The sequence below is a fragment of the Rhinatrema bivittatum genome, chromosome 12 (genome assembly GCF_901001135.1).
Source record: "Rhinatrema bivittatum chromosome 12, aRhiBiv1.1, whole genome shotgun sequence".
Taxonomy (NCBI): domain Eukaryota; kingdom Metazoa; phylum Chordata; class Amphibia; order Gymnophiona; family Rhinatrematidae; genus Rhinatrema; species Rhinatrema bivittatum.
Genome location: NC_042626.1, coordinates 53,538,394 through 53,682,572, shown reverse-complemented (window position 1 = coordinate 53,682,572; position 144,179 = coordinate 53,538,394). Strand labels below are relative to the sequence as shown.

Here is a 144,179-nt window from a genome sequence, read left to right as displayed (position 1 = left end):
GAAGCCCTAGATGTATCCTTGCAGTGTGGACAGGAATAACTGGGCGGACTGAATGGGCCATTATTTTCTGCTATTACCTCCTGTGTTACAGTGTAATTCTGTGCATGCAATACACAGGACTGGATCAGCTTATCAGGAAAAGGATGGAGCCAGTTAGACAATCTTTAAGTGCAGAGCACCGTGGTGATGGTTATCCTGGTATTCAGAACCTATTTGATTATAAATACATAGAACCCAGATGTGATTAATCAATGTGTCTTTTATGACTTTCTTCGCTCAGGCTGGAATTATCAGGTCTCTCAAACATACTTGTGCGACAGAGATGGCTGCAATTGCAAATCCTTAAACCAGAGCGACATGTTAGCTGGGTCTCCTTATTTTACCCCCTCGCCTGGTTCTTCTTGCTTATTTTCACCGGCATGCACTGGAATCCATTTTCCTGGGCCATCTCAGTGTCTGCTGACAAATGTTCAGAAGAGAACATCCAGACTTTGGAAGCACCATCCAGGGGTCAATGGCTGGAAAGTGAGAATGCAGGCATGGCTCATCTCACTCCAGCACTACAGAACATTTCAATTATCAGCAGGTCATTACTGCTTGTTTTAAATTTGATTATGCACACTTCCATGCCAAGCACACAAAGCTAGGTACAATTAATGCATGTAAAACAATATAAGACAAGTAAATATAACACATTATCATAAAAAAAACATTTAAAACATAACAAAAGAATAAATGACTGAACGGCATAAAAATTAAACCAGCTGAAAATCAAAACTAAATACCAAACTAATCGAAAGCTTTGTCAGACAGCCAGGTTTTAACAGAATTCCTAGAAGTCAAATAATGTGTCAGCTTAGTGGACTTCTTATGCAATCAATTACCAGATTGCTGGAGCAAAAACACGGCCTTCTGTCAGAAGACAGCCTAAAAGGGGAAAAAATGTGCAGATCTAAGAGATCCAGCAGGTGTCTACTGCATCAACAGAATTTTCAAATAGCAGTGGCTTGAAGTGCAGAAAACTGGTTCAGAAGGGACTCCACTAGCCCACGCTTCTGGCTACCTGCGTGTTTTCAGTGCCGGTCCAGCAAGCCACAGTCACCTTTGGTGAGTTAATCACCTGGTGGCAGGGGGACGTTTACTCTTTCTTGCATGTCAAAGAAACAACACAGGTGCTGGTGCAATTTTCCCACCAGGCTAAAATAAGTGCTGTTTAATAAACAGCAGACGCCGATCGCAGCCTCTGCCAGTGCTTTGTGTACGGCGTGACTCATTAATGCCCTTGACGAACTGAAGCCATTCGTGTCTTTTGCCGGGAGATAGGGCGGTAGCTGGTAGGGCTTGAGCAGAGTTGCCAGGCCTAGTGAGCACTGCAGCCTCCGTAAAGCCATTTTTAACACAAGCATAAAACAGGGCAGCAGACGCACACCCTGGAAAGACATCTGGAGTGTCTCAGGGATTCTGCAGAAATGCCTGCTCGCATTCCTGGGATGTTTATGGAAGTGGGTTAGGGTGCATGCCGGTAAACTGCTACAATGGGCTGGCCAATAAGGCTTTAACCAGCCCTTCTCGGAGGTCCGGAGAGGTCCAGCTTTTGGGCCATAATAAACAACAAAAGTAATGACGAAAACTAAATAAAGCCCCCCAAAAAGTGAGAGAGAATTTGAATATTGTTTTTATTTAGCAAATGTACATTTTTTTTTGTCAAGTGTCTAAATTTGAGACCCAAATGGCTCTCCTTCCCTTCCCCCACCCCCTTCCCAGATTGGCCCTGGCCATAATGAGGGGAGGGTAAGAAGGGCAGCTGTGCAGGGTGCAAAGCCTCTTGGGGGTAGAAAAATGGAGGAAATGCAAGTAGAGGCTGGCGAGGGATGACAAGCCAGAAAGAATGCTGCTCTCCTACCATCTGAGATGGGAAGGGGGGAGAGAGGAGCAGAGTGGAGCGGAGATCAGGGGAGGGGGAGGGAGGGAGCAAATACATTTGCCTGCTGCAAATACTAAAATGCCTGGGAACAGCTCTGCTCTCAGGAAGCACCCAACACTAGAAAGCTCCATTACATTTTGCATTAAACCAAGAAGCTCATCCATAAAGAACTGCCACCACCATCCCAAAAGCGATCCAGTATTTAGAAACTGTCTTCCCTAGGCTCTGCGTAGCCTGTGCGGGCTGTGATACCTTCTTGGAGCGGTCCTGGGAATTATTCAGCCTCGTGGCTGCACAAAGGAGCTGCTGCGATCTGGCAGCATCTGGAAAAAAAAACCAATGAAGCCAGGCGCACGTGTTTGGACAACTTGCTTCCCGCTTTTCTCCAGGACCGATGATTAGAACCCATTGACAGTAAATCAGAACCTGAAAAGAGATTTCCCTTCCACTTCCCCATAGGTGGGCTGGCATCTGGATCAATTTACTCATTCATTTGACTTCAGAATTCCTTTTTGATTGATTGATTGATTTGAGGCTTTTATATACCGAGGTTTAGTAATTAGCCTTCACCCCGGTTTACAGTAGAACAAAATTGTTACATAGAACAGGTCATGGAACATTGTCGGACAACAATTACAACGAAACTTTTAACTGAACATGGTATAACAATTATTGATAGCTTATAGCTAGGGACTCACATAGTCAACTAAGATTTATAACTAGCCTAGACTGATAGCAAGTTTCTAAATACAGAATTATTAGACAGAGAGAAGAGGGTGGACGGGAAGGTCGGAGGGAGGGGGAAGGGAAAAGTGGGCGACGGGAGTATAAACTAAGGGCGTCATTATAGTAGTACTATACAGGGGGGATCGGGAGGGGGAGAACGGGGAAGGAGGAAAGAGTGGGGGGGGGGGTTAGCAGAAGGTAATAATAGAGGGTCATCGTATATGGAAGTTGTTGACGGCGGTTATAGAAGGCGGGGTTAAGTGGTTTAGCCTATTCCATCTCTGAATGTTTGGCTGAAGATCCATGTTTTCAGTTCTTTTTTGAAGGATTTGCTTTCAGTGATAGAGCTAAGGTAGTGTGGTAGGGCATTCCATAGGTTTGGTCCAGCTATGGAGAAAGCTCTGTTTCTAGTGCTCGTAAGCTTCACCATGGGATAAGGGGGTATGTCTAGGAGTAATTTGCGGGCAGTTCTGGTGTTTCGTTGAGGTTTGTGTAGTTGGATCATGTTGCTGAGCGAGGTGTAGTCCGTTTTGTATATGGCATTGTGAATGTTTTGTATATGGCATTATTTTTTTACGTTTTGTATAGGGCATTGTGAACATTGTGATTCTTTCTAATTACAGTCCCTGTGCACAGAGCTGTTGCCCTGGGAATACAGGTACCCCCGAGGCAGGAGCAAAGCCCCCGAGAAACGTGCCCTGCTTGTTTGAGATGAAAAGGATGACCGATGGGATGGGACTTTTGTCGGCCTCCGCCCTAGAGCTGGTCCCAGAGGTTTCCGCATGGATGAAAACCTATCTCCTTTTGCTTTCATTTTTTAATCTCCAGTTTCAGGTGAGTGCAGTATCCGACATTACAAAGGACAGCAGTGTAAGGAGACCATCGCCTCTCCTCCCCTTCCCTCCCCCCTCTCCCCAGAACATCCAACGCCCATCGAACCCGCTCTGCCCCTCCTCCCGTATTGATTGAATTCCTCAGAGACCAGTAAATCCTCTTCCTTGGTGCAACCTTCTCCAACATAGGGGAGACTCTGTTGGCTTTGTTTTGTTTAAGCAATTTGGATTTCTTTTTTCCTGTTTTGTTGGGAGGAAGTTTTGTCCCCGTTTCTGCCCTTGGAGAAAGGACTTACTTTATTTATTTATTTATTTAAGGATTTTTATATACCGCAGTACGTAAAGATATACATCACTGCGGTTTACATTTAACAGTAACTTAGCAACAGGCTTTACAATTGACTTTAGTTCCTGTTGATGGGACTTTTTCTAACCAAGAGGTCCAGGTTCCCCAACAGAGAAAGAGATGGGAGATTCTCGTTCCCACTAGCAGCCCACTCTACCACTAGGGACACTAAACTCAGCTGTGCAGCTCTGAGACAAGAAGTGCATTTTGAAATTTGGAAAGATCAATTTGAAAATATTATTGGTTGCAGTAAATTTTGTGCTGGGACACCCCATCAGTGGGTTCTCTGCCTCTGAGAACTGGAGGTGAGCCCAAAGCAAGGACCCTCCAGCTGTGAGTATGAGTGTGAGAGAGAAAGAAGGCGAGACTGCTTCTCCCATGAGCCTTGGGTCTTGGAGATGTATATCCTTCCCCTGCTGGAAAGGGCCTGGCACTCGGGGCCCATGGACAGAGAAGTAGTAAGAGAGGGAGTGAGTTGAGGCTATAGAAACACCATGTACCCCTGCATTCAGGACATCCACCAAAAAGAGGTTTAGAAAAGTTTCTGTAGAGAGATAAGGAAGACAGTTGTGGCCAGCAAAATCCATGCAAGCGGTTACAGAGCAGCACAAGGTGATGGGAGGAAGGACCCGGCTGGGGGCCAGAAGAAAAGACCAGCCCCTCTCCTCCCACCATTGAGGTAGGAATGTGGCTGGTGGAGATCCTGGCCTCCATGCCACAAAGAAGGAAAGATGGGTGCTGGATAGTGAGCTGAGATATGGAGGAACCAGAGGGAGGATGGAGGACTGTGGCTTGGGTGTGGAAGAGAGAGAAAGGAGGAGAGCTGACAGGAGATGAGGGCAGAGATGGAGAAAGGAAACGATAGGGAAGGTCAGCGAGGAAGGGGGTAGAGGGAAAGAAATCAGGTAAATGAGATTCCCTTGGCTGGCAACCTCCCCGCAAGTTATGAAGTGAATGAATTCGCCTAGGTTTGACAAAGTCCCTCATGAGAGACTTAGGAAATTAGAAAGTGGGAGCGTCCTATTGTGGATTGCCAACTGGTTAAAAGATAGAAAACAGAGAGTAGGGCTCAATGGAAAATTTTCCCAGTGGAAAAAGGTGAATAGTGGAATGCCCCAGGGATCTGTTCTGGGACCAATGCTTTTTAATATATTTCTAAACGACCTAGAGATGGAACAACAAGTGAGGTGATCAGATTTGTCGATGACACAAAATTATTCAAAGTAGTCAAAGCACAAGAGGGTTGTGAGAAACTGGGAGACTGGGCATGCAAATGGCAAATTAAATTTAATGTAGACAAGTATAAAGTGATGCACTTAGGGAAGAGTAACCCAAATTATACCGTAGTTACAAAATGCAAAGTTCCACATAAGGAGTCACCACTCAGGAAAAGGATCTAGGTGTCATTGGTGAAAATATGTTAAAATTTTCTGCTCAGTGTGCAGCAGAGGCAAAGAAAGCAAATAGAATGCTAGGGATTATTAAGAAAGGAATGGAGAATAAAACAGAGAATATCATAAATGCCTCTGTATCGCTCCATGGTGCGACCTCATCTTGAGTATTGTGTGCAGTTCTGGTAACCACATCTCAAGAAAGATCTAGCAAAATTAGAAAAGGCACAGAGCCCCCGGTAGCCCTGCCGAAACTCAGTTACCCATCGTAACCTCGAGGAATGATGGAGCCAATAGAGATTCTGGCTCATTAATACTGGCAACAACATCGCCAGACCTGAGGGTTCAATTGTCAGGGATACAAGATGGGTCTTTATCGATTAATGAACTGCCTAAATTTGAATTGCCAGATGATGTAGCCCCACCAGATAACATCTCCCTGACTGATGTGTGGAAGATGGTCACCAAAATGGAAAGGATGTTATCCTTTACCGTAGCTCAATCCACCAGTTTGACTGTTGAAACCAGGAAAAGTTTGGAGGATCACAGTAAAAAGCTTGCCTCTTTGGAAACTCAGTGTGTGTCACATTCTGGTCAGTTAGCAACGTTACAAGCAACTAGTGCTGCATCCATAAAGGACTCCTTAATTGTTCATAAAAAATTAGAGAGTTTTGAAAATGTCTTAAGAAGGAAAAATTTAAGATTTTTAAATTTTCCGTGTATTAGATTGTTATCAGCCTTAGAACTATTTAACAAATATGTTCAATCCCCCCCGAAGGGGGGATTGATGTTTTAGTTTCAGAAAGTCCTAATTTAACTGTGTTTTTGGAGACTTCTATGGATGATATACAAACGAGAGCCACCTTGTTAGTGGTATTCAGTTTGGAGAATGAAAAAAATTTGGTTCTTCAAAATTACTTTAGAAATAAAGATACTACATTCTGTGGTCAAAAAATTAAAATATTCCCGGATGTTTCAAGAGAAACCCAGATGAGACGGAAGCTATTTTTAAATTTGAGGCAGAGAGTGTTGTCCCTAGGGGCTACCTATTACCTCAAATTTCCGTGTAAGTGCATAGTCACCTTTCAGAGAAATAAATTTGTATTTTTAGATCCATCTCATCTGGAATCTTTCCTTGTAGATAAGGGTGGATAAGCTAGATGACCACCCCCTTATTACGGGATTTAACTGGATAAATTAATGGTTTTCTCCTAGTGATTCATAAGTGTTATGATAATTTACCTTTTATAATTTCCTGTTAATAGCTCCCCTTTAAGTGGACTGGATATTGAGTTTGCATGATGAATGAGGGGAAATGTATTTTTTGTGTTATTATTGATGATGTGAATCAATATTTTCTTGTTTTCATTTGCATAAATGTTGAAGAAATTTAATAAACTATAAATATAAAAAAAAAGAAAAGGCACAGAGAAGAGCGACCAAAATGATAAAGGGAATGGAACGATTCCCCTATGAAGAAAGGCTAAATAGGTTAGGACTCTTCAGCTTGGAGAAGAGATGGCTGAGGGGAGATATGATAATATAATATAATATTATCTATAATATAATGTAGTGTCTATATTGCTTCAGTTTTATATTTCCCAGTTGTTCTCTAAGTTGATCCCAGTTGTTTTATAATAGATTGTACCTTATTATAGATTACCCATTCATTTTTTCAACATGTTCCTTGTAAATCGCCTCCCCGGCGATAGTTAACTCTGTTAAATGTGAACCGGAGTGATATGTATTGTATACAGGAACTTCTGGTATATAAAAGCTAAAAATAAATAAATAAATAAATATGATAGAGGCCTATAAAATAATGACGAATGGAACGAGTAAATGTTAATCATTTGTTTACTCTCGAAAAGTACAAAGACCAGGGGACACAGAATTAGGTTAATTGGTATTATATTTAAAACGAATAAGAGAAAATATTTTTTTAACTCAACGCATAATTAAGCTCTGGAATTCGTTGCCAGAGGATGAGGTGAAAGCTATTAGTACAGCTGTGTTTAAAAACGGTTTGGACAAGTTCCTGGATGAAAAGTCCATAAACCATTATTAAAGTGAAGTTGCAGATATCTACTGCTTATTCTTGGGATAAGCAGCTTGGGATCGATCTACCCCTTGGGATCCTGCCAGGTACTTGTGACCTGGCTTAATGGACCCTTGGTCTGACCCAATATGGCAAGCCTTATGTTCTTAGGTTTAGCACCTCTGTCTTATTCCAGTGCCAGCCCTGATTGCGTGATTGAAGGATCTCTCCAGGCTCTCTAGAGCTTCTTCCAAAGCACCAGTATGCCCAGGTGCCAGGCACTGTCCTTCTTTACACCAGGGACTGGGAGTGCCACTGCAGCAGCAGCATTCAGAGCCAATCAGCCTGAGGAGCAGGGAATGGAACCCGGATCACCTGCCTGGCAAAACATCTAATGGCAGAGCGCTCAGGATCCAACAACCCTCTGCCTTCCCTTTAAAGAACAGCAACCACTACAGCACTTGCCCCAAGCAAATGTTTTCTGTTTCTGCCAACAACCGTTGGTTTATCTTTACTGCAAACACAACCCTGGAGTGTGAGCCCAGAAGTGGGCATTGGCCTGGAACACGTGGAGGGTCCTTGCTTCGTTGCCCCCGCATCTCCATTCCTTCTGGGTCTCACGGAGTTTTCTTGCTGGAAGCATCTCAAGGACAGCCAAAGAAGGGGGTCCCCAACAGTTGACGGGCAAGAACTGCCGACGTGGATCATCTACTTCTGGGCCCAAGGAGCGGAGGCTGGCAGAGCCTCTGACGCACACCGTTCTTGGAGGCAAGAATCGGGGAAAGGGATCTGCCAAAGCAGCACAGGTTCTGTCCTGTCAGGGAGTCATTAGCTCCAAGGCAGGCCTTTGAAGGTTTATTGTGTCGGGCAAGAACGCTGGAAAAGGATATGATATAATCCGTTCACAATGCAGTCATGTTTTCTGAGCTTTGATTTACTGTTCTCTGCCTAAATGATTTCTCCATGAGCCTTTGTCTCGGATGACAGTGGAGCTCTCTGAATCTGCCCCAAACTCAGTCACTTAAGTCCCAGTATGGTAAAACTGCAAGCCCAGTTAGTAGTGTGGGAAGCACAGAGTTTTTAACTTTCTCCTCTGCATGTGTCTGTCTGTGTGGGATATACGTACATTTTTTTCCCATAGACTGAAAACCCTTATATCCAGAACTACATCTCCCTGCATGCAATGGGACAAAGCCAGGACTGGATCAGCAAAGCTGCCGAGGGTGAGCAATTTTTGAGAGAGAGTTTTGGCAGGCGGCCTGACCCCACTTCCCCACCTCAGCCTTTCCAGGAAAATGCCTTATTCACAATGGTGACACCAGGGATGGATAAGAAGGACAGATAATGGCTGTTTTCCCCTGTTTCTGGCAGCATCTTGCCTCTTGACTAGCCACAGGCCAAAAGAGGCAGGAAATCCTTGCCATGATTCAAATGAATAATTTTCCAACCTGTGTGCCTGGAGTTTGCTTTCTGTCCTCTAGCCAGTCTAGTTTTCAGGATATCCCCAATGAATATGCATGAAAGATCTGCATGCAAATCTCTCCCATGCATATTCGTTGTGGATATCCTGAAAAACCGATGGGTTGGGGGGGGGTATGCCAGGACCAGCTCGAGCAACACCGATCTACAAAAACACAAGACACGGGAGCTGGAAGACTCTGTTAACATCCTTCTCCCGGCCCCTCCTCCGTCAGGCATCCCCTTTGGCCATCAGGCACCCTTTCTCTCCCCCACCTTCTCCATCAGGCATCTCCTGTCCCTCCTCCCCTGGACCCCTTTCTCCCCAGACTTTGTGCCTCTTTTTCCTCCCTCGCCTTCCCATTGTGTGTTCCAGTGCAGCTTGCTGCAGCTCCTCCAGTCGCTGGTACTGCTCCTCTCCCTCCCGTGAGGTTCAACACGCTTTGGTTTGCACCTTGCAGAGCTCTTATAGGTACGGAGCCCCACGCAGCTCAAAAGAAGATCGTTTGAACCGCGCGGCAGGGAGAGGAAGCAGTGTGGACAGGACCGGTGCTTCCATTATGCAAAGTAAGCAGTCGCCTAGAACGCCAAGGTTTTGGGGGGGCGATAAAATCCTGCCAGCAGAGGGGAGGGGGGGGGGGCTGTACTAGAGCCAACACCACCTAAGAAGGGAGCGCTGTGCTGGAACCACTGCTGCCAGTCGCTACGTTGGGGGAAGTGGGAGTGAATGTCCGAAGGTTTGCGTAGCCACCAAATGTGCTTGCACCAGCCCTGAGCAAGGAAGTGAGGGCGGAGACAGCAGTGGCCCTCGAGACCCAGCCGTCGCTTTTTCCGGTTCCAGTTTGGCCATCCTTGGGGTTCACGGCTGCCTGCAGTTGAAGTCAGAAACTGATGGGGGAAAGCCGGGAGCGCGTGCTCCCCCTGCACTGCCGGCCCTTCCCCACCCCCACACAACTGTGCGAGGTGACCAGTGGCGTAGGGCCGCATTACGGCGCCCTTCCTGCACTAGCATTTACCATATGACCAAGGCCGTATCAGTGGCCATAGGCTAGCTACTGAACTGCTATATGCATCTGATGTGTAGGCGGAGACTCCCTTTATAAATATGGAAGACAAGGCTTACCAGATTCACACAGAGACGTGCAGTACTTGCACTGAATTTATTACAGTGATAAAAGTACACCCTGGTGAGTCCAGACCCCGGTACTGGCCAAAGCTGTGACATGCTTTGGCCAGTACTATAATTCTCATGTACGCTAATTATAATTGTATTTAACTATGTTTTTATGTTAACCTATATGTACAGCATAACCTTGGTTTCCCGCACCCTCTAATCCCACTCCCCCCTCCTTCTTCACCCCCTCCCTAGTTTATTTTATCAGGTTCTTTGTAAAGCCCTGTTGGCTACTTATTGTTCTATGGAAACCGATGTGATGTTTTCTTAACGATTGTCGGTATACAAAACTTTCAAAATAAAAATAAATAAAATAAATGCAGTAGGTCATTCACTGAATAGCTAAAAAAGCAGGAGATTGCCGCAGACCTCATCACGTGCTGGCAACTTGTTTTGATTATTGTTGTTGCCACCGTCTCTCATGCAAGTTCGTGACGGGCAGCTGGCCTGATTGCCCAAGCAAGGATGTGCCTCCCTCATTCAGAATGGCCGCTGGCTCCCTTTGCCAATACGGCTCAGCAAGCTTTGCTGGCGATTGTTCCCGGCTGCTGCCGTCATCGGTCTCTGTTTATGTTTTGTTTTTGCATCACTGGGTTTCTCTGACTCTCCAAAGCCCACGGCACGTGGTGAGTTGACAGAGCTGCCCCTTTCAGCAGACACTGAGGCCCACTTAGAAAACAGCAGGCCCCAGACCATGTCCCTGGCAGCCGCCTGTGCCCTTGCCAACCCTCAGTTACATCAGCCATAAGGGTCCAAGGGGCATTCTCAGACCAGCTATGCTCAGCTTTGCCCCTCGTAGTCAAACCAGCAGGGCAGAAAGGTGCACGGGGGGGAGGAAAGCATCAAAGCCATAGGATACCTGTTTACCACAAGGGATAAGCAAAAAACTGCAGTTCTTTCTGCCTTAATCTTTTGCAAGCATCCATGTGCACCTTAAAACCCAACAGTGGATTGACTGAGGAGTGTGTTTCACTTCTATTCCCTTGCCCTCCAGCCCCAATTGAGCTCTCATGCGTCAGTACAGGAGACTTGCTCTGAGTATCCTGTCTGGCAGAGCCTGGAGTATGTCGTGGGTTTTAGGGCTCCAGGAAAGGGGTGGAGGAGAGGCAGCAGCCATTGCTGTGAGCGACCTCTGCTGGCAGAACGATGGCACTGAGAGTATTCAGTCTCCAGCCCTGGGCCAGCGAGGGAACTCGTGAGTCACCTCCTCTTGGAAGGGAATACAGAAGCAGGAGAAAAGGCGGGTGCTTGAGGCAGGGGCACAATGAGTTTGTTTTGGTCTTTTCCTTAGAGACGCTTCTCTCTCTAAATTTTGCAGCGGTACAGACTGGGAACTGGGCCCGTCGCCACCTCTCTGTCTTTCCATAAACATACCCTAAAGGCAAGAATGAGCAGTTTGTTCCCTCCCAGCACCCGTGTTCCTCTTGGTGATGGCACAGTACTGCAAACCAGTGCCAGAATCCCTCTAAAACATATCAAAAGGCCTTGAGGGCATCTTCAGGATTAAGCACATCCGCCCCGTCATCCTACGCTCTGTTGTCATATAAGTTATTAAGAAATGGGAGCCAATATCATTCGTGCATGTGGGTTCCAGACCAAAAAAATGAAACTGGAAAGTAATTGCAGTGTGTAGGACACCTCCATATTAAGGATACCATGGCCGGTCCTCCTGGATGGAATATGCCAGTTGCACAGTATGAGCTCTTTACAAAATGTGATAATGTAGTGAATATTTTAAGACTCGGGCAGATAAGCAGTTTGGACTATGCCAGCTTCTACCATGGACCTTTTCAGATAAAACCAACAGAAAAAACTAAATCTCACACTCGGGAAAGGCCGGAAGCAGCAAGAGCACCAGAAAAGTTTTCATTAACAATTCAAGAGGTGGTTGGACCTTTTATTCCTGTTTTTATTTTGGAGCTGTAAGTTATTGCTGGAGTAGACACAAGGCTCTACCTGTCCTGGTTTTGCCCCATTGCATACAGGGAGCTGTAGTTCCATTGTCACTATCACAAGCAGGAACTCCATCTCCCTGCATGCAATGGGAGGAGGGGGTGGGGATAAAACCAGAACTGGATCAGCTTATCCTTTTTGACCTGGAGCTATCTGATCTCCCCTTGTTCCAGATTTGAAATTAAGGTTTCACTCTTGTTTTTTTTCCCAGAAGCTCCTCTTGTTCTGCTGCTCCCACTGTTACAGATCTAATTAAATCTTTACCGATTATTTAAATAAGCGATTAGGGTGCTGGATGGCAAGAGGGCCTGGTTAGTTCAGACTTCTTTTTTACGGAGAGGCGCTGTGACACTCCTCATCTCGAAATGCTTGCGCAGAGTAAACGATGATAAATCCGCAAAAATTGATATTTGGTTTGAGTCCCAAGGCCATGACTTCCTCTTTTTCCCAATATTAAAAATCTGCTCTTTCACTGGGTAGGAATAAAAGCATATGATAAAATCTCTCGGTTTGTCTACATTTCGTGGACCCAGAGCTCTCTGGGTGCTCTCAATAGAGATGCCAGCGAGGCGCAGGTCATCGGAAGCTTCTTTCGAATCTTGTAAAAAGGCGCTTATTTTTAGTATCGTGATCTTGCAATCAGAAAATTCCAGTTTCTCCAAAATACCCCTGAAACGGAGGTTGCACCGTCTTGACCTATTCTCAGTGTCTTCTAATTTCTCAGAAATAGCCACATTTCCTTCACGAAGATCAGAATATCTTTTCTGCAAATCATCTAAGCTTAAGCTCATAGGCCTCCAAGCAGGCGCCATGCACATCGGTGCGGCGGCCGATTTCCAGCACATCGTCGCGATCAGCTCTGTCCTATTGTTCTTAATATCCTTGCGCAGATCGCAGAACCGCTCGTGGAATTCGATGGACGTTGGGATATCGTGCTCCATTTGGGGGTCTGTGACACAATGACAGGCCCTTCTCTCAATATCGGCATGTCAGGGCCTACAGGCCCCAGATCGCCGGCCTCACCGCCAATGTCCTCCCCAAGATTCAAGTAGGAAGACTGCTTCAAATCAGCGGCTTCCTTCTTTGCAGCCATGACTGGCACTTTGTCCATGCTCAAGCTGGTTTGGTGAGGTAAAAACTTTGCTGATTGCCGAGACTTTAGAAAGATCAGGCTTATCTGGCGTTGGGAGAGGGAGCCTCAGGCAGCCATCTAGGTCAGTGACGTCAGCAAAGCCCCCTCTCGTTCAAACGTCTTTTATCTGCCCTTACAACGGGCCCTTCATGAGAACAACAGGCAAGATGCATTAATAACCCAATCCGTGGTATCAGATACAAAATATTTGTCTTGATTGCCTGTAAATTATAATTGACATGGCTAGCCAGGACCGACTCGTCTGTCTGCACCCACCCTCTCACAAGCAACAACAAATAAACACACGAACAGCAAATGGGATCAAACAGGCCGCAGCTTTATTTGTACAACAAATCAGGTGTCCGAGCTCAGGTAATTGATATGGGTCTTCTTCCACACCCGACAGCAAGGTGCACAGATCTAGTTGAACCAAGGATACGTACTCAACCCATGACCCCCGCCTCTGTCCAGCAAGGAGTCGTGACCATGAGCTCCGCTCCCGCCGCTTTCAGCAAGGAGCTTCCTGCAGGACAGCTGCACCCAATTGTCCTGCCATAATCCGACCCGACACCTGTCGGGTCAACACACTGTCAGATGCCACGTCGCGTCTCTATCAGCTCGGGCAAGCTGCAACCCGCCTCCAGCTGCGACAACATTATCAAAAGAAATCACAGTTAACGTGATCGGGGTATATGAGTGTGGGTGGGAGGGAAGAGGCTTCGGGAGCGAAAGAGCAAAGGGCAGGGCTGCTGGTGCTCCAGGATAGCCAAAGGAGAGGGTCTCTCCGATTGGCTGCCCCATCCCCTGGGAACCAATGGGTTCCCGGCCCGCCCTGGAAGTGAACGAATGGCTCGGGGTGGGCCAGCCAATGGGAGAGCGTGCCGTCGCCACGGCTCTGATGCGCAGTGACTCTCCCGCCGCCTCCCTCTCCCGAGTGCCGTTGCGGCTCGTGCCGGGCACCCACGTTACTCCGGGTATCCCAATACTATATCGAGGTGCCCTTCTCAATTACCAACATGCATTAGCACTACTCAGATACAGCTTGTGAGCACAGCAAAGGCCTCAGGGAAGGGAAGTCTTGCCTCACACAAGGGAATTCTTGCCTTACAAATCGGCTACATTTTTCTGAAGGGATGCATAAGCTTGTGGATAAAGGTGAACCGGTAGATGTGGTGTATTTGGATTTTCAGAAGGTGTTTGACAAAGTGTCCCTCATGAGAGGCTTCTAAGAAAACAGATATTTTGAAGGACTCAGCCCGTACTCTTGCTGCAAGAGAACCCCCCTCGCTTCCTGCCCCTCATTTCCCTCTTGACTTCTCCGAGTTAACAAATTCATTGCATCACAGCCGCAAAGATGTTTCTAAAAATGTTAAGTTTTAAATGGCATGGGAGAGTCCTATTCGAGCTTGGGCAGCTGTGTGGGGCACCCCCTCCCCTGTTCCAGCCTCACACTCTCACAAGCACCACTCAGCCTCCTTAAAGGCATGGGGGGGCCTGAGGGACAGAGGAGGAGATGGCACTCCTTTCAGCACAGCCTATGTTCAGATGAAGACTGCCTATGGCAGTGTTTCTTAATCCAGTCCTCAAGGCACACCCAGTCAGGATATCCACAATGAATATGCATGAGATGCAAATCTATCTCATGCATATTCATTGTGGATATCCTGAAAATCTGACTGGCTAGATGTGCCCCGAGGTCTGGTTTGAGAAGCACTGGCCTATGGGGTATTTGCAAGGAGAATCCGGCTCTGCTTGAATAGAAAAATCAACATGCGTATACCAGTAGTATTCATGTCCAGTCCTCGAGGGCAGCAGACAGATCAAGTTTTCAGGATGTCTCTAATGAATATGCAGATTAATCCAATGCATATTTATTAGAGATGTCCTGAAAACCTGACCTGTCTGCGGCCCTTAAGGGCTGGACGTGAATACCACAGGTACATATACCAACGCATTAACTGATACAGTACTTTCCAATTAAACCACAGTCGACCCAATCCCATTTATATAAACCCTACACCCACCCCCTGACCATTAATGCTCATTGCTGTAATGACTGTTCACCATTGAATGGCCAATACCGAGAGATAAAATAAGGAGTTGCGCCAAACTGTTCTCCGTTTCTAACAGCCCCTGGGTCCAAGGTCCTTCTATTGGTTTTACCGGTCCTAGCAAGAAGGGTAATAACTCTGCCGAGACAGCTGGGCAGTAAGCCTGGAAGGCGAGAGGGAGAAAGGATTCTAATTAATTGCCCTGTGTAACTGTTCTTCGCCCGCGGAGAGGGAGGCCCTATCTTCCCAGCAGTGTCCTCTAGTCTTTTTTTGATTAAAACAGATTAAAAACTGCATTAAGTGGCCACATCATGTTTGCCTCCTGGGAGGCTAATTTATATTCCTCTGCAGAGCCGTGGCCAGCCCAGCAGGGCAGCTCGATGGTAGCCGGTGGCAAAACCAGGCGCGGGTCGACGAGCCACCGTTTCCAAGGTGAGCAGCAGGCGTGAAGCTGGGCCGGACCTGGCGGGGAGGAGCCCTTCCTTTCATGGCCATGGAGGAGCACACCGTGGACGCTCGCCTCTCTGGGGAGAGGGGATGGCCCAACCGGCTCCGCGGAGTCACGGTTAAATGTTTTCATCTTTGTCTCCCCACACCCCCTGCTACCAGTACTTTAACATTTCTACGGCGCTACTCCACGTACACAGCACTGTACAAGAGCACACAAGCGATGGGCCCTGCGCGGCAGAGTCTACAGTCTAATGAAGGGAAGCGGGCATTTTGCGCAAGGCCGTGCTTTTGAAATCAGATTTATAGGGCGGTGGAAAAGATACGTCCCGCTCCCCGGTCCTGAACAGCTACCCCCCTCAGCGGGCGTGTGACTGCTTTTATTTTCCAGCTGCTCCTTGATCCAGTGCAGGGATCCTACCAGGCTCTGCAGCTGCCTCTTGGCTGGGAACGAGGGGTGGGTCGGATAATGTGGTGTGGGGGATTGAGCCGATGAGGTTTTAATGGGAGGTTATTATTATGGATGGATTATATATGGAAATGACTTTATATTTTAGCGGTGTTGGAAATAAACTGTGATATATATATATATATATATATATATATATATTGGATTGTAACTCACTCTAGGCTTCAATGATGGAGCAAGAAATCAAGTTAAAATAAGCAAATGCAATTGGCCAAATAACTTATGGACTCCCAGAGCTGATTTCACCTTCCCTTGTGGCCTTAAGCACAACCTCAGAAGGCCTCACTGGGCCCAGAGGCCTGAGCTCTCCTGCAAGAGCCGGAGGAGGACGCTCGCTCGGGCAGAGGCACCAGTTGACAAGTTGACTGTGTGGCTAGAACAGCTGGGTAACGACATCTTTTTTTTTGGGAGGTGGGGGGGTCCTCAATTGTAACTTCTGGGGCCCAGCGCTCAAGCTTTCCTGGGCTCCGCTCCTTCTGATAAAAGGATGTTTTCACTGAGAGGTTATACTCGAGTTCTTGAAAACCTGTTCTTAAATAGGAGGCTAGCCTGTGGGTGACCTAGTTTCAGTTGTTTCTGTTTATTTTCTCCTGTGCCTGACGCCTGAAACGGTTTTGTTATTACTATTTGCCCGGACAGGATGAAATCTCATGCCAGTGACATCCCTTTCTGTTTCAGGAGGATCTCAGCTAACATACGGAAGTGTAGTTTAGTTTATTGGATTTGATAAATCGCCTTTCTTTAAAGCAAATCAAAGCGATGTGCAATAAAAAAATAAAATAAACTTGTAACTGGGGTAATCAGAGTAACCAGCAGCTGCTCTTGAGAGGGGACTCCTAGGGATGCTGAACACGAAGCGAGCCAGGGTTGTGAAATTGCTTTCTAGCTGGACACAGCTGGATGTTTTCTGAAAAGCCTCTGGGGTAGCTCCTTCAAGGAGAAGGAATGCCGAGGACACCTCCCCCCCCCTCCCGAATCACGGGCCCCAGATGAGGGGGGGTCCCCTCTTCCTTACCGCGAGAAAACGCCTTCTCAGCCACGAGGACGTCATTGAAGTGGGATTTCACAATCCTTCACATTTCGGTAAAGGGGATCAGCTGCCCCTTTTAATTAAAGACAGAGGGCTGTTCCCAGATTTCAGATTCCCTTGCTGAAATGTTTGCCTCCACAAACTCCATTACAGGGAGGTCCCTGTACGGCGACCGATCCAGCCTGCCGGATTTCCCCAGAACCTCCGCTCCTTCCAGTATGGCTCTCTGGAGCTAACCTCTTCCCGTAGCCCCTGAATTTCCTGTTCTAATCAATCAAATGTTCTGTTATAGTCAATAAAAAAAATCATCTTGCAGTGAGAAATGATGGGGAGAGGAGATTTTTACTGGACATATCGCTTTCACCAAAATTGCATTGTCTGGTTTACGGTCTGTTATTACATGGATTAAACAAGTAGGAAAGGATGCAGAGTCTCGGCTTTGGGAATGCTTTCCAACGTAAATTTGTAGGAGGTGTGGGTATATGAGAGAGGTATGGGTGAGACTGGGTGGTAGCGTTTTGGGGGAGCAGGTGTGTGTGTGTGTAGGTGGTGGAAGTATGTGTTTGGAGACGTGGGGTTGTGTGTATGTGTGTACAGGAGTATCTGGGGGAATGGATGTGCTGAGTGAGGGTGGGTTTGGTTGTGTAGGGGGTTGTATGAGCAGGAGCTGTGTATGTATTAGATTGTGGGGTGTGCTTTCTAGGGGCGTGGCTGGATGTGGGTGGTGGATGTGGTTGTGAGGGAGTGTGTACGTGGGTGGGGTCTGTGTGTAAGTTGGATGCATATGGAGTGGCTGTGCGTGGGGTCAAAGGTATGGGTGAACATTCACAGTATCTTAAAAGTGATAGAGACAGGATGGAATCAATACAGGAAAAGGCAAGCAAAATGGTGTGGGGAAAGCACTGGAAGACTTATGAGGAGAGACTGAGGGATCTGAATATATACACCTGGAAGAAAGGAAGTGCAGGGAAGATACCTGAAAGAGATTATTGATGCATAAACTTCAAAGCTTTTGTATTGGAAAGGAAACTGTAGAATTAGGGGGACATGAAATGAAATTCCTGGTGGACCACTCAGAACCAACATCAGAAACTATTTCTTCCCGGAGAGGGTGGTGGATGCCTGGAATGCCCTATTGGAGGAGGTGGTGAGGACGAAAACAGTCAAGGAATTAAAAAGGGCATGAGATAAACCCTGCGGATCCCTATTTGCTAAATGTTGGAAATGAAAAGGGGGTGCATGAGGGTAACCTGCACGGGGCAGCAGTTATTACCCTTAATGGAAGGCATGGGGGTAACCTGCACGGGGCAGCAGTTATTACCCTTAACGGAAGGCATGGGAGTAACCTGCACAGGGCAGCAGTTACTACCCTTAACGGAAAGCATGGGGGTGACCTGCACGGGGCAGCAGTTATTACCCCTAACAGAAGGCATGGGGGTAACCTGCACCGGGCAGCAGTTACTACCCCTAACAGAAGGCATGGGGGTAACCTGCATGGGGCAGCAGTTATTACCCTTAACGGAAGGCATGGGGGTAACCTGCACGGGGCAGCAGTTTTTACCCTTAACAGAAGGCATGGGGGTAACCTGCACGGGGCAGCAGTTACTACCCTTAACAGAAACATGGGGGTAACCTGCACGGAGCGGCAGTTTCTACCCTTAACAGAAAAGTGGGTGTAACCTGAGCAAGTTGATGGACCATTTGGTCTTTATCTGCCATCATTATTATGTTGCTATATGGGCAGGGGGTGTAATTGGGTGTGAATAGGTGTGTGTTATGGGATGGATGTGTGTTTGGATAGGTTTGTGTGTGAAGGGGTGATGTGTGGCTGTGATGTGTGTTTTTTGGGGGTATGGCCTTTGTTTGTGTGTGTGTGTGTGTGTGTGTGTGTGTGTGTGTGTAGGTGGAGGGTGTGGTTGAGTTGAGTGTATGTGTGGGATGTGTATGAGGTATTTGTGTGGAGGATAAATTGAGAAGATGTGCCAGTAGGTATAGGTGTGCTGCGAGCAGGAGTGTGCGTGTGGGGGGGTTTCTATGTTTGGGTGCATGTGGGGATGTATGTGAAGAGGGTGAGGAGTGTGTTTGTTCTTCATCTGTCCCAGTAGGATTCTGAAAATCTACACCTCCTCCCCCTGATTCTGAGGGGATTTAGACTTTAGTTCACCCATAGGGTCACCAGGTGAGTCCAGGTCTTCAGGGATGAGCTGATCCAGGGCTGGTTTTAACACCGTCATGTCTCTGAGGAAGAGATCAGAATGGCGAGTCCATGAATGCACTGGGTCAGTGTGTTCAGCTGCTAATCTCATACCCAACGGACTTGCCCTGGTGTGGTTTTGTGCAGCCATGACCCCACCATGTGATCTGGGATCATCATCTGCTGAAAAGGTCATTGGGTCAATGGCTGGGGCAGCAGGGGCAGACAGGTCAGTGGCTGGGGCCGCAGGGGCAGACAGGCATTGTCAGCCTGCACGCACCACACAGCCGGGCTGACTTCCTGCCTAGAGCTGCCGAAGGGCCCAAAGTCTGGAGAGATTTTACCTATCCTGGGTTTTGCTCTTACAGACCCCATTGCATTGTGGGATTTGAGGCCCTCCATCTTACATTTGGTTCTGGCACTGCAGGTACCAGAAGCTATCGGGATAGGTGAGTCAGGAACAGCCCGTCTCTGGTCAGAAACTGGGAGCCAAGGGTCCCAGGCCCTGTTGACGCCGCCGACCTCGGGCCGTGTACCTTACAGAAATAACGATAACTGATCTTATGCAGCCCAAGCTACATTTTTCCCAAAAGAAATAGAAACTCAAGTTCTGTCATCAACTGAACTGAAACTGTAAGATGCCCACAATAACCCCCTTTTTAACGGCCGGAGGTAATCCTTGCTGCTTACCCTGTGGCCTGGGCAGAGACGGAGGTAGGAGTTTGCCACCCCTGAGGCACTTTGCTGCTGTGGTGCCCCCTCGGATAAGGTCAGGGAGGTGGAAGGCACATTCCCAGCTCAGGCGTAGATTCTGTGGCAAAAAACTGGAAAAATCTGAAGCACATTTGGCAAACATTTCCATCTTTCATATTATAAACATTAAGTAATTTTCCAAACTTGCTTGTGGCTGTGTAATTTATTATATTTTTTATTGGGTGAGGAAAAGGGATCTTAAGTATTAGTACAGGAAGCAGATCTCAGGGATGGGGAGGGGGAGAAGACCAGGGATGGGGAGAGGAAATAAAAGGAGGTGGATTAGGCATGGGGTGAGGAGAAGGTGAAAGGACCGGGGATAGGAGAGAGAGGACTATGAAAAGGTAAGAGAACTGGGGATGGGGGAGGAGAGAGAGGATGAGATGGGGGGAGGAGAGGTAGAAAGGACTGGGGATATGGGGGGGAGGATGAGAGATGGGGGGGAGGAGAGGTAGAAAGGACTGGGGATAAGGAGGGGAGGATGAGAGATGGGGAAGGGAAATCAGGAATCTGGGATGGGAGGAAAAGAGGGAGAGGGAGGGTCTGGGATTGAGAAGGGGGGAAGGGGAGTTGGAAATATCGGGGGTGGGTTCCAGGATCTGGAGAGGAAGGGAGATTCCAGGATCTGGGGGATAAAATCTGAGATCAGGGGAGAGAGAACTTGAATTGCAGTGGGTGGGGGAGGGGGAAGGAGTGGGGAGAGGTCCTGGTCCTGCTGCCCCTTACAACTCCTCTCTATCCTCTCAATCTGGCACACACTCACAAGCCAGCATCAGTCACGCATACACAAACAATTCCCCCTACCCCCATCTGATCCACTCTCATCCCTCAGCCTCACCCCCAGTGGTCCCCATTCAGCCCCTCCTAATCTTACCAAAATGATTCCCCTTTTGCTCTCTGTGCTCCAGGCTCACTCTCCTCCCATTTTGATCCCTGCAGGCTGCCTGGAAAGGGAGGGCTGGATCAGGAAGCAGAAGGCTATTCCCTGGCTGAGTGAGATTCTGCACAGCTGGAAGGCAGTGAATCTTCAGCCAGCCTGCTGCTGCCACCCCAGATTTTTGCCACCCTAGGCACAGGCCTAGTGTGCCTATTGATAAATGCAGGCTTGGGTCTGTGGACACATTGCACAACCGGGAGAGGAGGGCCGGCTCTTCCTGTGAGGCACAAGGTTGTCCAGGAAGACCCTGAGGAGCTCCTGCCGACACACGTGCATTATCCAGCTGTTGCAACATGCGGAAGGGAAGCTGGTACCTGGGGGAGTTTTCTGTGTGAAGGAGACCTTAACTGCAAACAGGACTGCAGACTGCAGTGCAGGGGTTTGCACTTGTGCCAGAACGTGGCTCACGGGGGAGCGGAGGCTTCCTGCACCGCAAGGTGCACGTGTAAGTAGAAATTCAGAGACTCCAAGTCCCATGCAGCCATATTTTATGAGCTGTACCTAAAGCTGACAGCTTTGCAGGGGGAGTCTGTGCCCTGACAATTTATCAATCCACAAATGCTACTTAACCCTTTGGAGCCGGTTGGTCCTGGCCTCCGTGCACTTTCTAATGCTTCCTGGATCTTTAGTGGGCTGTAAGAGCTTGGATTTTATTTAAGTATTTATTTTATAATTCGTATATGCCGCATAATCCAAAGTAAACACTTCCCAGAAGATCTAAGATTCCTCGCTGGTTCATAGATTCTGAGCAGAGAGCTGATACACATTGGGGGTATCATTACTTAAAGCCTTTATGAATTAGGGCTAATATCTTGTATTTTGCCCTGGAAGCCAATGTAAAGATATATTAAGACCGGAGAGAGACGGTTGATCCGAGAAGTACCAGCAAGGATTCCTGTAGCTGAATTCTGAAGGGTGGTAATGATTTCATGGATATAGCCCAAGAGAAATGGGGCTGCGGTAATCTGCATCGGAATGGCTAATGATTGCATGACAGTTCCAAATTCAGGAGGATTCCGGTTTATTTAATGCAATCTTCGTAGTGTGAGATGCCATCTGGACATTACCTTGTAACCATTTTGTAATATGATTTTGTTTTATTTTCTTAATGTGTGTTTATTTGTAACCCGCATACAACGGTTTGACGGTTATACGTGGTATATAAAAGATTTTAAATAAATAAGCATATTCAGGGATGGCTTACGTTTTCGGCAGGACGCAAAGTTTATAGCATGAACTTTGGAGGACGAAAGGAGATTCTAGCATGTCATGGGTTGCTTACCTGTTTGACCACAGGGTTACAACAATTTTCAAACTGCAAACCGGTGGGGGCATCCAAAATTGAAAATCGAGATATTATGATTTCTGTTTTTGAAACATTACAGGAAAGTTTATTAGTTGCTTAATAAGGGAGATTGCAGCCGGTACTAAGGTGTTCTGGATAGCAGATGTAATCGGGGGGAAAAATAAAACCTGAATGACAGTAATCTACAAATTGGAGTACTATAAATATTAAATAAAGGGGCTTAGAGAACCGAACCTTGGCGTACCCCTCACCTTTAAAGCAAGGTCAACGAATACCAGGATGAGACAGGGAGGAGCATCCCACTTGTGGAGATGGTTCAGACAGAACCGAGTGGAACCCGTTCAGCACTGTCTCCCAGATACCTATTGCAGATAATCGTGCTAGCAATGTCTTGTGATTTAAAATATCAAAAGCAGCGGAGATGTCGAGCAGAACCAGAATCGAAACCTCGACGGATGGTATGAAGAATTGATAACATAAGGGCTTCCGTCCCTTTTCAGATGTATCGTGACCTGTGGGGGTCTCTGAAACTCACGTACAACTTCTTTGGAGAATTCTTACGTTGGTCCAATACGAGATATCACAACCCGCAAAGGGTCTGGACTTCCCCAGGACCAACACAGCTGGAAGAACTCAACCATGCTATTGCATTTGGACAATGGGAAAATCTGGAGTCCACAAGCCAAAAGGTTAAAATGGAAGTAAGATTATCTGGCTATTTCCTGAAAGAGAATAGGAATATATTGGAATTGTGCCCTTCCAGACTGAATTTTTCCTGATGTTAAAAGTGGTGTCTTCTAAAGGATACAAAGAGTCCTTTGTAACCATTCTACACAAATGCATTTTAAATTATTTTCGAGTTGATTTTAAATGTACACCAAAGTAATCCAAGATCATTTGTTTTTTCAATATTAAAATGCTGTCATCTCTGGACTTGTAGTTCCAGCTTTCCTTAGAGTTAACTAAATTACTACACGTCCATATGTGCATGGGGTAAAACCAGGAATCAGTCAGGTGCTGGTCCAGATGACCTGGAGTCATGCGGTAACCCTAGGATAACACCATAATTAGGGTGGAGCTTTGATTAATACACCGCCATGTTTGTGCGGCCAAGGTGATTTGATTGTTGTACTTATGCTAATGGAACTCTACTACATTTGCCTATAATTAGTTTTATATTACAGTGGGCGTGCTCCAGCAGCATAGTAAACGTCGGCAGGTAAAGAGCAGTTGGCCTGTCCACTCTGTGTTGTTGTCTTCCTCTCTCGTTTTCCCAGACTTAAACCAACGTCAGCTCTCTGCCTCATGTCTTGTACCCAACTACTCAACCCCATTCCCACCCTCCCATATTAATGGTTGTTAAGGCGATAACCATGGCTACTCCATGCAGGTTACCAGGGCTTTCCTGGAAGCAGGATACAGCTGTACCACTGGGGTTAGGGTTGTAACCATGGTCGCGCCAGTCCATGCGGGGGGGGGGGGGGCGTGTCCTGTTGCGAAACACTCAAATTTGCCGACACTGAATAATTCTAATATATTTTCAAAAAAAAAAACAAAACTTTTTCCACACAAGTATATGTCTTGAAAATTTTGAAATGAAGGAAGTAGTAGTTTCATATCATTATATAAAGGTACCAACCAGGTTACCCGCTCTTGATGTAATCATCAACATACAACCATCCCCTGTTTTTTTGTTAGGTCAGTAAGAATATATAAATATATATATATATGCATGTTTAGGAACGGATGGGGTTTCAAAGGCAGAGCATAGGTCATGTCATTTTTGTTTATAATAGTTGTAGCATGCTGAAGGTTTATGTTATGTTGTAGGCATTGTTGTACAACCATGTTTTCAGTTCACTCTTAAATTTCTTTTTGGCACTTGTTATTCTTAGGTTCTCAGGCATCGAATGCCAGAGGTTTGGGCTGGCAATTGCTATAACACTGTCTCTGGTTTGCGTCAGCAGCCCAGGATTAATCCAGCCTACAATTTATTTGTATATTCAGACAATTCTGTTTTGTTTGGTTTTTTAGCTCATTCTGCACTGACCCGCTGAAGGGTGCAGAGCTCTGGAAAGCATGAAGTTAGTCCAAGAAAAGAGTTTCACCTCCAGCTTGTTTGCGTATGAATGGGCCAACTGTACCACTTGTATTCTAGGAAAAATAGGAACATAAATCTATAACTGTAACAGGGCAGAACCGGCTTGGCCTCACTGGCCAGGAGTCAGGTGGCTGGCACAAAGCAGCTCGCACATTAAGCTCCTGGTAATCGGTTTTCGAGCTTATGCTTCCAGCGGGCATTCCCGATACCTGCGCACCTGGAGAGACCCAGTTTAGAGCTCTTAATCATGGAGCCGCACATCCTGTTTAAAGCCGGAAAGGAGGAGGCGTGCGCAGCCTGCTGTTGTCTCCAGCGATCCTGAACGAGTGCTGGAGGGGATGGAGAGCAAGAGGAGATGAGACAGCCCCTGGCACCAGTGTTCGGTGGGGCCTGGGGTGAGTCAGCCAGAGCATTATGAGCTTTACTCTCCACCTCCACCACCACACCCCTCCCCCCCCCCCCCCCCCCCCCCCAGAGATTGAATCAGGGAAGGCTGACCCCCCTGATCTCTTAAAGGAGCAGGGGTGAGGGAGGCAGGGGCCCTGTACCTCCTAGCCTGAGCTGCTAACCCAGCGATCCCAAAGAAGTGACATATGTGAACCGATGTGATATTCATTTGAATGTCGGTATATAAAAGTTATAAATAAATAAATAAACATAGCAGACATAGGGGCAGGGCTACAGTAGCCTCCCCACACACACACACACACACACAGACTGCAGGGCCTGGGTGGTCACCTCGATACTCTCCTCCCCCCCCCCCCCCCCCCTCACACACACACACACCATCACCACCACCTTGCCTTGACAGCCTTGATGTGACCAGCAGGGAGACAAAGGGCCTGGGAGCTGAGGCCTTGGTGTGAAGGAGCCTGGGATTGCACAATGCAGCTCTGGGCAATCTCATGCTCCTTTCCTTCCGGAAGAAGGCGTCCAAAGGACTTCTAAGGTGTTCTCCAGAGCCAGAACAAATCCTTTCTTTCAGAGAAGACCTTCGGGTCATCTGTCTAAGCTGGTCTCGCATTTTGAGCTCGTATCTGCTCACTTTAAAATAAAACAAAACCAAAAAACATTGTCTATGTTCAGTTGTACTACGGACTTACCAGGCAACATCATTAGTTGGCACTGGCCATCACTTGAGGCAGGCACCAGCTGTAACACGGAATTTCATTTTTGGCCCAGCTTTCCAAATGATGCTTGAGGCCGCTAATCGCATTATTTCAATTGACTTACGAACCCCTTCTTCCAACAGCTTACCACTGACTGGCTTCCGGAGATAATGTGACCCCTCCCCAAGGTCAAAATGAGTGCCGGGGGGGGGAGAGAGAGAATGAGATTTGAACCCTGGTTTGTCTGCTTCGAGCCTCTAACCACTCCTTCCCATTACACCAGGGTGAAGCTTCCTCGGCAGCGATCAGAATCTCACATTATTGTGACACTCATTGCACTGCAGCTGAGCAATCGTTTGAGTACAAAGTACAATTGCAAAATCTAAAGGCAGAACAAAGAAGAAGCGAGTGAATTTTCAAGAAAGTACCTGGATCCGAAAAACTCCTGGGATGCAAGTTCAAATCCTCGCCCCCCCCCCCCCCCCCCCCCCCCCCAGGTCGCCTCCCTAAACCAGCCTTTCACTTTCTCCATTCCTTGCCCAAACGTACTAGAAATCTTTCACTTTTCCTCCAGCCCTGAGCTGGCTGCACATTGGGAGAAGCACTGGGGATTATAAGCACAGTCACATGGCAGCGGGTCAGCTCCCCCCGGACTCGCATGGCCTGTCCAGTTGGCCCCCCGCTTACTGCGCGCCTTACTCCAGCTCCAGTCACCTCACTCCCTTGCTCTCACCGCCGCCCTCCGCCTCTGTCAGAAGCGGGTTTGAGTTCCATCCCTGGTTTTGGTTTCCACCACCGCTGCTGGACTGGTGCATTTCTTTACGCCTGTTCTCAGCCTCTGTCACCGTCATTGTTAAATCGCCGGGCAGAGCAGGGAGCAGGCTCATTTTCTGCGCAAAGGATTCATGTCTAGCTGGGGACATCAGTTCGCTCGCCCTTTATTTTTCACAGTTGGATAGGAAAAGGCCTGCACCGTTTTTGATTTTCCAGTTTGGCGATCGATTCGCCCACAGTAGCAGAAGAAAGATCAGGACCCTGCAGCATTTTTTTTTTTTTGGTTCTGAAGTGTCCCCTGCTGCTCTTTTGCAGGGAGAGGACAGAAGGTTTAATCTACCTGCCATGGTCCCTCCATTCATACTGTGGCTGTTGAACAAAGGGGGGGGTGGAAGGATGGAGAAAGGTCCCAGGCATTCTACATGGAAACCTAAATACGATATGGACGGATCAGAGCCACTTGCTCCACCCACAGACCCTACTCCATCTCTGCTCTCCCCCGCATGCTTGAATTCTGGCAATGATTTTGCTCCGGTTGCCTCCACTTGCTCTAGGTGTCCCCTGCCCTCTGACATCCTTTCTAAGCTTTTTCTTTCTGTCCAGTTTCATACGACGACCCCAACGAGAACCTCCCCCCCCCCCCCTTAATGCCAGCCTGTGGGTTTAAGACAGGTACGCACAGGAGTGGAGGAAGGCAGGACAGAGTTCCTTCCTGGAGGGCTCTCAGAACCGGGAATCGCTCCAACACTTTCCATGTGGCCTTCGCCAGGTGACCCGGGAAGTGGTGTATAATCCTGCGTCTAAGTTAATCATGTCCCTTTCAGGAGAAGCAGCGCCCAGACCTCTGACCTAAATGTGCCTTCCCTCCCCGGGACCTTCCTTGCATAATTCTGGTAGAAGCCTCTGTGGTGACAGCGGCCCAAGCCCTGAACCAGATACGCAGAGAAACCCATCTCGCTGCCCCTCTTGAGCACTGGCTGCTACATTGCATTCTGTCGCTCCCCTCCCATTCATGCCCTACATTCTCACAGCACATCTGCTAGAGAGCCAGCTATTTGAAATCCATATGTACAGTGTATTTGACAAAACCTGTTTCATAAGCAGCCAAAGGCATTCCCATGATTAACAGTTAGGTATCCCTCCCTCCTCCCCCCTGGGAGGGAAGCCCCTAGGGCCCACATTGCTATGACACAACTAGAAAGAATTCCTCTGTGGGAGACGAGCCTGCGGGCGGGCCCAGCCTGCCTTCCGCAGTGCTGGCTGCTGCAGTTTGCTGTTCCCTGTGGTTTTTCTCTCAGTTTATGCTGACCAGGTACTTTACCCAGGGCTAGCTGAGGGAAGCCATGATGGGTTTTATGCCCTCCCTACAGGCACATTTCCAGAGACAAGATGTTTCAGGTCCCACCAGGCATGGAAAGGCTGCTATTTACTTCAGCAGGCTTCAAATACACAGCTTCTGTAATAAAGATTTTAAGGGTAAGGGCTAGCACATCATTGTGACTGTAATCAATCAGTCAAAAGGTGAGAAAGATGCCCTCCTAGCTCAGCTAGAGGAGCTGCCAGAGCTTAGATAGAAGCCTTGATTTGGCATTGGTGGTGTTTTAAAGTTGTTGATGGGAAAACCCAAACCAAGACCAGCACGGTGTTGTGAATTGGGGCCCAGGCAGCAGTGGAAGGCAAGGTGACTCAGCTCAAGGAGTCAGTGGTAGAAGCCGGTCTGAAAACTCAGGGCCAAGCTGTGGCCCAGCTGCTTGTCAATCCCTTGCAGGCCTCAGAAACTCAGCCAGCACCTCAGCTGTGGCTATTTATTGCTATAGCACACATCCATGTACACAGTACTGTACAGCTACACCTAAAAGTATGGAAGAGGGTTCAGGAAATAAATTTATTATGTAAAGCTGGTTGAAATTACAAAAGGCAGGCACTTAAAAATGGCCAGAGAAGGAGCATGATCCACCAACTCAGGAAGGCTGTTCCAGCCATAGGGTTCAGCAAGGTGGAACGGGATGAAGAGCAGTATGGCCACCGCACCATTGTTTAGGCACCTGCTACTTGTCATTTTACAAAGATGATTTTTAAAAAAATAATTTATTGGACTTGGCATTAGCTTGGAGAAAGAGCAGCTTTCAGCCTAACCAGCCATGGCACTCCCCCCATCCAAAGAAGCTCAGATTCAGGCTTCACACTCCCAGCTGCCAGGAATAAGTGCCGATTTAATAGCTTTACGCTGCAATTATGAAACTACAACTACCATAGCATGGTTGCCATATAATTGTGTGCAATTAATCCACAGTGGTAATGGGAGTAGAATCCCCCCCCTTCCAAGGAATATAAATGAAGACATTGCTAGGAGACGTGAATGCCGCCAAATTAGCATCTGCTGATTTGAAAGCGAGATACAAAGATGCTCCACACATGGTTATGGAAGAAAGTAGTCTAATATCTGTACACAAAAAGGCACTGATTAGAGTGGCACTGGTGAGCTTGGAAGGGGAGGCAGTCCTCCTCCGTGCCTGGAGGCCCCAAGTCTGTTTTGCAAGGAATCTCACCCATCGCCATCAGAAGTCTGTTAACAAGGCAAGCATGGAGACCCTACCCCCCCCCCCCCCTTTAGTCTTCTTGCCATCCATATTGTAACAGTCTGTTGCCCTCCAAAACTGGGGGGGGGGAAGCAAGAATTGTACTCTTATGCACTAGGAAGAGAGGAGGGCCTTAAATCTCCTGGGAAGGAGAGTTCCAGCAGCGTGGGGATTCGACTTCATGCAGCGCAATAGCCATGCCGGAGCAGGCTCAGCCCACACCTATGCAAGAGAAAAGCCCAGCAGCCTGCGTGTGGAAGTATCTGGCATGGTCCCCCTGTAGCTCATGCCTTCTGTGTGTGTGGTGGGATTGGGGGGCATGCAGTGTGTAGGACTGGAAGCCTCTCTCCAAGGCCTTGCTGCGATAGAAGCAGGATATAAGTAAATAGCCACTCAACCAAAACCACAGTCCGGTGTCAGAGATGCCCTTGGCTAGTTGGTGTCTTGTATGCCTTAGTCCCTTAAAGCCCTAGTTTATGTTAGTCTTAAAGCAGGCGGGTTCAAATTTAGCAGGGAAAGGCAGCCCTCGACGAGGGGCCAGGGCCCTTGCGTTTCAGAGATCACTTCACCCGTTTGGTCAAGGGAGCCAGTTCCTGTCCTTAGATAACCTGGAACTACAACTCCATAAATGCAATGTGGCAAAACCAGGACTGAAATCACTCACGCCTTTGAGATTGGCACTAATCTTAGTCAGCACAATTTTTTTTTTTTTGGGTAGAGTGGGGGACGTCAAGACACTTTCACAAAAAGTAAATCTACTAAGAACCCAATGAAAGTGGTGTCACTGGTTAGTACAGCAGCAACTCCCACCAGCTGCCTCCAGGTCAAAGACAGCAAAGACAGGCTAAAGCAGCCCTAGTTCTGTCTGACTCTATGCCTAATAGGCATTTCACTAAAGTAAGAACAGACCTACAAGACCAGAGAGATGCAACAGGGGGTGAAGTCAGGCCTGGCACAGTCTATGCTCAACCACCTGGCATTAGCTAGCAGCAGGTACCCTCCCTAGTAAAACAGACATGGAAGATCAGCCATGTGAAAATGTACAAGTCTGACGTCAATCGTACACACATCCGTTCCATTCCAGCAGACAGGAGATTTTAGTTTAGGCCAAAAGGAGGAACAGATCTGTGCTTTTCCACCTAAGGCCTTCCCCCTTACTTGCTGGAGTCAAATTACTTTCCGGGTTAGATAGGAGCCACCAAGAAAATCCTGCGCAACCTGACGAGATGCCAATAATACCAGAAGGTGAAGCAACACCAGCTCAGGCTCCAGCTCCTAGTTCTTCTGCAAATCGTCTCAAAAATTGTACAAGTACAAACCATTTTGAGAGGTTTAAGCCTCAGCAGGCGTGCCAATGCTTTAATAAAAGCAAGCGTGCAGAACCCGGGGGGGAGATTTCTAGAGCACCGAATTAGAATGTCTCTTCACTCGATCACATAATCCTTTGTGAAGCTGGAATTATGGTTATAGAGAATAAACCTCCAACCCTGTATCACTTTAACAGCAACTGCTTTTCGGGGGGGGGGGGGGGGGGGGGGAGTGTTCTACACACCCCCTTTTTTCAAATGAGCCCTGAGGGGTAGCTGGCTGAAGCACAATATAGTCAAATCCTGCGATCAAGACCCCAGCAAAAAAAAAAAAAAAAAAAAAGCCATAGTGCTGTACAAATAGTGCTCTGCCTGGTTTGCTGTTGGCATTGAGAACATTTTAAAAATGTTAAATTTTAACAGCAGTGGGGTTCCATCAGTCAGCCATTCTGACCACAGCTCCATTTCCTTATCAGATCTATTCATTCAAGATCCTGCAGTACTCACAGTCTGGTTAAATGAACTGACCTAGATCCATTTCCTCTCGGGTGATTGATACCCTCACACCAAAAGGGTCAAGGTGCTTTGTGGGTACCAGAAACTCAAAAGTACTGTTTTAGAGAGAAAAATACAGGGTTTTGGATGTATGAAAAACTCAGGAAGCAAGAACAGCAATTTAAAAAAAAAACTTTTATTCAACATTTTGAAGTTAAACCCCCCCCCCCCCCCCCCCCCCCCCCCCCCCCGCAGAACACTGACAGCCTCTGAACAGAGATCAGACCAGATTCAAGCCAAGCTTATTTTATTTACTATCAATAAGTTAGGTGCAGTTCTAGGGGGAAAAAAAAATCCTGAACACACGTGGCTTGTAAATAGAAAAAAAAAAAAAAACATTGAAAAAAGGAGGATAGGGGACAAAAACCCCAGGAACTTGTGCCTGTAGGACAGCGTGCATTTGGACATCCAGAAACCTGGAACAGCACCACTATAACAGTGTCTATTGCAATTACGCATCTAGTATCATCTGGAGTATATTTTAATGACACTAGTTAAAAAAACAAAACAAAAAAAAAAACCCACCCCAACCCTACCCTTGTTGACTGTCAACCTTAGCGTTCTTATCTTCCATAGACCTTCTCGTCTGCCCCTGCTTGTGTGTCTGTCTCCTTCTGCCCAGAGACCTAGCACAGTTAAGAGGCTGTAGTGTAGAAGAACTCTTATCAACATGAGACCAATGAAGCATCAGCCTCTAGCGAGTCAGCAATTTTTTCTCTTTTTTTTAAATATACAGAGCCAAAAAAAAAAAAAAAGTCTCAGTTCATCAAACCAGGTGTAGAGTTCCACAGAAGTGTCAATAGCTTTATGGGCAGCTTACTGTAGAATGAAACAAAGCCCAGAGCTTGAAGTCTGTACCAGCATCTAAAACAAAATATCCCCCCCAAAACTAATCTTCATTATAGTCCTTGGTTTTGCTGGGATCTTTGCTATGTTCCGATGAGCTTCATTTTTTTTCCCCTTGTTCCTTTTTCCACGTTGCATTTCGCCAGGAAGCTCTTCATCGCTTTTTCTTGCTGCTTCGGACCATCTTCTTCCTCTTAATGACCATCTCGTACAGCTTCTCCAGGCCCTGGTGGAGGCCCAGCCCATCCGCCGCGCTGCAGCCTTGGATGGCGTGCAGGGTGGCGGAGCCCAGCTCGTGGAGGGCCAGCAGCTTCTCCACCTCTGCCACGGACAGGGCCACGGGCAGGTCCTGCTTGTTGGCCAGGACCAGGACGGGCACGCCTTGGTTTTCCGAAGTCCGCGTGATCTTGTGCAGCTCGACCCTGGCCTCCTCCATGCGCTCGGCCTCCGCCGAGTCCACCACAAACACCATCCCGTCCGTCCGCCGCGTGTACGACTTCCACAGGGGCCGCAGCTTCTCCTGGCCCCCCACATCCCAGACCTGAAAGGTAATGACCCGCGAGTTCCCGACCGGCACCTTGATCTTCTCCATATTGAAGCCCTTGGTTGGGACACTGTTCACAAACTCCTTGAATTTCAGTCTGTAGAGCAAGGAAGTCTTCCCAGCGGAGTCCAGCCCAATGACCACGACATGGAGAGTAGGGAAGTGAGGAAGAAACGTGGGATTGACAGCCATCTCAGCGAGGTGGTTCCCCATGGCACCGGAGTTGCTCCAAAATTCTTTTCCCACACTTGGTTCACTTGCTTTGCCTTCAGGAAATGGCTGCTGACAGGATTTCCCAGGTGAGTGGGCAGGAAGGATCCTCAGTGACACAGGATGTTCACACGGACTTCAAAAAAGAAGACGACATCTCAGCAACCAGAAGGGATCCTGGGACACCACATGCAGCTCATCTGGCAAGGGAAATAAATATAAGAAGTCACACTTAAGGAACATCTGGTGTGGAGAGAGACAAAGGACCGTGACAGCTGGAGGGGAAACAGAAACCTGTGTGATGTCTCACAAGATACAAGATTGGGGGGGGGGGGGGGGGGGGGGTAGCAGGAGGAATGTGACTTAACACCAGCACTCGATCTATTAAAATATAAACACCAGAGCTAGGGTCAAACCATCCCAACAAAACATTTTAATCAGTGCCAAACGCATGCAAAACTGGAATACTGCATTATAAGCTCATTGATATAGGGACTATTCTCATGAATTCTGGACATTCTTCTCCTTGCACTCCGCCCACTCTGGCTACTATTTTTTAGATGTAAAGTAATTTAGTTATAAATGACTATGAGGTAGCTGGTAGGAATCGAGCAGGGTTGTAACCTCCACTGCTGGCACTACTCCAGTTTCAAATGGTACCATGTCTCCAAAATATGCGGTCTCTTTTGTGCAAGTAGCGGCTCCGTAAGGCCACTGCCTGTTGTGATCTACCCTTCTCCACAAGGGTTCCACCCTCTTCACTGGCAGCTCTGCCTGCATTTCTCCCACACAAGCTCTTCGGGGACGGAACCTCCCCTGCCTATTGAGCTCGGCTCATGCGTATCTGCAAGCCATCAGTGGCACCAAAAGCCAGCACGCCAGGGTCAGCCCAAGTAAGGAGGTTACTGCAGATGTTTAGAAGTGTTCTTGGTTACAGATGTGAACTCACTAGTTCATAAGGGCTGGGTGTGGGCCAGAATGTCTAAAAAGGAATCCCATTATATTTTTTTGTGTGTATGGCTTTGTTCTCTCTCGCGCGCTCGCCCTCCCCCTTCTCCAAATAAATCTGCAGGATTTACTCAGGTCTCTTTTGCATCGGATTTGGGTGCTCAGCCATACAACCCCCCCAAAAAAAAAAAACCAACCCACCACCCCACACACTTAAATCAACACTTCCCAGTTACCAGCAGGCTGTGCATATTACAAAAGAAGCAGCCCAATCCCTCAGTAGATTGACATACTTCTCACGGGAAAAAAGTGTATAAAGGTTTAGCAAAAAAAAAAAAAAAAAAAAGCACCCCCCCCCCCCCCAAAAAAAAGGAGCAATGAAACAAAATAGACACATGAAAATTCTGGCTAGTGACCACCCCCCTCTCGCAAAACCATTTGCTCCCAACCCTTGAGCCTATAAAATCAAATTACCAGTGTGCGGATGTTTGGTTAACACAGATCAATATAAACTAATCCTTTCACATATTAAAACAACAAAAACGCATAAATTTATCAGGGTTAATTAGCTTTACGGACAATTGTAAAATTCGGGTTGATAGCCTAACAATTATTTAAAGTTAGAGAAGCAGTATTTTAATTACCTGTTTGAATTTTGTTTTTAAAGTTAGTAAACTACAAAGTCAATATGAAAACATAGAATCAAGTTAGAGCAAGTTCACTGCTAAGGCAGCCCCAGAAGTCGGAGCTGCTCCAGCCTCCTAAGCCTGCAGGAATTCTCTGTTAAACCTAAGATTATAGCTCACTGGAGGCATAGAGAGCTGAATAATTATCCCCCCACTACCAGACCAGCAAAGACTCCTGGATCTGTGCTGCTATCAGAGCAAACATTAAAAAAAATACACTTTTTGCAAACCTCTCAAAATCGAGTTCCTCTCCCCTTTAAGGGAGGCGGAAAGTGAGAACTGGCTGATCAGATGGAATAAAACCTGCTCTTACCTCTTACAGCACTGCTACCCTGTGCAAGGGAATAAAAACCAGAAAGGGTCCCATTCATAGCCCCCAGCAGTACCAAAAGATCCCTCCGCCTAGCTGCAGCTCCCAGGAACAGAATGCGAGCCAGCCAGCGATCAGGCTCTAAAACGCTGTTCCAGCCCCGTGACGTCGCCCGCTGCTTGGCCCCGCCCATTTTCCAGGGCACCGTTCTACGAGCAGCGAAGGCGGCCCCTCCAGCTGATCCCGAGCGACGGGCTTTGGAATGCGGGGGTTTAATTTTCTATTTTAAAGGCCGTGTCAGAACCTGGCTGATTTGCATTCCCCCGTCTAATGCATCCCTGGCTGGATTAGACAATATAAAAATACAATTAAAGCCAACTGAGCACTGCAGTTTGCAGATTATACTAAGCTATGGAAAGGAGTTTGCGTTATGACAATTTACTTTTTAATGTGAGCATTTTATACACATGCCTATGTATGTGTGTTTGTGTTGTAATTAAATCACATTCATTCATTGGGTGCACAGTTGGTCGCCCGGTCGTGGCATAAGCTTGATATTTTGTACCCTCTGGTGGTTTGATTTGAGAACTGTATCGTCAGGGGGCTGAAAGGTTTCCCCAGGGATTCTGTACTGTAGTGAAAGATTTTTCTTGGAGGGCGGGGGGGGGGGGGGGATATATCCTGTGTATGTATTCAATATTTTTCAGAGGTTTATGTGATGGTGGATAGTGTTAGAGCGTAAAATTTTGTTTGTTTTTCCTTTTGTTCTTCAAATAGTGCAACTTCGCCATCTAGTGGCAAGTCACTGGGATACTCATGGTTTGTCTGACGTTGAGATACATTCAGTGTAATGATAACAATTGGTATGTCACTGTTATATTATGTTGTAGCTCACTCGGAGTTACTTTTGTATTTTTAGTGAGTAATAGTTTTTACAAAATCGATAACTATAATTTGTTTATAATTAATAAGTGCATGTGGACATTGGCCCTGCTGCACATCTTGTCCTCAGGTGAAACTGTTTAAGGTTAAATCGCCACTGCAGCCTCTCGCTAGGCAATACTTTCTAAGCAATACTTTTCCACTGTAAGTAAGGCCACGAGGGGCTAGTGGAAATTTTCAGAATAATATGTGATAAAAGTAGTGTGATTTATATTACAGAGCAATCTTTGATTGACCTTCAGGAATCTCAGTCCCTCTAATGGTTTTCAGTTTCAGGGAGGGCAAACTGGAGCCAGCTCGGGTTATCATAAAGCTCCATGTCAGGCAAGAAACGAGCTGAGCCAGTCCTGGTTAAAGGATCTTCTCGTGTCCTGGATTGGCCACTGTTGGAAACAGGATGCTGGGCTTGATGGACCCTTGGTCTGACCCAGCATGGCAATTTCTTATTTCTTTCTCCCCATTGCTTTTGGAAATTAGAGTTCTCATTTCTCTAAGAAAAAAACAAAACAGCAGGGCCATAGAGGCAATTGGGCATAAAACTAGGACTGGCTCAGCCTATCCCTGTGACAAGGAGCTTTCTGATAAGCCTAGATCAAACACACATAATATGAACCTTTCTGAAAATAAAACAAAGGAAGCAATTTAAATAGAACAAAAGAAGAAAACAAACTCCAGGGGGCCAGGGTTAAGAAAAGCACAGAAAAGCCTACAAATGGATGCATTTGCACCTTTTTCCTCATTTCCTTGTTTTCTAATTATAGGACAAGGCTGATAACATTAAAAGCAATGATATGCACAGCCCAGACATGGCTCCGACTGCCAGTCCCTGAAGTGTTTGGGAGGTGGAGGGACTATTGCATCCTCTTGTCCAAGAGCAGCCTCACCCCACTAATATGCTAATAGCCAAACATACCAGGGCCAGACCTAACCAGACAAGAAACCATGACACCAGGGTGAAGCGAGCTGTCAAGTAATCTCTTGTCTGGAGAGAGAATTTAGGTCACCTCTATTGTTTGGCCCCACCAGCCTGCTTGCATTCTGGTACCTGTAGTGTTGGTATCAAATGGGGGCAGCAGGGTTCCACGCAGCCTGCTGGCGCATATCAGGGGTGCAGGAGGAGGGTGTATTCCTGCGCTGTCCTCGGCTAACACCCTTCCTCGCGGAACTGAAGACCCTCCTCCTGCGCTTCTGGCTACAATTCAGCGCTCATCTGTTTCTTTACGGCTGCACCGCATCACGGAACAAGAGGCTGAGGGCCAGGGACCACCTTGCCAACTCCATATTAGCCACCGCAAAACACGTCATCTATAAGACCAGGACTGTGGCGTTGGATGGGGACACCCCGGAAGACTGCGTAACCTTTTTCCGAGGTGTGGTGCGGGCCCGGTTGAGGGCCGAGTATGATCATGCTGAAGCCACGGACACGATGGACAACGTCGTCTGGAGATGGGCGATAGCGGATGTGCTCTGCACCGTTCGCGATGGACCCCAGCCTTCGCTAACCTTGCACATTTAGGACTTTGTTTTCGGGCAGCGGAGCACGTTTACATGAGCAGTGAGGCGTTCCTGCCCCTAGTTAGCCACGAGCCTCGGGGTCCCGCTTGGGCAACCGGGAGCAACCCCGAAGCCTCCCTGCCAGGGTCACGGCCTCCCTTCCCTCTTCCCGGTAGGAGTCCTCTGGGAGCATACCTGGCAGTGGTCCCCCCTCCCCTCCTATCCTACGCTCAGGGCCTGGGAACACTTCCGGCCAGCTATGTCACGACAACGTGACCCCTGTTCAGGCCACTTTGTGTGTCCCTGCGGGATGCAGGGCACAGATGTTTTATTGAATCTTTGTTGGGAGAGTAGGCTGATGCCCCTCTCCCGGGCTGTACTAGAATGGCTTGAAATAGTAGCAGGGTTCTACGGCTTCCACAGTGCCCTGGGGTGCAAGGTAAAGAGTTGGGACTGGGCAGGAACTTAGGTTCCCTTGGCAGCTCTGGAAAGGCAGAATCTCATTAACCCAGCAAACTAAACATGGCAAAGGAAAAGCAGAAACATGTCCAAACATCCCAGTATCCAGTACTAGCAGGAAGAAGTTTCCATATGTAAGGCACCTTCTAGGGCCCTCACCAGCTAAATTGCCAACTTAAGCCCTAGGCTAGGACTAGGTAGGAGATAGTAGTTTACTGATCATCCCTTAGGCTTGCCTAGATTGGTCAGTTGGCTCCTTAAAAGCAGCAGTGGGCGGGTGGCCATTTGAGTTGGAGTTTTAAGAAGCAGGAAGGAGTTGCAGTGGTCCCCAGTTTTAAGTCCCACTGCCTGATCCAGGGGAAGGGAGGGTTTCGTGAGAGTGGAGGAAGAGATTTACTTCTGGATCCTGGTCATGCCCAGGAGGATTTTCACCCCTGCCTGTGGAAAGTCAGGATAAGGTTGCTGTGATTCCTTTCACCCAGGCAAGGAGGTACAGCAGTGACCTGAGAGAGAAGAGAGATTGGGCAGGTGAGTTTTGAGGAGTTTGCATTCCTGTTGTTTTTGAAAGGGATTTATTGCCACCAGTTCTTGCCCACTGAGAGTGAGAGAGAAGTTTCTTTGGATTGGCAGATAATTCATAAGATGTCTTGGGATGACATTGCATTAATCCCTTAGGCACATTAGGATAAAAATCCCACAGCGGATAGATAGGTTGTACAATAGAATTCCTTACCTGCCAAAGTAGTCACAACCATCCAATTAAAGAGGGAGAAGCCGATCTCCATTGACAGACCAATATACCCCTTCTTAACTGGAGGAAAAGTCTCCTGTGACTCACCCAATAATATAACTAAAGGATCAAAAGGCAATGTAATACCTGTGATGTGATAAATCCAAGAAAGAGTCTCTGACCAATATACTTTTATGTTGGGGCATGTCCATCAAATATGGAAAAAAAGTACCTGTACCCCATATTCTCGTCAACACTTATGGCCCATTAGACTCATCTTCTTGAATTTATCTGGGAGGGTAATACCATTGATACAGGATTTTATATCCATTTCCCTGAGTGGTAACAGATATGGATTTCCCCTTTTTAAGCTGGCAAAAAAAAAAAATCTCCCTCTGCTTGAATCTTCTAGCCCCTCCCCTAAATACTTTTCCATTTCCTCTTTACTTGCTTGTTTGTATCATCATTTTCTTGCGATAGCAGGAGGTTCTAGAACTTGGAAATAAGGCCTTTACTCTCACAGGGACCTCGAGCCAATTGCTTAAATGCTGAGAGTTCCCTACTAAAGGAATTTTTAATGGACACTGTGTAGAAGGCCTTTAAGCTGTAGGTGTTGGAACACTGGAAGCCTAGCAGTATTTTCAAAACTTTGCAGCTGATGAACGGAAAGGATTTCTCCTTTTGTATTCATTGGACTGACCCTATCACACACTAACTTTCTCCACTCGTTAAAGATTTGTGTATTAAATTGCTCAGGAAAATCTGGATTATACCATAGCAGACAATCTTTTGGATTTTTTTTTTTTCTTTAAATTGAAAGTTTTTCACATTGGAGACCAACACAGAAATAAGACAATAGCCAAAGGCTGTAACGAACAATCATCCATAAATGTTTTCCCCAATAGAAATAGAAATCCCAGACCCACCCACCCCCAAAGAAAATTAAATATGAGAACATGACCCAGCAAAACAAAAACAGGAACATAAGCACAACAACAAATTATATATATAATTCAATATACTAATAGGGGCAGTACTGCTCAGGCAGAATAACACATCAAGTATGATGAAAATAAGAGTAACCTGAGAAAACCAAATAATGTTGCCAGAATGGCACTACAGATACATCAGTGAAAGAAAAACTCAAGTAATATCCAATCCCTGGGATCATCTCCATTGAACAAAGGGATCCCAAATGGTCTGGAAGGACTTTAAACAATTATGGCGTAAAGCCGTAAGATGGGCTAAATGATAATAAGTGTGACTCACTGTGCTTTGAAAAGAAGGAATCTCCGTACGCTTCCATAGTAAGCCAATCTCACACCGCCTGGCTATAAACATTTGTTAACAAAGACGCTGATGACATTTTGGGATACCTACTACTGGGGGTCCCAACAAGGTGTAGCAGCATGCATCAAATATGTTTTCTGCCTTCAATATTGTGGATATCCAATCAGTAATCTGGCGCCAGCAAGCCTAGATCAGTGTGCATTGCCACCAAGCATGTATGTATGTACCTATATTCCCCCAGTTCCTCCAACATAGATTGCTCACTGAGGAATACATATGATGAATTTTAAATGGCGTTAGGCGCCAACAAAACAACATCTTATAACAATTTGCTTGGAGGTTTGCCAAAATGGAACATTTACTAGCGGTAAAATAGATGGAATCCCAATCCTCCGCCCTCAAACCCTCTCCCAGATCCAGCTCCCAAGACCGCACCTTGAATATTGTGTACAATTCTGGTCGCCGCATCTCAAAAAAGATATAATTGTGATGGAGAAGGTACAGAGAAGGGCTACCAAAATGATAAGGGGAATGGAACAGCTCCCCTATGAGGAAAGACTAAAGAGGTTAGGACTTTTCAGCTTGGAGAAGAGACGACTGAGGGGGGATATGATAGAGGTGTTTAAAATCATGAGAGGTCTAGAACAGGTAGATGTGAATCGGTTATTTACTCTTTCGGATAATAGAAAGTCTAGGGGGCACTCCATGAAGTTAGCATGGGGCACATTTAAAACTAATTGGAGAAAGTTCTTTTTTACTCAACGCACAATTAAACTCTGGAATTTGTTGCCAGAGGATGTGGTTAGTGCAGTTAGTGTAGCTGTGTTTAAAAAAGGATTGGATAAGTTCTTACAGAAGAAGTCCATTACCTGCTATTAAGTTCACTTAGGAGCGGATTTTAATGCCCTGCGCGTGCCGGCGCACCTATTTTGCATAGGCCGCCGGCACGCACAGAGCCCCGGGGTTTTTTAAAAGGGGCGTGACGCGGCGTTTTGGGAGCAGCGACGCGGGCGTGGTTTCGGCCCGGGGGCGTGGCCGCGGCCTCCGGACCGGAACACGGAGCGGGGCAGCCGGCCGGCACGCGCAGATTTACGTCTGCTTTTAGCAGGCGTAAATCATGAAACAAAGGTAAGGGGGGATTTAGATAGGGCGGGGGGGGGGGGGTTAGGTAGGGGAAGGTGGGGGGAGGTGGGGGGAGGGCAAAGGAAAGTTCCCTCCGAGGCTGCTCCGAAATTGGAGCGGCCTCGCAGGGAACAGGCAGCACGCGCTGGGCTCGGCGTGCGCAGGTTGCACAAATGTGCACCCCCTTGCGCGTGCTGACCCCGGATTTTATAAGATATGCGCGGCTATGCGCGTATCTTATAAAATCCGGCGTACTTTTGTTTGCGCCTGGTGCACGAACAAAAGTACATGATCGCGCAATTTTTTAAAATCTACCCTTTAGAGAATAGCCACTGCCATTAGCAATGGTAACATGGAATAGACTTAGTTTTTGGGTACTTGCCAGGTTCTTATGGCCTGGTTTTGGCCTCTGTTGGAAACAGGATGCTGGGCTTGATGGACCCTTGGTCTGACCCAGTATGGCATTTTCTTATGTTCTTAAGTAAGTGTGGGAACTTATCAACTATACGGTAACAGAGGATATCATACACCTTAGACACCAAACCTGTATCTGCTCGTTCACAATAGGTTTCAAACAACTATTTGCCCAGACTGACAGCCAAAGCTTTTAGTTGTCTATTGAGGAAGTGCCTTATTTGAGCATATTCCAAAAAGTTCACATTTGTCATATGATAATGATTAACAATATCCACACCTCAAGCAATAAATGACCAATGTGAGTTATCCCATGCACCTTCCAATCATCAAATGCTTTAAAAGATTTACAAATGGGAAAGGCCATATTGTGAAACAGTTGAGTAAGATAATAATAAGAGGTGGTACCCACCACTCTGTGTTTCCATTGTGACCAGACTCACAATGTTGTTCTCAGAGTTATAGGCAGGCATTGTAAAGAGCGCCAGGTGGTACAAGGCTGCCACTGAGGTACCAAAAGAGGCATAAGCCCCACCATGTTCTGCTCCAATAGAGCCCATTGTTTTAGCATAAGGGACCTATGAAAGTCAAGAAGTGCTCTAAGTTGCAATGTCGCAAAATACCACAATAGATTAGGGATACCCAATTCCCCCTCTTTTTTTGGGCTGATATAAGATTGTCCAGGTTCCCAAATGAAATAAAAAATTATCTTTTGCCATATGCGCAAAAGAGCAGCAGGCAAAAAAATAGGTAGAGTGATAAATAAAGAAATCTGGGTAATATATTCATTATTATGATGGCTATGCGACCAAGCCATGAAAAATATTCCCGGTTCCATTTTTGCAAATCTCTAAATACAGCTCGAGTTAACAGATGATAATTCAAATTGAATAGATCATCAACATTGGGGCCAAAATGGACGCCTAGGTATTTCAAAGAAGATTTAGCCCATCAAAAGGGGAACTGTCGACTGAGTCTGGTGAGAGTAGCCAATTCAAAAGCTCAGATTTTTCCAAATTGACTTTGAACCCTGAAACTGTGCTAAAACAGCACAGTTCATCCATGACCCCCATTAGGGAAAAGAAAGGCTTGGTGATAGTGAATAGAATATCATCAGCAAATAAAGAGATTTTAAACTGTTGATCACCCACACTAACACCCCTAATCTGACCTGAAAGTCTAACTCTAGTGGTGAAGGGCTCTAAGATAAGAGCAAATAGCAAAGGAGATAACGGACACCCCTGCCTTGTGCCATGGAGTATTACAAAGCAGTCCCCATACCCACCATTTACCTTTACTCGGGCTTCTGGACAATCATATAATTTCTCAACCCAACATAAAAAGAACCAAACTGCATTTTCCGTAAAGTTTTAAATAGAAAGGACCAGTGCACCATGTCAAATGCCTTTTCCGCATCAATAAACAATGCTTTCAGGACATTCTCCTTATGGACCCACCAAGCAAATCAACAAGTTTACGAACATTATCTGCCATCGAGCAGTGAGGGATGAAGCCCCCTTGATCATAGTGCACTGGTTGAGGTAATATCTTTTTCAAACGCTCTGCTAGAACTTTGGCCAGAATTTTGAGATCAAGATTAATGAAAGAAATTGGGCAGTAGGAGCCACAGAGTGTGGGATCTCTACCAGGTTTTGCAATAACAGAGATGCCAGCCACATTGGAGTTAGCCACTAGAGAGCCCCCATCTTGCAAAGAGTTGAACATGTTAATCAGAGGGGCAACCAGGATATGTGAGAATTGTTTATAATAGCCACTTGACAACCCATCCAGTCCTGGTGATTTTCCCACTTTTAAAGTCAGGAGTGCTAATTGGCCTGTCAAGTAAGCTCTGTTGTTCGACAGTAAGGCAAGGAAAGTGAGATAGTCATCTATAGTAGTGTCAGAAATAGATGTATCCATACTGTAGAGGACTTTGTGGAACTGTGTAAAACACTGCCGTATTTCTGCTGAGTAGGAACTATATCCCCATATGTGATTTTGACCTTGGCAAAGGAATTCTGAGAATAAAAGGATTTTAAATGCCTTGCTAAGTAGTGGCCAGCTTTATTTCCCCCTTCGAAATATTCCTGCTTAGTTAATTCACTCTTATAAGCAAGTTTGGCATCATCTAAAGATTGCAGCTCCGAACGGGCTAGAGATAATTTGCGATACGCAGAAGCAGATTGCGTCCGCATGTGCTCTCGTGACAACTGGGACACCTCTGTTAAAAGTTGAGAGCACTTAATTTCCATTTTCCGTTCGCAATGCGTGGCATAAGACAGAAAGAGACCCTTCACTACTGCTTTACAGCACTCCAGACTGAGATATGGAAGTATTCCTGTATCTGCTGACCCAAAGTATCAGGAAAGGTGACATTTTTCAATAAAGTTTCATTAAAGCACCAGAAGCACTGACCACAATCCAAATCAATAAAGAAAACAGGAGCGAGGTCAGACCAACTAATGTTCCCTAGATCAACCCCTGTCACCCGGTTTTGCAGTAGTTTATTTCTAAGAAAGTAATCAATACGGGAATAAAACCCATGGGAGGAGGAAAAAAAAGTATAAACTCGAGAACTAGGATGTCTCTGTCTCCAAATGTCAACTACGCCCCATTGAGAAAGCAGAGAACAGAGCAAAGTCCTTGCCCCGCATGGCTATCTGAAGGTCCGGTGGGAATTTTCTAACACTGGGGTTTTGGTGAGATTAAAGTCTTGCCCTATGATCAAGAGCCCTTCCAGATGAGATAGCAACACTGCATCCAGCCCTTTAATAAAGGGAATCTCATCTGAATTAGGGGAATATAAATTGACCAAGGTTAAGATGTCACTACCCACTCTAATTTTTAGTAAAAGATATCTGCCACCTGGGTCTGAGAACTGAAGAAGCACCCCATGAGAAAGAGAATCAGAAATTAAAATAGCCACCCCTGCAAATGTAGTCCTGATAGTGCTAGCTGCAAAGAACGGATGTGGATAATCTTTAGGAAAAAGGAGACGCTCATACCGTTTCCGTAAGTGGTCTCTAGTAAAAAAGCAATTGCTGCTTTATGGCATGCGAGTTCCGCAAAGAAAAGTTGGCGTTTCCTAAACACATTAAGACCCTTCACATTCAAGGAGAAAATCCTGGTAGCCGTTATTATGGTTTACATAAACCAAATCTCAAACCTCATGTGCTGTACCCCGGTGAGATAGGCAAACAGTGTAATCAGCCCCATCAGAAACTATAAATACAGAAAAGGAAATGAAAATTTAAACACACACACACCCCCCCCACCCCCCAAAAAATACCCCAAAGCCCTCTTGTGATCTTCCTAACCTCCCCGGCAGATCCACCAACGTCTGGGGAGCATATGCGACCAGACAGAATGGAAATAGAACTGAGCCCCCCCCACATAACCAGCATGATATCCCAACAGGGAAACCATGAGAGTATGAGAAAGCACTGCAGCCTAAACCATATATTGGGACCCATGTGCGAAGAGAAAATGTCCAAAGCTAGCAGCAATGAGACTCAAAAGCAGTCCAAATGAGCTCCAGAAGGGGAGAATCCGTGATGTCCGTCACCCTTGGTCAGACGGAGCCGAGCGAGAATCCTCCGATTGCCTGCGCAACCTCCTGCCTCCTTTTCCAACACGCTGCCATGGCGGGTAATTATCCACGTTTAAAGCATCAGCCGCCATCTTGGGAGCAGAACACTTGAAGGAGAGGCTTGCTTGTTTAAAAGCTTCCCTCGCATCCGTAAAGGTATTCACCTGAAATGGAGTTCCTTTAACCACAAAAAAGCAAGCCAAACAGAAAAGTCCATCTACATCTGAAATTCGCATGTCGCAACGCTTTGGGTGGTTTCGCGTATTTTGTAGCGCTTGCGGAGAGTGGAAGGCGCCAAGTCATGGAAAATATAGAGAGAGTGACCTTCCCATTTCAGAGCCAACTGCTTCCGCGCCAGCTCAAAAATAAGAGATTTTGGGGCAAACCTGTGACGGCACAGTACAATATCTCGGACTCTGTTATCACTTTTAGGGCCAAGTGCTCTACGAGCTCTTTCAGTTTTTAACGGAGAGAAAAAGCTATCACTGGACCCAGCTGCATCTCCTTGCAGAGTAAGTATACAGGTGCAGATAGACTTCGCTACGGACATCATATCTTTAAATATATCAGATTCAGGGATTCCCCCCCCCCCCCATCCTTAAATTACAACTCCTACAAAGGTTTTCGATCTCTTCCAGCTTTTCTGCCAGTGCCCCAGTTTCGCTTTGTATAATCTTCTGCTGCGCCGTTAAGGTATTTATGGCATCAGCACAGCCTTCGACCCGGACATCGATTTTGTCCACGCGGGCTCCCAGGACCGCTAAGTCCTCCCGCACCTCGGAGATCGACTCAAGGAGATCTTTTTTTATGTTGCTTTAAGTCAGCTCTAATTTCTAAGAACCAACCTCTTAGTTCATCTCTAGTCGGCAGGTCGGTGAGGTCAGAGGCAGGAAGGAGAGCAGAGACTGCGTCCTCCATAGGCAGGCCTTCAGAGACGTCGGCAGGTGGCGCACCTTCAGTCCCGGAGGGGTCAGCGTCGGGCTGATTATATGAAAACTGCTTTAAATCTGCAGTTTTCCGCTTGGACGCCTTTCAGGGATCATGGATAGCAAGGCTCTCTAGCATAGTAAATATTATGCAGGCTTTTAGCAATAAAAGCAGCTGGAGATCGTGAGCGGGGTTGCAGAGCTCCTCGTCTACGCATCCATCATGGCCGATCGCCCAGGAGCGCCCCCACTTTTGGCCTTTTTAACCTTTGTGCAAAGATCGGTTGGAGAATTTTTGTTGCTAATTGGACTTGAAGTATTTTTGGTTGCAGCACATTTATTTTGCAATACTCCAACAGAGTGTCTGCTGTTTTATGTTTTTGTGAGAACCAGAGGTGCCCTAAAGCAAGGACATCTTAACTGTGAGGACAGCTGGGAGAGAAACAGCAGAGAGTGAGAGACTGCGGGTTGGTGCCCACCCCTGGTCGAATCCTCCTTCCCCGCTGGAAAAAAATCCCAGTACCTTGGGGCAAGTGGACCGTTTGGGTGCGAGGGAGAAAGGGGACCCTGGGGACAACCGTGTGCCCCTGCATTCTGGGAGGACCCTGAAGAGGGAGTTACACATAGAATAAAAAGCTCAAGGAGAAGGGCTATCATGTGAAACTGAAGGGAGGGAAAAAGGGAATGTGAGAAAATCCTTTTTCACCTGGAGGATGGTAGATATCTAGAACCCACTTCCCATGGAGGTTGCTGGACGCAAAACAGTGGCAGAATTCAAGCCTGCATGGGAATGATAGAAAGGGACCATAGTGGCAGGGTGGGAAGGGGGGGGGGGGGGGGGGGAGACATAGATTGGGTAGGATCTGCGGAACAGCAGAATGGATGGACCCAGGTTGGATCTGTGCAACCCTAAGACATGGAGCAAGTTGGAGCCCCTGGTTTGGGCAGAAGCGTTTGAAAGCCCTTTGCTAGGCTGACCTTAGCCCTTAGTTAATGAATGCAGTTGTTTGGTTAAACGTTAGACCTCGCTCCGCCACCTCCTCACAAGAATTGCTTCCCGGACAATGCAATGCAGGTACTCGTTAAAGCAGAGATTGCAGAGCACGCCAGCGATTTGTGCATGGGGGGGGGGGGGGGCTGAAACCAGTCCGTCATAGTTACTGGGGGTAACGATACACTGGACTGGAAGGCAGCCAGGGTCTGGGGAAGAGGCTGTCTCGGCCAGGGGGAAGAGCATGGGAGCCCCCTACCTTAGTAAGGCTGAGTGTGAAAGGAAAACACTGACACAGAATCTCTTTCCTCGCCCCCAAGAAAACATCGACTGCGAGGAAGGAAAGACATTTTCACTACTGGTTTATTTTTATATTATGGCTCTAGGAGGCACAGCTGCTTTCAACATTAAAGGAAAGGGTTCAGTATTGTCTCACCCCTAATCCCCAGGGCCTGGTTCTCACCAGCCCGGTCATCGGCAAGCTCTAACCTACCCCGCCACAACTGCCCCCATCCTCCTGTGTCTGTACAGCCAGCACCACCTCCTATAATCTACCCCACCACAACTGCCCCCATCCTCCTGTGTCTGTACAGCCAGCACCACCTCCTATAATCTACCCCACCACAACTGCCCCCATCCTCCTGTGTCTGTACAGCCAGCACCACCTCCTATAATCTACCCCACCACAACTGCCCCCATCCTCCTGTGTCTGTACAGCCACCAGCACCTCCTGTAATCCACCACACCACAACTGCCCCCATCCTCCTGTGTCTGTACAGCCACCAGCACCTCCTGTAATCCACCACACCACAACTGCCCCCATCCTCCTGTGTCTGTACAGCCAGCACCACCTCCTATAATCTACCCCACCACAACTGCCCCCATCCTCCTGTGTCTGTACAGCCAGCACCACCTCCTATAATCTACCCCACCACAACTGCCCCCATCCTCCTGTGTCTGTACAGCCAGCACCACCTCCTATAACCTACCCCACCACAACTGCCCCCATCCTCCTGTCTCTGTACAGCCAGCACCACCTCCTATAATCTACCCCACCACAACTGCCCCCATCCTCCTGTGTCTGTACAGCCACCAGCACCTCCTGTAATCCACCACACCACAACTGCCCCCATCCTCCTGTGTCTGTACAGCCAGCACCACCTCCTATAATCTACCCCACCACAACTGCCCCCATCCTCCTGTGTCTGTACAGCCAGCCCCACCTCCTATAATCTACCCCACCACAACTGCCCCCATCCTCCTGTGTCTGTACAGCCAGCACCACCTCCTATAATCTACCCCACCACAACTGCCCCCATCCTCCTGTGTCTGTACAGCCAGCACCACTCCGTTTATAACATTGTTGTGATGGGACAATTGGTTTTGACTTACATTTCAATTGTACTTACATTTCAATTGTGATGGGACAATTGGTTTTGACTTACATTTCCAGTTCTATGTAATTGCATTCTTACATGTGTTGTTTCTCCGTTATAATGTAAACGAGATGATATGTAATTTCTTACATGAATCCCGGTATATAAAAATGTTAAATGAATAAATAAATACATACATACATTTCAGCTTAAGACAAGGTGGGACTTCCTGTACTAGGATAGGGCAGATAGGTTTCCAGGGCTAAGATCTGCATTTCGAGGAAGCCATGATGACAGAGGGACATGCTTTGTCTTTTGGACAGCAAGGAACGTATCCATTCAGTGGATTTCGGCCTGCTCAGTTTCTGTGCAGTTCTGCTTCAATGTATTTTCTACGCGCTGGAAATGAAGCTTTCTGACAGTTGCCTGTGAGTCCTCACCTGCTTCAGGCACGGCCGCAGCCGTATGATTTCAGTGGCGGGATGGATATTTTTGGGTTTTTTAATACTTTTTCTCTCATTTCTGACTTGGCCTCTTTTTTGGACTAAGATGAAATGTAAGGACTCACTCAGCTGGCTTCTTCTTCTTATTTATTTATTTATTTATTTAAGGGTTTTTATATACCGCAGTACGTAAAGAAATACATCACCGCGGTTTACATTTAACAATAACTTAGCAACAGGCTTTACATTGACATTATTAATAGGTATTAAATAAACTAAATTCCATATAACAGTTTTGACGGAAAACAGGCTGAACAGACTGTGGACCATCCAATAAAGTATAACATACAATTAAAAAATTGATGTAACTATTAAACCTTAACAAACCAACACAAAAACTAAATAGTATCTAAAACAATACCGGTTCTGAGTGTGGAAACAATTTCTATATTGCACCGAAGACATTTCTGTTATTTAAAGCTACTTCTTGGCCTTTTGGCTGAGATTACGAATCTGCGCATAAAATTGGGGGGGGGAGGAGAGAGAGAGGATTTAATACCCTGCCACGTGAACCTGCCCCCACCCCCACTTGGAGCGGAAAAAACTATTACAGATATTTTGAAGAGGATTAAACCTCCTGTTAGAAAATAAAAATAAAATAACAGGGGAAAACATAGGCCTAGCTATGAGCAGCTCAATGCACTGGAAGTTCAAATTCCCCTAGCCTGGGGGGGGGGGGGGGGAAGGCAGCTGTAAATCTGCCTGCAGCCTAGGGTCACCCCTTCACTCGGCCAACCTGAACAGGCTGCTCCAGTCCTGGTTTTACCCCATTTCATGTAGGGAGTCCAAGTTCCAATTGCCCTCCAGTCCTGGTTTTGCTCCATTTCACGTGGGGAGTTGTAGTTCTGAACTACTTTTCTATGCATGCATTGGGGCTGAACCAGGACTGGATTACATTCAGATGCGGGACAGTTTATTGGCATGGCAGCGTTTATTTTTGTATGCACTGCTAAATTAATATATAACATGGTTAAACTATAAAAGGAGAGAATAGAAATATACGATAGTAATAAGAGTAGAATAAAATTACTAAGTACAGAAAGGAGAAGAAAGCCAGTCCCTGGGCACTGGAGCGGTGCACTATGGTCTCTGGTCTGGTAACAGGATACGGCAGGTTTGGTTGCTAAAGCTGCCACGTGATGCTCCATTGCCTCAGGTACAAACGCTGGGAACAGGGTCAGACCTTCAGTGCCTGAATGCACAGAAGTCAGGACCTGAAAGATGGAATATAAATAAAAAAAACAAAATTTCAATGTACCTCCAGCTTTTTTTCCCCCTGCTCACTCTTTGATCGTCTCAGCCTTGGGAAGGGTGCAGCTCTGCTGCTGTCCTACAGTACAGAGGGATTACAATTCTCTTTTGCTGGTGTTGTACCGCATACAGAGTCGGGCTGCTGGAAGGGCTTTCCTGTTTGGGTTTTTGGTTTCTATTTCTAACCTGCAGTCCCTTATTCTGGATCAGCAATGGGCCTGTTGGCGTTGACCTGGCAGAGGTGGCAACCTCTGCTGCCACTGGTCGGGGTGGGGCGTGCTGGACAGTGGTCTTGCTTCTGCTGGAGGTAGGAGGCAAGTCTGCCTTTATCCTAGCAGTTTGCTTCCCCTTCGGCCTCCGAGCTCTTCAGCATTTAGCTGCTGGCGCTGGGTGCCTGGAGTGGTCAAGGCGTCATGTTGCTAAGTTACCTCATTGTGATGGTAATTGCACAGGACTGCAGCAGGCAGGGGGTTGGCACAATGAACCAGGAAGCCCTGGGCCGTCTTCTAAACACATTTCTCCTTCCCCCCCCCCCTGAGCAGCAGACCTCTCAGGACCTGGACAGCAAATCTAGGTAAGGTTCTGTGTGGAAACTTCTTCAACGGGAAGTGGTTTGAGGTTTCACTGCTTTCGTGGCCCATCAGTCTCTCTCTCTCTCTCTTTCACTGTTCCTCTTCCAGGACAGTAGGAGACATGGCAGGCTTTCACTGGGAAGGACGCCGCCGACAGTTTATGCTGGACCGAAACCGTCACATACGCATGACACAGGTAAGTTACAGACGTGGGACCCTGAGGAAATAGAGAAAAATCCAGAAAATCCTGTCTAGAAACTGAAATCCTTTTCTTTCTCTTACACGGTTTGCCACTTGTAAGGGTCTGCGGTCGTCCTGTCCACCCTCCCTCTTGCTAGCTAGTTAGGAATGGTTTTACCACCCTGAAATTAGCTAGAAGAAAACCAACATGGTAGCCGGACAGACTGCTATGCCTCTACCTTTGCAAGGCTAAGAAAGTTCCTTCCTACGAGCCGGGAAAGCTGACAACTTTGTACATTTGTGAGCCTTCTTACAGGGATCATTTACCAAATTTTGGTTAGCTGTCTGTCGATTAACTTTCTTTTCTGTCCATGGGGGCATTCCCTTTCAACATTCTCTGAGCTCACCTAGAGAGCTAAGAAAGAGTTTGAGAAATGGGTGACCGGAAAAAGCAATCAAGCTCTTGGGTGCGAGGAGAGAATTAATTACATTCTCTTACTCCGATGAATCCTCTGTCATGTGCTGCTTTTTAAGAGCACTCTTGCCAGTAATAAATAATTACAAATACTTCTACCAAAAGCATCTTTGATTCGGCCATCACTGCTCGTCTCAACTACCTTTTAGATTTTGGGGTTGTTGAAAGCCGGAGTGGAGTCCATACATATTGCTTCTTTGAACATGATGATATTGGAAATGGCAGGAACAATGCTACTCCCTGTGCCCGTTCCAGGCTTTCTTGAATTCCAGTACCGATCTTCTGCTCTCCCTGAGCAGGCAGTTCCATGTCTCCACTGCCCTTTCAATGAAGAAAGGATACATTTTTAGCAAAGCTTTCCCTTGCATCACTATTTATTAGGGATGTGCATTTGTTTTAGATGAAATGGACAATGGCAACGAAATTATTTACCTTGTTTCGGGACACCCTGAAATAAAAAAAAAAAAAAAAGCCGAAATATCAGAAAAATTAATAATGCGTGTTAGCGTTCACTAACGGGACGTACTGCGCGTTAACTGAATGTTAGCGCGCACTAACTATACTAAGTGCGCACTAAGTCTGAAACTAGGGAAACACGAAAAAAACACCCCTGAACTATTTAAGAAATGAGATTAATCACAAAAAACCCCGAAACGAAAACGACACACACAAAAAAAAACAAACCCCAAAACAAACAAACCAGTGCACATCCCTACTATTAATTAAAAAAAATTTGCCATGTGACCTTTTTATGGCCTCATAGCAAATTACAATGAAATTTAAATCAGTTGCAGTAACATTAATCGAAGGGCACCTACGATCACCACTGAATACAATTTACAGTTACAGTATCCTTGCAAGATTTTTCTTCTTCCTGGAGCAAAGAACATGAAGGTAGGTCAGTGGCCCAGATAGGGTTAAAAAGGAAACTTGTGCGCAGTTAGTTAGGTTGTAGAGGTAATAATAGTTTAGAGGAGGGGTAGGAAGACCAAGTACCTGTAGTAGGATCAAGGATCTAGAACAGGTGTAGGAGTTGTGGTGCCTGAAAAGCAGAATACAATTCAAATAAATGATGAAAATAAATAACGATAAGCCTGGTGCAAAGTAATAATCCAGAGATGTTTAAATTAAGTCTTTTTTGAAAAATTCTGGGAGACATTAAGACCGAACGCCTCTGCTGAGGAATCTTTTCAGAAACTTAAGGTGACACAGCTCAAGGGGTTAGGGATATTGGTACCTTGATTCCAGCACCTGAAAACATAAAATGTTGCACAAGTCAATCTGGGAGAAGCCAGAGGAAGGGAGAAAAGAAGAGCCTTTCGGGAGGAGCAGAGTTTCTCTTGTGGGACTGTAGGAGAAAAGACGGTGGGAAAGGTATTTGGGGGGGGGGGGGGGGGGGGCTGCTTATTCATGACCTTGAAGACAGGGGGTTATGGGTTTTATCCTGCTTTTGAGCAGGAGCCAGTGCAGTTGATGCAGGATTAGTCAATGGCCCCTACCAAAATTCTAGCACCTACGTTTTTGTAAGAGCTGGAGGCGTTTCAGACTGTACTGTGAGATGTTGATAAATAAGGAAATTGCAATTCAGGTTGGTTGGTGTTTAATGCAGGGGTCACAGTAGTAAGGTTGTGTTTATCAAGGTAGTTGCGCGGTTGACAAATGTGGCCCAGGTGCACAAAGGAGGTCTAATTCCAGCTTTCGGTTATGGGATTCCACTTACGGTTCTGATTGAGTTCAACCTCTAAGCTGTGTACTGAGTACTTAGGTTGGAAGGAGGTAGCTGAGAGGGAAGGTAGAAATCAGAGGGCATGAGCTTGCTGGCTTAGCCAGAGGCGTTTTGATTCAGAAGGGTTTGATTGTGTGGTTGCTAAGCCATTGGGCCATAGCTGAACTTTGCTTGGATCCAATTTTGATGGAGTTGGATGTCATCTGCAAATAAGTCGCAATTAATGTTAAAGGACTGAATGAGTTTGAAGTGCTTACCCCATCAAGTTTATAATTAAGTGGGTATTTAAGGTAACCAGAGATCAAGTGACTTGGTCAAGGTCACAAAGCGTGTCATTGGGAGACGTAGGCTTTCAATCCTGGGTCTCGGGCCATCATTACTTCTAGGCCACCGCTTCTCCACAGTATGGGTCTCTGTTCCCTACCAGCCACATCTCTCAGGCTAGGACAAGTCGCTTAATCCCTATCAAGTGGATTTCCCTTCACTGCCAGAGACCCTCAAATGGCAGCTCCCCCCACCCACACAAGACATGCAAATCCCTCATTTTGTGAAAGGAGATAGGAGCCTTGGAAGAGAGCTTTTTTTGGGAGCAGCATCTGGACTTTTCAATCGGGACACCTGTTGATTTTTCCTAATTGTAGCCTTTAGAAATTTCTTACAAAGCAATTACTGGTTTCAAAGTGTCTACATTTCCCTTGGGATATTTTTTATTTAAAATATTTCTAACCTACATCCTCCGATATTTAAGGCGGGATACCAAAATAACATACATAAAAAATACAATACCTAGAATCAAACATCAGACAAAACATTTATAGCCTTGGGTCTGTTACTTTGTTGGCCACGGAGAACAATTTATTTGGACATGTGGACTATAAGCACTTGACATAAATAAATAAAATTACCTGTAACAGAGATGCTCGGCGGCTCTTCACGTGAGACGAAGAATTGCAGAGAGTGGTGTTTTGTTACAAAGCCCAGAGTCCAGACTTTCCAAACCTAGCTCACAGGCTAATTGCTTTCAGGCCCTGCTGGAGCGGTTCTGGTTACTTAACAGCGAAGGCCTTACTCAGCGACCCACTCGTCTTTCATTGCTGTGGCTCGGTTGCTTCGTGCCACCGTTTTTCTCCCTCACACGGTGACCTTCTGGTACAGTCAGTGCACAAAATCTACGCGCAAAAAACAAAGGGGCTTTACTTATCAAGCCCTGCTGGGAAACTGATAAGCATGAGGGTATCCCGCCCAGTGCAGCAGATACTGGCGTAAGCTAGCTGGGCAGATCATTTGGTCCTTTTCTGCTGTCATTTCTCGGTTTCATTATTTGGGTTGGGAACTGGCTGTCCACTAATAACGTGCATCACAGTTTGATAAATAGACCCCCCCAAGGCTCCTAAGGGGCCCGACCCACTAACCGTTTTTCCCATAGCTACAAACCAGAAAAGTCCCTTTACTACATCCGACCCTCAGAGGAGGGATCCGGGCAGCGTTATTTCCTCATTTGAATCGGTGCCTGCACATTTCTGCATCCCAGTCTTTTCTGATCTTTTGTAAAGTTCAGGGTGGTAACTTGTCCAGCTCTTAGCTTTTCGTGCACTGATACAGTAAGACTCATGGATGCTGTTTGTTTTCTTGCTGGTTGTCTTGGCAGCTAAAAAAGGTGCCGGTCAGCAAAATGCACAAAGAAAGCAAGGCCGCCCCGCTGAACGCAGCCCATCCCCAACCAGGTACGCATAACCCAAGCCAACGTCATCGATTAGGGGGAAGGCCCCTACTGGCACAGCGGTGCTCTTAAGCAATGACAACTCTCTGGGAGGTTCCCCCCCAACCATGCCCTGGGGCAGCAAGAGGCAGGAGTGTATTGCTGACCAGCACCCCCCAACTGGTACTGTATGGGTGACCACTGGAGAAGTCAAACACGATACAATAGCAATCAGCCCAAAAAGGTGGGTAAGAGAGAAAGGATTTTTAGTTTGCCTTTCCAACTGATGCTCCCACCATTATTACAATTCAGGTAGAACAAATCCCTGCTACAAAGAGCTTATCATCTAAGTGAGTACCTGAGGCAAAGTGACTTGGTCCAGGTGAAGAGGCGCGGCAATGGGGAAAGTGCGATTTGAACCCTGGTTTCTCAGGCCGTTGCTCTACCCACTAGACCATACATTTTCAGTAAATAATAGTGCACACAGAAAGCCTCAAGAGGATTTTTATGTGAAGTATCACACAGGGGTAACAGAAAAAAAAAAAAAGATTGAATTTATAATCATATACCCCACCAAAAATGCTAAAAATTTATTTTTTTTAATGTTCAGCTTTTATCAAAAGCATAAAACAATTCAAAGTACTGAGGCCAAAGTGAAACTAGCATCTCCCTTTCTCCAGACGATATCTCAAAAGATGTTTTTACACTTCTGCTCCCACTGGAACAGACGGGAGTCAGAGCCTCAGGTCCCAGCACTGGAAAACACCGCGGGAAGGTGGTTGAACCCAGCACCCCTGAATAACATCCTGGTCAGTAGCAGCAGGACAGGACGCTTTTCCTCCAACCCTATTCAACTCTCTCAGACGAAGTGTTGACAAGGGTTTGCAATCCCAAAGTTAGCCCATAGCTGGGGTTTTTGTGGGTAGCATCCTGCCCCTTTTTCCTCCACTGGCCATAGTAATACCAACGAAAGCTGTGTTTTCTGCCCTCAGGATCTGAAAGAGAACATCCACCCATCTCCTTAACTGCTTATAAGGCACATTCAGCTGACGATGGGGACAAGCAAGCACCTACAGCCACAAAGGACCGAGATTACACTGCAAAGATACCGAACAGGTTCACTGTAAGTACGGCGCCTGCCTTAGTGTTTCTTGTAGCAGCAGGACATAGAAGGACTTATAAGATGATAAGTCATCTTCATAAGAGTTTTGCAGATTAGCTGAAGCAGAACCATAGATTCCACCATACACCAGGATTCAATTTAGGAAAATTGAAACAAAACAGGATCTGTCAAAAACCTCCCTGCAGCGAGAGGGTTCCAGTTTGCTTTATACTAGCTGAGCTTTCTGCAGCCTTTGTGCAGCTGCTGGGAGTTGGGACGGGGTACGCGGTGGTCATCCTTGTTGGAAGCCAGAATGGGTCTACCAGTCTCTGTTAGGGCAGCTCAAGGAGCAAGGCTGCGACCGCTGGGAATAAGACGGCAGATCTTCACATTCATTTGGCACCCATCTCACTGAACTGTGAGTGGGGAATATCTTGATAAGATTCCTTCAGAAAGGTTAAGCAGTAAAGTCACCTTGTACTGTTACAGCAAAAAAAAAACAAAAAAAAAACCCCCAAAAAACTCATCTGGCAATTTCTTTCCTTTTCTATTTGTCTAGAGCATTCACTATTGTCAGCAGTGGTAAAGGAACCGGGCCTGATCCACGACTGCCAGCACAGGCCACCACCTGAACGTGCACCGACCACGGCAGGCCAGCAGTAGACCCAAGCTCGAGGCCCAAACTTTCATAGTCCTCTTACCTCTCCTCTCACACCCACCCTCCAGGATCCTTTCCCATTAAATAAAGCAAGAACTAATATATATACTGTCGGTAAGAAAATGTTTGTGCAGGTGGCACTTATTGTAAATAAGCCAGCAACACGCTGGTGAAGTACTTTTACAAGCTCCCAACCACTCTTACCACAGAAAAGGCGGGCCCTGCCTCCCCCCTCCGTAGTGTCAATGGCACCCATCACCACATGCCCCTTACCCCCATTGTAACCACATAGAAAAGACTGGGGTTTTGACTACAGTGAGCGGCAAATATTGGGTGGGGGTGAAGAAGACATACCCAGTGCTGGGTAGGCCCCGTGTACTGCACATCATCAGAGAATCGAGAAAAGCCTGTAGTACAGGGGGTGGGGAACCAGGAAGCAGAACTGCTCCAGATGTGTTTTGCAATGCTGTCTTGGAACCTCAGCCTCTTGCTGAAGGCAGCTTGGAGATGAGCTTTTGTTCTCTCTCTAATGCTACTGGGGTTTGTTTGTTTTTTTTTTTGGGGGGGGGGGGGGGTATATTTGTGGTTTCTTTACCCTAAAATGTAATGACCTACACCTAGGAAATAGATTTCAGCACCCAGTACCTATTAATCCTACTGCCGAGTGGCTCTATTATCCATCACTCAGCTCGCCCAAAGATAATTAAATGGGGTTAGCTCCAGCATGTGCTGATTAATGAATGCACCCTGTGCTCGAGCTGCAGGGTCCTGAGCCAGTTCTAGAGAATGGTTTCTAGTGACTTGTAGAGCCATGTGTTGCTGGAAATCCTCCTTACAGCCATGTGGACCCACATGCTCCCTCCAAAAGGAGGAGGAGTAGGAATCCAGAGGTGTGTGTGTGTGTCCTGCAGTACTCATCCAGCAACCTCTCCACCCCGCCCAGGGCATATGGGCTTGCAGGTAGCACATCTAAACCCAGGCTTTTGAGGGGGAGGGGGGGAGATTTATTTCCACAGGAGAATAAATAGCTCATTGGTAACAAACTGGGTAGAACGCACAGGCGACCTCATTAATAGTACAAGGCACAGCAGCCACTTTATTCTAGGAACGTTAAGTACAGGCAGGGAGCTGCAGCACAAGGTTACAGATCTAATCATTATTTCAGCCAAAATAAAAAGTTATGGATTTATTAATACTAAAGCACACATGTGTACAGCCCAGTTATGGTCTTAAGTTTTATTCAGGGGCACCCTGGATCTTTCAGGTGGTGACAGGACCGTGGCTTTAAGAGCTGTTCAGAGAAGCAGCTCACATCTCTTACACCATGCAGTATGCTACTAGCGGTTTTCTACCAGAACATAACCCCAGGATTACCCACTTTGGGTGGAAGGCCTCAAAAGTAGACCGGGATTGCGATGAAGCAAAAACAAAAGCCCTAATGAGTGGCATAGAACCGATAAATGTGAACTGGTTGTTTACTCTGTCAAAGTATAAGAGATCAGCAGCCACCCACTGAACTTACTTGGTAACAGATTTCAGATAAACAGGAGAAAATATTTTTGTACTGAACACCTCATTAAACTCTGGACTTCATTGGTGGAGGATGGGATGAAACTAACTAGGTTTAAAAAAAGAAAAGAGAAGATAGAGCCAAGTTGCTGGAAGGGCTCAAAAAAACAAGAAGGAATGACTAAAAGGTGATGTTATTTCCATATTGGTGAAGATTCATAAAGAACCGTTATGCACCGGCTCGGAAGGAACTTAAATATATTGGCTGTGGCATGCACTCTTCATAAGATTGCTGACAATATATTTAAGTTCCTTCAGAGATGGTGCATAACTGTTCTTTATGAATCCTCACCAATGGAAACAACATCACCATCCGAGTCATAAGCACTATACAGTGATTAAAAGACCTTTCATTACTGGGTTGGAATCTGATGATTGCATAATTTTAATTGAGGCATTGGGAGGCTTTATGTGCATCTTGTTAAGGACAAATGAAATTACTTAGCCCCTGAAGCAGGCCTCAGATGGGCAAAACTCGGGCATCTATTGGGCAATTATTCAAAAATAAACTCCTATCAAGGACCACCTGCTCAACTGTTGTTTTTTCAAGTTCCTGGAAGAAAAGTTCATAAACCATTAAGGTAGACTTAGGGCAATCTACTCCTAGGCCTGGGCTAAGCAGCCAGGAATGTATCTGCCCCCTTGTGGTCCCTTCCAGAACTTATGAGCTGAATTGGAAACAGGATACTGGGCTTGAGGAACCTTTGGTCTGACCCCGTACAGCAAGGCTTATGTTCCTCCCATTCCAACATCCCACACTCCTCACTGAAAAGGGTATAGGGCGGGAAGGCTGTATGAGCTACTAAATAAACCAAAGCACACAGTAAGTGGATATAAGCCAAGATTTATAATTTACAAAGGCACTTAAGCCAGGCAATGTTTTCACAAAAGTGACTCATCAGTTGGGACCCTCTGCACAGCACTTCATTTTGTGTCCCTAAGAGGGAACAGAGCAAAGCAATCAAAGACCACACAACAGAGTAAAACTGGAAGAAAAAGAGAGGGTGCGTGAGTTACACACCAAGGAAAGTGCAAATATAATTAAGACAATTGGGCAACGAGAATGTTTTTACCCCAAAGCACAGGGGGTAGGGGCACTTAGCCTCACACAAATGCTACAAGTGTGATACGCTGGCTTTAGATGACACACCCCTCCTCTTTATCCATCCCCTTATGCACATCTGTTTCTATGCCTGTAGACAACAGAACTGCCCCAACACAGTGAAGAAGAGGAAAAAAAAAAAAAAAGCAATCACAGACCTGTTTCACATTGGCTTTTTTTGGATACCATTTCGCTCAGATGCACTTAGCATATTGTTGGCAAGGATCAACAGTGAGCTGCCTGCTCCCTGCCACCAAATTGTTTAAAATCTGACCAGGGAGGCCCCCCGCCACTGAAAAACCAAAAACTACAACTGTATATATAAGAAGAGGCCACCACTTTGCTTAAAATGTTGCATGGTAACGCATTAAAAAAAACAAACCCATTAAGGAGGCTGTAAAAAAAATGCAGAGAGCCAGGAATCAAACAGTTATTATGCTTTTTCTCCCCCCCCCCCCCAATTTTGGGGCAATGCTGTCCATGAACAATCCAGCAGATATGGAGGAAGCCATTTTGTCTGCCGGTGATATGACTTCACAGTGGAGGGAATTGGAAGTGCATATCTGCAACAAAATGGCTTCCTTCAAGTTAGCTGGAAGGAAGGGCTAGAAAAAAAAATACTGCAAATCATTTACTCAATACTACTGTGGTGCACTTCACTTCCAGAAGGGTCCAGGATTACAACTTTCCTATCTGACACTTCATGTGAGGACAAAATACAGAAAAAACAAAAACCATTAAGCCGATGCTCCCTTGTCTTACCTTTGTGTACAGTGACGTAGAGTTACTGCCAGACATTCCATTTAACTAAACACAACATTTTGGTTCACGCTCATCTTTCATAGCAGCTAACAAAGTTCTCCCATGTTCACAATTCCCCCAATACCAAATGGTGTTAAAAAAAAAAAAAAAGTACAAGATCCAAGGTAGCAGCCCCTCTTCGTAAGGGGGTGTCAGCTCTCAATGACCCCAGGACACGGGGGTGGCTCAGCTTTGCTTCACATTTCTGAACGATCCAGAATCAAAGGGCCCAAGAGTTGCTAAGTGACTCGGTCAGGGGAGGGCACACTTCAAGCTGGCATTTGAACATATGGTTCCTGGGCTTCGTCGTACATGTAGGTCTCCATTTCATATAGACAAAGGTACCGGTCTGCACCAGGTTTGGGTTGTGAAAGCTAGGGCTGGCTTAAAGGTTCCTGCCAGAAACCAGGGCCCTTGGCAGGTCTGGAGTCACCTTTTGTGCATATAAACCCACAACTCCACTGCCCAAACTCACCTCCTCCACCAAAAAACATGACTCATCAGCTAATAAAGTGAACAGATCAATTTCAGAAAAAAAAAGAGTCAGTATCAGACCGGCACACAATCCTCCAGATATTAAATCTGATGCCCCCTCCCCCGCCGGAGGTCAGGGCGGCAACTGGTGTAGAGAATGGGGAACCGTCGTGTTACTCCTGCAGTCCACGTACTGGTAGCCCTCAAAAGACAGCTGCTCCGAATGACCCAGGTATGAGCAGGTCAGCGTACCCCTGGAAGGAAAAAGAAAGAGAAATTGGTTCTTACCTGCTAGTTTTCGGTCCTTGAATACCCCAGATCAGTCCAGACTCCTGGGTTTTGCCTCCCTTCCAGCAGATGGCATCAGAGAAAGTTTTACAGACACTGGCATATAACAGAGTGCCACCTGCAGTCCCTCAGTATTGACCTGTACCCAAGCAGAGATTCATCTCATAACAATCCTAAATGAAAACAACCACCCAGAATGAGCAGGAGAAAAAAAAAAAAAAAAGCACGAAAACCCGCCTTGGAAAGAAAGAAAATCTTCTCTTTGCAACTCCAAACCAGGAGAACAAACCTGAAATCCTGAGCAGCTCTGCAGAAATACAAGCGGACTCTCCTCTACAACCTGGCTGGGACTCTGGTCTGATCCACGGTATTCCAGGAATGAAAATTAGCAGGTAAGAACCAAATTTCCCTTTCCTGTTCATACCCGGATCAGTCCAGACTCCTGGGATGTACCCAAGCTTCCCTAATTAGGGTGGGACTGAGAGATTCCTGCTCTAAGAACACTCTCACTGAAGTCCATTGCCTCTGGGGCCTGGCCATCCAAATGGTGAACGAGTGCAGTGACTTTCAAATAGCCACCTGACAAATTTCTTGCGGCAACATCTGCTGGGCCGAACCAAGTGAGCCCACCGGGATAAGACACCCCTTACATAAGCAGAGCTTATTGCCTCCTTCAACCCCCTGGCTATCATGGACTTTGAGGCCTTCTGCCCCTTCCATAGTACAAAGAGATGGTCAGACACCCTAAAGCTATTGGTGACCTTGAGGTAACACAACAAAGCTTGCTTCACATCCAGACATCTCGGAGCCCTAGTGTGCGGAGTTGATGCGTCCAAATCTGGGAAAGCCGGAAGCTCTTACGTCTGACTCAAATGGAACGCTGACACAACCTTCGGGAGAAAGGAGGGAACTATTCGCAAGGAGATCCTAGAATCTGAGATCTTATTAAAAAGGATCCCTACACAACAATGCCTGTAGCTCTGAAATTCTTCTGGCTAAAATTGCTACAGAAAAACCACCTTCAAAAGTGAGGTCCTTCACGGTTGCCCTCCTTAAGAGGCTCAAAAGGAGCTACATAATTCCTTTAGAACTAAGTTTAAAGCCCTCATGGAATTTTTTCCCCCACACTGGAGGACGCAGATGTTTTGCAACCCCCCCCGAAGGAAGCGGACCACATCCGGGTGAGCAGCCAAAAGACATTCCATGTATTTTTCCACGAAGACAGCCCAAGGCCGCAACCTGTACTTTGAGTAAAAAGGCCAAACCTTTCACCAAACCTTTCTGCAGAAAAGAGAAGATATGAGCTACCGAGGCCCGAGTAGGTCTTACTCCCTGATCCGTACACCAGGACTTAGACTCTCCAGATCCTCACATAGGAAATATAAGAACATAAGAAATTGCCATGCTGGGTCAGACCATCAAGCCCAGCATCCTGTTTCCAACAGAGGCCAAACCAGGCTCAAGAACCTGGCAATTACCCAAACACTAAGCAGATCCCATGCTACTGATGCAATTGATAGCAGTGGCTATTCCCTAAGTCAACTTGATTAATAGCAGTTAATGGACTTCTCCTCCAAGAACTTATCCAAACCTTTTTTGAATCCAGCTACACTAACCACATCCTCTGGCAACAAATTCCAGAGCTTTATTGTGCGTTGAGTGAAAAAGAATTTTCTCAGATTAGTCTTAAAATGTGTTACTTGCTAACTTCATGGAATGCCCCCTAGTCCTTCTATTATTCGAAAGTGTAAATAACCAATTCACAACTACTCATTCAAGACCTCTCATGATCGTAAAGACCTCTATCATATCCCCCCTCAGCAGTCTCTTCTCTAAGCTGAACAGCCCTAACCTCTTCAGCCTTTCCTCATAGGGGCGCTGTTCCATCCCCTTTATCATTTTGGTTGCTCTTCTCTGTACCTTCTCCATCGCAACTATATCTTTTTTGAGATGTGGCAACCAGAACTGTACACAGAATTCGAGGTGTGGTCTTTACCATGGAGCGATATAGAGGCATTATATTTTCCATTTTATTAACCACTCCCTTCCTAATAATTCTTAACATTGTTTGCTTTTTTGACTGCTGCAGCACACTGAGCCGAAGTGGAAGTCTTTCTAGCCTACAATAAAGTGGAAATGATATCCTCTCTCTCAAATGCCTCTTCTCAAAAGCCAGGCCATGAGACAAAAATGATCTGCCTGATCCGAAAATATTGGACCCTGCTGAAGAAGATTCGGCAAGTGAGCAAGCCGCAGCGGGACACTCTACAGCCAGGCTGATGAGGTCCACAAACCATGGCTGCCATGACCACTCTGGTGCTACCAGGATAATTTCTCCAGGATGACTTTCTATCCATCTTATTACTTTTCCCACCAGCAGCCACTGGGGAGGGGGGGGGGGGGGGGGAAAGACGGGGACGGACACAAAGATAAATCCCTCAGGGCCAAGTAGGATTAAGGCATCGACCCCTTCTGCTCAGTTATCTCTTCTGCGACTGAAGTGGGACGCCTTGGCATTCCTTGGAATCGCTTTCGAGCCCAGATGAGGGACACCCCACCTGTGTCACAGAAGAGTCATCGCTTCCTCAGACAACTCCTACTCTCTGGAATCCAGCTTCTGGCAACTGAGAAAATCTGCTTTAACATTGTCCATGCTGGCTACGTGAGACACTGCTAACAATGCTAGATGCTGGGCCACTGCCCAATTCCTGGTTACCTCGTTGGCTGATATAGGCCACAGTGGTTGTGTTGTCCAACAAGATGCATAATGGGCAACCGCTCAACAGAAGCAGAAAGGCAAGCAACGTGAAATGCACCACCCTCATCTCCAAACGAATGATACACCATGACACCTCTTCCTTGGACCACTGGCTCACCGCCCCTCAGCTAGAAAGACTGGCATCAGTGGTAACTGCCTCCTAGTCCAGAACCTCCAAGTCCACTCCACAACACAGATGATCCTGATCATGCCACCATGAAAGACTGGACCTGGCAGGCTCCTCGAGCAACAGTGGAAGATGAAACTGTTCCAACAAAGGATCCCAGCGGGAAAGAAGAGAGCTCTGCAGAGGTCTCATGTGCACAAAAGCCCAAGGACCCAGCTTTAATGTTGAGGCCATGGAGCCGAACACCTGAAGAAGTCCCAGACCCTGGACACCACCATATCCAAACAGCCTTTGCACCTGCTTTTGCAGCTTGATAATGCGACCCTTGGTAAGAAAAACCTTTCCCAACCTGGTGTCGAAGCGCAGTCCCAAAAACTCCAGAACCTGGGACGGGGTGAGCTGACTTTTTGCCAGATTCACTACCCAGTCTAGAGACCTCAACTGCTACAAGACTTTAGACACTGCTTGACCATATAGGGCTTCTGACTTCGCTCGAATGAACCAGGCGTCCAGATATGGATGAACTAAAATTCCCTTTTTCCTGAGCACTGCTGCCACGACCACCATCACCTTGGTAAACTTATTTGGAACCTTGCCAGACCAAAAGGCAGGGCACAAAACTGAAAATGCCTCCCGAGAATCATTTATTTAAAAGATTTTATATACTGTCATTTGTATTTACATCACGACTGTTTACAAAGAAAAAAGTTACATCAAAGATATAGATCAGAAGTATACGTCATGAACCACAGGAACTGTTGGTGATCTTGGCGGCTTGCTATGTGCAAATACGCCTCGATCAAGTCCAGCGAAGCCAGAAAATCTCCTTTGCGCACTGCTGCAATGACCAAATACAGAGTTTCCATGTGAAAACATGGAACCCTTGAGGGCCACATTCACCTTCTTCAAATCCAAAATTGGACAGAAGGACCTTTCCTTTTCTGGCACCATGAAATATATGGAATACCTCCTCATAGACACAGGAACTTTGACCTCTAGCTTTTGTAACCAATCTATGGTATCTTGGACCACCTTCCTCTTGCTGAGTGATGCGCAAAGGGAAACCATGAACAAGTCCCGTAGAGGACGAGAGAATTCTAACGCGTAACCGTGATCTTGGCCCACCTCGTAAAACAGAGTCAGATGCTCTCCAATAGAAGGAAGAGAGGACTGGACCTGCCTCACTTCACTGTGAAGAATTAACTCCACTAGAACCCAGGCCGAGACCTTCTCTTACTGGTTCCAGGATTTTTATTTGGACATTTTATATTCTGTCGTTCCATATAAAGATCACAATGGTTTATAAACATGGCATTGATACTGTAATCGGCATATAACATACAACAATCTGAGGAGATTGTTGTATGTTATATCTACCAGCCCAGACGCATTTTTTCACATGGGTGAGACGGATAATAATAACACTTGATAAGTTCCCACCTAAAGGTCCCTTCTATTCTATATAGGGGTATATTGTGGGAGCCAACAACCACAAACTGCCAAATATTAAATGTTCTGGCTATCTTGTAGAAATGTATATAGTTGTGTGGCCTGAGACTACTAACCACGAGTAGATAATTGTACAGTTTGACATCCTATTAGCCATGTAGAAATGTATATACTTAGATAATCTAATAAACCTGTATATATATTTGTACATACTGCCACATACTGTTCACAGACCCATTTGTTTTCCTGGGGTGAAGGGAGGGAACTCCAACCCATCAACACCTTTTTCCCCAGGTGGAGGCGCCACGAATGGAGGACCGGAGTCTGCCCCAGACCCAGGATTGCCTCACCAGGTAAGCGGTCAAGGGGGCATTACATAAATCGCCTGTTGTATCTAAACCGCTGCCCTCTCATTTGACTGTTGCCTGCCAGCTCCTTGTCTCTGGGCTCCTGCTGAGGGCCTACTCTGACGAAACCTTCTATTTGGTCATAAACGAGACCGCCCCGCAAAGGAACTCTAGTTTACTCTTGGCTTATCTTCTGAGAGCCTATGCCCTTTGGTCTCACAGAGACGCTTCACAAGCAACTCCCAAGTTCTCTCCAAGCAAAAGCTTTCCCTTGAAAGGTAATGCTCCTAAGCAAGACTTAGACCAAACATCCGCCGACCAGTACCTTAATCAAAAGGAGACGTCTGGCAGAGTCCACAGACATCATAATCCTCAAATAAGTTCTGATGAGGTCACCCAAGACATAAGTCACTGCTGCCTCCAGACAGTCTGCCTGCTTAGCCTCAGACAGCGGCCTCGTAGCCTGCAATTGCTGAACCCATAAAGCATGAAGCTAGGCATACGTGTTGCTGTGTGCAAAAGCACAGAAACCTCAAAATGTCTTCTTGAAATGAATTTCCAATTTCCTGTCCTACATATCCTTCAGCGCCGCTGAACCACTCTCAGGGATGGTGGTGTTCTTAGTGATCAGACACTGATGCTTCCACCTTTGGGAGCACCAGAAGCTCAAGCATGTCCTCGGGCAACGGATACAATTTTGTCATCTCCTGGCCTATCTTCAGGCTCATCTCTGGAGTGTCCCCACTCCCTGACCACCAGCTTTTTCACTGATTTGTAAAGACAATGTTTTCGTTGGGTCCCTCAGGCCATCCATGACCAGGTACACTCCTTCTTGATCACACTCTTCTTGAGGAACCTTGATCCCCAGCTCCTCCAGAACACGAGGAATAAAGGGTCAAAACTCCCCCTTAAGGAAGAGACGCACCACTTAAGGGATGTCCCCTTCAGCAACTGGCACCTGTTTAGCCCTCCATCTGGGTCCGGTACATCTGGGCTATTATTTGGAACAGCTGGATCAGGAGCAGCAGAGACCTGCATCCACTGAATCCTCAGTCTACATCCGGACTGCCAGAACATGCTCTCATCCTGAGCCCATCTAGGGATCTGATCCTTGGAGCTACTAGATCTTTTGCCAGGATGTGTTCCAAGGAGCCACTGAGCCCGGTCCGACTCCTTCCCAGCCTCTCTCGCTAAATATGCTCCTGTGTCTGCCTTGTGCTTAGGCTACCGCTGGCCCCGACCTGCACTCTCCACCAGAGAGGCAGCGGGAACAGAGCCCGGAGCGGGAAAGCTGCGCACCGCCTGAAAGAACAAAAAAAAAAAAACCAAACTGCTGTGCCGACAAAAAGGAGGCCTGGCCATGTGGCCAACAAGCCTTGCTGACCAAGAACTCCTGTCCCAGCAGCAATTGACCACTTCAAGCTCCACATACACTTCTCCGGCTGCTATCAAACTGCTGTTTCCTTCACTCTCCTCTTTTTTTTTTAAACTTTAATAAAAAGCCAAGAAGGAAAAAGACAAAAGGGTACACTGACAAAAGGGTACAGTGGCAGAAGAGCTGCAGGACTCCAATCGTTCGCAGGGGAGGGAGGGGGGGGGGGGGGGGGGGGGGGGGGAGACGGACGACTGGCCCCTCCAGATATACACCCCCGGTGGCGAAAAGACCGAGCCAGGCAAGGGTCCCCCAACCCCCTGCTCGTTCACCTCAGCAGCAGGAGGGATAGCACCTCTACCATCTGCTGGAGACAGAGATACTGCAGGTGGTACACCAGGTTATATGCCAGTTTCAGTGAAACACTCTCTCTGTCTCCATCTGCTGGAAGGGAGGCAAAACACAGGAGTCAGGGCTGATCCAAGTATGAACAGGAAAGGGGAGGGTGAAAGGAGGTTATTTTTATTAATATCGCCATTAAAAAAAAAACTAAAACATAACAACCTATTGATTTCACATCTGATCAAAGCATGGAGAGTTTGAGCAAAATATTAACACTCCCGTTTTACCGCACCTTTAAGCCCTAGTTCTACACTGTCTCATTTGGTTCAACTTTATCTTTATAAAAACTTCCTGGAATAGAAGTGAAGTCCCATTTCCTCTGGGATTTTGTACTTTTTTTTTTGGGGGGGGGGGGGGCAGAGGGAGAGGCAGGTGCACAGCAGACTGCTCAAACTAATTGAGGGAACATCTGCTCTCTCCACATTAAGGACACATGAATAAGAGAAAAACAACTGAAAGCACCGATGCATCAAGAAAAGCGTGAAAGTCACTTTCCCCCCACCCAACCTGGGTGACGTGAGCAGGGGGCTCAGGCGAACCATGGCTGGATAGAGCGCTGCCACACTCTGTGTGGAGCACCAGCACTTGGCGCAGGCCATCACCTGTCCCTTCGCGCCCCGGACCTAAAGAGTGGGTCCCCCAACTAGATACCTGGTGCCGCAGGAACAAAGGGAAAAAAAACCCCCCAACCTTAAAGTCTTTCCTCGCTCACACATCCGATCTGGTACAAGACGATAGCACGAGATATGCTCCGTCAGCCCGCTCCCTGCGATGCTGGAAGCCTTGCCATGGCACCAGCATTTTACAATAGCTGAAACGCTCTGCCACGGACCCCGGGTGGTGGGGGGGGGGGGGGGGGGGAATATCTGCCTACCACAAGCTTCTTTGAAGTATCAGGGAACAGTTTTGAGTGGAGCTCAGCAATTTCAACCATTAAAACACAAAAATCACTTACTGTATGTGCAACAGCACGTTGTGAACTTTGATTTTGGTCCAGGTGCAAATATTGCTGGGAGGGGAAAGAAAAAAAAAAATGGTTTTCATGTAGTAAATAAATCACCACAGCCTCCATTACAGTCCCCCGTCCCCCCCTCACTTCTTGTAGGCATCAGATCTCAAATTTTTTTTTTTTTTTTAAATGAAGAAAATAAGACAACTTACATGATTGCACAGAATACAAGTGAGCCTGCAGCTGCTATAACCACAGAAAGGTACACACATGCTTTTTTTTTTTTTTTTTAACAAAGATCATGGTGGGTGGGGAGAAGAATCAGAGGCTTGTACAATCAGTCCCTAACTTCCTGCATTGAAGTTTCTAGCAAAGGAACTGAGAAAGAAAAAGAAAAAGAGGACCAGCCCAGGAGGCAGAGCTGCTCTGTGGAAGAATCCCAGCGCAGATCCTTCTGCTCCCTGCTTGGTTGGCCAGGGATTTTGCTGCACTGGGGGTGTTCACAGCCCCAGGGTGGAACAAGAGGTATTGCTTAAGGGTGACACCTGGTGGCTGGACTTAGGGCCCATGATTTAAGGGTCCTGGAGGGAGCCCTGGAGCATGGCCCCAGGTCATCGCTGGAATGATGACCATGGGCTAAGACAGGGCCCAGTGGGATGGGATGGGAATAAATCCCCAGATAGTTGCAAATGATCCTAGCACTGGTTTAATTGAGCTGAAAAACTGCTGAGACAGACAGACTCTAGGTAGTGTGCTTTTTTATGCACATGATCATGAATTGCGAACTACAGAAGACTCACAAAAGTTCAAACTTCTGACTGTGACACTGGACAAGGACGCAGGTAAAGCCCTGTGCCTTTTTATTCAATTGTAAATTGTGGAAATATAAAACATCCAATCGATTTTTTGCCGCACCGGATGTCAGCACGTGTAGTGGGCATCAAAAAAATTGGTAGACAAACTTTCAAGCCTAGAGGTGGCCGCACGGCCTCCGATCATACTGCCGATTCCAGAAGAATCCAGTCTGGGTGAAAGTCAAGCCCAAAAGTTGATAGTACCTAAAATAAAAATAAAAAAAGGTGAACATGGGGGGTGGGGGAAGGAGCCACATGCCCAAGGTGGGACTGGAACTCTGATACAGGGAGATGGCGGCCTGTCCCGTGTCACACTCAGAGAGGGGGGGTGGGGGGGGGGGGGGAATCACGATACTTCAGAGGGGAGGAGATTAAACTGAATAAAGGCCAATGGGGGAACCCCCAACTCAAACTACTTACAATGTGCTGTTGTCCGTTATGGTGCTATTAACTGTATAATAAATCTAACAGAAAAAAAATATATATATTAGTAATAAGACTGATCACAAGACACGCACTTCCTGAAAGCACATTTAGCAAGCTCTGTGATCACAAGGGACAGAGAAGCCAAATGCGCCATGCAGGGTGGCATCAGTAAAAACAATAAATCCTCCATAATCACAAAAAAAAAAAAAAAAAGAGGAAGCGCAGGAGCTACGATCTGGCAAAGAGGATCACTCAGTGGGGGGGGGGCTTTGTTAATATTGCATCTTTGGACTTGCAATTCTTATTTTCCTTTAAAAAAAACAAACAAAAAAGAAACAAAATAAAAGCAAGAATTAGGAGGTGTGGGGGGGAGGGAAGGGAGAAAAAACCGCCAGCAATGTCTCATCCCATCCCCAATCATGTAGCAGGCTTCCCCCTCGGACCTCCCGATGGTCGCCGTGCCGCTGGCCTATCGCACAGGTGCCAGGACGGTAGGGTGGCGAGCCTATGCTCTCCCTACACCGAGGGCTGGGGTGGAGAAAACCTTCAGCCCCCATGAAGATGGTCAAAAACTCCACTCGCTGCAAGTGGTAACGTGCGTCTGCCAATGTGCAAAACAAACAAAAAAAACCCCACCCCTTTGGTGTTAGCGTTACAAGTAGGAGAACGTGTCATTTGCCACCCCCCCCAGCAGAGGGTCTGGGCATTACCAAGAGACTCAGAATTTTGAAAATGTAAATTTTTGCTCCCAGCCTCCAGGACTTGGATTTACCTGGCTATTGCCCAAGGGCCCAACGGTCGTCACATTGCTGGTGCTGGACTTGCCGATCACCACGGCCACCAGCAGCACTTCCACGTCGAGCCGCGTCACGCCAATCCCGTGGAAGTTTCGGTTCGATACATTCAGCACATTCTGGGAAAGAAAGAAAAATATGGGGGGAGAAAATCCTTCCATGAACAGAACAGAGAGAGAAGATACCCTTTGCTTCAAATGATTTCTCCCTATTAACTGCAGCATAACAGTAGTGAAACCCTTGGATTGGCTTTTCAACTGGGACAATGCCCATAAAAAACATAACAGGGTCATTCATCAAAATGCATTAGGGCCCTAACGCCTGCAATAACGCAGGTGTTATTTATTGCATTGAGAGCTAAGTATGCAAATTTCATAAATGTATTCAAGTGGGCGAAATAAATGGAAATGTGAAGTGCTAATGGCTGCATGTGACAGCACAAAGCATGCGTTATACATGCTATCGTGGGATAACACGCTGAAAATAGCTACACCTTTTTTCCTAGTGTTATGCCTGCGATAGCAACGTGTTGTGGCTGAAAGTGGATTTTTCGTAAATCCCGTTTCGGCTAGGGAGAGGGGAGAGAGAGCCTCTGGGGTGGCACACCTATTAGTCAACTATTTATACCACTGTAGGAGGGTCAACCAGTAACTCAAGGTGAGGTTTTGGTGGTGGGTCTAGGGTTTGGGGGCCAGTTTTACACACACACAGGAGGTACGAACAGCACAGTGAAGATTTGATATGATTTGGAGCGAAGAAAGGTACACAAAGAGGAGATTTGTACAATGTACTCTCACCCTAGCTTGACAGCATCTAAGTACAGAGTGCATCATGCTAGGGTGAGAGTACATTGTACAAATCTCCTCTTTGTGTACCTTTCTTCGCTCCAAATCATATCAAATCTTCACTGATGTATACTGTGCTCTTTGTATGTTTGATGTGATATAAATAGTTTACTAATATGAGATCCTTATAAAGAGGATCTCTTCCCTCCGCCCCCCGGGCAGCAATGCAGGGTGAGATGTGAAATAATGCAGCATGTGATAAATTTAACTTGCTTTGCAATAAAATAGCTGTGTGATGTAGTAACAGGAAAATTTCCCTAAACACGCCCTTTTTCCTTATTATGGGCGTTAGGCCTACAAAATTTATAGCAAAATGATGAATGTAGGTTATTATTATTTTTTTTTTTTATATATATACCGACATTCATCTCAATTGAGATATCACACCGGTTTACATTCAGGTACTGTAGGTATTTCTCTATACCCAGAGGGCTTACAATCTAAGTTTGTACCTGAGGTAATGGAGGATAAAGTGACTTGCCCAAGGTCACAAGGAGCGACAGCGGGACTCGAACCTTGGTCTCCTGGTTCATAGTCCACTGCTCTAACCACTAGGCTATTCCTCCTCCTTAGGTCTCCTAAGTCCTGTGGGGATAGGGAAATACCCTACAGAACCTCAATGTAATCCGCTTTGATGTATTTGTAAAGCGGAATTACAAATATTTAAATAAAAATAAATATCAGAGACAAACTCATGCCCAGGCCTTGTTAATCAGCAATTAAAGTGCCAGGCTAACCGTAAACAAAATATTCTCTTTTCCTAACACTTGACAGGGTAGGGGGACATAGACAAGAGCAGGTTTCTTACCGTCGTGCTAAGGTTGATGCTTGATGAGGCGGCAGCAAATGTCACCACAGAAGAGTTCAACCCCGCGTGGGTCACGACAATGGAACGGGGGAAGAGGAAGAAGATGGCCAGAAAGGAGATGAGCAGGCAGAGCACCACGGCGAGCGAGACATACTGCTTCCTGCGGGAGACCCAAGGAGGGAAAGCTTTGAGTTCTAGCACAGTCAAAACAAGACTACAGAGTTACAGCAAAGACTAATGATGCCTGGAAATCAGAGTTCCAACCCTATCATCACAAGTGGTCCGGGGTGGGAGGAGGGACTGGCTAGAATGGAAGATGACAAATCTTTCACCTCTGGGCTATCGGTTCATATCCAGCTCAGGTGTTTCACAGCACAAGCTAACACTAGGATTTGGCAGTCTCAGAGCAGCCAGGTACTGAACTGGCCCAGATAGCACAACTCCTCACACCTCTGGAGGTGGTCCCTCTAGGGCAGGGTTGCACTGCTCCTCCTGTTTGTGTAGCTTGCACAGCCCCTGGCTATACTATACCCATTCCATGGTGGAAGTGTCTGTGTGATGCTTGCTCCACCACTGCTCTGCTCTGTGGTAGGGCATAGCATGTGAGTTTAGTCTACAAGCTTGTGCTGTACCCGGTCTTCAGTTCCCAGCTCTTTTCACAAGCATGAAAATTCATTCTAATATTAAAAAAAAAAAAAAAAGTTATCTTTCAAATCTTCAATTTAAAAAAAAAAAAAAAGCAGCAAACTGATCATATCAGCAGCTACGAGGCTGGTGAATAGCAGTCCTGCAAGTCTTGTAAAAATGTGCAGTAGATTTGAGAAGATTCAAGGTCTTGCACTGTGTAGGGGTGCTTATTCTCTGGTAACGTAGCAGAAACTGATGTGGTAGAACTTCAAGGTCTACAGCAGGATTTAGCAATATCTGTTAATATGTATGGGTCTTAGGTGGGTAAAAGTAGTGATATAATCTCTTTTTAAAGTTTGTAATGGTAATTGTTGTGGATCTTTAATTTAATATAAAATAAACAGTTTAAACAAAGATCAGTTCATTAAAAAAGATGCTTGGGAAGGGGGCGGGGAGAAGATGGGAGTGTTAGCAAAGCTACAGATTAGTGACCCTCTAACTTCAGGTGAGACTGCAGAAGTCTTACCACCCTCCCCATGTGCTTTTGATCAGGGCGCTGGCTCCATCCACCTCTTTCACAGCCCATGCTCGCTTATTCAGTACTAAGGCAGCTTGCACAGAGATTACACAATAGGCAAAACTAGATACATGAGGTGGAGGCACCACGGCCAGCATAGGCCACTGGGAACAGCCACTGGTTACATTAGAAACCAAAATATTTTACGTTCGTCGGGGCTGTAGTCTCTGGTCGCTATATGGGATCAAAGCCACAAGTTCTTTTCTCTGTTCTAAAAGAAAAAAAAAACACAAAACAGAAAAAGCAAATTGTACACACTTACAGAGCAAGACTGATAAAAAGGCAGCTCTAAACGGTCTTATCGCTTTCCCCTTCTAAAAAACAAAAACATTCTTAGGTCTCCTATCCCTTCTGTCCTAAAGGATTTAACATTTTATTTCTACTACAACTTTTTTGGAATAAAAAAACATGAAGCCAGGTCAGACGTGCCAAATAGAATTTAAGTTTCATACATGATAAACCTTACACAAGAACTCTTGCATTAAGATAACGTTTTAAAAGATGTGTAAATTTAAAATAAAAAGCCAGTTCTCTCCAGGGTCAGTACAGCTGCTAAGTCTGCCAGCTCTGCCTAACTCGGCATTAGCTTTTGCTATGACTTACTGCTAGAGCTGGCCCAAGGGCCCTGGTGTATGCTGCCATGCCAGAGACTCCGATCTCAATTCGGAGTCTCTGGCCCAATTCGGATTCCGGATTCCGCAAATCCTTGGTCTCACAATTCCAAATCTTTAAATATTTGAGCATGCTACACCAATACCTCTTAAGCCAGATGTAACCTCAGTTTTTGAAGTCTTCACTCCTAAAGAAATAACTGCCAGTTCTTATTTACTTAACCCTATTCTGAAGACGTAAACTTTTCATGAAGACTGTAATCTGTAAGCATCTGTATTTACTATTTATTTTATTATTTAGCTATTAACATTGTTCTGTTACCACTTGGTACTATTTCTCTCCTTTACCTCAAACTCTAAGTTCCTACTAAGTTAGCCATGTTATTTATACCCAATCGTTGGATGTAATTGTTTGTTTAATTGTTCAATCTGTTTGATGTAATTTTCTGATCCTTGTTCCGTATAAACCGAAGTGGTATGTACTAGTGCATGAACTCCGGTATATAAAAGCCTTTAAATAAATAAATAAAAAAATAAAAGTCCCACACCCGGCTGTGCCTCACTGGGGCAGCAATCAGAGCGCTGAAAAGGGAGAGCATCCCCGCTGGCATGCAAGAGCAACACCTACAGGCCAGACTCGGGTATGGGCAGATTCTAGCAGGAGCCGAGGCCTGTGGTCCATTGCTTATGCCAATAATTGGAACAAGGCAGCACAGAGGTGAGAAATAAAATAAGTTTCAAGGCCATACCCTTGGGAATCCTTCCAGTGCCATGGCAGGTCGGGCAGGCAATACTCCCGCGGCTTTTAATCTCCACATAGGGCAAGTAGCCAACATCATTTGCATTGATGCTGACGTACGGGACAATCTTGTCCTCTTCTGGCGTGTCCTGAGCCAAAATTGGCTCCTTCTCCTGGTCCTCGTGGGCAGCAGAACTCAGCTTGGAAGTTATTTTTCCCATGTTGTCATTTCTCTGTAGCAAAAAATAAAAAGTATCAAGACCAAAGACAGTAAATCATGCACAATATTATAAAATCTGATCCTTCGCAATTTCAGATTTTCCCAGTCTACTCACACTTCCCTCTGCTACTTTTGGTTGGGGCTCCAAAGCTAGTTTATCTCTGGCCTTTACCCTCCCACCCCCAGCATTCTGCTGGAGCCTCTGACATATTTCTGTTAGGTATTTGTGGTAATTCCTGACACCAGTGAGTTTGCTTTTATAATACCTTCCATGTGTCCTACTGCTCTGAGGGATCCAGTTGAAAACAAGGCCCTAAGGTCAATCTGACTTTCCTTTCACCAACACATGAAAAACGGGGGGAAAAAAAATATATATCAGAGGCACTTACAAATCAACCACCCACCCAAAAAGAAAAGTCCTAAAGCATGGATAATCTTTCTTAGAATCAATTTTTCCTTCAACACTTAGCAGCAGCAGTAGCATGACCCCCCTTCAGAACCTGCGCAAAGCTTCTCCAGGCCTCAAACAAGAAAAATCTAAAAATCACCCAGAGTATGACATCTCTCAATTATTAACAAAACGCCACGGCCCTGTGAGCAAACAGCTTTTGCTGCGCAGCTGGGCCGGTCTTCTAATCTACTAGCAGAGGAAAGATTACAGCGGCCAGTTTCCTCTTTGTTAATAGAGCAAGCGCTTGCTCCAACCACAGACAAACTGCAGAGATCGGTACCACACAACTTTCAGGCTCACCCGATTTTCCCTACCCTCTGCACCCCAGGACCGATTTAAAACAAAAATCCCTTCCTACCCATCCTGCCTGAGCAGCTGAGAGAGGGCTGGAAAGAGACTCTAACCACGAGGATCGGCTCACCGGATCAGAGCCGCGGCAGCTGCTACTGCTTCCTTGCTGTCGGCGGAGGACCTGCAACAAGGACCCAGGAAAAGCCTCTGCACAGGTACGGGTACTGCGATTGGAGGGGGGTGGGGAATTTGTCTCCCGGCGCTGCCTGGGGGAAGTGAAAGTCTCAGTTCATGCTTTTCTCTCTCTCACCGCCCTCCCTGAGTAGCTGCAGCTGCAGGAGCCCGGAACTGCTCGGCCACGCCCCTGGGAGAGAACAACAGGGAGGCGGGGCGCGGGGGGGAGGGGTTAACGGGCGGGCATGCCAGGTTTGCTCCGCCCTCTAATCCGTTTCAAGAAACTTTCTTGGCCTAGCAATGTTTACACCTGATATCCAAGCAGGTACATCAAGTGGTACAAGAACCGTGCTAGAAAGTGCAGAAGAGAAATAATCCGTGACGGATTTAAGATTTTGCTGCCCACAGGCACTGATGCTGTTTGCCCCCTTCCAGGCTAATGTCAGATAGGGAGGAGATCTAAGGCACAGTCCCCACAGTTTTATGTGGCAGCTCAGGAGTAGCTTTCTGTGGCGAAAATATGAAAATTCTCATACCTGGGAACTTTTTATGTTGAATCATCCCAAGATTTTCGGCAATTAGCAAGGGTGCAGATCTGGGCAGAATGCACCTAAACTTCTTCCTCTTTTGTACACACACACACACACATGTTCAGTCCCTACACTCTCACACATACATACATGCTCATTCTCATGCTCACACACTCATCCATTCACACATACATGCCCACTCACACGCTGTCTCAAACACACACGTCCACTGATGTATCTGGTTCCAGGGAAACAGCTCTGAGGAGTAGATGGTAGTAGTACTCACAGATGGTTTCTGTAGCGAATTCTTCCAAGTAGAAGAGGAGATGGACACAGGCAGCGGGTCAGGGAACATGGGCCCTCGAGGAGCGAGTACCGGTTCCTCATAGCGACCTGAAAGAAGCAGAGAGGCCCCCGAGAAGCGGGTACCCCGTTAGCAGAAAAGAGTCCAATAGAAGTTGGAGGCAGAATAGCTGGGTATGGAGAAGGAGGACTCAGTAAAAACTACTACCCCGAGAAATGATATGGAGCCCGCAAGTACTGCGGGTAAACTGTTCATTTCGGAGAGCCTGGTTATTCTAGGCTCCAAGGATATGGAGACCGAGGAACATCAGCAGAGTGGAGGAGAAGGGGCCCCTGATGGCACAGGGAGAAGCGAAACTGAGGTACATATTTTTTGTAATTTACCGCTGGTTAAACCTCCAGTAATAACTCTGGACACTATATGGACAGTATTATTATCAATGGATAGCTCTATAAAAGCCCTGACGGGCATGCTGAAAGACAATTTACAAAATACTAAGAAGCTAGATTCCAAGATATTGGTATTAGAAAATACAGTGAAAGAGATTCAACAAAAAGTAGAAAAAACTGAAGAAGTGCAGCATAATTTAATTAAATCGGATATAATTTGTTCAAATAGAATGGAGAGATTGGAGAATGAACAAAGGAGAGCCAACTTGAGAATAATTAATTTTCCTAGGATGAGAGCAGTATCCCCATGTGATATGTTTAAAAGTTACTTAAAGGACATCTTGAATTTTCCTGAAGAGGGGATACCTGCCATCTCTAAGATATATTATATTCCCGGATCTAAAGAAAGGAAGGAAGAACAATCACCACAACAAAAGGGAAGACAAGAAGTATCAGCGTTGAATATCTCTGCTTTGCTGGATTTGACTTTAGACACAGTTATTGATACTAGGGAGACTTTAGTAGTTTCCTTTGTGTTTATAGCAGAGAGAGATACAGTATTAAAATTCTTCCTGCGCAATCAAGAGCGTGGGTTTCATGGACATAGAGTCTGGATATATCCGGATGTAACTAAGGCTACCCAGGAAAAAAGGAGAACATTTCTTCAAATGAGGTCTGAAGTTATATCTAGAGAGGCAAAATTAATTTTATGTTTTCCCTGTAAATGTATAGTGATTTATCAAGGCTCCAGATGTATCTTTTTTTGAACCAGCACAATTAAGAGTATACTTAGATTCGCATTCCTGAAAGGAACATCAGGGATTCGGAATTAGAGGGTTAATCATGGGGCACACTCTATGCGGTTAATGTATCATAAATGAAAATATTTCTTTCTAATCTGCTTGTATAATCTTGGACCCTCATATTACTTACAATTATCAGATATGTAAACTATCACTATGTAAAGTTGTATTAATATCTTATATAAGAAAGATGGATATATCTGTTTTTCTCTGAACATATAGTTCTGTTATATATGTGAAATTTCAATAAAATCGGTAAGGCAATTTCTTCCCTCAGCTTACTCACACTCCCTATTCCTTCTGCTCTTTCAGGCACTGAAGAGAATAGACCCAAGGTAGGGTTAGTAACAGCTGAATCCACATGTCCATTGGACAAGATTGCACTGCATACTGCCTTGATCCATACTACTTCAGCCTCTCCAGTCAATTTTTCCTCTCCCTTCTCTTCCTTCCCACTCTGCATTCAATCCTCCCCCCCTCCTGAAATATCTCATGGGGGGTTGAAGAGCCTTCCGGTGTCAAAAGAAGGATTCGTGAGGAAGGAATTGGTGTACTCGGTGCACCGGGGGTTAACGAGATGCCCTCAGCCAGCAGGGATGGCGTTCGCTCCCCACCCTCCTCCGCAGTGGCTTGTGCTCCCTGAGCTTCAATTGGCATTTCTGTAAAGAAGTTGTCAATCCGGGGTTGGTTACCCTCCACCGAGGAAGAATTAGCTGTACTTTCCCTCAGCTTCGCCTTCCGCTTCGTATGAGGCATAGGAAATCAGTTCAAAGAACAAAGTTTTTAGGAAAACTCAGTGGGGCATCTTACAGGTGTTGCGTTCGTGCCTACTCTTCGCCCTCGCTCCACCCTCTCTATCTGTGTGGCAACTCCCTCCGGGTCTGAGGGACAACTGCTGCCGTGGCGTCCTCTTGCCACGTTTTTCCAGAATCACTGGGCTGGCCTGAAGCTACGGATCCGCCCTGTTCCTAATGACGTAAGGGCACACGCGCTCCAGACTTTGTACCAGCAAGGGCGCGAACCTCGGGGGCGTTCCCCAGTAGTGACGTCATCCAGTTTCCATTTAAAAGGTCTTTGTTTGCTAACCTCAAATGAGTTAGCAAGGACTCGAATCTTTCCTCTTGGTCACGATTCGGCAAGCTACTCTGCTTTTGTAATTATCCGGAGAACCTGCTCCTCAGGGGATCCATTCTCTCTTCTTGTTTTTAGACTGCCGGTACTCGCTCCTCGAGGGCCAAAGTCCCTGTATACTCGGAAGACTCCTCATTGCCTGGAAGCGATCGCAAACGTGAACACTGTGGGTTCTGTTGCAGATAGGAATTGGTACTCGCTCCACGAGGGCCTATATTCCTAATCTCTGAAGACTCCCTTCTATCTAAGACGTTATCGCAGGTACGGAGATCGTAAGTTATATTGGCAGTCTGCAGATAGGAACCGGTACTCGCTCCACGAGGGCCTATGTTCCTAGAATCCTTTATAGACTCTCTTCTACTCTAGAAGTCATTCCATATATAGCTATTGTGAGTTCTTATTACAGACTGTTCCATAGGAACCAGTGCTCGCCTACGGCTCCTGTTCCTGAATATACCGAAGACTCTCTGCTGCATAGAGACCATTGCAGACATCTACAATTGTGAGTGTACCATCTTATACTGGTTATGTATTCTGCATACCCTGACTATTCACTACCTATAGTCTCTCTCTACAGCTCTGCAACCCAGAGATTATAATTCCAGTATCAGAAGGACTTCAGCCCTGCCGGGCACATCGACTCACTACTGCCACCACTGGTGGTTCAACTTCCAGTCTAAAAAAAAATAGATAGAAAGATCTATCTGTGTTCTGTCTATATTTCAGCCTAGCTGGTGGTCCCTCTCAGGATCTCCTCCTGGGGGCGCTGTCATCTGCCCAGGGATTCAACAATTCGACTACGAGCAGTATCATACTGACTGCCACTCTGTGGGAGCCAACCCACTACAAACCAATAGCTCCACCTACAGAGTATTATAAATTGCTAGCTCCTCCCCTTGGAGGAGCAGCATTGTACAACAGGAGCTCTCAGTCAGCGGCCATCTTGTCCTCTGGGAGTTGTGGGACCATTTTAACACCTTTTCGCGGAGTATGTGTGGAACGACTGTTGAATGGACAGGAGGAGTCTAGCTGGGTCTATGATGTGCTGAAGAGGTTCAAGAAGGTCCTCTGGCTGGAACGAGCGGAAAAGTGCACCTACCTGAGCATTTTTGATTGCCAGATAGTACCTCAGCTCAAAATCAAAATGAGCAAAGAAAAGAGACCAGCGAGCTTGTCGGGCATTTAAACATTGAGCTTGCTGAAGGTGTTCTAGATTTTTATGATCAGTGTAGATGGTTATTCAATGTTGAGCACCCTCCAGCCAGTGGTGCCATTCCTCTAGGGCTAACTTGATGGTGAGGAATTCCCTGTCACCTTTTCCATAATTGCGTTCAGCAGAAGAGAATTTCCTTGAGAAGGAGCATGGATGCAGGGTACCCTTGGGGGAGTGCTGACCTAAGAGAGCCCCTACCCCTACTGAGGAAGCATCCACTTCTCTGATGAAGGGGCGAGTAGGGTCCAGATGATGCAGACATGGCTTTTGTAGGAATGTGTCCTTCAGATTTTGGAAGGCCATCATGACTTTAAGTGGCCAGATCTTGATGTTAGCCCCTTTTCGTGTTAGGCCATTGAGGGGAGTAGTAATCGTAGAGTAGTTAGTGATGAAATATCTATAATAATTGGCGAAGCCCAGAAACCTTTGTATAGCTCGCAACCCAGTTGGCTGGGGCCAATCACGGATGCTTTTGAGTTTGTCCGGAACCATGGAGAAACCTCTACTGGAGACAATGTACCTTAGGAAGGAAAGGCTTTCTCTTTCGAACAGACACTTTTCCAGTTTGGCATATAATTGAGGAGGCGATGAAGGAGGAGGATTGCGGAGGCGATGAAGGAATTGACGGACATCACGGTGGTGAGAGAGAACATCTTTGGAAAAAATAAAGATGTCATCAAGATACACCACGACGCTGGCATAAAGTAGGCATCTGTAGATCTCATTCATCATCTTGTGGAAGACCTTCGGAACATTACATAATCTGAGCGGCATGACAAGGTATTCGTAATGCCCATCCCTCATGTCAAAAGCTGTCTTGAATTCATCGTTGGGCTGAATGCTAACCAGGTTCTAAGCCCCCCGAAGATCCAGTTTGGTGAAGATCCTTGACCCTTGCAGGCAGTCAAATAACTCTGAGATCAGGGGCAATGGGTGATTGCATTGAGACCTAGGTAGTCGATGCAGGGATGGAGTTTCCCATCCTTCTTAGCAACAAAGAAGAATCCTGCCCCTGCCAAAAATGTAAAGTGGCGGATAAACTCATTGTCCAGGTTCTCACGGATGTGTTCTGACATTGCCTTAGTCTCAGGAAGTGACACGGATATATCCTTCCATGTGGTGGACTGGCGCCAGGCAACAGCTCAATCTCATAATCAAATTCCTATGAGGGGGTAGGCACTCTATTTTTTTCTTCGAGAAGATGTCCGAGAAGTTGGCATACAGGTCAGGAACCCCGCCCGGGTATTGTTGCTGCCAAAGGTAGATATGGAGGGAACCCTACTTTCTCTAGGCAGGAATTGTGACAGTTGAGACCCCATTTGGAGAGCTGCCGAGTCAAACTGTTGAGAATGGAGTTGAAGCCGTGGTATTGTGCTATTTGATGCCCTGCTCCACTGTAATACAAAATGTATCAAAAATACACCACAAAATACAGCGAACTAGTGAACTAAACAAAACAATCTAGAGCAATGCTCTGTCGCTGTGAACAGTATCGACTTCAAATGTGGATTATACTGTTTTTTAAATTATTTTATATGTGAAGTATATCCCTACACAACAAGTGGTATATAATTTGTTTAGAATATATTAAAATTTTTTCTTTTAAATAATATATGGAGTTAGAGAAAGGTTTCATATATAGTGTAGGTGCCCAGCACCACTATTTAGTGGTATTATAATCATTAACCTTCCTCCTCCTCCTTGAGTTCTTTTTTGAATTTTTTTATGATATTTATATTTGTCCCAATAAACCTGAAGACTCTTCCGTGGCGGTAGAATGTTATTATATGCGTGCTCTGCGTTGTTAACTCTATGGGGGTAATTTTCAAAGGAGTTACGCGCATAAATGTAACTACTATTGTAGCAATTTTCAAAAGCCATTTACTCACGTAAAGTGCACTTATGCGAATAAATCCTATGGACGATTCAATGGCATATATTGTAGCAATTTTCAAAAGCCCACTTACTCGAGTAAAGTGCATTTACATGCGTAAAACCCAGATTTATGCATGTAAATGCTTTTTAAAATCCGCCCCTAAGAGACTAAAATTGATGAAAATGAAGAGTAAAAAACAGACTTCCCCGATTATTGTTGGTGTGTCCGTCCTTCAGTGGTGATCCCGACATGCACGTTTCAGACGTAAAAGCCTTTCCTCAGGGGCCTCGATGAATCCTGAAAACCAACTTCATGGGGTCTGCAACTCTTCTCTCAGCTGTTCTTCAAATGCTGACTGTCTCTGCCACGTAGCGATCTGCCTCTATCGATCGCCGGAAGAATAGACCGTCTGGTTTACTCTGACTCCTTATATATATATATCAGTTGGGGCGAAATCAGCCAATGAACAACCTCAAAAGAGTAGAAACGGTCTTGACGTCACAATCGGACTTTATAGGGAACTTTCCAAATGCAGTGGCAGTCTAATATACGGACCTGATGGAGTCACTATAAACAAAAATGTTCTTGCCTCGTTTTCGTTTAACTGGTGACGTGATGTCTCCGACCTGGTTGGAAACTATAAGCGCATAAAATCTCTTTAACAGTGCGGACCTGAAAGGGAAATACTTAGATACTCAACTATTGATAACGTGATGAAAAACTGTAAATGCATGGAAAGTCTTTTTTGTCCAAACCAAAAGGGAAAAAAAGCTCTTCCTATTAATCAATAGAGCATTTAAACTGTAGAAGCTCGTCTGATGTGAATTGTGAACCATGAAACACATTATAATACCTTATTGAATGAGGATCTACAAAAGAGTATTAAAATTGAGTTCATCATTCATGCCTCGGGGCATGGCAGTTCTTAAAGTGAAAATCCAAAATGCTTCACGTAAATTCAAAGATATGCGTATATCTCCACCACGTGATGGAGGTTCTACGCGTTCTATCACCGTCCATTTTAAATCTATGATGTTATGTCCTGAATCTATTAAATGTTGTACCATTGGTGCGGTTAACTTCAATGTGTTGAATCTCGATTTGTGTTCTCCTAACCTTACCCGGATGGGTCTGGTGGTTCGTCCGATGTATAACTTTGGACACGGGCAGATGATAACATAAACCACATTGTTAGATTGACAATTTGTGTTACTCTTCCTCCAAACTTTATATCCTGAAAGTGGATCTTCCCACTGTATACCTGCAATGGTTTGTACACACCAGGTACAGTGGCCACATGGTTGGTGGCCCACTAAGGATTCTTCTTTGTTAAAATTGTCAATCTGAGCATGAACCATCTGATCTCTTATGTTTCTGCCCCGATACATTGCAAATGTAGGAGGTTCCAAAAAGATGTTATGCATGGAAAGTATATGCCAATGCCTATAGATGGCTGCTTTTATTGTACCGGCTGCCGTAGACTGCTTCAGTACGCATGTCAACCGAGCTTCATCCTTCCTTGGTTTATACTGTAAAAGAGGTGTACGTTCGCTGAACTTAGCTCTTTTATATGCGCTGTTAATAGCCTTCTGCGGATAACCTCGCTCCCGAAATCTACCTGCTAGGATATTTGCTTGTATCTCAAAGTCCTTCTCGGTGGAACAAATTCGTTTAGCTCTAAAATATTGGCTCACTGGTAGCCCCATTTTAAAGCTATAAGAGTGATGACTTGAAAACCTTAACAGGTTATTCCGATCGGTGGGTTTCCGATGGATGGTGGTGTAATAATTCCCATGATCTATACTTATAGACACATCTAAAAATGTGATCTGAAGCTTTGAAGTATGCGAAGTGAATTGCAGATTGTTGTCCAATGTATTAATCCATTCTAAAAAAGAATGTAACTGTATCTCTGAGCCTTTCCAGATGAAAAAAATGTCATCTATGAAGCGATACCAGCACAGAATGTACTGCCACCAGATAGACGTGTATACCTGAGTGCTCTCGAACTGAGCAACGTACAGATTAGCTACCGACGGGGCTAAGGGAGACCCCATGGGGATGCCGTGTATTTGGTGATAACAATCCTGGCCAAACCAGAAAAAATTGTTGTGTAACACTATTTCGGCCAATTCCAACAGTGTATGGGTTTTAATCCTTTCTGTTGTACTTCGTTGATTCAATACATTTTCCACAATCTCCAATGCTCTGTTTTGCGGTATATTGGTATATAGTGAATTTATATCCATGGTTACCATGATTATTGATTCCCACTGTACTTTTAACGCTTCCAAATTCCTCAAAAAGTGTGCTGTATCTTTAATGTATGAAAGGGACTGTGCCACGTAAGGTTGCAAAAATAGATCTAAAAAATTTGCAACTGGCTCCAAAACCGACCCATTTTGCGATACTATGGGTCTAATAGGCGGAGCTACCAAGCTCTTGTGTATTTTGGGAATAGAGTAAATCACTGGGCGCCTGGGATGGGTAACCGTGAGATACACTTTCTCTTTAGTGGTCAGCCTCAATTCACATTCAACCACTTCTTGAACTTTGGACTTGAGAATCTCAGTGGGATCCTCAGTTGTTAATTGATAATATTTAGAATCGTTCAGGTGAACCATTAAATCCTTTATATACTTAGTCCGGTCTTGTATTACCACGGCTCCCCCTTTATCGGCTGGTTTAATAATGATCTGTGATGCTTTTTTTAAACTGGCCAAGGCTTCTTTCTGTGCTGGAGGGAGATTATATGTTCTCTGATGAGACTTTGATTCAAAAGCTGTTAAATATTTTAATACAAGAGCTTGAAACGTTTGAATGTAAGGGTCCACTGGACCCGGTGGAGTCCAGTTGGACTTGGGTTTCACTACTGAAGGGTCTGTGTCCGCTGCAGGTTTGTCTGAAAAAAAAATAATCGCAAATTCAATTTGCGTATGAAACGTTGAATAGAAATACGACTTTCAAAAGCCGAATGTTTAGAGGTTGGAACATAAGAAAGTCCCTGATCCAGAACTGCTATCTGGGTGTTGGTCAAGGGGGGTAGAGGATATATTAATAACTGACGTGGACTTAGAACCTGATTCCTCTGGTTTCCCTTGACTAACTATTTGTCATTTTTTTTGACGCGTGGACCGTGTAGATACTGATCCTCCACGATTGTCTTTCTTTCCTCTCCCTCGATTAGACCAACGATTACCCTTGCCTGTTGTACCTGAATGTTCAGTGGTATCTCCAGAAGTAGCAGTAGTGGTCTGATCGTCTCCCTCGTCTGTGCTTGAATTCTCATCCGATGAAAATGTGAACCGGACCTTCTTCGATGGTATTTTAGGACCCATCCAGTGATACACCCTATCTAATTTATAGTCTGTTTGGTCTCATTTTAATTTAGATACTTTAACGCTTTTAATAGATGTCCGAAATTCTTCCAACGTGTTCTGGAATTCTAATAACTTGTCCTCTAAAGGGATAACTTGAGGATCAGTCGTAAGTTGTTCCCTCAACCTATCCTTCCAAATACAGCAACACATTTCCAAAAGACCAATCAGAAGGGCATACCAGAACATGCTTCACACCCAACCGGCAAGAACCTCCCTGAGGAAACGAGCCCTGTCTCCTGCAGGTCCCCCTCTTTGGAACCTACTCCCACTGGACCTCCGCCAAGAACCGTGCCTTCTGACATTTTATATTATATTTATATAAATGTTGTGCCCAAATTGAAGGCCCTCTTACTACTTTTTTCTATAGCTTACGGGAGGGAGCCTCGTTACCTACTCACTCTAATGTGGCTGGTATTACAATAATTGCTAAGACAGGAAGAGATCCCTCTCAATGCGGATCATATCACCCAATTTCTCTAATAAATATTGACTTAAAAAATATTAACGAAGGTGTTTGCAGCTCGCCTTAATTTAGTTCTTCCGAGCCTAGTGTACAAGGATCAAGTGGGGTTTATACCACAGAGGATGGCAGCGGATAATGTACGCAAAGTTAAAGATATTCTTTGGTGGGCAAAGAAAGAGAAGATACCTCTCCTTGCATTAGCTATAGATGCTGAAAAAGCATTCGATCTTGTACACTGGGAATTTCTCTTTGCCACTTTGACTAAGATGAATTTTGGGCCTATGTTTTTACAGTGGATTAAAGCTCTTTATCAAGATCCAGTTGCTAGGATAAAAGTTAATGGAGGATATGGAGATTTATTCTCTGTTCAAAGGGGAACCAGACAGGGATGCCCATTATCCCCATTATTATTTGCGCTTTTGCTAGAGCCTTTTGCCACTAGACTTAGGAATTCAGCGAGGATTGAGGGGGTATGGATAGGTGACCTTCATCTTAAAATCTCGCTTTTTGCGGATGATATCTTATTGACCATTACCAATCCGGTTGTCTCTTTAGCCGGTGTCACTGATGAGATATACACTTTCAGTGCAGTCTCCAGTTTTAAAATTAATTTAGACAAATCCAAGCTTCTCAATGTCTCTGCTGACCTGGTTATGGTTCAAGATTTAAAACAACAGTACCCCTTCAAACTGGCCCCATTCTTGCTTAAATATTTGGGGGTACATATAGGACCCAATATTAATGATCTATTTCACTTTAATTATGTATCTTTGCTTTGTGCTATCCAGAGTGATATCCAAAAATGGGACAGAGAGCAATATTCTTGGCTTGGACGTATTGCAATAGTGAAAATGATTATTTTGCCAAGGTTTCTGCACCTATTTATTACCTTGCCGATATACATCAGTCTAGCCATCTTACATTCTTGGCAAAAAATTTTGTTCAACTTCATTTGGTGAAAGAGACCCCCTAGGCTATCTCGCAGACTGCTTTATCAGCCCAGGGAACGGGGAGGGCTCAGTGTACCCCATCTAGAATGGTACTACGTGGTGGCTCAACTTACAGCTATTCCCGATATCCACAGAAAGATGTCAGTGAAGCAGTGGGTTTCTTTTGAAGAACAGATAATGGGGGGTTTACCATTGGCTGCAATATTCTGGCAACCCCATCATACATGGGTTTCTACAGGTCAAATGTGCATGCCACTTGAAACTACTGTGCGACTATGGACCAAATGGAAAGGCCGTTTAATTGGTGATAGAACATACTTCTACTCTACCCATGTCTCACATCTCGGGAATTTTCCTGCAGGTCACAATAACCAGTCATTCAAGGAATGGCATATGAAAGGCATCGCAAAGATAGAGCATTTTCTCAGTGGTGGAACAGTAATGTCATGGTCCCAGTTACAAAACACACACCATTTATGAGCTAAAGATTTTTTGGCAGGTTATCAAATACATCATTTTTTACGTTCTCCTCAAATCATCTCCTCTCTGAGACATGGTAAGACTTTGAGCATTATTGTGAAGACATTGACAAAAAAAGGGGCATGATTTCTAAAATTTATACATTATTGCTTGGTACAGACACACGTCCATTTCCACATACTATAGCATGGGAAAGAGATCTGGGTCGCTCCTTCTCAGTGGAGGAATGGACTCAAATGTACCTAATAGCCCGGAAATGCTCTATCTCGGTTAATTTGCAGGAGAATTGCTACAAGTTATTAACCCTCTGGTATATCACACCTCATATATTGCACCGGAGAAAACCCCACATCAGTGACTTGTGTTGGCGTCAATGTGGACATGTGGGCACACTGCTTCATATGTGGTGGATGTGTGAACCTGTTCAAAGACTATGGGACGAGGTAGCGACATGGCTTGAGAGTCTTCTCGGCTTGATGGGCTTTAAGGGTGTAGGATTCATGTTATTACAACACCCTCATCAGGCATTGGACACATCAGAAACTCAATTTTGTCATCAAGTTTTTATTGCCACAAGATTAGCTATTGCCAGCCACTGGAAACAGACTGATGTTCCCTCATTACGACTAAGTCAACAAAAGGTACACTTATACTGCAGAATGGCAGCTGTAACAGCGGAACTTCATAATACATTATCCGCATTTCAGTCAACATGGACTCCATATCTCAACTGGGAAAAGGCAGCTGCCTCATAGCATACATATTCCTATTATACATGGACATGCATGTCTAGCTTCTATACCTTTAATCATTTACCTTCTTATGGTTTGTTTTTTTTAATGGATCCTTCCTAAGGTGGTAAGGTTGAAAGGCATTTGCAGAATCTTGTTGTAGGTGAGCTCATGGGTGGGGGGGATGGAGATGTTTGGGGAACGGGGAATTCTATGTTACATAAAAATGTTGTCAGACAATGGAGTAGATTTTAAAAGGTGCACGCGGGAGTAGATTTGTTTGTGCAACCTGGCGCGAACAAATCTACTCCCGATTTTATAACATGCGCATTGCCTTGGAGGGAACTTTCCTTCTGGACCCCCCACCTTCCCCTCCCTTCCCCTATCTAACCCACCCCCAGCCCTAACTAATTCCCCCCCTACCTTTATTTTACAAGTTATGCCTGCCTGAGACAGGCGTAACTTGCGCTCGCCGGCCGGCTGCCAGCGCACCATGTTCCGGTCTAGGGGCTGGTCCGGAGGCTGCAGCCACGCCCCTGGAACGCCCCCGAGGACACTGGCCGTGACACTGTATTTCCCAGGTGTATGTCACTTATTCTAAAAGCAATATTAAGAAATAATTTTATACACTGCATAATTCATTTTTTATTTTTAATAATTAAAAAGGTTTCTCTTTTTTCTACATATTTAATAATTAATAAAAATAAAAACAAACATGGAAAAACTTTTTATTTTTTTAAGATCTATCTCCATTTTCCCTACATTATATATATAATCTAACTTTTGAATATTTAATTTTTGTTTACCGAGATGCCAGTCATCATATAGAGTGATTCTTATCGTGAATTGTGATTATGCAAGCTCTAGGTGTTATATTAATACATTTTCTTTTCTAACTATGCCTATATCATTGATTGCTACTGGACTCTAAGAAACAACTAATGGTGTAGCAGGGATTTTGAAATGATGTAGTTATCATTTCTATACAGCATTTATGTTTTAGTGTGATTGAACTCACATAGAGCAACTGTTACCATTTACTGATTTAATAGATGTGCGCTTGAGACAAGCAATTGTGAGACTTAGAACAACTTAGAACAGTATGGATAGAACAAAAAATTGTTTTATTTATTATAGATTTTTTTTATTGTATGTTCATACTGCATTACCTAGCCGTGTGTTACTTATTTCAAAAGGAGTATTTATTTTAATTCCATATTTTTTTATATTCATATTTAATTTATTATCTACCATTAAAAAGGATTCCATTTTTTTCCTCATACATTTAAATAAAAAAAATGTTTTTTCCTTTCTCTGTACCATTTATAAGGTCATAGTTTGGCGGCAACATCTTTTTAAAAGCATTCACTTCCAGTTTGTTGAAATGCCGGTCGGTGCACAGAGTTATTCTTTTTGTGAATCGAGACAAAGTAAGTCCTATACGGTTGAACGATATATGTTTCACTAACTGTTATTTGCTTCTAAGAGATCATTAATGTTGTAGAATATATTTTGAAATGACTGCGCTATGGAATAAAACTGCCGTTCAGCATTTGCACTCGCAGCAACAGTTACATGCACAATTTTCCAATATAATATTTTTGTGCTTGATACTTCTAACTGCAAGTCTTAGAGTTCTCTTATGTCCCCGGTGTTATATATTTACTTGAAGCTTTTTTTGATTAAAAGATATCATATAAAATTTATAGTTTAATATACAATATGTATAATCAAACATTAAAATTGGTTTGAGTAGGCTTATTATTTCAGATTGAAAATGCCCAATAAATAGCAATTTTTTTTTTTTTTTTTATATATTCCATACTGGGTCAGACCAAGGGTCCATCAAGCCCAGCATCCTGTTTCCAACAGTGGCCAATCCAGGCCACAAGAACCTAGCAAGTACCCAAAAACTAAGTCTATTCCATGTTACCATTGCTAATGGCAGTGGCTATTCTCTAAGGGGCAGATTTTATAAATCTGCGCACAGGCGTACTTTTGTTCGCACAGCAGGCGCGAACAAGAGTACGTGGGATTTCAATAGATACGCGCGTAGCCATTAAAATCCGGGGTCGGCGCGCGCAAGGCTGCCCAAAATCGGCAGCCTGCGCGCACCGAGCCGCGCAGTCTGCCTCCGTTCCCTCCACCCCCCCCCCCCCCGCACCTTCCCTTCCCCTACCTAACCCACCCCCCGGCCCTATCTAAACCCCCCCTACTTTTGTCGGCAAAGTTACGCCTGCTGGAAGCAGGCGTAACTTTGCGCGCGCCGGGCTGGCTGGCGCGCTCCATGTTCCGGTCCAGGAGCTGGTCTGGAGGCCGCGGCCATGCCCCCGGAAAGCCCCCAGGCCGAAACCACGCCCGCGCCGCAAGCCCCCAAAACGCCGCATCACTTGCGACACGCCCCCGAAACACCGCGTCACTACCGGCACGCCCCCAACATGCCCCCCGACACGCCCCTCCATGCAAGCCCCGGGACTTGCGCGCACTGCCGAGCCTATGCAAAATAGGCTCGGCGCACGCAGGGGGGGGGTTGGGGTAGATTTTCGGGGGGTATGCGCGTATCTTACGTGCGTACCCCTTTGAAAATCTACCCCTAAGTGAACTTGATAGCAGGTAATGGACTTCTCCTCCAAGAACGTATCCAATCCTTTTTTAAACACAGCTATACTAACTGCACTAACCACATCCTCTGGCAACAAATTCCAGAGTTTAATTGTGCATTGAGTAAAAAAGAACTTTCTCCGATTAGTTTTAAATGTGCCCCATGCTAACTTCATGGAGTGCCCCCTAGTCTTTCTACTATCCGAAAGAGTAAATAACCGATTCACATCTACCCGTTCTAGACCTCTCATGATTTTAAACATCTCTATCATATCCCCCCTCAGCCGTCTCTTCTCAATATTTGATAAGAGACTTGATTTTATTCTCAAAACAAAAAATTCTTTTGTTAACATTGATGATTATCATGTATACACGCTGTCTCCATCATATAGACACTGTTTTTCACATACAAAAGTTAATCTATTCTGGCAATGATTTGTAATTGTGTTCCTGTTTCCTGGATTGAACCTTTCTGTACAGTATAGAGTGAAATAGCGCTAATTTGGTTGTGCTCACCGTAGGAACACAGGTAACAGCATAATTTACATGGAATATTTTATATATGTGTGTTTGCTTTTTATATACCAAAATTTCATGTGTATCAATGTTTTTATATGTCATTTATTATTTGCATTATGTTTGTGTACTTCTTTATTTTATGTTATTGTATACTAACTATTATGAATCATATTGATAGAATTACATTTAATTACACTTTTATGTTATTTATTCTTGTAGCCCCTGAAGCAGCGCAGCGCAGCTTGTGCGGGCAAAACCCAGCCAGAGTCGAGCACTTGTGTTCCACATTTTGTATTAATAAAATATTTTATATAACCGATCTACTTTTGGTTTGGTTGCTGTTTGGAAAGAACAAGACAGTCAACATTTCAGTATCAGGCACCACTGGTCTGGAATTCTTTGTCTTTGACATTCGATCTGAGACTAATTATCTGAAATTTCAGAAGTTAGTTAAATTGTGGCTTTTTAACTAAGTTTTTGATTGATCTTTGAATTTTGCTAACATTTTAATTCTCATAATATTTTTTGTAACATATTGAAGGCTCATTTTTAAATGTTATTTTATTTTATTATATTTAAATGTATACGTTGATTTTACTTGCTTTTTGAATTGTAATTTGTATTTTTATGTGATTACTGTTTAATTGTAATGTGACATTTTGCTATTTTATTAGTATTGTATACAGTTTTGAAGGTTTTCTGAAAATCGGTTAATCAAAATAAATATTACTATTATCATTAGCCCTCCAGATGGGGGGCATTTGCCCCCAGCCTCTCCTGCTCCCTGGTGCAGCAATGACACTGAAATTTATAAAAATAAAGACAAACCTGTCAATTGGTGGTCAGTGGTGCTGGCCCTTTAAATGTACCAGGAGGTGCCATCCTCAAATTTTCAGATTGCTTGTAGTGCCAGCACAGTTTCAAGGAAGCATTCGGAAGCCTCGGGATAGGCTATGGCTGCTCCTTCTGCTGGGCCCTGCACAGGGTAAGGTGCAGCATGCAAGGCCACTGGAAGAATGGACATGCACCAGAGAAGGAAGAGTGGACCCGACTCTTCCACACTCTTCTACTCCTCCTGCAACTCTCCAGCTCCATCTCGCCAGTTTTCTATATTTATATTCAGCATGATATGTCTACCCAGTATATGTTGTGTATAGGGTGAGGGTGCACTTCTTCTCTTGGCTATAGGTCCCAAATTTCGTGGCTTAGCTCTGGCTCTGCCATAATGTTTTAGTTTATTATTAATTATTTTAATTTTGTTACTATGATTGCTAAGTATTAATTTGTATTAGTTGCTATTGATTTTATCAAGCATTTTTTTTTCTCATGGGGTTGGTACAGTAAGAGGGGGATGAGGTCCTCTCCTACACCTGTTTCTTGATGTCATATGATGTAAGAATGGGGCTCACCTGCATCACCTTAAAACCAGCTGTCCCCAAAATGTATTTGTATTTAACCGCATGGTGGTATGATACATGCCTGAGATGGTAACGAGGTCCTTGTTCTGCACCCCTAAATGTCTTTGAGGAGGCTGTAAAAGGTAATTGGAGGTTTTGTCCTGATGCTTTACATATGGAACTTGAGTGCTTCCCATTTCACAGTTCTTGCTTGTGTGGCTTTGCTCTTAACCAGTTGAAAATTAGTGGTGATTTTGTCTCTGTTAAATTATACGTGAATTGACACCATAAATACAAACTTATTATAGAGTAGACAAAGTTGGCATAAATACCACTATTCTGTGTTTTTTCAAAATGTGGGTGTCCTAAGAGACTGTAATACACTTCTGGGTGAGGTCACGTAGTACCTGCATCCTTTTAAAATAAAAACAAGAAAGAGAAAAGTGCAGTTTGACATAGAGGTTTTGATTTTGCTTTCTTTCTGAAGAACTTTTCTACCTTTCTCATGTCATTGCACCACCTCTCATGCTCTGTGACCCTTCCCTCCATCCCTGTCCTACAGCTGATGGGAGACTCACACACATAGAGATTGATCGGTCTTATGGGCTCAGTATTGTGTTACAGGGATTCAGTGCATGAAATTACCTCAGCTCACGGCCACTGGTACACATACATGATCTGCCGCCTGTCTCCCAGTGAGGCTGCCCATGACATCACAAGGAGAACACGGAGCACAGAACTACCGGAAGCCATGACCTTTGTTCTATGACACCGCGCTGATCTCATCACAGCTACTTCTGGGTGTGATGGCCAAATCAAAAGGTAGCACTCGAAATTGATAATGGCGTCCCGAAACAGCAAAATGCAGAAACCGCTGATGCTCTAGTTGGATGGGAATATGCAGGTATGCCTCGGAAAGATCCAGCAAGGTCAGGAACTCATTCAACTGCACCGCTATTATCACTGAATGCAAGGTTTCCATGTGAAAATGAGTCACACACAAATGTCGGTTGACTCCTTTGACATCTAGGATAGGTCGAAGAGAGCCTTCCTTCTTGGGCACCACGAAATAAATGGAATATTGGCCCGTATTTACTTGCGACGTGGGTACTGAAACCACAGCCCATAGGCTGAGGAGCCTTGATAACATAACCTCCACGGCATGTCCCTTCTGAGGAGAGTTGAGGAGACATCATGAACACATCCCAAGGAACACCTAGAAACGCTAGCGCATAGCCATCCCTTATAACTTCCAGCACCCACTGATCTGTCAATCTCGACCCACCTCCGAAAAAAGAGAAATAAATGACCTTCTATTTCCATATGTCAGAGGGGGGTCAGCACACCTTCATTGGAAGGCTCGGGGGGCTCCACTACTTCAGCCTGCATCCCATCTGGGCTGCCTGGAATGAAAAGACTGAGCTTTTACCAAAGATCGAGTCCTCTAAAAAGTTGCATCTCTCTATGGACGAAAATGTCTGAACCCTCTAGTACGTCCTCTCGTTCTGAAGGATCATGGCGCCTGTTTCTTATTCTCTGGTAAATAAGGAACCGGGGACTCACCCCACTTATTGGCCATTTTCTCCCGCTCACTCCCAAATAAGAGCAAGCCTTTCAAGAGAAACTTCGTAAGGATAGACTATAAGGTTGTTTCAACCAACCAATTTCTTAGCCATAGCTGATGCCTAGCCGCTATTTCTGAAGCCACCCATCTGTTTCCTGGTCATAGGGGGCTTGTTTTCATGAGTGATACTCCTGAAATCTTTCTTTTCATAACTTTCAACATCTGATTCATTCTGGTCACTGACTGTATCTTGCAGCGTGTAACTGAGAACATTATTCAGGTCATCTTTTTTTGCACATGTCATCTGTGAGCTTTCTTTTTTCTCATCACTTCCCACATTTTTCTTGAAGTAAGTGACATCATCCTGGTAGCTATACTTCTGACAAGACCTGGATTCTTCTAGGTTGTATTCCATTATAGACCCAGTCATATGACTGATGGAAAATATTTCTGTATCCACCAGTGTCACTTTATCTTGAGGAATAACATCGGCTTTCTCATTGTCCTCCATAATTGTTTGCATTTCTGCAGTCTTCAATTTTTCGGTATCTTTCTGAGACACCTCAGATGGAACGCTTACAGGTCCTTGGAATAGCTTAAGGTTAGAGAGATGATATTTCTATTTCAGCACTAGGTGGTTGTCTGATAAAACACAGGTTTCATTTTTGAAAATCATATTGCTATTTAAGGCACCTTCCAAAATATTTTCTCTTGTAAGTAGGATGTTTTAATGACTTTCAGAAATATAGGGTTACCTGGCTTGTAGTTATAGCTGGAAGGAGTCTTTTGTTTATTGTTTTGGCCATCCTCTATCTTCTCGAATGTAATTTCATGTTTTGGTCCAAATGCAAGTTGTTCCTTGTTACATCTGCTGTTTTTCTTGTCTGAATCACTAAGAACATAAGAACATAAGAAATTGCCATACTGGGACAGACCAAGGGTCCATCAAGCTCATCATCCTGTTTCCAACAGCGGCCAAATCAGGCTACAAATACCTGGCAAGTACCCAAAAACAAATTATATTCCACGCTACTGATGCTAGTAATAGCAGTGGATATTTTCTAAGTCAACTTGATTAAAAGCAGGTAATGGACTTCTCCAAGAACTTATCCAAACCTTTTATAAACCCAGCTACACTAAGGGGTACATTTTCAAAGGGTTACGCGTGTAAGATATGTGCGTAACCTCCGTAAACCTACCCCTGGCCTCCCCCTGCGCACGCCGAGCCTATCTTGCATAGGCTCAGCGGCGCGCGCAAGCCTCAGGATGCGCGTAAGTCCCAGGGCTTGAAAAAATGGGCATTCCGGGGGCGGAGCCGTGGGCGGAGCGCCGGCCTGGGGGCGTTCTGGGGGCGGGACTAAGGCCTCCAGAACAGCCACCGGGCCGGGGGATGGAGAGCTGGTGTGCGCAAGTTACGTCTGCCCGGAAGCAGACGTAACTTCTTCAACAAAGGTCGGGGGGGGGGGGGGTTAGTTAGGGCTGGTGGAGGGTTAGATAGGGGAAGGGAGGAAAAGGTGCGGGGGGCAGAGGGAACGGAGGAAGGCTGCTCGGCTTGGCGCGTGCAAGTTGTACAATTGTGCACTACCCTTGCGTGCGCCGACCCTGGATTTTATAACATGCACGCGGATGCGCACGCATGTTATAAAATCGGGCGTAGATTTGTTCGCGCCGGGTTGCGTCATCAAATCTACGCCCGCGCGCATGTTATAAAATCTGGCCCTAACTGCACAAACCACATCCCCGGGCAACAAATTCCAGAGTTAAATTCTGCGTTGAGTGAAAAGAATTTTCTCCGATTAGTTTTAAATGTGCTACATGTAACTTCATGGAGTGCCCCCTAGTCTTTCTATTGTCCAAAAGAGTAAATAACCGATTCACATTTACCTATTCTAGACCTCTCATGATTTTAAAGATCTCTATCATATCCCCCCCTCAGCCGTCTCTTCTCCAAGCTGAACAGCTCTAACCTCTTTAGTCTTTTCTCATAGAGGAGGAGTTCCATCCCCTTTATAATTTTTGTCACCCTTCTCTGTATTTTCTCCATCGCAACTATATCTTTCTTGAGATGCGGCAACCAGAATTGTACACAGTACTCAAGGTGTGGTCTCACCATGGACCGATACAGAGGCATTATGACATCCTCCGTTTTATTCACTGTTCCCTTCCTAATAATTCCCAATTTTCTGTTTGCTTTTTTGACTGCCGCAGCACTCTGAGCTGATGATTTCAATGTATTATCCACTATGAAACCTATATCTTTTTCCTGGGTGGTAACTCCTAATATAGAACCTAACATCGTGTAACTACAGCATGGGTTATTTTTCCCTATATGCATCACCTTGCACTTATTCAATTTCATCTGCCATTTGGATGCCCAGTCTTCTAGTCTCACAAGGTTCTCCTGCAATTTATCACAATCCGCTTGTGATTTAATTACTCTGAATAATTTTGTATCATCTGCAAATTTGACTACCTCGTTGTATTCCTTTCCAGATCATTTATAAATATATTGAAAAGCATCGGTACAAGTGCAGATCCCTGAGGCACTCCACTGTTTACCCTTTTCCACTGAGAAAATTGTCCATTTAATCCTACTCTCTGTTTCCTGTCTTTTAACCAGTTTGCAATCCACGAAAGGACATCACCACCTATCCCATGACTTTTTAGTTTTCTTAGAAGTCTCTCTAGACTCACTCTACACAACTTGATTGGTAATCTGCATCAGAGAGCTTTTGATTGGTTCTAATCCCTGCTGACGGGCTTCAGGTGAAGTCTAGATTGGTGACAGATGATTTTGGCATACATGGCTTCCTTTTCCCTGCCAGAATAGATGTCTTCTCATTACAGTCCTGAAATGCTGTGGAACCTCTCTCTCTTGGTGGTTTCTGTTCTAAAGCTTTACGGTGCCTTTTGATGAACACTGGAATACAACTTTTCCCACTTCTCTTCATGTAAAGTGCAGTAGGCTTTAAGAAGGAGACCTCATTATCTTTTAGGTCTTGATGACTGGCATTGCTCTGATCACAGCCACCAGTTGTTTTCTTGCTTATTGTCCCAATATATTTAGGAGCATAAATCCCATTACCATTTTCTTGACTGTTGCTGTCTCTGTTATCATATCTCACATTCCTTTTCAGGTCAGCAATTATAAACTGAATCTGCTCATCTGCCTGCTGGTGCTTCATTCATTCTTTCTTGGTTGTATCTTCTATCAGCTTTAGAGGCAGCAGATGCATCTATTTCTGCCTGTGTTTTTGCAGTTTCATTTAAAGGGCTTTTCAATGATATAAATCCCTGCTCACCTGCTTGCTGGAAAAGGTTTGGATGGCTGATGGTTTGTTGCCTGCCTTGTTTCTTATCCCTTGAAAGATAAGTTTTATCATTACAAACTCTCACCAGCTGTGAAATATCTCTTCTTTTCTGCTTTCCAATTTGCTACATTTTTACTGTCCCGTTTCAATGATATTGGAAGGAAACCTTTACCCTTCCTGTTTAAGTCAATCAAAGACAAGCAAAATTTCAAATGGTCATTCGCGTAAATAATGGAGGTCACACGCATGGCCGGGCCTTGCGTAAGCCACGGGCCTTTTCGGAAGGGCCAGCCACGCGTGTAACCCCTGTAACACGCAGAAGTGCCGGGCCCTGAAAAAGGAGTGGGCCAGGGGGGCAGGGCGGCATTGGAGGATGGCTGGGACAGCGACCATTAGCCGCTGTCTTGGGGAAGTGTGTGCCAGCAGCTGGCTGGCGTGCCAAAAATACCTCACATTGTTCTGAATGTATGTTCACCAAACAGAAGTGACTTTGTTTTATTGTTAACACAATTGCTTGATGAAAATTCTCCAAGCCTAATGGTGCAAAAATACAGTTTATATATCTATTTTTTACTTTTTGTTAAGTCTGTATCTTCATACAAAAGTGAAAAAAAAAAGACTTCAAAGACCTCTCAAACGTGCAATGATGCAAGGAGTCTCAGGATCGTATCACTAGTCAGAAAAACCTTGTATATAGTTCATACCACATTTATTTAAATATTGTTAAAAGTGCTTCATGTAAAGATTCGTGACTTATCTTGAAGGGCCTCTGCTGAATCGGATCTGACGCGGCTGGCGTTTCGCCCATCAGCTGCTTCAGGGATTGATTCAATGTATTTTTCAAATGGTGGCCTACCAATAACTTCTAAACATTGTGAGGTCCATATTCAAAAGCCATTTAGACCTAATAGCTGTCTAAATGGCAAACCCCGTTATATTTAGCACTTATCTTGCTAAATGTATAGGAATAAGTAGCGGCCAAATTTAGGCGTCTATGTAATATGTGCTGAAGCTTGGCATCCAAATTTAGACATCCGACTTTTCTTTTAATATTGGCTTTTTTGTCTGTTCCTACTTTTTTCTCTCTCCTCCCCTCTTTCTGCCACGTGAACTTACCTTGGATTCTGCCAAGAGCCTCTTCCTTTTTTGACAATAGGAACGCCTGGCTTTACATAACTTTCTCTAATTACACAATATTTAAGCACATCCATTAAACTCGCCTCATTCATGTGTTAATTTTTCTTATGCATTACTTGAATAACATATCCTCAGTGATCTAACTGAGTCCCTATTACCAATAACATATTTAAACAACATTGTGTAGCCAAGGAGTTGCTGGTGGGCTATCCCCGGTATATAAGATTTGGTTTGAAGAAGTTATGTATAGTGGGTTTGAAGCAGTAACTTAAAGACCAAAGTAGTAATGAATGGTTGTAAATATGTTTGGATTTAAGAGACTAGAAGAAATGGGACAACGGAGGAGTTAAAGATAATTTGAAGGAGTAAACTGAGCGGTTTTGTCTACAATAAGTGAAGGCTACAAAAACAGTGTTAATGAAGATATAGTAGGATATCTAAGGGATTTAATTAAGGATTTGTTTAAAACAATTTCTAACAATTTTTTCTAATCTTTTTATATAGTTCAAGCGAGACCTATGATTTTTAGACGTTATATAAAGGAAAGAGTGGAGAAAAGGTTTTTGCTAAGTGATGAGAGTCAACAGTCAATTTCAGTGATTTAAATTTCCCCTGAAGAAGCCACTTGGCGAAACAAGGGCCTTGTTGGGATTCAATAATATTGAGATTTAACAGTATTTAATACATTATTTGAACTGGGGACTACAAATCAATGATTATAAATATGATCTAATATTGTTTAAATATGTTATTGGTGATAGGGACTCTGGTAGATCATTGAGGATATGTTATTCAAGTAATGCATAAGAAAAATGAACACATGAATGAGGAGAGTTTAATGAATGTGCATAAATATTGTATAATTAGAGAAAGTTATGTAAAGAGAGTTGTTTCACTGTTGCTTATAGAATGTGGATATTTAAAAAGCTTTTACGGATGAGTTGGTAGTATGACAAACCTTGGACAACATCCTGTTTTGAAGCTTGTTCATGTGACTAGAGGTAGTTTTTCATGTGTATCGGAGAGAGTTATATACACCATTATATGCCCATAATGGATGATTTAAAATGTTTGGTGATTTTACAAAGTAATGATAAATTTCGGGGTGATGTGAACTGGTAGTTGTGGCGAATGGAACAGAGATTCATCTTCCGGTGGAGAACATTTCAGCCATGGGACTTAAATAGTGAGGTCGAGTGGGAAGCTTTTTATGTTTGAACAGTAAGAAAAAGGTGGTAACTGCTAATGGGGTTGTAAAATATTATACTTAGGTGAAGTTATGCGGGGGTGGGGGTGGGTAATAATATTTGTATAATATGTGTGAGGGTTGGTTTAGGAAGGGATTGAAGGGAGGGGAGATAATTGGGTAGGTTGTGTAGGGTTGGCATGTTTTTATTGGTTGTGAGAGTGTATAAAGATGATGCTGCGTGCATCGACGTGCTGGGGCAGTGCCACCCGGAAGAAGTGGAAGACAGTGCTGAGAAGCGTTTGTGGCGGTTTAAAGAGTATATCGGGTAAGATTTTTAGGATGGTATGTGGATTTTTATGTAGGATCAGAGCATATAGGATGATTTATATTGCGTTTTTGTATTTAGGAAAGGACAGAGCCGCGTTGAAGAAATTGTGGCTATATAACTGTGAATGTGAACAGATTTGAATAATTGCGCTGCCGCCATCGGGAATTATGTGGTAGGTGTATTTGCAAATAAAAAGGGGGGGGGTAGGGGTTGGTGTGATAAGAGTGTTGTTTGATGGGGTTTTTGAAATTGTTCTTATAGTGAAGTCGTGTCGGTAGATTAACAGGGGTGTTATGAGAACAGAAGACCGTTATGAAACATGAGGGAGTCGTGAGGAGAATAATGAGTAAGTAGTTGAGAGTATGAGAATTATGATGATAGAATATGAATAGGGAGGAGTACTCTAATGGTGTTTATATATTATAGGAATTGAGGTTGACATTTGGTTACATGTGAACAGCGGAGATTACAGTGGGGGAAGTCGCCTGTGTAGAAGATATTGAACCAGGAATTTGAAGGGAATGCTGTATGAATATATCTCCTGACGAAGCCTGAACTAGGCGAAACAAGGGTCCTTGTTGGGAAGGGTGTTGTGGATTTTAGGGATGGTTGGGGGGGGGGTTAGGTGAGGGCTTTAGATATGTGTGATGTGTGGATGGTAGGATGTAAGAATTAGTAGTATGTATGGGTGTTATAAGAATATAATGTGTTTATTTGCTCACATGGGATTATGTGCTTTGAAGACTATGATGTAAAAATTGTGCAATATACTGGTAACATGTTTACATGTGTCAGTTGTGAATGTATATGATGGTTTGGTATAATATATGTATAGATATTTAATATGGTTCAGTAAGAGATGATAAATGAAACTATGGTGGTTTGAATCTATTTAAATTTTGTTATATATGATATTGGTATAATTACATTATTTCTGCCCCTATATGTATATGCTGTGTCTAACAGGTTATTGGCCATCTGGGTTTGAGGAAGTGTTCTATTTTGGATGTTCAAATCCAGGGGCATGGAGATCTCCGGGACCTGCCATGGGCTGGGGCTCTGCGGCTGATGCCTCACGGTCTGCGATGGCAATGCTGGTACTGCAGGTTTGCTGGGTCTCGCTGCTTTAGCCGTTTCTTTCTCTTCACAGATGCAAAGTTCCCAGGCTCTGGCGGAAGGCCCTGGCCCTTCACGAGCGGAAGGTTGGCATAATGATCCTTGAACTGCTGCAGCGGGCGTTGCTAGACCATTGGCTCAAATGTCGGGGGACAGGATCATCAGCGCTATGACTCAGTGTGAGATTGGGACTGGGATGGGTGCTTCAAATTCGAGTACGGCTACAGTGATTCCCGGGGGTATGAGTTGTGAAGGGAGAGCAGAAGGATCTGACTCTGCTGCCTTGGGGGATCCCACACTTCCTCTATGCTGATGACATTCAGCTTCTAATTCCCATACAAAACTCAATTGAAGACACCTACAAAAAAACATCAGCTCTACTTATCTCAATCAAGCATCTACTAAATTCCCTGAAACTCATAATCAACTTCAACAAAACTGAAATAATACTCATGGATAAAAAATCCAAACCAACTCCGCCACTCCTGACAATACTAGATAAACAAATGATATCTATACTCCCTACCACCCACACCAGGAACCTCAGAGTTACCATCGATGCTGAACTCTCTTTCAAGACCCACATAGCAAATAAAACGAAAAAGGATACCACAAGCTACTAATCCTCAGACATATAAAACCATTTCTCAACTCTTGTGACTTCAGAACTGTCCTGCAACTACTTATTTTCTCCACCTTCGACTACTGCAACTCTTTACTAATTGGAATATCTTCTTCATCCCTCAAACCACTCCAAATACTGCAGAACTCAGCTGCCAGAATCCTTACAGGAACAAAAAGAAATGAGCACATAACACCCATTTTGACCTCACTTCACTGGCTACCTATTACTGCACGTATTACCTACAAATCAATGACCATCATTCACAAAATCCTAAACAATGATCATCAAGGACTAAAAGGCTTAAATATAACCCCCCAAAATCCACAAAGAAACCTACGCTCTAACAACTCAGGATACTTAAACATCCCCACCATCAGAAACGCTCATCTGTCAACTACACGAGAAAGAGCCTTTTCCATCGCTTCCCCCAAACTTTGGAACACCCTACCCAAAGTCCTGAGAATCCAGCACAACCTGAAAACATTCAAAAAAGACCTAAAAACATTTATTTTCCGCAAATTCTATACTAGCTCTCAGATGTCTGATCATCCCAGCTCTCAACTGAACTCGCATCTATAATCCTCTTATTTCCTGCTCTCCTTATGAACCTCCTTACCCTCCCCATTCAACCCCTCCTTGCTCTCTGACTTGATGCGTTTTATATTTGAAAATGTTCACCTTACTTTACTGTTACAAATCTTCTATGAAAATGTATATTGTTCACAAGGTTTTACTGTGCTCAACTGCTATGATAATTACATAATCTGTAAACCGTTATGATGGCTCTACCGAATAACGGTATATAAAACTCCACAAATAAATAATAAATAAATAAGTTGGGAGATGTTGAAAGGTTAATAGACAAGATAAGGTTAAGCGCAAACGCAAGCAAAGTAGGTCTAGTTCTTCTGATTCCTTAGTCTTCCTCCTCCTCTTCTTCTTCAAGCTCTTAAAAGAAGACCAGAGCTTGAAGAAGAAGAGGAGGAAGAAGACCAGAGCTTGAAGCGTTTGCGCTTAACCTTATCTTGTTACTTATCCTTCTCAACATCTCCCAACTTATCCCCCGAGGCAGCAGAGTCAGACCCTTCTGCTCTCCCTTCACAATTCACACCCCCGGGAATCGCTTTGCCGTACTCGAATTTGAATCACCCATCTCAGTCCCAATCTCACCCTGAGTCGTAGCGCTGATGATCCTGTCCCCCGACATTTGGGCCAATAGTCTAGCAACACCCGCTGCAGCAGTTCAAGGATCATTACGCCAACCTTCCGCTCGTGAAGGGCCAGGATCTTCCTCCAGAGCCTAGGAACTTTGCATCTGTGAAGAGAAAGAAACGGCTAAAGCAGCGAGACCCAGCAAACCTGCGGTACCAGCATTCCCCATCGCGGACCGTGAGGCATCAGCTGTAGAGCCCCAGCCCATGGCAGGTCCCAGAGATCTCCATGCCCCTGGATTTGAACATCCAAAATGGAACACTTCCTCAAACCCAGATGGCCAATAACCTGTTAGACACAGCATATATATATAGGGGCAGCAATAATGTATTTACACCAATATCATATATAACAAAATTTAAATAGATTCAAACCACCATAGTTTCATTTATCATCTCTTACTGAACCATATTAAATATCTATACATATATTATACCAAACCATCATATACATTCACAACTGACACATGTAAACATGTTACCAGTATATTGCACAATTTTTACATCATAGTCTTCAAAGCACATAATCCCATGTGAGCAAATAAACACCGCCGGGACAGAGAAAGGGGTTAAAGGACATGACAGGGGCGCACCTGTGATGGTTACTTTTTCTGAGCTGTGAGAGGATGTTCCTAGGGCCCTTAGAAAGAAAATCCAGCAGAGAAAATATATTGATATTTTTCAGTTATTGGAGGGGCGGAGGGGAAGGAGAAAATAATTGAAAAAAAGAAGTATTGAGCGTTTTCCTGGGACACAAAAAAAGGTTGCATGGAATGTGCTTAATTGGATTCAGGCTTTCTTGCATCTCGCGAGTGTGGTAGGGCATCATGACAGCGCGCAGTACGGCCATTTGCTTGCGTATGCGGACGCTATTGTGGCAGCTAGCAAGGAATATGAAGGGTGGTCGTGGCTCAATTATGATGAGCGCTTCAGGGATCATATGGAAGAGAATAAATTCATGTCCTGGGGTTCGCAGGATGTTGGATTGTGGCTTATGCAGATGAATACTAAGATTCCTTCATCAGCGTCCGGTAGCATACCTGGTTTAGGTGCAGGGTCAGGTGGGCATTCCTTTTGTGCCAGATCCGGGTCAGGAGGAGCAAGTAGAGTGGAAGCAGGGCTACTCAATGTTTGCTGGCGTTTCAACCACTCTGTGTGCAATTTCCCAGACTGTAAATTGTTGTGGAGCAGAGCACCCAGCTTCCAAATGTGATAAGTGTGCAGGAGACGGGTTTCTGGGGGCAGGTCTACTAGTGGAGAGGCAGCAAAGGGTGCTCAGAAATGAGGATCTTGAGCTTGCTCCTACGCCATTGCGAGATGAAGCATTGCGGCCCTGGTTGCAAAGATACCCGAATTCCAAATTTTCCTTGTTCTTATTGTGCGGGTTTTCAAAGGGTTTTGAGATTCCTTTTATGGGGCCTATTGGGGTTGGGGGTGGTGATAATTGCCTATTGGTCTGAAGTATGGCTAATATCGTTATTGATAAATTACAGGCAGAAATTGGTTTGGGTAGCATTGCGGGTCCTTTTCCCGAACTGCCTTTTGCAGATTTGGTTTTATCACCTCTAGCACTTACCCCTAAAAAAGAGCCAGGGAAATTTAGGCTGATACACAACTTGTCTTTTCCTGAAGATGGGTCAGTTAATGATTTCATTCCTCAAGAGCTTTGCGCGGTTCAGTATGCTTCATTCAGCTCGGCAGTGTGACTAGTTCAGCATTGTAGCCCGGGGGTCTTGATGGCCAAAATGGATATTGAATCTGCTTTCCGTCTATTACCAGTCCACTAGGAGAGTTTTCCATTGTTGGGATTTCGTTTCCAGGATTCTTATTTCGTTGACAAATACTTGCCGATGGGTTGCTCTATCGCGTGTGACTATTTTGAAGCGTTTAGTATGTTTGTTCATTGGGTAACAGAGCAACAATCAGGATCGTCTAATGTGGTGCATTATTTAGATGTTTTTTTATTTGTGGGTCAAGCAGGCTCGAGCGCTTGCACCAATATACTGCATTGTTTCTATAATGTGGCAGCCAGTTTTGGCATTCCCATTGCTGAAGGCAAAACGATGGGGCCCTTTACTTGTCTAGTTTTCCTAGGGATTGAACTTGATTCGGTGGCCATGATGTCACGTTTACTAGCGGAGAAAGTGATTGAGCTCAAAAGAATGGTGATCAAAGCGCTAGGGATAAAGAAATTGACTTTGCAGCAGGTGCAGTCTTTGGTTGGAAGCCTGAACTTTGCATGTAGGGTTATTCCCTTGGTAGGGTGTTTTGTGTCGGTTGTCATTTACAATGTCCAGAGTTAAGAAGAGTTTCCATCATATTAAGATTACTCATGGGATTCGCAATGATTTACTCATTTGGAATAGGTTTTTGTCCAGTTGCAAATGTGCTTTGTTGTGGCAAACAGGAGCTGTATCCAGCTATGACTTGGAATTGTTTACTGACGCGGCTGGTTCTACTGATTTTGGTGCTTATTGTCAGAGATCCTGGTGTGCTGCTTCATGGCTGGATGAGTGGAAGCAGTCCGGTACTACCAAGAATATTACCTTTCTTGAGTTATTTCCTATTGTGGTCGCTGTAGTACTCTGGGGCAAGCGTATTCGGAATAAGAAAGGGTTTTTCTGATACGATAACCTAGGCGTGGATGAGGATATCAATAAGAGGGCAGCGAAATGTTTGTTAGTTTCAGAGTTGTTGCAGAAGTTTGTTTTTCACTGCATGGAAGTGAATGCGACTGTGTGGGTGTGTCATGTGCCTGGGGTTTCTAATGTGTTGGCTGATTCTCTCTCTTCTTGCAAGTGAGACTTGTTCAAGAGGCTTGCTCCAGAGGCGTATCTGCAGGGAGCTTCAGTGCCTGCTTTCCTATGGCATTTCGGTTCCCCGAAGCATGGAAGCTGCTCTGCGCGTCGCTAGCCCCTTCCATGTGGTCGGCTTACATGAAAGGGGCTGAGAAGGTGGTGTCCTTTCTTGCTACATTGGGCTGGTGTGGGGGTCCAGTGTCTGATATATGTATTGTGCATTTTATCGAGAATGCTAAGGTGGGAGGGGTTTTGAGAACTGCAGTGTCTAGGCATCTTTTAGGATTCTCGTCTTTTATGCTGGTGCACGGTTGGGGCTTCCCATTAGGGCGGTTTTTGGTTCATCGTTTGTTGCTGGGATGGTCAAGGGAGGGGGCTCGAGTCCTAGAGGGGCGCTTGCCTATTACCCATGACATTTTACAGCGATTGTGGGATGCTTTGTCGAATATGAATGCTATTTATTCCGCGTAGTCTTCGTGTTTGCATTCTTTGGTGCGTTCCAGATTAGCGAATTAGTGGCTAGAGCTACTAAAGGATTCAAGTCCTCAGAGTTACTTACCCAGCATGTTACATTGTGTTCTGATTCCATTATTTTATTCATTCCTTGATTTAAAACTGATCAGCAAGGAAAGGGTGCGTCTGTAGTTTTGCGAGCCATTCCAGGTTTGAGGATGTGTCCTGTGGCTAACTACACCGCCTTCATTGTGATGCGGCCTGTGGGAGGTTCTAGATTCAGGATTCATTTGGATTTTTGTCCTCTCACCAAATATCAATTCAAGAAAGTGTTGCGGTCGGGTTTAATGGCTATTGGGTTGAATGTTTTGGAACTCATTCTTTCGAAATCGATGCGGCCACTTCTGCAGCTTGGGGTAGATTTTTAAAAAAAGCGCGTTCGTGTACTTTTGTTTGCGCACCAGGCGCAAACAAAAGCACGCTGGATTTTATAAGATACGCGCGTAGCCGCGCGTATCTTCTAAAATCCTGGATCGGCGCGCGCAAGGCTGCCGATTTTGGGCAGCTGGCGTGCGCCGAGCTGCGCAGCCTGTCACCGTTCCCTCAGAGGCCGCTACCTTTATCCACGGATTTACGCCTCCCTACCTTTATCCACGGATTTACTCCTCCCGGAGGGAGACGTAAATCCACGCGCGCCAGCGGGATGCTGGCGCGCCGAGACTCGACCCGGGGGCGGTTCCGGAGGGCGCGGCCATGCCCCCGGAACGCCCCGGCCCGAAACCACGCCCCCAAAACGCCACATCCCGCCCCCAAAACGCTGCGTCGTTCGGCCCCGCCCCCCGACATGCCCCCTTCCGAAAACCCTGGGACCTACGCGCGCACCGGCGGCCTATGGAAAATAGGCGCGCCGGCACGCAAGGCCCTGCTCGCGTAAATCCGGGCAGATTTACGCGAGCAGGGCTTTGAAAATCCGCCTGCTTGTGCGGGCTTGTTGGGTGGAGTAATTCAGCAAATCGGGCATTGGAAGTTGGGTACATTCAAAGGGTATATACACCCAGGCCACCAATGATAGGTGCTTGGTACTAATGCTATTCTCTTTGCAGGTCCTGCAGGCTGTGGAAGGCAAGTTTGGATTGTTGGACACTCTTTCATCATGTGGGCTTTTAAACATGCACGCGAGCGTCCATACGGAGTTCAGTTGGACTTCTCTCATCGTGATATGACCATTCATTGGTTGGGTCGTAGAGAGATGTGTTGGGACGAATTAATTCCATGTCTACAGTGCGGTCTCTCGCGCTTTGATCAACCGCACGTATTGATAATTCATTTGGGAGGGAATGATTGGGGTTCTGTGTCGGGATGCAAATTCATCAGCATGGTCCGGAAGGACTTGTCTGTTTCGGTCTTCTTGCCTGCTGCTGTGATTTGGTGGTCCCATACAATTCCGAGGCCTGCTGAAATGGATAAAAGGATTGGGCAGCGTTGCTGGACTAAAGCCAATAGGTAAATTGGTTCTTGGCTAGCGCTGTTGGGGGTCGGCATATCCGACATGAGTGGTCTTAGGACCTCGATCAGGGGCTTTATCATAATGATGGGGTGCACTTCTGTTTTATAGGGTTAGATTTATTCTTAAATACATTCCAGGAGGCCTTGGAAGATTTGTTTTGTTAGGGATCTAGGCCGCATCTTGGGGGGGGGGGGGGGGGGGGTTACAGGATGATTCCAGAGCTGTTTCTGCATAATGAACACAGAGATATTTTAAATAATGGAAAATGGCTCGATGATACCATCATAGATGCAGCCATGTTTTTATTGAGAACACAATACCAAGCAGAAGGGCTCCAATCCACTGTATTATCACAAGTGTACTGCACACCTATTGTTGGGGCAAGTGTTCAAATACATTTTGACAGCGGCCGTATCCACTGGTTCACTTCAGGTATGATTAACGGGAGAGTGGAGGTAGCTGACAGTCTTCTCCCTGCCAAACTCTCAAAGTCAGCAAAAAATCAGCTTCTGAAAACCTACGTAAGCTGGAAAATTAATGGCAAGCTGCACGTTACCCTTTTGCCTGTTGATCGTCAGAAAAATTGTTCAGACTGTGGCGTGTTTGCAATCGCAAATGCACTGGAATTTTTGGCTGGAAACCCAGTGTTCCAATTTAATCAGAGACTGATGACGGCACCTTTTAAAGTGCTTTGAGGATCACATTATCCTACCATTCCCCAGATCCTCAACTGAAAGGCGCAGACCGTGGCCAACAACAAGGGAGATAGTAATTTCATAAACTTTAATAAAACATTGTATTGCCTATAGTACAGATACATAGAGCCTTTTTATTTTCATCAAGTCTGAGCAATACAAGTGTAACCTCTGTACCACTCAGAGGCTTCCCGGCTTTGGGGAGCACTGGGGCCACTCTCCCAAGGAGGGGAAAAATACATCTGGGGCCATGAGCTGGGGGCAGGATAATCTGCAGGGCCAGTACTGGGCCAGGGATACTTCCAAGAAATAAACCTGTTCTGTCCCAGAAGTGGGTACGTTTGTATCTGTACATTGTTGCGAATGTCGGTCTTCGACGGCTTCGCCCCGCCTACCTTTCTCTACTTGCGGCTCCTCCCGCTCACCTTGGACTGATGGCCGCCACAGCATCTGCTTGCCGTTCTCTCCGGTGTCCCCGGACCGGCTTTGGTGCTGCCTCCCGCCATTCTCCTTCAAGGTACCTATAGGGCGCGCACGTGCACGCCGCCCTCATCTTTAACTCTACGTTGGCGCGAATCTCAGGGGTGTCCCCCTGTTCTGACGTCACGACTTCCGGGTATATCTGCCTACAGTATTTGCTAGCTCATTGAGTTAGTAACAGGATTCATACGGATGGGATTCGCTCTCCGTTCCTAAGCTACTCTGCTACTCTAGCTCTATCTGGAACTCTTACTACCCTTTGGGGTCTCTAACAGGATACCCGCTCCTCGGTGGCCTCTTTGCTTCTTTCAGGTGCTATCAGGAGACTGGTACTCGCTCCTCGAGGGCCTGCTCTCTGCTCCAGTGCCAGACCTCTCGTCTAGTGGAATCTCTGTTACTGCTAAGTGAGTACAACGCTACCGAGTCTCTCTGCTCTAAGGGATCAGGTACTCGCTCCTCGAGGGCCTGCTCTCCCTGTCTCGGAGCTCTCCTATTTCATCATTGGGACTCTGAATGCTATTCTCATTTTGTGCTCATAACTCTCAGACTCTTTCCACTACAGCACTGCCCTGCAGAGGATCCACTGTTCCAGCGTTCTGTGTGAGACACGCCCAGCCGAGCTCTACAACCACTACTCACTACTGCCACCTCTGGTGATTACTCAAACCTGTTTAAATAAAGATTCAATTCTGTGTTTGTGTGTCCAGAGTCTAGCCTGACACCGTGGTCCCTCACGGGACTGCCCCCCCGTGGGCGTGGTCAGCTGCCACAGTGTCCAAGGATCCACCTAAACACCATTAACCATAACATACATATTGTAGTTTAACTGTGTTTAGTGCAGTCCTCCCTTCTGAGGATTCTTGATACTGAAACATTATTTGTAACCCATGATAAATATCTGTGAGCCTTTGCCCTTAAGAGAAGCTCCCTCCCCTCTCCACTTTCTTTCACTATCGGAAGAGCTTGAATGCCCCTCAATCTAACTTGAGTCTTCCTAGGTGCCTTATAGGCTTAAGGGACTGCCCTTCATGCTCCCCCTGTGTCACATGGTTCTTAGGCTCACTGCCATTGGACCTTGCCCCCCTGCCCCCAGCTTGTGGAGGCGTTTCCTTTAGCAGCTCTCGACGAGAGTTCAGTCTTGCCCATGCTTACTTCTGAGCCAGCAGCGCTTTGTAAAACTCCCTGAAATGATCATGTTTTTTACCTTTTCTCTTACTGCCTTCGTGAGAAGCCTAAATCAGCCTCGTATCCCTCATGCTTCCTACCTCTACCATAAACTAACTCCTGCAACACAAGAGACCTCCTTCTCCCTCCTGCTACCCTGACTCCAGTTACCAAAGATCTTTGCCTTGGGGCTTACGTTTGAGATGCAACAATTGTAAGTTGAATTTACCTGTACAATAAATAATTTCAAACTTAAAGAATCTTTGTCTTGAGGACTGACTGGAGAAAAAGTTTAGCTGCCTGAATGGCAAAGCACAAGAAGTAGTAATAGGAAATGAAAAAAATCACAGTTCCTAATCAAATCTTATCTTTCCCGTCGATAGCAGGCTGAATCAGCCATGCTGTTATAGGCTGTCAGTTCAGGCCCGGGAGGCGGAGCTTCTCTAAGTATGATGCAGAGCTTTGCTCTGTGCGGCTGCGCAAAGGTTCCCGCGCTGGTAGAAACAGATTCTCCTCAGTCTGTTTTTTACGAGCGCGGGAGCGCTTGCGGAGCTCATTCACTCTCCTCAGTTTTGTCAAAAAACAGATAAATAAAAAATAAAAAAATGGAGACTTCTCCAAAGAAACATCCTAGACCATCAGGATTTAAGCCCTGCGTATGCGGGAAGATTATGTCTCTGACAGATGGGCACGATGTATGTTATGTGTGTCTGGGCCCAGAACACATACAGGCAAATTGTAAGTACTGCGGCAGAATGTCTCCAAGAGCAAGGAGACTAAGAGCAGAAAAGATTGAAAGGCTAAAATTAGCCATGGGCTCCTATGCCCTGAGAGAAACCTCTCCCTCCTCACTGGGACCAGTGACAGGAGGTAAGAAAAGAATAAAGAGGCCGACATCAACTCGCCCATCCTCCCCAACCCCGGGTACTGGCAAACCACAAAAAATACCAAAACCTACCTCCAACCGTAATACTCAGGAGGAGACAGAGTCGTCGCCGGAGGGAGAAATAGCGGCACAGCACTCGGATCAGCCGCATATAGATATGCCGTCGGCGCCGGCTCCATCAAACAGACAGCCGCACAGCCAAGAATCGAGGCATAGCTCGACCCCAAAGTCGACACGCACGCACATGCCGACGCACTGCCCGAAATCAGCTGTCGCCGCCGACGCAACGTCCGGACCATAGGTCAACGCCGACTCATCGATTGAGGCGATCGTCGATGCAGCGATCGAACCGCTCGTCGAAACCGGCGCATCAATCGACACTAGATGCTAAGCAGGCACATCGATCGACACACGACTCGAGACTACCACATCATCCGACGCACACGCAGGCAATTGAACAGCAAAAAACAATGCTGGTGTCAAGTATAAAGCATACAAAGCACCGATCACACAGGCACCACTCCCCTAATCGGGAACAACGGCAAAATCGATCACAAACATCTAGATCCCTTCTCACAAGAAAACTCGTCGAAATCATAATCAACAGCAGTCACTGGAACACACAGTGCAGACCTCCATGCATATTCCTCGCACACATACATCTTCCATGGGACACACTCCAAGTGTGCAAGACGGACTTACACATACTACATGCTTGCATTTGGACTCTTCTTCTAGAATAGAATTATTACCGATTTCCTTAAGCTCATCATCTCCGGATTCCAGATGTTCTTCAGTAGACCACCGGTCTTATACCACCAGGAGCTCGCGGTCTCGCTCCCACTCTGTAGAAACTCAGGTGGAATGTCCAGGCAAACCTCCCTTTCTTCCTATTACGGAGGGAGGAGCTGCACCACAACCAGATGTTAATCAAACCTTGCAGCACATTTCCACCTTATTTTCCGGTATGATGTGCACACTTCAACAGGCCCTAGCTGTTCCACAACGGCCAACACCTACTCACTCAGAAACGGAACCTTCAATACCGGGCATCCTGCCAGTACTTCCAGTTCCCATTTCTTTGGAAGGGGAATTACCACAAATTCCTCAACCACCCACACCAGACCTCAGCAACCTGCCTCAGCGCCCTCATTCACACCCATCCACCCCCAACATCCTCAACAGGTTATCCTTCCGATCCTGAAGAGGAACCCCAACAACCCTATTCGCCACCAGAAGATCTAGCATACCCAAAATTTATAGAAAAAGTGGGAAATGCCTTACATCTTGAGATCCAAAAGGTTCCGGACCCCAGAGCAGACGCTTTAGATTTGCTAAAGATATTTGATTTGCCTTCTGAACCAATCAGTCTGCCTTCACATAAAGTGCTGGATACTCTATTAGAAAAATCCTGGGAAACTCCATATAATTTGCCATCAGTGTCCAGGAAAACTTCCACACAGTTCAGTAGTAGTAGAGTCTGCTTTACAGAAAGCAAAGAAATCCAGAACCCATTCAAACACTCCACCGGGGAAAGACCACAAGTCTCTGGACGATTTCGCAAAGAAGACTTTCCAGTCTTCTATGCTAGCAGCGCGTATTGGACAGCATCAATTCTACATGGTCCAATACCTTTATGATTCCCTGCAGCAAATAAAAACACTGATTCCACCCGCAACAACAGATTTAGGCACACCTCAACCTATTTTAGACATGGAAGAGGGAATAAGGCATCTCTTACGCTCTATTTACGAATCCTTTGAGACAACCTCACGCACTTCGGCATCGGCGATAGCCGCAAGACGTATAGCATGGTTGAGAGCTAGCGCAATTAGAGACGATGTCCATGACAAGCTTGCCAACTTACCTTGTCGAGGTGATAACTTGTTTGGAACTCAATTACAAGAAACCGTCTCTAAACTAAAAGAGCAATCTCTGGCAGTTCAGTCGCTGGTAAATCCACCGACTTTCACAACGACACCTAGAAGGTTTTACCCTCAACAAAGAAGACAACCTTTCCAGAGAAGAACATACAGACCATACATTCCATATCGGTCATACAATTATCAACAGTCTCAGAGACAACAGGTCTCCCAACATCAGCCTCGGAGGGGAAGGCCCAGAAATCAATGCAATACAGCACAACCGTCTACTTCCACCACAAAAAACCAGCCGTCTTTTTGAGCATCATAGGGCCACCCCACTCACTAACTCCCCTAGCAGGAAAAATACATCTATTTTCACAAGCATGGTCAAACATTACGTCGGACCGTTGGGTTCTAAACATTGTAGAGCAAGGATACCGTCTTCCTTTCTCAACAACCCCCCCTCTTCCACATCTACAAATACAACCTATTACCAAGAACAATCACCTTCAGTTATCGCAAGAAATAACTCACCTTCTTCACCAGAGGGCAATTCAGCTTATACCCCGTTCTCCATATTTCCTAATTCCAAAGAAAACAAACGAGCTACGGCCGATCCTAGACCTCAGAGAGCTCAACAAATACTTAACCAAAGAAAAGTTCAAAATGGTATCCTTAAAGTCCATTCTACCTCTACTCCAACCCAACGATTGGATGTGTTCCCTAGACCTCAAGGATGCGTACACTCATATCCCAATGCATCCGACCTCGTGGAAATACCTCAGTTTTCTATGTGGAGAGCGCCATTACCAGTACAAAGTGCTACCCTTTGGTCTGGCAACGGCACCGAGAGTCTTCACAAAATGTATGGCGGTGGTGGTGGCCCACCTCAGGAAAAAGAAAATACAAATCTTTCCATATCTAGACGACTGGCTCATAGTAGCATCAGACCCACTAACTTTGCAACACCAAGTTCAACAAACCATTCAATGCCTACAAACGTTGGGCTTAGTTGTCAATTTTCAAAAGTCCAAACTAACTCCGACTCAATCTCTTCAGTTCATCGGAGCTCATTAAAAAACCCCACAGAGCAGAGCGTTCCTACCAGAGGACAGGAGAACAAATTTAAGAAAACTGTTACTTGCTACGAAACGGCAGAGAAAGGTTTCTGCTCGCCAAATTCTAACTCTATTAGGCCATATGTCGGCAGCGATATATACAGTTCAAAACACCAGACTTCATATACGCCGACTGCAGTGGGGTTTGAAACACCAGTGGTCACAACACCGTCAACCACTATCGCACACGGTAACGGTTACATCACCAATGTTACTAGACATCAATTGGTGGTTACGCCCAAAGACACTCACAAAAGGTGCATTGTTCAGAGTACCTCCACACAATGCGGTTCTCACTACAGATGCGTCACATATCGGATGGGGAGCCCATCTAGACCACTTAGAAACACAGGGCCGTTGGTCACCCAACGAAACCACTATGCCAATCAATCTCCTGGAACTTCGACCAATTCGAAATGCTTTGCAGACCTTCCGAACACATCTACAGGGAAGAAGAGTCATGGTTTACACAGACAATCAAGTCGCCATGTTTTACATAAACAAGCAAGGAGGGTCCGGTTCGTGGAACCTGTGCAAGGAGACTCTCCAGATTCTGGAATGGACAACCAAACATTCCATACACTTGCAAGCAACTTATCTCCCAGGAATAGTCAATACCAGAGCGGACTGTCTGAGCAGAGTGTTTCACCCACAAGAGTGGTCACTCCACCAAGACGTAGCCGACATGATCTTCCAGAGGTGGGGCACTCCTATGGTAGACCTCTTCGCCACAGAACACAACAGGAAAGTACAACGTTTCTGCTCATTAAAAGATAGCAAACAGAGACTGACACAAGATGCTTTTCTCCTATCATGGACCAAACATCTCATGTACGCATTCCCACCGATTCCATTGCTGAACCGAACAATCCAGAAATGCATACAGGACCAAGCGGATCTCATACTGATAGCCCCAGCATGGCCGAGGCAACCATGGTACTCATACCTTCTCCGACTCTCCATCGATCATCACATTCCCCTCGGAAACAGAGAAGATCTTCTCTCTCAGGAGGACGGCACCCTTCTTCACCCGATGCACGACTCCTTACACCTAACGGCGTGGAGACTGAACGGGACATACTAACGAAGATGGGACTATCCACTCCTGTACAGGAGGTGTTGATAGTGTCCAGGAAACCCTCCACACGAAAGAACTATTATTCGAAGTGGCACCGGTATATGAATTGGTGTACCGATCACCAGCTTAACCCCCGGAATTGTACACCGAAGTTTCTTCTAGAATACCTGGCCTAGCCACAGCTTCTATTCGGGTTCATCTCAGTGCAATTGCAGCCTTTCATTTACCTGTTAATGGGAAATCAGTATCCACACACCCATTACTTTCTCGCTTCATGATTGGATTATCTCATCTACGATCTCCATTATCAAAACCACAGATTCCTTGGGATCTCAATATAGTTTTGGATCAACTGATGTTGCCACCATTTGAGCCAATGGACGCGGCACATATGAAATATCTTACATGGAAAGTAGTCTTTTTAGTAGCAATTACATCAGCACGCAGAGTCAGTGAATTACAAGCTTTAGTCCATACCTACAGTTTTTCCAGGATAGGGTGGTACTTCGTACACACCCCTCCTTTTTACCTAAAATCGTCTCGGCTTTCCACCTAAATCAAGACATAGTCCTACCTACCTTTTCGCCGCCACCACATCAAGATGAGCGGCATCAATCGCTTCACACATTGGACTGTAAGAGAGCCTTGCAGACTTACTTGCAAAGAACAAGTACCGGAACGAGACCTTCCCAACTATTTCTCACCTTTAACCCGAATGCACCAGGGCTACCGGTGGCGAAGCGTACCATAGCAGCTTGGATAATCCACTGTATAAAATTTAGTTATGCGAAGAGAAATATCTCTCTCTCTTCACCCCCTCACACACATCAGGTGCGAGCAATCTCAACATCCATAGCACATCTCCAGCAGGTGACACCACTGGAAATATGCAGAGCGGCAACTTGGTCTTCGGTACATACCTTCACTGAACACTATTGCATAAAGCAACAGCTGCCAGACGATACCACGTTTGGACGTGCAGTACTGAACACTATTCTTCATTAGACTAGAGTGCTCTGTCCACTCAACAAGTCACGCCTAAAAATAAATAAATAAATAAAAATAAAATAAGGCGTGATCTTTAGCTGGGGACTCCCATAACAGCATGGCTGATTCAGCCTGCTATCGACGGGAAAAGCAAGTTTGCTTACCGTAAACGGTGTTTCCGTAGATAGCAGGATGAATCAGCCATGCGACCCACCCTCCTCCCTGGACAGATCACTTCCAACAACAATTACAGCTATATTACAGACGAGGAGAATCTGTTTCTACCAGCGCAGGAACCTTCGCGCAGCCGCACAGAGCAAAGCTCTGCATCATACTTAGAGAAGCTCCGCCTCCCGGGCCTGAACGAACAGCCCATAACAGCATGGCTGATTCATCCTGCTATCTACGGAAACACCGTTTATGGTAAGCAAACTTGCTTTCTGTCAGCAAAGGTTACTTCTTTGTCTTTAGCAGTATCTTCTTTGGCCTATCCTGGCCCTCTATTCCTTTCCATTATCAAAAGAAGTTACTCACAGTGTCCTGATCAGCTCTAGTCGTAAATCCCTCTGTTCAGTACTTAGGAATCCTCCGAAACTTGCAGCAAGTTCCTGCTGGCACAGTTTGTGTCTCCTGGCCCAAGCAAGTTCCTACCACATTAAGTGCAGGTTTCTTCCAATCTTTAAAACAAGATTACAAAGACTTTCAGTCTTCCCGAGACTCTGGGTGCGTGCCTGTGTGCACAAATGCTGCTTCTATTGCGCAAGTTGAGATTTTTAAAGTAATTTGTGCCAACACCATTGCCCGTTTTACCAGTTCATTCCCAGTTCACTCAGTTAAGGGATAGGACTTCCAAACCTCTCTAGTGTAATTACCGTCCTTCCCCCCTGCTAGGCCTGACCCTTAAAACCCTACTGATCTGCCTAGTTTTGTTTTTTTTTTGTTTTACTTACATGTCACCCACAGCAGAAGTAAAGTTACACAGCAGGTGACCCTGGGGCGAGCCACTGTGCCCAAGTATTTATCTGCTCTTCTCTTGGCCAGGCCCCACACGCTCAGACCACACCCATGCCCATGCCTCTTTTTGGAAACTATTAAAAATGTAAAGATCAGTAAATTAAAAAGGGATCAGTCGGATTATAAATTAGATTGGGTGTATAACTGGACTGGTCAAAGAGCACCAAGCAAACGGGTGAAGTTTGCGTTTCTTCAGATGACAATTTGAGTGGATCAGATGATGTAGAGGATAGTGAGGTTTATTCTAAAATTGAACCTTAGATTGTAATATTCTAAAAATCCATCTAGTGGTGTGGATGGATCTGTGGTACACACCAAGTCGAAGTGGTACCCTCCGAGTTCTGTAGACCCCGATATTCAAACTTTTCATCAGCTTGTGTTGCAGGATCTGTCTCAATTTGAAACAAAACAGGTGAAGTGGTGTCACAATCTCTCCTATCAACAAAGATTAGCATTAGAATCTTTATCTAGATCCTCAGAATTGATAATAAAACCCACAGACAAAGGAGGAGCAGTCATTGTTCAGGACAGACAAATTTAGGCACATTTAGGGCACATTTGTGGCACATTTAGGGGACACAAAGTACTATAGAACGCTTCCGGCAGATCCTACAGCGGACCTTCAAAGTAAGGTAGCAGAATGTGTACAGACAAATTTGGGTCTGACTGAAAAAGAAAAAAATGTTTTAAAAGTACCACACCCAAGAATACTGGTGATATATTCCATCCCTACGATACATAAGAACATCGAATCTCCCATATTAGGTGCTATAACCCAAGAAAGAGATCTAGGCGTCATAGTGGATAACACATTGAAATCATCAGCTCAGTGTGCTGCGGCAATCAAAAAAGCAAACAGAATGTTGGGAATTAATAGAAAGGGAATGGTGAATAAAAGGGAAAATGTCATAATGTCTCTGTATCACTCCATGGTGAGACCGCACCTTGAATACTGTGTACAATTCTGGTCGCCGCATCTAAAAAAAGATATAATTACAATGGAGAAGGTACAGAGAACGGCTACCAAAATGATAAGGGGAATGAAACAGCTCCCCTATGAGGAAAGACTAAAGAGGTTAGGACTTTTCAGCTTGGAGAAGAGAAGGCTGAGGGGGGATATGATAGAGGTGTTTAAAACCATGAGAGGTCTAGAACGGGTAGATGTGAATCGGTTATTTACTCTTTCGGATAATAGAAAGACTAGGGGGCACTCCATGAAGTTAGCATGTGGCACATTTAAAACTAATCGGAGAAAGTTCTTTTTTACTCAATGCACAATTAAACTCTAGAATTTGTTGCCAGAGGATGTGATAAGTGCAGTTAGTATAGCTGTGTTTAAAAAAGGAATGGATAAGTTCTTGGAGGAGAAGTCCATTACCCGCTATTAATTAAGTTGACTTAGAAAATAGCCACTGCTATTACTAGCAATGGTAACATGGAATAGACTTAGTTTTTGGGTACTTGCCAGGTTCTTATGGCCTGGACTGGCCACTGTTGGAAACAGGATGCTGGGCTTGATGGACCCTTGGTCTGACCCAGTATGGCATGTTCTTATGTTCTCCCCCAATTAGACCAATAGTCTGCTTGAATGGCTCCGTTTTGGAAATACCAGCATCTTTTGTAGATCTTTTCTTGCAACCTTATGTTCAACAAGTGAAATCTTACATCAAAGACACGGCACATTTTTTTGAGGACTTTACAGTCAATACAAATTTCAGGGAGTTCGATATGGTTGGTTACATTGGCATTAGCGCATTATACACAAATATACCCTAGTAGACTGCATTACAAATTGTACAAGAGACTTTGTCCCATGGGGTAACACCTCAACGTATCACTTCTGAGTTAATAATTTTGAAGCAAAATTTCTTTACAGTTCACGATGGTGGCAACACCTGAAAGCCTGGTATCATTTCATAGATGATATTTTCATGGAATTACAGTTGAAAGAATTTTTGCAATGGATTAATACAGCTGACATACATTTAGTTTGTAGCACAATATTCTGCATATAGAGTAACAGTTTTGGATGTTGAAGTGACATATAGATGATCAATTTGAAACAACTGTATTCTGGAAACTAACGGATAAAAACAATCTTTTAAAATTTCACGGCTATCATCCGAAAAGTTTTAAAATGGATCTCCCAGTTAGCCAGTTTTTGGATTAGAAGGATATGCTCAACTAAATGGCTTTTGAGGAGCAGGCAAAGTTATTGAAAGCACGCTTTCGAGCTAGGGGGTATCCAGTTATTGTATAGTGATAGACAACAGTTGTTACAGTATAAACCAGTGAAGGATCTTACAAGGATCACTTGCGTTTTGAAATAATCTCCAACTGTGGCCACTATATCGGCATCCATTAAAAAACATTGGCATATATTATCTTTGCATGGAATATTTAAAGAACTCTCTTTGATAGCTACATCTAGGGGTTCCAACATTCATGATAGAGTGGTACAAAATCCAGCAAAACATGAAGATGACTCGGGCCATTTTGAATGTGGACAGTGTGAGAGGAGCATTACAGGGAAAGTCTGCTTGGTTCCAAAAGTGGAATACAAAATAACTAGGAAGTTCAAGACAACATGTACATCTGCCAACATGATTTATGCAATCATCTGTCCATGTCCTAAAATGTATGTAGGACGCACTACACGGGCTATCAAAGTGAGATTGACAGAACATAAGTCACAGTTTACTACAAGGAAGTTCATGGCATCTATGTTACAGCATTTAGTCGATGCCGATCATAACTTTAAAGATTTAAAATGGACACATAGAACAAGTACAGCATTCAAAAAGGGGAGGCAATGTTGTGTCTAATTGTGACCTCTATTAACGATTAACAATTTTCGCACAGTTCTACAAGCAATGATATTCGCTAGCACAGATTATTGTAACTCCCTGCTTTTAGGACTACCTCAATCTACAATTCGACCTCTGCAAATATTGCAAAATTCCGCTGCCAGAGTTTTGACAGGCAAAAAAAAGAGTGACCATATTACAGGAACACTTGCTGAACTCCACTGGCTTCCAATTGAACAAAGAATACAATATAAAGCACTTTGTATAATCCATAAACTAATCCATGATGATAAAGCCGACTGGCTTAACACGGCACTGCGCGTGCACGTACCACAAAGAACCCTGAGATCTGCAAATAAAGCTCTACTAACTGTCCCCTCTGTCAAATCAGCACATCTCACGCAAGTAATGGAAAGAGCACTGTCACTGGCTGGTCCTGTACTCTGGAATACCATGCTACTCGAAATAAGACTACAGACAAATCTGAAATTATTCAAAACTAATCTGAAAACCTGGCTTTTTAAACAAGCATTTTATAAAGATAAAGAAAAGGAGAAAAAATAGTTGAGCGATAAGGATGCACCAAGCTAGAAGTTTTTAGTAACCTACATAAGCACATTAATGTTAAAATCAAACTGCCTAATTTGTTCCTAACAATCAGGTTTAACTTACACACCCAGTTTATTATTTTAAATTGTTACCGTACTATGATGGCACACGAGTAATTTGTAATCTATACCACCCATATTTCTCTTTATCGTGCCCTTCTGTAAACCGTTGTGATGGTATTTAACTTAACGATGGTATAGAAACATTTTTAAATAAATAAAATAAATAAATAATTTGGACTATTGCGAATCTTTTTGGATATATACACTACGTACATTGACACTGTTTGGTATGAACAAATAATTTAACTGGGCAGCATTAACAAGAACAACAGTGGTGTTATTGAGTGTTTTGGATTAGTAGTCTAGCAATCCCTGGTTAAAGTTTGATAGGTTGGTATGCTCAATTTGGAATGATGTCTACGGAAGTGATTGGGACCCGTGAAAAAAGGTTTTCTATTGGCTGGAATGGAAGTGCTCCATGATGTATATAAGAGTCAACCTACTGTCTTGACAATGGAGATTGAGATATTTGTGCCTGAAGTCTGAAATCAACACAGAGATTGCAGCTTGGCCTAAGCCAGAGAGGATTCTGGGTAACAGACTCTGGCTATGAAGAACTCAGACTGACCCGAGCTTGAATAGACATCTGGAATGAATTTGAAGCTGTGCAAATATGATGGAGGGTCATGAGGTCACAAAGAGCACATGGATGAGGCCATGGTCTCACAGAATACTGTCTCGACTGAGGGGCCCCAGTGAAATCAGAGAGTCCTGGAGATTACCCTAAGGATTAAGAGACTGAAAAACTGACAGGACAAAGAACTAACAGAAGATTGACAGTACTCAGCAAGCACGTGGGTCTTATCTAGGCTTAATTGGATTTTAAGGTAGGAGGGGGGACCAGGGCAACTCAGATTTAGCCTGTCTTATTGGGTCACAAGACACGTGGTATATGTGATCCTTCCATAGAATCAAGCACTTCAGAGATGGAGACTGTTACCTATAAAAAAGAGAAATGTACTAATGCACGGGGAGATATACAGGAGCAGTTTAATAAAGATGGAACTGCTATTCTATTATCTCCCAGAGGTCTCATATGATTGCCTTTTAATATTAAATAATAAACTTAAATTTGTTCCTACTAAATGGACCTCTGTGTTTTTGGGGCAGCACCTTGAAGCTGATTTTAAAGGCTCAACAAGATCGGTCTGACTTTTATACTGGGCATCTACCTCACGAACGGCAAGGAAGATACAAATTAGTGCCGATGACTTGTTACTTACACATCCCCTGAAGAAGGACTTCGTATTTTAAATATGGCCATGTCGGGAGGGCAGTAAGAGTCTTTGTTGATTTAAGAAGTGTGGTGCATGCTTGCTTATAACAAAGATAGTTTTTTTTCAGACACTTTAGAAAAATCTTTTTGTTGTATAGTAGAGGAGGACCGGAAGGCTCATCTGCATACTGCTCCCAGCATCCCCCAGGAGAGGAGACCAGAGGTCACCGCAAGCGATCCAGGGATTGACTTCCACAGCCCCAGCTTCCAGAGGCCCCGCACCCTTTGCAGTAGAGGACCAGAAGCGCGAATCTCAAACCCTTCCATTAACATTGACCTTATTTGTACCCTGATGATATTCTCTGTTCTACTTATTTATTTCTCCCTTTTTGTTATTTGTAAACTTTCATATCCCTTGTTTAAATATGTAAACCGTTGTGATGGCATATAAAACTTGATAAATAAATAAATTAAATAAATAACTGAGTGAAGATTAATTTAACGGTGGTTAAAGAGGACTGGTAAGTATAGCTTTCAGAAATTTTTGGGCTTGTAAAAGTTGGTGAAAGGTGAAATTAAGGGATATATTCTTTAGAGTTTGTGTGTGTCTGAGGTAATAAGCAAGCCAGAGATAGTTAATTCTAGTGTCTGTCTTTCCCACCCACTCAACCCTTGATTTTTATTTATTTATTTTAACATTTTTATATACCGATAATCATTTGCACATCGTACCGATTTACAAGCAGCTGTATGGAAGTGCCAGAGAAATGGGCGTATCCTTTACATAGAACACAGAACACAAACTGAAAAAATAGTAACAGTAGTAGTAATAAATTATAATTACAGTGTTAACAGTAACAGTAACAAATTGAAATAATTATAGTGCTAATTACATGGTATAATGCAGTATTATAAATCATTAATACATCAAGGAGTTAAACTATCATGAGATATAAAAATGGAGGGAAAAATAGGGTGGGGAATGGGGAGGTCAGAGAGGGAGTAGGTTAGGTGGAGGGTGTGGGGTTTAAGGGAAAAGATAGAAAGGGGGAGTGGAGTAAAGAAGAGGGTTTGTGGTCAGTTTATGAGTAGGCCTGAAGGAACAACCATGTTTTTAGTTTTTTTTTTTAATTTAGGGGTGAAGGTTTCAAGGCGTAAATCTGGTGGCATGGAGTTCCAGAGAGTGGGGCCGGCCAGAGAGAATGCTCTTTTTGTAGTGGAGGAGAGTTTGATGGATTTGATAGAGGGGAGGTGAAGCATTCCTTGGTGGATGGAGCGAGTGGGTCTTAAGGTGGTGTGGGGTCTGAAGGGTGGGTTAAGCCAGTGCGTGTTGTCATTTATAATCGATTTGTGAATGAGGGCTAAAGTCTTGTATAGTATTCTTGAGTTGATTGGTAACCAGTGTAGCTCTTTGATGGTTAGAGTGATATGATCATTCTTCTTGGAGTTAGCGAGGATACGTGCTGAGGCATTTTGTAGGAGTTGTAGGGGTTTGATATAGGAAGTGGAGAGGCCAAGTAGCATAGCATTACAGTAGTCTATTTTGGAAAAAATAATAGACTGTAGAACAGTTCGAAAGTCGGAGAAACAGAGCAGAGGTCTGAGCTTTTTAATTTTTAGACACAAGACACTTTCTCATTAAAAATCAATCAGAGTCTTATCTAAATCATACTATTGTATTAGCCCTTATTGAAAGTTTAATCATCCCCTTGTAGGACATTAGCTGATTAATTAGTAAATTCACCTGTAAATTTAAAGTACTCTCATTCCAACTCCCTTAGTATCCTAAATTTAACTAGGAACTCAATAAAACTAAGATGAAGGCAGCAGTCCAGCAGCAAGAGGGGAGCTTTCCAGTCTTTTGCATTGAGTGTCACATGTATGATTTTTTACCCACCGGTGAGAGATTGTATGTGTGCACTCAGTGCAAAGAGCTCCTGGCTCTCAGGGAACGAGTCCGATCTCTGGAGGCTAGAGTAGCAGACTTGGAGGAGCTGAGGGAGACAGAGAGGTACATTGATGAGACCTTCAGGGACATAGTAGCCAAGTCCCAAATCCAGTCTGGCAGCCCCAGTGCTGCCTTGAATCAGAAAGATTTCCCAGTAGGAAAACATCACCCTGGTGTAGCAGGAAGTGATCCTGTAGCAAGGACCTGCTCTCCAGGTGATGTATTGTCCTCTCGCACTGAGGACAAGTCTCCCAGGGCTACTGCCCAGGAGATAAGGGTTAGGCGAGCCATCATAGTTTGTGATTCAATTATTAGAAATGTAGATAGCAGGGTGGCTGGTGGACGTGAGGACCGCCTGGTAACTTGCCTGCCTGGTGCGAAGGTGGCAGACCTCACACATCACTTAGATAGGATTATAGATAGTGCTGGGGAGGAGCTGGCTGTCATGGTAGATGTGGGCACCAACAACATAGGAAAATGTGGGAGAGAGATTCTGGAAGCCAAATTTAGGATTTTAGGTAGGAAGCTGAAATCCGGAACCTCCAGGGTGGCATTCTCTGAAATGCTTCCTGTTCCATGTGCAGGTCCCCAGAGGCAGGCAGAGCTCCAGAGTTTCAATGCGTGGATGAGACGATGGTGCAGGGAAGAGGGATTCAGCTTTGTAAGGAACCGGGGAAACTTTTGGGGAAAGGGGAGACTTTTCCGAAAGGATGGGCTCCACCTTAACCAGAGTGGAACCAAGCTGCTGGCACTAACTTTCAAAAAGGAGATAGAGCAGCTTTTAAAACTAGAACAAGGAGGAAAGCCGACAGTCACTCAGCAGTGCATGATTCGGAGAAATGTATCCTTGAAGGATACTAATGAAACAGGACAGTTAGGGCATCCCAACAGAGAGGTTCCATTAAAAGCAAGCCTTCCCAGATCCATATTGAAAGACAGTAACATCTTATAAGACACTACACAATATTATGTAAATTATTAATGTAAATAATTCATCTTTACTACTCAACTATCTTACTCTAATTCTCTCCCCAGTTTTATGACCCTGTTGTAATGTAACTTTTATTTCTTTGCACTTGTTTATGTTCTGTTTTTTGTGCACACCCTCTTGTTATTTGTAAACCGGCATGATGGGGTTCCTAATCTCGAATGCCGGTATAGAAAAATCTATAAATAAATAATAATAATAAAAGCAAACATAGTCCATATGCCTATATGTAAAAAATCACCGAAGCTAATCATTTCCGAATTATTCCAAACAACTGAAAAGCAGGTTGTTAAAACAAACAAAAAGCACACTTTGAAATGTCTGTATGCCAATGCCAGAAGTCTAAGAAGTAAAATAGGAGAGTTAGAGTGTATAGCAGCAAATGATGAGATTGACATAATTGGCATCACAGAGACTTGGTGGAAGGAGGATAACCAATGGGACAGTGCTATATCAGGGTACAAATTATATCGCAATGATAGGGAGGATCAACTTGGTGGGGGTGTGGCGCTTTATGTCCGGGAGGGTATAGAGTCCAACAGGGACAAGGGACTAAATGCTCAGTAGAATCTATATGGGTAGAAATCCCATGTGTGTTGGGTAAGAGTATAGTGATAGGAGTATACTATAGTCTACCTGGACAAAATGGTCAGACAGATGATGAAATTCTAAGAGAAATTAGGGAAGCAAACCAATTTGGCAGTGCAATACTAATGGGAGATTTCAATTACCACACAAAATAATAACAGTTAATCTTAATACACAACGAGCACAAAAACTCACTATAAGACGTTATGAAATTCCAATTTTTTCTTCAATGTGCAAAACTTTATAAATTTTACTTTTTACTAAGGTCCAGTCCGACGCGCGTTGAAAAACATTTAACAAGTCATGTGGTTGAAAAAAATTTAACAAGTCATGTGGAGATGATGAATCTAACCTTTCAGTGATCAGCACGGAAGCAATTACATTTGTTACAGTCCCTGAAGCAGCTATGCGAAACGCGTGGACTGGACTTTGAGAACAATTGCCTTCTGAATGAAACAGCTTTATGAAGTGCGGTAGAGCCTCTGAACGACACATAAGGAAGGTATCATTCCACAACTATTTTAGAATAAAAACAAAAAATACAAAAATATACTATTGAGTTGAATAATAAAGGACTGGACCTATGATTAAGAGTGACCTGGTGCGGCAATAGTTGAAGCGAAAATTGCTGGTATGCCCGCGGGTGTTATGATGGTCCTTAGTAAAAAGTAAAATTTATAAAGTTTTGCACATTGCATATTGAAGAAAAAATTGGAATTTCATAACATCTTATAGTGAGATTTCAATTACCCCAATATTGACTGGGTAAATGTAACATCAGGACTTGCTAGAGACATAAAGTTCCTGGATGTAATAAATGATTGCTTCATGGAGCAATTGGTTCAGGAACCAACAAGAGAGGGAGCTATTTTAGATTTAATTCTTAGTGGAACGCAGGATTTGGTGAGAGAGGTAACGGTTGTGGGGCCACTTGGCAACAGTGATCATAACATGATCAAATTTAAACTAATAACTGAAAGGGGGACAATAAGTAAATCTGCAGCTCTAACACTAAACTTTCAAAAGGGAAACTTTGATAAAATGAGGAAAATAGAAAAAAACTGAAAGGTACAGCTGCAAAGGTTAAAAGTGTTCAACAGGCTTGGACATTGTTTAAAAATACAATCCTAGAGGCACAGTCCATATGTATTCCACACATTAAGAAAGGTGGAAAGAAGGCAAAATGATTACCGTCATGGTAAAAAGGTGAGGTGAAAGAGGCTATTTTAGCCAAAAAAAATCCTTCAAAAATTGGAAGAAGGATCCATCTGAAGAAAATAGGATAAAACATAAGCATTGCCAAGTTAAGTGTAAAACATTGATAAGACAGGCGAAAAGAGAATTTGAAATGAAGTGGGCCATAGACGCGAAAACTCATAATAAAAACTTTTTAAAATATATCCGAAGCAAGAAACCTGTGAGGGAGTCGGTTGGACCATTAGATGACTGAGGGGTTAAAGGGGCTCTTAGGGAAGATAAGGCAATTGCAGAAAGACTAAATTAATTCTTTGCTTCCGTGTTTACTAATGAGGATGTTGGGGAGATACCAGTTCCGGAGATGGTTTTCAGGGGTGATGAGTCAGACAAACTAAATGAAATCACTATGAACCTGGAAGATGTAGTAAGCCAGATTGACAAACTAAAGAGTAGCAAATCACCTGGACTGGATGGTATACACCCCAGGGTTCTGAAGGAACTAAAAAATGAAATTTCTGATGTATTAGTTAAAATTTGTAACCTATCATTAAAGTCATCCATTGTACCTGAAAACTGGAGGTGGCCAATGTAACCCCAATATTTAACAAAGGCTTCAGGGGTGATCTGGGTAACTATAGATCGAGTGAGCCTGTCTTCAGTGCCGGGAAAAATAGTGGAAACTATTCTCAAGATCAAAATCGTAGAGCATATAGAAAGATATGGTTTAATGGAACACAGTCAACATGGATTTACCCAAGGGAAGTCTTGCCTAACAAATCTGCTTCATTTTTTTGAAGGGGTTAATAAACATGTGGATAAAGGTGAACCGGTAGATGTAGTGTATTTGGATTTTCAGAAGGCGTTTGACAAAGTCCCTCATGAGAGGCTTCTAAGAAAACTAAAAAGTAATGGGATAGGAGGCGATGTCCTTTCGTGGATTAGAAACTGGTTAACAGACAGGAAACAGAGGGTAGGATTAAATGGTCAATTTTCTCAGTGGAAAAGGGTAAACAGTGGAGTGCCTCAGGGATCTGTACTTGGACCGGTGCTTTTCTATATATATATATATATATATATATGACTGGAAAGGAACACGACGAGTGAGGTTATCAAATTTGCGGATGATACAAAATTATTCAGAGTAGTTAAATCACAAGCGGACACTACAGGAGGACCTTGCAAGGCTGGAAGATTGGGCATCCAAATGGCAGACGAAATTTAATGTGAACAAGTGCAAGGTGTTGCATATAGGGAAAAATAACCCTTGCTGTAGTTACACGATGTTAGGTTCCATATTAGGAGCTACCACCCAGGAAAAAGATTTAGGCATCATAGTGCATAATACTTTAAAATCGTCGGCTCAGTGTGCTGCAGCAGACAAAAAAGCAAACAGAATGTTAGGAATTATTAGGAAGAGAATGGTTAATAAAATGGAAAATGTCATAATGCCTCTATATCGCTCCATGGTGAGACCGCACCTTGAATTCTGTGTACAATTCTGGTCGCCGCATCTCAAAAAAGATATTGTTGCGATGGAGAAGGTACAGAGAAGGGCAACCAAAATGATAAAGGGAATGGAACAGCTCCCCTATGAGGAAAAGCTGAAGAGGTTAGGGCTGTTCAGCTTGGAGAAGAGATGGCTGAGGGGGGATATGATTGAGATCTTTAAGATCATGAGAGGTCTTGAACGAGTAGATGTGACTCGGTTATTTACACTTTCGAATAATAGAAGGACTAGGGGGCATTCAATGAAGTTAGCAAGTAGTACATTTAAGACTAATCGTAGAAAATTATTTTTCACTCAATGCACAATAAAGCTCTGGAATTTGTTGCCAGAGGATGTGGTTAGTGCAGTTAGTGTAGCTGGGTTCAAAAAAGGTTTAGATAAATTCTTGGAGAAGTCCATTAACGGCTATTAATCAAGTTTACTTAGGGAATAGCCACTGCTATTAATTGCATCAGTAGCATGGGATCTTCTTAGTGTTTGGGTACTTGCCAGGTTCTTGTAGCCTGGTTTGGCCTCTGTTGGAAACAGGATGCTTGGCTTGATGGACCCTTGGTCTGACCCAGCATGGCAATTTCTTATGTTCTTATGTTTAATCATTTGAGAAGAAACACTACAACTTCACAGATTTCACATAGATTTTCACGGAAGGAGGTTAGCGGATAATGATTAGCAAAGTACCGTTCAGATATTATAGGGTGGTAGTGAAAATATATGGAAGCAACACCCTCTTTCCATAATAATTTTTTGATGGATTTTATATGTAAAAAAAATGTTTACTAAGTTGGGAGGTGACCTTGATTAATTTTTTGAACATCAGTAAAGTGATATTGATCGGAGGATTTGGTGATAGAGTAATAGTTTGATGATATATGTTGGAGGAGGAGCAGTCTAGTGGTTAGAGCAGTGGGCTATGACCCAGGAGACCTGGGTTCAAGTCCCGGTGTCACTCCTTGTGACCTTGGGCAAGACACCTTACCCTCCATTGCCTCAGGTACAAACTTAGGGGGTTATTTTCTAACCCTATCGCATGCATGCGATAGCTAGGTTGGGGTGCCGTCAGCACCAGAAGAGGAGGAGTCGGGGTGGCACCAGGGTGGATGTGGCAGAAACATCACTGGCAGAAAGAAGGTAAGAACCCTTATCTCTCCCAGTAGCGCACCCAATAGCAACACCTTTTACGATATTGGGAGCGAAAACCTCCAGCGATATCACCGCAGTGGTGAGATTGCTGCCGGCTTTCGCAGGCCCTCCCCCCACTTTGCTCGCCGCCCCCCATTACCACGAAATTCAGAGAGCTCTGTGTTGTTAGAAAATCTAGCCCTTAGATTGTAAGCCCTCTGGGGATAGGGAAATACCTACAGTACCTGAATGTAATCCACTTTGAAGCACTGAAAAAAGTGCAAAAAGCAGAATATAAATCTAAATAAATAAAAATAAATCACCTGTACTGTAGTTTGTGTATTTTGGTATATCTCATGTTTCCCCAACATTTTAACTAGAGATGGGTGAACAGTGGGGGTCTTTGTGTGGTACACTTTCTTCGGGCTGGTGCAAATGCCAATTTTTCTTGAAAAAGGACATTCAGTCTAGTTTTCTGGGGTAAAAATATCACAACATATATTATTTTTTCATGCACTGCTGTGTTTCCAGCAAGAAAACCCTGTAAAACGACACTTGGAACCCATATGGCATTAGGCCTATTAGAAAGTGTGTTGGATGTGTGATTGGCAATCAGAAAACAATGATTAAACTCAATTACAGTTATAATATTGTAAATCTCCCCCACTGAAACAGTACTAACTGCCAGCATGTAAATAGTACAACTCTAACTATAAAATATTATACCAGGCCCTATAACACTAATACATCTCCCATTAGGGAAACAAAACAAACTAAGCTGCTATAGATCTCTATATCAAAACAGCTCGTACCTACAGAAATTACACACAAACATCACCTCTGTCACACATGCAGAATTATGGACAGGCCCCCAGCAAACACAGAATAAACTGACCATATAGTTTAAAGAAAAATGTGCAAACAAAAACTGAACTGGAAACCGCAAGAAGCCAGATTTGTATGCAGAGCAACAACTGAAAAGCAGAAACATCAGCATGCCTCATAAAATAATAGTAAAAATCATAAAATATAATAGCAATCATAATAGTAAAACCTTACTGATAAAAAGGAAATACTGGCTGCATGGTCTATAAAAGGGCTACAGGAAGTGTAGGTGCCTTTAACCAGGCCCTAGGATACAGCATTGCTGCAGGAAGCTACGCCTGGAGTTAAGGGGCATTACAGCACCATGTAGACAAGCTCACTTTGTGGCTCGGTAAACCTTGTTGGCTGGATTGTAAGGGACAAGGAGCTGCTAAGTTTATAAAAGGCTTAGATCTTTCCAAGTAAAATAGTAATGCTCTTCTACAATCCAAGGGGGTTTGCTAGTATGGGATTTTGGAAAAAAATGAAGGAGGTATAATTGATGGATTTAAATAAAATTGAGACTGTGCCTATTTTACACATAAGAAAGATATGTGCCTTCGTCTTGCCTTCAGTATTTGTGTACTTGGGGAAATTATTCTGGAGAAGAGAGGGGAGAAAATGAAAATCTATTACTACTATGCTGAGAAAAAGTTAAATATACGTTATTTTAGTTTGTTCAGTATTATTTCTTCCTGTTTTTTGAATTTGTTTAATAAAGAATGTTTTACTTTAACTAAAACTAAAGAACAACCTTTGCTAAAACGTTTGGGTGAGTTCTCAATAGTGTGATTTTTTAAAATCTGTATATATAGCTCATGAATTACTAAAGCCTGACGCTCACACTCTGCATGCAGAGGTTTCTGCTATTAGAAATAATAATTTCCAAGAAATAATTTGGGCTCTGCCAATGCCTAAGGTTCGAAAGGTTAAGCAGGGCACCAGCTCTGAGGGTGCTTGAGCAGCCCCAATATTGTCTCCTGCCTTCCTGTAGATTGGAAGCTGAGAACTCCATGCCGCATGGTTGTGGGAGGAAGGCAGTATGGAAGCGAGTCTGTCTCCTTGCTATTACTCCCTCCTCCCCCTGCTGCCTATTGGCTGGCTGTGGAACATCTAACCAATGGCCATCGCTGGAGGGCAGGCATTGCACTCCTGTCTCTCAGCTGCTGTTCCCTCCTTCCCCTGCAGCCTATTGGCTGACTGTGGAATGTCTGCCCAATGAGGGACCAGAGAGCAGCAGCAGTGTAAGCTGGATCGACTTCTTGAGGTGCAGTGGAGATGGGGGTGCAGCAGAGATGGGGGTACAGCTGATAGAGAGGCTAGACAGGGAAAGAGCATCAGTAAGGAGGGTGAGAGAAGGATTGAGAGAAGGGACATGGGCAGTGAGAAGGGAAGTAGCTGAGAGAAGGGAAAATAGGATACAATCTGGGAGGGAGGAAATGGGCTGTGATAAGCAGAGGAGCAGGGGTGAGGGTTAGGAGAAGGGAACTTAAAAGGAAGAGAGGAGTGAAGAGGACTGGGAAAGGAACTGTGTGTGTTTGTGTGATAGGGAGGTGAGGGGGTGGACTGATAGGGGAGGTCAAGATAAGGGTTGTGAGAAGAGGGGATCATAGTGGAGCGAAGAGATTAGGTGAGAGATGGAAGTGGCAGGAGGGGGTATGAGAAGATAACCTACTGTAGAGAGACAGCCAGTGGACAGAAAAAATTATGCACATGGAAGAAAAATAACAAATGATAAATGAGGAAGAAGAGAAAATAAGAAAAAGGAAGGAGCAAAGCAGAGAGGAAGAGATGTCAGGAGCCAGCAGAGACATAGGATGGATTCAAACTACAGACACAGAGGTTGGAAAATTGTTTATTTGAAGTTTGGGGAATATTTCTGTGCTAGCTGGGCAGAGTCAAGGGTGGGGGTAGGTGATATCTGCCCTTTGTTTCCTGCCCTGCAGTCACCAGGATAATTAAGGCATTTTACTGGAAGGACAGGGAAGCGGGAGGAGATTGTGGTGGCATGGGATAGCCTAAGCTCAGAAACTCTCTCTTAAATTTGGCACTCTACTACTGAGAGGGGCTGTGGTCAGGACTTGAAAGCAAGCACACACAGGCCATCTACCTCACTCACATGTGCTTTCTCTTTTTTTTTTTTTTTTTTTTTTGTGGCTCCTGGCCTGTGCGAAAAATTACTGTGTTGCCCCCCCCTATTGTTTTTTTTTTATAATACAGAATACCCCACCTCAATTAATCATGCAGACTCACTCTCACGAAATTCAGAATAAAGAGACGATAAACTATAATCTGAAATTGAACCAGAACTGCAACAAGCCAGACTTTGTATGCGATGCAGCAATGGAGAAACAGAAACATCACCAGTCCTCATAAATCATTCATCAAAGAATAAAATCAAGGAATATAAAGCAATCACTTGGAAATATTCTTTTTATAATGATTTAAGGAACAGAATAACATCCAATATTTAAAAAATTTCCCAAACAACAATAAATTATTTCAAAATGTCAGGCACAGACATCCAATAAGCTAAACTAATAAGGATGGAAAATTCACTGCTCTCCATACCTGAAAACATTTTATTTCCAGTCATCCTGAGTAAGATTAGTGGATTAGTGGGGCAGCACAAATTTTATTCCACACACACACCCCCCCGCTAGACAGGTTCCCATACACAAACACACACTCACATACCACCGGGAGCAATTCTGCTGCTCTTCCTCGTGTGCCGGCCCGTGCGCTAATTAAACGACGTGAGCCTAGCACTTCCTCTATGCTGATCTCATGCATCACGAGATCAGCATAGAAAATGTGTTAGCTGCATCTATTTTGGAAAGCAAATGCAAGCACTGAGAAGGAGTAGGAGAACAGGCTTCTTCTTTCTTTCTTTGGCCGCTGGTGAGATGGGGTCCACCAGCAGCCTCATGGGCCGATTCCTCTTCCGAGCCGCCGGTCTGATGTGGTCCATAGGTGGCCTCACAGGACGATTCCTCTTCCAGGCCGCTGGTGAGATAGAGTCCATCGAGGCCTCGTGGTCCTCTCCCTGTTCCTGACGCCGCCCCACCCGGTGTGCAAACCATGCAATTGCACGGTTTGCACACCTAGTGACGCCGGGCCTGCATCTATCTTCTTCGGCCATTGGTGGGGGCCTTCTTTTCTTTTTCGGCCACTGTCAGGTTTGGCCTGTGCCAGCAGCATGTGAGTCCTCCTCTCTTCTTCTGCCATTGGTGGCACGTTGGACCTCCTTCTTTTTCAGCCAAAGGGTGAGGTAGCTGCCGGGCATTTTGAGGAGCACCTTTTGGTGTCTCCAAAATTTGCCTCTAAAGGTGGCCGCCTCACCCTACCTCATTATAGAACTGATGGAGGGTCCATTATTTTAGATTGATTAGAATATTCTTGCACCAGGCTTGAGTCCTTGACAGAGGTAATTATAGAGAAAGTTATTTATGAAGCAGCATTAAGAGATGGCCCTGTCCTAAACCAAACAGTAAGTGGATTACAGCCATTTGATTTGGTCAGTTGGCAATCCAAAATCCTTAGATTTATCTGAAATTTACATATACATAAATAATTCAGTAAAATTGTCTCTTTAACATTTTAGCAAATAGAACCATGTCTTAAGCCATCTTGAAAAACACTTTAACGTCTTTCTCTCTTATTTCTTGCTCTTAGGTATGGCAATGGCTAAGATTTTCGATCATATTAGGTCCATCTGCAAGGTGATTGCTGCTGAAGGCTCTGGCCCTGGAGAAAGCCAAAAGATAGAGCATCAGACCCAAATGGATCCACATAGACACCTCCCCTTTTGCTGTCTGCTTAAGAACCTGATGATCTTCTTCATACTGGGGTTACGTCTCAACTCCCAGCTCAGCTGCACTACGTATGACCGTATTCGAATCCGCTCTATACCCTCTGTAACTTCTCACAATAACATGCTTTGAACTCCCTGGCTGGAAAAGTGGGATATAAATAGATGATGGTGGGGCGACAGCTACTATAAGCTATAGGTGGATGGGAAGATGAATGGAGGGACAGATGGACAGACAAATACCGAAACCATAATGAAGTATTCTCTGTTTATTTCTTTGCAGGATCCTAAGATAATTTCAAAAGCCACAGCTGTGTGGTGATCATGACCCCAAATGACATTTTTAGACATTTTTTTTGCTTATGTGATGGATTACAATTAATATATGCTCAGCTCTATCAGCAGCTTATAAAGGCCAAGCCTATCAGAAATGGAAGAGGAGATTGCCAGGATCCAAAGTAAGTTCACATGGCAGAAAGAGGGGAGGAGAGAGAAAAAAAGAAGGAATAGACAAAGAAGCCAATATTAAAAAAAAGCCAAAATGCCTAAATTTGGGTTCCTAGCTTCAACACATAAAGCTTAGACTCCTAAATTAGGCTTCTACTTATTCTCCTACATTTAGGCACCCAGTGTTAAGCACTAACTATGGTAAGTTCACCATAAGCTATAAGAGTGTGACTTAATCCTGACCTTGTAAAGTACCTTGGGTTAAATTTATCTGAATCTAAACAATTCGTTCTTAGGCCATTTCAGGTCTCATCTTCAGCTTTGAGTCTTACAATGCTTAAACCAATGGACAGGCTCCTTTCAATGTGTTATTACCAAATTTTGTATTAATCCCCACAGCCACCAAGGTTATTGAAGATTAAAAATAAATAAATAAATAAATAAAAGCAGGAAACTAAGAGAACAGAAGGTAAAGGAATTTGCCCAAGGTCACAGTTTGTGGTGGGACTTGAATTTGGTTCTCCTCCTGACTTAGAGCTCCCTTACTCTAGCCATAAGTACTATATCTTAAGCCATCTTGAAAAACTGTTTGACATTCTTCTCTTTTATTTCTTGCTCTTATATATGGCAGTGGCTAAGGTTTTTGGTTGGGTCTGTATACAAGTTAAGTTACATCTGCAGCACCATCTCCCTCTTCTGCTTTGCCGTGAGGTTCTACCTGTTGCTGAAGGTTCAGGGCGTGGTCCTCCTCTAGACACTGGAGAAAGGCAGGAGAGGCCTAAGTGGATCCACATAGTCACCACCCCTTTTGCCGCCTGCTCAAAAACTTGAGGATCTTCTTCAAACTGGGGCAAGCTTTCAACTCCCAGCTGTACCCAGGGAGCTGCAAAGGTGTTATGCAAGTGGATCCTTGGACCAATGGGGAGTTGACGCTACCTGTGGAGAGGACCCCACAGGTCCCCACCGTCGGTAGGTGAAGAGCAGAGGCCTAGCTGGAGCTTCACCACTACCAGCCCATATTCCCCTTAGGTTGAGCCCTTGGGTGCCAGTACCAGCTGGACTTAGGTGGGGCCTCTGCAATGATGGAAGGTCTGTTGTAGAAATGAAGCTAGTGCTCAGGTTGAGGTCTGGAGTAATGGGGTAGCTGAAGTCAAGGATCAAGCAACGGTGGTGGCAGGCAGCATACCTTGTGGTCCAGGTACAGGCTGTGGTCGAGGTAGGTGTAGCTCGTGGTTCAGGTATAGGCAGTGGTCGTGGCAGGTGGCATAGCTCGTGGTCTAGGTGCAGGCAATGGTCGAGGCAGGTGGTTTAGCTTGTGGTCCAGGAACAGGCAATGTTCGTGGCAGGCGGCAAGAAACGGTCAAGGTCCAGTCTGAAGTCAAGCCAAGATCAGTCCGAAGAATGGAGAAGGAAGACAAGGAAAATAGGAAGCAGGAAGGCAGGAAGCAGGAACGAAGGAACTCAGGAATGGCAATCCACTACTCTGAACGAGGAGACCTATTGCCAAGGCACTGGAGAGGTGTCCAGGAAGTCGTTTCATACTGCAGAGCCGATGATGTTATCAAGGAGGGCCGCGTAGCATTTCCCGCCATGGGCCCTTTAAATCTAGAGGAGAGGCACACGCCGAGTCCAATGCAGGAGCGGAGTCGGCTGCGTCCTGCTGTCGCAGAGAGGGAACGTGGTGGTCCTGGCGGCATTCAGAGCCACAGTGAGACGGCGGTGTCAGTGGCACCCTGGCGGCGGCTCCCCGCCACTACGAGGGAGCCCAGAGCAGTCTTCGCCACGGTGTTGCGGCGTCGGGTGAGTGAGGCCAGTTGAGGAACGCCGCAGCCGGTAAGCCTAACAAAAGGGAAGTAGGGGTGGCAACTCCCCTCCATCTGTGCTGCTTCCTCTCCTCCCTGCTGGTCCTGCAGCTGTTTGACTTCTTTAATTCTCCCAGTAATTTGAGCTTTCATTCTGTGCCCTGTGTTTCTGCAACAAGGACAGCTGTTGCACTGGTTGCTGTTACCATCATCCCCTGTGTCATCCTGTCTCATGGTGTAGGTCTGCAGGACAGGAAGCACGTGTAATGTTGTAGGTCAGGAGGACATGAAGTGTATCTAATCACTGCATACCACAGCATGTTATAAAAGGTACCATCAGGTGTGTGGGGCTATATGCTAAGATGACACATTACACCCGGAGCTGCTGGAAATAAATCTGATGTGCTAATCAGAATATCTGGAAAATGGTTCTCATGGATTTTTGGTTGGACATTAAGTAATGCTGAATTTTAAAGGCACTGCAACATTGCCAATAGCCAAGAAGCCCCTTGCCTGCATGGGCTTTGCTGCCATTACCCTTAGTGCCCTCCGAAGTATCTCCACACCTGCCCCTTACCCCCTTGTCCCTATTCCCAACTTCTGCCTCTCCCTTCCGTCTTTCCCCAGCCTCCCGTGCTATCTGGTGCAGCAATGGCACTGGAATTTCGAAAAATAAAGACAAACTTGTGAATTGGTGGTCATTGGTGCTGGCCCTTTAAATGTACCAGGAGGTGCCATCCTCAAGTTTTCAGATTGCTTGTAGTGCCAGCACAGCTTCAAGGAAGCAGTCGGAAGCCTCGTGATAGGGTATGGCTGCTCCTTCTGCTGGGCCCTGCACAGGCGACTGGAAGAATGGACGCGCACCAGAGAAGGAAGAGTGGACCGATGCTTCCACACATTACTATTACTCCTACTACTCTCCAGCTTCACCTCGCCAGTTTTCTATATTTATATTCAGCATGATATGTCTATCCAGTATATGTTGTGTATAGGGTGAGGGTGCACTTTTTCACTTGGCCATAGGTGCCAAATTGCCTGGCTCTGGCATAATGGTGTATTAGATTATTATTAATTAGTTTCATTTTGTTACTATGATTGGCGAGTATTATTTTGTATTAGTTGCTATTGATTTTATTGAGTAAGTTTTCTCTCTCTTGGGGGTGGTACAGTAAGGGGGGGATGAGGTCCTCTCCTACACCTGTTTCTTGATGTCATATGATGTAAGAATGGGGCTCACCTGCATCACCTTAAAACGTGCTGTCCCCAAGATTAATTTTTATTTAACCACATGGTGGTGAGATAAGAGGTAGCGAGGTCCTTGACTGAACTCCTAAACGTCTTTAAGAAGGCTGAAAAGGTAATTGGGGGTTTTGTCCTGACGTGGTACATATGGAACTTGAGTGCTTGGTCATTTCACAGTTCTTGCTTGTGTGGCTTTGCTCTTCTTAATCAGCTGAAAATTATTGGTGACTTTGTGCTTAGATCTCTGTTAAAATTATTTCTGAATTGACACTATAAATGCAAACAAACCCTTTACAGCGTTGACAAAGGCAGAGAACTAGGAAATGATCAAAGTGGTACAATTTATGAGGAGGGACTTGTCTGAGTGGGGGATCTCCTACATGAAGGCCTATCTTACTGTATGGCGGTGATGGGGTTAATTTAATGCCATATCCTGGGTTGTGCTTGCCTATATTGCAATAGTACTATTTAATATGGAGCTGGTCTTATGCTTACTAAGCCTTGGTAGTAGATAGGGCTGGCTCCACTGAGAATGGGAGGAGGCTGCTTAGGAAAAGTTTTACTGCCTTATCGCATAAGACGTTCATAATTGGCATTAATGCACGCTCACTATTTCTAAGACACTTGAACAGTACCATTCTGGAGGATATTCTTGTACTGAATGCCAGACATTTCTTTTGGTAGCCATCAAATATTGAATGCAAACCCATCTCGTGATTTCTGCACACTCACTTTGCCTGGGCCACTGACTGGTATTAGGCTTCCAGATTTAAGATGTCTTGTGCCATTTTACTTACTGTCCGTTGTCTTTATTCCCCCTGAAATTGCACTCGACAAGTTTAGAGCCCGGCTTATCTCTTGTTGCTGCTTGGTTGTTTGTTTTGGCGTATATCAATATGTAGAGACAAATTGCTTGGCTCTGGCATAATGTTGTATTAGTTTATTATTAGTTTAATTTTGTTACTATGATTGGTGAGTATTATTTTGTATTAGTTGCTATTGATTTTATCAAGTATGTTTTCTGTCTCATGGGGGTGGTACAGTAAAAAGAAAAAATAGGGTTCATGTGCATCACCTTAAAACCAGCTGTCTGCAAGACTAATTTTTATTTAACCACATGGTAGTGCAATGGGTGCCTCAGATGGTAGCGAGGTCCTTGTCCTGCACCCTATAAACTTCTTTAAGGAGGCTGAAAAGGTAATTGGAGGTTTTGTCCTGACGTGGTACATATGGAACATGAGTGCTTCCCATTTCACAGTTCTTGCTTGTGTGGCTTTGCTCTTAACCAGCTAAAAATTAGTGGTGATTTTGTCTTTGTTAAAATTATAATTGAATTGACACCATAAATGCAAACTTATTACAGAGTTGACAAATTTAGAGAGCGAGTATAAATACCAATATTCTGCATTTTTCATAGAGGTTTTGATTTTGCTTTCTTCCTGAGGAACTTTTCTACCTTTCTCATGCCATTGCACCACCTCCCATGCTCTATGACCTCTCCCTCCATCCCTGTCCTACAGCTGATGGGAGACTCACACACATAGAGATTGATCGGTCTTATGGGCTCAGTATTGTGTTACAGGGGTTCAGTGCATGAAATTACCTCAGCTCACGGCCACTGGTACACATACATGATCTGCCGCCTATCTCCCAGTGAGGCTGCCCGTGACATCACAAGGAGCAGAATACGGAGCACGGAACTGCTGGAAGCCATGACCTTTGCTCTATGACACCGCGCTGATCTCATCACAGCTACTTCTGGGACAAAGCACCCAGCCTTGGGCTCTCACTTCCTCCTGCCCGGCTTGAGGGAAGTCGATGTTCCAAGCCATCTAACTGCATTAAAGCAGATTAGCACACCTAGATTGCCCTGCCTGTAATTTACCCTCCTCAGTATAGTGAAAAGCAATCTCAGCGTGCATCCTTATAGCCAGAGTGCACCGAGGCGCTCCTGGGGAATGTGTTTCTGTGTGTGTGTGCATTCATGACAAGATTACAAATGCACTATTTACACCTCTCGGCTCCCTGCACAAAATAGCAGTGCAAGGCAGCAGGGCACTTTTAGGGAAGGTTCTCCCAGGGTGTGTAACCAAACCATCTGAGAGATTAAACCAAAAACGAACTCTCAGATGCTCATTGTATTCACCCCGCTTTGAACAATCTTGCTGGAACCCCTCAATTAATCTGCTGTGCCTGTAAATTCTTAATTATTTATTCTCTCCCATTTATTTAAAGACTAATAGTGCGCCCAATACATGAACACCACAATCCTGCCTGCTTCCCTGCTGACCAGTACTGACTTTCCTTGATCCCAGCTGAACTTTAATCTCCTGCACTATGTATGACTGTATTCAAATCCTCTGTAACCTCTAATCATAGTTTTATTTTATTTGAATTGCCCAGCTGGAAAAGCATCATTAAATACTGTAGATGACGATGATGATGATGGGGAGACAGATACTATAAGCTATAGGTGGAGGGCGAGATGAATGGAGGCGCAGATGAACAGACAAATGCTATAATTTTAATGATGTATCCTCTGTTTATTTCTTTGCAGATAAATCTCAGTAAATCCTTAAAGCCAAAGCTCTGTCTACACCATACTATATTTTGAAACATATTTTTAGCCATATACTCTGGGTTCCAGCTTATAACTGGTGAGATCTACTATCACATAATGAAGGCCAAGCGTTCCTATTATCAAAAATGGAAGAGGCGCTTGGCAGAATCCAAGGTAAGATCACATGCCAGAAAGAGGGGAGGAGAGAGAAAAAGAAGGAACAGACAATGAAGCCAATATTAAAAGAAAAGTCGGATGTCTAAATTTGGATGCCAAGCTTCAGCACATATAACATAGACGCCTAAATTTGGCTGCTACTTATTCCCCTACATTTAGCAAGATAAGTGCTAAATATAACGGGGTTTGCCATTTAGACAGCTATTAGCTCTAAATGGCTTTTGAATATGGACCTCACAATGTTTAGAAGTTATTGGTAGGCCACCATTTGAAAAATATATTGAATCAATCCCTGAAGCAGCTGATGGGCGAAACGCCAGCCGCGTCAGATCCGATTCAGCAGAGGCTCTTCAAGATAAGTCACGAATCTTTACATGGAATTAGTGAACACATGAAGCACTTTTAACAATATTTAAGTAAATGTGGTGTGAGCTGTATACAAGGAGCTTTTTCTGACCAGTGATACGAACCTGAGACTCCTTGCATCATTGTACTTTTCACAGGTCTTTGAAGTCTTTTTTCTTCTCTTTTGTATGAAGATACAGACAATAAAAATTAAAAAAACATATATAAACTGAATTTTTTGCACCATTCAGCTTGGAGAATTTTGATCAAGCAATTGTGTTAACAATGAAACAAAGACATTTCTGTTTGGTGAACATACATTCAGAACAATGTGAGGTATTAAAAAAATATATGCTTGTTCTCAGAAGGCATGTGTCATTAAAGCATAATTCAAATGATACTCTTCTATTTTCCACAGAAAATCACCAGTACATACAAGCAACAAAGACTGAAGCATCTGCAAGCAGATGGCCAAATAAAGTTCGTACGTGTTCAGCAGAAAGGTGGAGAGAGATGCTGTTGCTGTGGTCGTATTATTCAAGAACAAGAGATTGCGACAATGATCTTAAAAACAACTATTGGCTGTCATCACAGCCATGCCATTAGTCAAGACCTAAAAGATACTGAAGTCGACTCCTTCAAACCTACCGCACTTTACAGCAAGAGAAGTGGTAAAATCATACTCCAGTGTTGATCAAACAGTTCAGTAAAGCTTTACAAGAGAAAACATCAAGAGAGAGAGATCCCACAGCATTTGAGCTAAAGCTGAAACCATGAATGCAAAAATTATCTGTCACCAATCTACAGTCTTCATCTAAAATTCACCAACAGGGATTGCAACCAATCAAAAGCTCTCTGATGCAGATTACACATCAGATGATATGGAGTGAATTTAGAGGGTCTGACAAGAAAGATAGCAGAAGATATAACAAAGAAAAGCTTGCATTTGATCCAAAACAAGAAGAAATTAGATCTGAGAATGTAGATGGTGGAATAAGCAACGAATAAAAGGCTCCTTCCAGCTATAACCACAAGAAAGGTGATCCACAGATAGGATAGGGCCTTGCACCATCAAGAAGATTTAAAAAACTGAATTCTTTGTTTTATCAGTCAGTCACAGAGTACTGAAACATTGTGCATCTAACCTTAAACCATTCCAAGAACCTGATACCGTTCCATCTGAGGTGTCAGAAAGATATGGAAACAATTCTGGAGGAACCTGAGAAAGCCGATGTTACCTCAGAGAAGGGAGACGTTAATTCTCCCCACACACTTATTCATATACCAGGTCAGAATGAAAATGTATGTAACAGCAATAAACCTTATATGAGTGACACAAACAGGAAGAGTAAAAGTTCCCTTCAATATCATTGAAACAGGACAATGAAAAGTTAGCAAATTGGAAAGCAGCAAAGAAGAGATATTTCACAGCTGGTGAGAGTTTGTAATGATAAAACGTATCTTTCAAGGGATAAGAAACAAGGCAGGCAACAAACCATCAGCCATCCAAACCTTTTCCAGCAAGCAGGTGAACAGGGATTTATATCATTGAAAAGCCCTTTAAATGAAACTGCAAAAACACAGGCAGAAATAGATGCATCTTCTGCCTCTAAAGCTGATAGAAGATACAACCAAGAAAGAATGAATGAAGCACCAGCAGGCAGATGAGCAGATTCAGTTTATAATTGCTGACCTGAAAGGGAATGTGAGATATGATAACAGAAACAGCAACAGTCAAGAAAATGGTAATGGGATTTATGCTCCTAAATATATTGGGACAATAAGCAAGAAAACAACTGGTGGCTGTGATCAGAGCAATGCCAGTCATCAAGACCTAAAAGATAATGAGGTCTCCTTCTTAAAGCTTACTTTACATGAAGAGAAGTGGGAAAAGTCGTATTCCAGTGTTCATCAAAAGGCACCGTAAAGCTTTAGAACAGAAACCACCAAGAGAGAGAGAGAGGTTCCACAGCATTTCAGGACTGTAATGAGAAGACATCTATTCTAGCAGGAAAAAGGAAGCCATGTATGCCAGAATCATCTGTCACCAATCTAGACTTCACCTGAAGCCCGTCAGCAGGGATTAGAACCAATCAAAAGCTCTCTGATGCAGATTACCAATCAAGTTAGTACAGAGGGAGTCTAGAGATTCAGACAAGAAAAACAGCAGATGTACCAAGGAAGAACTTGTATTTGGACCAAAACATGAAATTAGATTTGAGAAGACAGATGATGAGAAAAGTAAAGAAAAAAGGCTTCTTTCATCTGTAACTTCAAGCCAGGTGATGCTATCTTTCAGAAAGTCATTAAAAGAGCCTATGGAAAAGAGGAAGTATTGTGGAGAGGGCCTTGTATCATCAAGACGATTTTCAACAATGAAACCTGTGCTTTATCACTCAAGCTGAGGGAGCTGATAAAGAAATATCTACTCTCTAACCTAAAACCATTCCAATGACCTGATACCGTTTCATCTGAGGTGTTGCAGAAAGATACTGAAAAACTGAAGACTGGAGAATTATGGAGAAACAGGAGAAAGCCGATGTTACCTCAGAGAAGGGAGCAATTACTTCTTAGCACACACCTGCTTTTATAGAGGGATCAGAAAGCTGAACTAAGAAAGGAAGAAAAACTAACTTCTGAAACTAAAAGTATTAACTGTGAGCTGGATAAGATATCATGGGTCAAAGCCAAACTGATATATTAAGGGACTCTCATATACCTGATGGGAACTACAGGACAGGAGAAAGGCATTCTGTAACTGCAGAAGATAAGGAACTATCAGGGATGATCAGAGACATGTCAGTAATCACCAAAAGGAGAGTGGGAGCCTGAGTCAAATACTTAGTGAGGAATCTTGTCAAGTAGAGATCGATGTCTCTGATCAGACAAATGATATCAGTCAGAACTCAGTTTCTGCTGCAAAATTTCACTGGGTACCAGAGCTGTTTCTGCATAATGAACACCGAGATATTTTAAATAATGGAAAATGGCTCGCTGACACCATCACAGATGCAGCCATAGTTTTATTGAGAGCACAATACCAAGTAGAAGGGCTCCAATCCACTGTACTATCACAGGTCTTCTGCACACCTATTGTTGGGCTGGAGTTCAAATACATTTTGACAGTAGCCGAATGCACTGGTTCACTTCCGGTACGGTTAGCGGGAGAGTGGAGGTGGCTGACAGCCTCCTCCCCACCAAACTGTCAAAGTCAGCAACGGATCAGCTCCTAAACACCTACACAAGCTGGAAGAGAAATGGCAAGCTGCAGGTTACACTCTTGCCTGTCGATTTGCAAAGAAATTCTTCAGACTGTGGCATATTTGCTATTGCAAATGCAGTTGAATTTTTATCTAGAAACCCAGTGTGCCAATTCAATCATAGACTAATGAGATGGCACCTTTTAAAATGCCTTGAGGATCGATTTTTCCTACCATTCCCCAGATCCTTAACAGAAAGGTGCAGCCCGTGGAGTACAACAAGGGAGTTAGTAATTTAATAAAATTTAATAAAACATTGTATGTCTATAGTACAGATGCCTAGAGCCTTTTATTTTCATCAAGTCTGAGCAATACAAGTGTAACCTCTGCTCCATTCAGGGTCACCTTCCCAGTTTTGGGGAGCACTGGGGCCACTCTCCCAAGGAGGGGAAAAATATCTATGGGGGCCAAGAGCTGGGGGCAGGATAACCTGCGGGGCCAATACTGGGCCAGGGACACTTCCAAGAAATAAACCAAAGTCCGCTCAGTAATTGTGCTTAACATGAAAATAGTTTACTGCTGTAACTTCAGAATAAACACAGTGAAATAGCACAAGAAGTAGTAATAGGAAATGAAAGAAATCACAGTTCCTAATCAAATCTTATCTTCTGTCAGCAAAAGTTACTTCTTTCTCTTTACGCATTATCTTCTTTGGCCTACCCTGGCCCTCTATTCCTTTCCATTATCAAAAGAAGTTACTCACAGTGTCCTGATCAGCTCTGATCAGAAATCCCTCTGTTCAGTACTTAGGAATCCTCCAAAGCTTGCAGCAACTTCCTGCTGGCAGTTTACTTCCTGGTCCAAGCAAGTTCCTAGCACAGTTAAGTGCAGGTTTCTTCCAATCTTCAAAACATTACAAAGCCCTTCAGTCTTCCTGAGACTCTGGGTACGTGCCTGTGTGCACAAATGCTGCTTCTATTGCGCAAGTCGGGATTTTTAAAGTAATTTGTGCCAACACCATTGCCCGTTTTACCAGTTCATTCCCAGTTCACTCAGTTAAGGGACAGGACTTCCAAACCCCTCTGTTTTAATAGCCTTCCTTCCCCCCTGCTAGGCCCGACCCTTAAAACCCCACTGATCTGCCTAGTTTTTTTTGCTTTACTTACACGTCACCCACAGCAGAAGTAAAGTTACGCCGCAGGGGATCCTGGGGCGAGCCACTGTGCCCAAGTATTTACCTGCTCTTCTCTTGGCCAGGCCCCACCCATGCCCCTTTTTGGAAACGTTTTATTTGTGTGCGAATCCAGGCGGCTTTTAAATTCTGCTCGGCGCACTCCGGCCCAACATATTCGCACCTTCCCTATTTGATGCACCCTCTGGGCTTTTTAAATTCCCCTATGTATAGGGCCCTAACAAATGAGAGTGAGACCATCTTAAAGATACGTTCGCTTTATGAAAGGCAATCAGAGAGTGTGTGAATGTTATAATCATCAGTCTCTCTCACTGAAAATGTTTGATTTATACATTGCAAACATACATCAAAGGTCTGGGTCATTATACGCCCATCAGATCTTGTGACTTCTGCAGCAGAAGCAAAAACACTCTAAGCAGCTTCTATCCATTAAATCTTCGTCATTGGCAATTACGCAAGGAATCGCTTTATACTATTTATAACAGCCCACTTGAATTGCTTATCATGCCAAACATGCAAA

General features: G+C 44.7%; 2 protein-coding genes and 2 long non-coding RNA genes across 7 annotated transcripts; 1 reads left to right on the top strand and 3 right to left on the bottom strand.

Moving 5' to 3' along the window:
- Positions 1-30,775: 30,775 nt before the first annotated feature.
- Positions 30,776-34,284, bottom strand: ARL4D (ADP ribosylation factor like GTPase 4D). Its single transcript, XM_029574168.1, has 2 exons — positions 34,135-34,284; positions 30,776-32,387 (listed from the first exon to the last, which is right to left on the bottom strand). The coding sequence occupies exon 2, from the start codon at positions 32,188-32,190 to the stop codon at positions 31,588-31,590; it is 603 nt and encodes a 200-aa protein (XP_029430028.1). The 5' UTR covers positions 32,191-32,387; positions 34,135-34,284; the 3' UTR covers positions 30,776-31,587.
- A 15,586-nt stretch (positions 34,285-49,870) lies between these two features.
- LOC115074585 lies at positions 49,871-54,864 on the bottom strand. The gene is made up of 5 exons (XR_003852284.1): positions 53,077-54,864; positions 51,442-51,487; positions 50,878-50,893; positions 50,588-50,761; positions 49,871-50,007 (listed from the first exon to the last, which is right to left on the bottom strand). It is a non-coding gene; the product is annotated as an uncharacterized LOC115074585 (long non-coding RNA).
- Positions 54,865-58,027: 3,163 nt separating this feature from the next.
- On the bottom strand, positions 58,028-74,773 carry TMEM106A (transmembrane protein 106A). 3 transcript variants are annotated; one of them, XM_029574165.1, is made up of 8 exons: positions 74,642-74,773; positions 73,560-73,782; positions 72,347-72,410; positions 70,996-71,155; positions 69,321-69,461; positions 68,543-68,586; positions 67,275-67,328; positions 58,028-59,830 (listed from the first exon to the last, which is right to left on the bottom strand). In XM_029574165.1, the coding sequence occupies exons 2-8, from the start codon at positions 73,768-73,770 to the stop codon at positions 59,710-59,712; spliced, it is 795 nt and encodes a 264-aa protein (XP_029430025.1). In that variant the 5' UTR covers positions 73,771-73,782; positions 74,642-74,773; the 3' UTR covers positions 58,028-59,709. The 3 variants fall into 3 exon arrangements, with proteins under 3 accessions (XP_029430025.1, XP_029430027.1, XP_029430026.1); XM_029574167.1 differs by having other exon boundaries at positions 74,625-74,750; XM_029574166.1 differs by having other exon boundaries at positions 74,579-74,711.
- On the top strand, positions 74,590-143,457 carry LOC115074586. 2 transcript variants are annotated; one of them, XR_003852285.1, is made up of 6 exons: positions 74,590-74,726; positions 88,266-88,365; positions 132,559-132,766; positions 132,978-133,152; positions 138,743-138,919; positions 139,686-143,457. It is a non-coding gene; the product is annotated as an uncharacterized LOC115074586 (long non-coding RNA). The 2 variants fall into 2 exon arrangements; XR_003852286.1 differs by lacking the exon at positions 88,266-88,365 and having other exon boundaries at positions 74,606-74,726.
- The last annotated feature ends 722 nt before the right edge of the window (positions 143,458-144,179 follow it).

Bases quoted from the DNA above. Each gene is read 5' to 3' on its own strand.
- ARL4D (XM_029574168.1), bottom strand. From the start codon at position 32,190: ATGGGGAACCACCTCGCTGAGATGGCTGTCAATCCCACGTTTCTTCCT.
- TMEM106A (XM_029574165.1), bottom strand. From the start codon at position 73,770: ATGGGAAAAATAACTTCCAAGCTGAGTTCTGCTGCCCACGAGGACCAG. The intron at 69,462-70,995 runs GTAAGAAACCTG...TTTCTTTCCCAG, and splicing joins GCATCAACCTTAGCACGACG to AATGTGCTGAATGTATCGAA. The intron at 59,831-67,274 runs GTAAGTGATTTT...TTTTCCTTCCAG, and splicing joins AACGTGCTGTTGCACATACA to GGGTACGCTGACCTGCTCAT.